Genomic DNA, 103,846 nt, shown 5'->3' with positions numbered 1-103,846 from the left:
CCCGGGACTTGCGCGTGCCGCTTATGCGTCTGAGTATTCTTGTGCGTGTAACTTAGGCGCAGGAGTAGGTTTGTGTGCACAGGAAATTTTTGTGCGCACAGGAAATTTTTGTGCGCTCGGCCGGCGGCGATGAGAACGGCGAGATTAAGCCAAGATGGCGACTGCAACCATGCGGGCAAGATGGCGACTACCTCGGAGGGTCTCCACGTGGGAAGCCCTTGGAACTGCCGGGGTCTGGCCCTGCTAGGGCGGATCAACCCGGTGGCGCTGGCTTCGGCCGATGGCCTACGCTCGTCCTCAATCCTCGGAGACCGGCACAAGTAAAGATTTCTACCTTACCTTATCTTCGGCGCTTCCCGGTCTCGTCCCGGGCGGTCTCCGGCTGCGGGGGGAGAGGGCAACTACCTTCATCGCTGCTTTTGAGGGTGCACCCGCTGCCTCTAAGCCGCGCCCGAACTCGTCTCGCTCGGGAGCTAAGTCCTTGCCGCAAACGGCTCCGGACTGAGGCTGCCTCTATGCCGCGCCCGAACCCTTCTCACTCGGGGGCTAAGTCCCTGCCGCGATTTGGCCACTGGACCGAGGCTCTTACCTCCGAGGGACCACGGAAATCACCTTGGGAAACTCAACTGGGGGAGGGACCCGCGGGGCTCGTCTTCAGGTAGGAATTTTCTTTAAACTTTGGTAGAACGCTCAGCGAGCGTGAGATAGCTCCTAACTGCTTTGGAGACGGAAAATACTGAGGATCTGCACTTCCTGCAGGGGTATATGTACTAGGGTCTGACGTCAGATTGAAATCTGATCCGTCTCCAACTGCTAGCACGAGTACACTATACCCATTGGTTCTGAGTCCATCTGCTACACGCTAGGAAACAAAATATTAGTCTAGTTAGGTGACTTTCCCCTAACAATTGTGCAAATTCAGTGATCCAGAATCAATATGGTCACACGACTATATACAAAGCTATTTCTAGATACTACTACCGTGGCTGCTGATAGGGTGCCCGGCGTGATTATGTAAAATGTTTAAAGGAAAGGTCCTTCAGAATTCTCCAGTCCGTTTAGTCGCACTACAGTAGTTCAATCGCAACACGATGTCAGTTAATGCTACGACTCACCTGCATGGGCAGACAAAATGTGCCAGATGGTCTTTTGCTGCCATCACATTTCTAAGATTTACCCATGTAAAGTCCCCTCTCTCAAGATGCCTAACCGCGTGCACAGTGTTCAACGATAAGAATGCTCTTTGCTGCATTTGGGGCGAGACTAGGAAGGAACGCATGTGGATCTTATTCTCAAATCCACAATGTATTATTTTTCTAAGAACAGACTGTTTGCACAAAAGGCAGGTGCAAAAAGGGGTGCAGATGCTTCATACCTAGGACAAGTTCCAGAGGGAAAGCCCAAGTGTAATTTCCCTTTGAAACTTAGTGCAAAGGCCGATGTGAAATATAACCGGGGATCTTGCAGCAAAGCAGCCAGTCTCAAATTTACCTTCACAATGCCGATGGTCAAAGTTTCTGTACCATTCCTGCACAAAATCAAAATACAGCTAAACTTCTGTGTGAACTGTGCTGAAAAAATTACAAACTATTGTATTTGCCAGAGATGCTTGTTTTCTAGTTATCTATTTAATAAATACAATAAAACACCTCTATTGTAGTGTAAAGGAAAACTGGTTCTTACCTGCTAATTTTCGTTCCTGTTGTTCCACGGATCAGTCCAGACTCAAAGCTTCTCTGTCTCCATCTGCTGGAGGGGGGCAAAACTCAGGAGTCTGGACTGATCTGGGTAAGTACAAGGACCAATAATCAAGTCTGCTCAGCAGCACAATGCTGATCCTACTGTGCACAATTACAGTACAATGCACACACAACTGCAGCGGTATAACTCCAGTCCCCATTGGTCACACCCCAGTCTGATTTTCAGGGTAACAGAGAGATGCAAATGAATCTGTTTATTATGAAAATGCTGAAAACCTAACCCATTTGTGACTAGTGTTGCACACTTCTGCTCTTATTGCAGCTCACAGATTAGGAATCACTCTCTGCTTTGATGGTGGTGGGGAGGGGGGGGGGGGGGGGAAGGGATATTGGATTCTGAAGAGAGCCAACGCTAGGCCCCAACTTTTACAGTTTGGAATACTGATACGCTGACATTAGGGATAAAGCACAGGACAGCTTCTCCAGCCAAGTCCAAAAGGAGAGCATGTTCAAGCATCTACACCTGAATGAAATCCACTTTGAAGTGCTGAAAAACAGAATATAAATCCCCCCCCTTAAATCCCCCCCCCCAAAAAAAAATAAAAACCCCTCCAATGTATGAATTAGGCAGGCTAGCAGTAATTTTGTTATGGGTTTGACAGTTGCTTGGTTTTTATTGTAAGTATTGCTATCTTTAACATAAGGCATAGGGTAACCTGCATGGAGTGACAGTTACTACCATAAGAAACTTGCTGGGCAGACCGGATGGACCATTTGGTCTTTTTCTGCTGAAAATATTATGTTACTATGTAGGAATCGATTACAGCCTTTAGGTAGCTGATTTTAACATATAGTCAGGCATGACATGAATTATCAAAGTACACTTTCTCAATTTATCAATAGGGAAATGTCCTGGAGGAATCAAGAGGAGCCTTAAGGAAGGCCTGAAAGAAGAAGAGATGGCGGCTTCAGAAATCTGAGAGCCTTGAGCAACTCCCACAACCAATAAAAGGTCACTTGATTAAAATCAGAGGTATCAAGTCTGCTCTGTGATTTCCAGGTTATAACCTGCATAGTTTTGCTTGCTAAAAACAGTGTTTCCATTCCCTCAGTTAAAGTCAAGAGACAATGCTAGCAGAAGCCTGCTCATGAGATCACGGAGCAATCTGTTTGGCACTCTTGGTCTGATGTCATTTAGCAGGAAGAAAATGGTTCTGGGCATCCTCAGAAAGCTGAACTGTTCTACTAGTCTGCCAGGGTTCAGACTTTGAGTAGCCTGCACAGTGAGGTACATCACTAGAGACAGACACACATACACACACTTACTGCACTACCCTGTTGGACAACAAAGCAAAAAAACAGTTCATCACCCGCAACCTGACCTGGAACTTGCAGCTCACAAGGAGTCGTTGAGCCAGGGCTAAAATTATATAGGGTCCTTTGTTTTAAACCAGTTTTCATTGATAATTTCAAAAGCAGAACTGCAGGCCCACAATTATCTCCAGCATCACTTTCCGTCCCCTAGCAGAAAGACAGTGGGGCATGCACAGGGATTGGGTTTGGACCATATACAGCAAAAAAAAAAAAAAAAAAAAAAAGTGTAAGAGCAGCATGGGCATATACACTGCAGACTCGACCATGTGCACACGCACACAGGAAGAAGAAAGAAGTTGCCAGCGGGGGAGGGAGATCCAGCGCTAAAATCGTATCCAACACTGGAATTGTACTGGCAGAGGGAGGTCAAAGCTGCTTCTGCAGCCGCTGGAGTAACCTCAAGAGCTGTGATGGAGGGAGCCCCAGAGTGGTGGGAAGGAAGGCCAAAGCTGCCACTGGAGCCACTGCTGAGAGAAGAGGCACAGGAGCTGTGTCGTCCTGAGGAGAGGGGAGAAGAGAGAAGGGGACACTAAAGGCTTGAAGAAAAAAGATATTGAGAGGAGAAGAGAAGATTGAGAGAAGGTGGGGGAGGGGGAAGAGAAAAGGTATGGTAATGACAATTTTTTATCTTCCCCTCTACTAAACTAAATATTTACAGAGCATCTACAAACAATTTTTTTTCAACCAAAGGTTAACTTAAAAAACTGAGGAAGAAAAGTGCAAGCGTGGTGGTGGTAGGACAAGGGAGAGTTATCCTGCTTATATAAGCAGATTAGCATCCTAGAGCAGGGATTCCCAAACTGGAAGGCCACACATACACATACACCTAGGAGTGGACAAGTAGCCTAGTGGTTAGAGCAGCGGGCTACGTCCTGCTCCTTGTCACCTTGGGCAAGTCACTTTACTCTCCATTGCCTCAGGTACAAAACTTAGATTGTAAGCCCTCTAGGGATAGGAAAAATACCTACAGTACCTGAATGTAATCTGCTTTGAAGCGCTGGAAAAAAAGTGTAAAATGGAATATAAAAGTCTAAATTACAAAAATCGTAATATATATATATATATATATATATATATATATATATACACACACACACACACGAGTTTTATTGTCCTAGCTTTTGTCACCAAATTTTGATATTTACCCAGAAAAAGGACATTTTTCCACTTTTTTCTTATAATAAATATTGATAAATACCCAGGGGGAAAAACAACAAACATGAAGGTCCCTAAAAATAGAGCACTCATTAAAGTCAGCCGGCAAGAACAAAGATCATCTGTAACATTTTGCCTCAAGATGCCTGGTGTCTGTAATGAGCATATAGGCATGCAAATAGCACATACTCGTGTACATGCTATTTTATAAACAAACATACATGCACAAATAAGGATCTGTGCACAGATATACATGTGTAAAGAAAAAGGGGGATGTGTAGAGGCACTCTGGGGTGGGACTAATATATATATACACATGTAAATTGCTATTTTAAAAGAGACTTACACATGTAGATTTAGCAATGCACTTGTTTAATTTTACATCTGCTAATTACCTTACATAAATGATATCAATCTTGTTTACGAAGTACTATTGGCTGGGTGGAAGATCTGAGTGAACGGGGTGGGGGTGGGGGGAGTTCAGGCTAAAGAACCAAGGTGGTCTTGATGACCTGGAGATGGACTGGGCAAACCGGTGAAGGAAATCGAAAAACAGGATCATTTCTTTTACGCGTGCATGTTAGAAATTTTGCTGACTTACATCCATAAATAAATCCTACTTAATTTTTGCACATAAAATATCTACACGTATAATTTTAAAAAGATCATGTGTGTTTATTGTATCACATACGTATTTAGCAGTTCAGCGCCACTTAACTGGATAAGTGTTGGTCTCTAAACGATGCCACTTAGCTGAATAAGACTCAAACAATGCTATTTATCCGGCCAAGTAAGTTAGCCAGACAAGTCTCAAAAGGTGCTACTTAGCCTGATAAGTAGCGCTCGTTTTGAAACTTATCTAACAAAGAGTTATTTGCGCCTATCTATACATACGTGCAAATGTTGCAGGGTAGATTTACCTGTATTTTATAACCCATGTGTATATATTACTTGCAGGTTATAAAATAAGGGTAGATCTGTACACGGCCATATATGAACGTATATGGGCTTATGCAGGTCTTTAAAAATTATCCTCTGTGCTTTGCTTTTCACATAGTAGCGACAAATTACTAATAAACTAAATGCAAGTGCATACCATTACAATAAACGGTATACAAGTCTCTCCTTCTAACACGGGGTCAAAATGTCTGCAGAATTTGCTACAATACAGCAGAATCTGTTATAACACCATACAAGTTTTACTTTTTTTTGTGGGGGGAGAATAGCACTTCTGTGTTATAACAACAGCCTATACAATATAAAATACTAACTAAATATTTACAGAACATCTGCAAACATGGAAACATTTTTTTTTTTCAATCAAAGGTTAAAGTAAAAGACAGAGGAAGAAAAGTGCAGGTGTGGTGGTGGTGGTAGGACAAGGGAGAGTCTATTTTGATGCTGTGATGTACGCAAAGTTGAGAAAAAGGTAATGGAAGAAGCAACATTTTTTGGGTTTTGTTTTTTTTTACATAACATACGCCATTCGGGAGTTTGATAAAGGAAATGAATGTACTTGTCCACTTAAACTATTTCCCCATCTTAAACCATCCTCTCAAGGCCAGCTGTGCTGGAACACCTCTGCAACCCAGTTTTCGGCCTGGGGGGGGGGGGGGGCTTCATTACTCTTGAGTATATATTGGTTGAGGGCCACACACATTCTGCTGTCAAAAAGCTCTTTCACACTATTTGTCTATCAACTGGAGTGTTGCTGAATCATTGTTAGTATTTCCTTTTTAAAAGAATCTGCTCGCTTTACTTAAAACAAAAAAATATTTACACACCCTATGCAACAGGCAGAAGGAAATACAACAAGCATCTATTTTTCTTGCCAAATAAAGAACATCTTAATTAAGGAAATAAGGATGTCAAGCACAACAGAGAGAGGAGAAATTGAAGTGGACTACTTATTTCTAAGAAACTTAAGGAGAGGGAAAGGTCCTAGATTAGGGGAGGATATACTAAATTCCACCCCTGGGGTTTTTTGTTGTTTTTTTTTAATATATACAATCCATAGTATTTTCTGCAGGACTTGGCTATGACATACACAGATGAAATAATCTGTGCAATACACATTTATGTGTGAATTTAGGCCAGATTATAATAGGTCCTCAAAAGCCACAAACGGGCCAGGTTTTCAGGATATCCACAATGAATATGTGTGAGATAGCTTTGCATGCATTGCCTCTACTGTATGCAAATCTATCTCATGTATATTTATTGTAGATAGCCTGAAAATCTGGCCTGTTTGTGGCTCACGAGGAGAGTTGGCCTCCCCTGGATTAAAGGAAAAATAACTCAATAGTGTGATAACACGACCTCAATCAGACTACAGGCATTTTAATTCTATATCAGCTACCACTCCTCTTGACAATGGTTTTCCACTGTAGTCAATATTTGTATAAATATATTCACACACAATCTATAATCATAGTTAAAGAAAAGATACATACACCAGTGGGACAATAGGGCATGGCTTTGTTTTTTCTTAATGTTCACAAGAGAGAAGAGGGCCTGTAATAAAGTCTGGGGCATTTGGTGTGGTGAAAAGGCAGACTGCACAATCTGGCTGTACCGATGCCATTTCAGACCATGACATCTGCCTTCTTCAGGCGAACACCTGCATGCCTTCCTGACAAGACAGGTGCAGCATAGCCAGTGTTTGGCAACAAAGATTTTATGGTGTCTGTGGCCTCCTCTTCCAATGTACAGTCCTAATGATAAACAATGCCCCAAGAGCCAAGTCTCAGACTACCTGCAAGGTATATTCCCTCCTGTGTGGGCACAGAGGACAAACTTCCTACATACCATAATATACACTATATATACACACTCAGATCAAAAAGGCCAGGTTTTCTTTGTTTTTTTTAACAGACATAATATCCTGGAAATATATTTTTAAAAACAAAAATAAAAGAGCAAGAAAAAAAAACAAAGAAAACCTGAAAATGATAAATCTCTCATTGTGTTATATTTCTGACTAATTAGTTTTGACAAATTACCCAGAAAACCTGGCACACAAATGCAAGAAGCAAAACCCAGCACAACTGGCAGAGATAGAAGGAAATAAGAATTTCATGTAAAATACATTTTCCATGAGCTTGTGGTTAAGAAAGGCAAATGTTTTGTTTGTCCGTGTTTGTACCATAATCCTTGCTGCTGGGCAAAGTTCCCGGTTTCGGACCCGTGTGGTGAAGTTGTTTACGGTGTAACAGTCGCTGTTGAGCGGGTGCCAGTTCTGAACATGAGGCACAAAACCACGCTGACTTCACAACATGAAGCTGCAAACATTTCACAGTTTATAAATTAATGTTAAAAAAAAAAAAATTACACTCACATTTCAACTAGGATTACCAATTGGCTGCATGTCACCTGCTTAGGCTCAACTAGTTCTGATTTCATCCAATGGCATCCGTAGACTTGCAAGTCCTGCTTTATTAGAAAAAAATAAAAATAAAAAACAGAAATACAAATCCATAGAATAACAGGGGTTAAAACCAGGACTGGATTACCCTGTCCAGATGATATAAAGCCAGTTGGTAACCCAAATTCTTGCTCGGAGGTTTCTAGGTCAGGAAATAGCTTACAGAACATGCAGACAGGAAGGGAAGGTAAAAAGTGGTTCAATCCAGCCAGTCTGCTTCCACACCAGATTCCTCCTATGTACAGTAAGAACTTTTCATTAAGTCGGTATTTCTCTACATGCCAGGCACCATTTCTGTTGATTTTCTGATCATCATGTTTGTTGATATTATCAGCACCTCTGAGGCCTAGTGTACAGGCAGGGCAGCACACCAATAACCTAGAACTGGACAAGATAAGAGAAAAAAATAATAATAAAATTACTCAGAGAAACAAGAAGTCTTTGAATAATGATGGGCTGTTGTCACATAGGACTTGGCTCTAAAAAATTCCTAAGCCAAGTGAATGAGTGAATGTCTGGAGAGGAAATAGTTTTTCTTTCCATGTTAAAAAAAAAAAGGACATTTGAGAATGGAGAAATGTAACGTGATACATTCGCTATAGTACCACATTCAATATATAAACTTAAGACTTGGTTATTCAAGCAAGCTTTTCCGGACACAACCCAATGACACAATCCAATGACTCCTAAAACACCATGCCTCTTGTATATAACATTTATTTTGTATACTATACTTAAATTGTATATTGTTTAACCATTTCTATTCTCTCCTATCCTCATCCTTCTCCAAGTTCGGCTACCCTTGTTAAATGTAACTGTACCTTCGGTCACCACAGTTCTAGTTTTTATGTATATAATGCACTCCTGTTTTATGTAAACCAGCAAGATATGTTTTCATGATTGCCGGTATATAAAAATTCTAAATAAATAAATAAATAAATATAAACTGGCCTCTGGTAGGATTATAAACTGGAAACTGGTGCAATTAGTACTGAAATTGATCTCAGTCTCATTGCTGATCACCAACACCAAGCACTCTTGTTTCCAGAAAAAGAGGATAAAGAATTCCCTAAAGGTGCTGCTACTCTTCAATGGTATGAGCCACGCCGCTGAATATCCCCATCCCAGGCCAGGATTCATCATTCCTTGCGGCTAACTGACGGGGTTATTTTCCAACCCACAAAAGGCCATTATCGTGCATTAACGGCCTTATCGCGGCGGTAGCATTCAAATTAGGTGGAGGGGAGGAGTTAGGGAGGGAATTAGGGAAATAGGCCAGCAGCACTGCTGCTGGCAATAATGTTTAGAACCCTTTACCGCCGCGTTCATCATTCCGCAAGGAATGATGAATCCTGTCCTAAGTGTGAGAGCCGGATATATTTGAACACTGGACTCATAGCTATTTAGCTCTTTGGTGAAAAAAAAAAATGCTATTACTGAGACTTACAGGGCTTGGAAAAACACTGCAAGGGAGCAAACAGGAAAGGCAAAGGAGAACAGAAGCCATTTCAAAGAAGCATTCTGGATCCATGGAACTGGAAGGATTGCACAGCAACTTTTTAACATGAACTCTTTCCTTTCATGGAGACAGCAGTCCATTCTACATTATGACTGAGTGCTACAAACCCATACACATGGATACTACCAGTCATTGTCCTGAGTGGTTTATAATACATTTTCAGATTAAACCGGTCAGACACATTGATTTTGAGGAGAGAGAGTGCTCTTTTTTGATAGCCCAGACTACCATAACGGATCCTTGGTTTTTCTGGTTAGCAGTACCTGGCTTTAGAGGATATCTGACTTGCCCAAACAGTCTTTAAATGGTTTGCAATTATGCGAATGTGTAACTTCTCCAGCAGGAAAAATTCACTAGCTGGATAAAATGTGAAGAGCCCTATTCAGGAAGTGCTCTGGATGCCACAACGCACGTCATTTACTACAGGTCCCAGCTGTGCCGCTGAATATTAGAGATGTGAATCGGAACTGAAATCCGAACCGATTCTGGTTCTGATTCACATCTCTACTGAATATCCCTTGTAAGTTAGCCAGATAAATCTTATCCAGATAACTTACTTAAATGTTTATCTTTCAATATCAAGTCCTAAGAGTATACAAGACATTTATGCACATCAGTAAGTAGGATAAGGTACAGTAGATATAACAAAAAATCTAACAGATTCAAGTCATTTTTCAGTTTAAAAATGATGTAACTAGAAATCTAGATTGATCTTCAGGCCATCTTATTGCTTTGCTGCATAATCATTGGTTGAAATGCAACCTCCTCAAGCAAAAGCTGAAAATGGGAAAAAACTCAGGAAATATTTCTTGAATTGGCCCAGTGGGGCTTGCTGGCAGTGCAATGCTCTGCTGTGCAGAGGATCAGGTTTAATTCCTGGGGATGCTGCAGAGGTGATTCACAGCTTCCGCAGGGGAAGAAATCACAAGACATCATGTGGCTGGACTGAAGGTGCACATGTACTGGGTCCTAGGGAGAGCCACAGACTGTGACCCCCAGCCAAAGGGCCATCACGGCAATGGTTAAGGAGAGTTGCTGGTTATAAATAGGCTAAAATACCTCAGGTAGTTATATATGAAGGCTCATGGTACTGTAGCCTGGATTGAGCTGGAAGTCCAAAGAAAGCAGGAGGAAACTGTCAGGACATAAAATAAAAATAAATAATAAAAAAAACGTCTTTAGGGTAAGGGTGGTGGATGCATCAGTGGAGGTGAAAATAGTAACAGAATTCAAGAAGGGGTGGGGATAAGCGTGAAGGATCCTTAGATGCAAAGTGAAAGGAAAGCCAGAGATCAACTGGGATCTACGGCATTGCAAAAGGAGGCAAACCAGATGGACTAGTGAAACATGTTCATCTATAGACATGTTCTATGGTAGGAAGGGGCAAACACTGGGAAGTTTCTAAGCTACTCTACCCCAACAGCTTCTCTCATCTCTAAAACTTTGTGCAGTAGTGGGATTTTCTCATGGCCGATAACCATACTTCAAGCATATCCAGCATAGCTCTCTGCTTCAACGGCAGGGGAGAAAGTCTGATACTTCACTTTCAATGCATATCCAGCATAGCTCTCTGCTTCAACGGCAGGGGGGAATGAAGAAAAGTGGATCTATATACAGATAACAACCAACAAGGACTGGATTATTTAGTCTGGGTAAACAAATAAGCATGGGTGTAGCTTGCTTATTGCGGCGGTTACTATCCCTAATTAATTAAGCTAGATATTTCATTTAGATGCAGTTCCAACACTGCTCTCTCATTAATGGTGGGGGTGGAAGGGAAATAGAACCAAAAGGTTACTAAGAACCAAGAGTAACGGATAAGTATGAGAAAAAAAAAAAAAAGGGTGAAACTTGCTGGGCAGACTGGATGGACCGTGTGGTCTTCTTCTGCCGTCATTTCTATGTTTCTATAACCCTCGCAACACTGAGGACTTCTTTGTCTTCCAAAGACTGATTATTGTAGTGCATCTTAACTTTAGCATGAACTTTAAAAATAATTATTCATTTCACCTGGCTTTTTCTAGGATTCCAACTCAACAGGAATCAGCCTCCACTGATTTTGTGGTGCCAACATGCCTTAGTTTGCCACCACTCAGGGCTTCAGGGCTTCAGGATCCCCCCATCCCCCCCCACATTGTTTTATCAAACTGACCACTGCAGTGACGATTCTTCAGCCAGGGGCCATAGACAGCAAGTGCACCCCAAGTCAGAGATTACATCCCAAAAACTGACCAAAAAGGTTCTCACCTTCAAAGGACTGATGAATTTCAGCCTGGAAAGAAATCTCTTCACTTCTCCCACGTTAGTTTTGAGAGGTGTCTTTTCAAGCGCCTCCGCGCGACTATGGGCCAAGGCCCATCTTAAGCCCAGCTTGCTAACCAACAAAGGCTTGGGTTGGGTTTGAGAGGCTCCATGGACCTGCTCTGTTGTCATAGTAACATAAAATGCATTTTTCTGAGCCTCATTAACTCCAACTGGTAAAACAAAACAAAAATAAGAAGGGCGAGCAAATTGGTTAATTTAGTGTCTAGTAAAACTTCTGTTAAACAGAGAACACATTACAAGTTATTAATGAAACCTCAGTCAACTAGGACACAGGAGAGTTCTAATTAATAATGAGAAATGGAGAATGCAGTTACCAGCAGCCACCTCACTGGGGGAAAAAAACTGTGATGAAAATAAACACAAAAACTGCCAAAACTCCGATCAGGGAAAACTATAGGGTAGTTGTTAGTAGAGCCACCAATGATTAGGAAGAAAATAATTCCTCAGAAATAAACCTCTGGGCTGCAGGAGAATCATATTTGATGTGCACACAAAGAGGAACTGAAGGAAACCATAGGACTGCTACAACACAGGAACTGTCACACACGAGCAGAGAAGCAGTCTTATTGTTGTATAACTATGTATGTGAAGCTGCAATCCACTGAGATTTCCGGATCAGCAGAATAGAAATCGGTTAGATAAATAAATAAATAAAACAGAGTTACTTACCTGTAACAGGTGTTCTCCTAAGATTTTAGTCCTCACACATGGGTGACAGCATCAGATGGAGCCCGGCACGGAAAACTTGTCAAAGTTTCTAAAATCTTTGACTAGCACACTGAGTACACCCAGCATGTCACTATCCACATGTCCACGCGGGGTCCCCCCTTCAATCTTGTAACATAGAATTTCGATAAAATAAAACCAAAAACATAGGAGAAACCCAACTCCGTGGGGTGGCGGGAGGGTTTCGTGAGGACTAACATCCTGCTGTCTTAGGAGAACACCTGTTGCAGGTAAGCAACTCTGCTTTATTTATTTATCTATTTATTTATCTATCTCTCCGATTTCTATTCTGCTGATCTGGAAATCTTAGTGGATTACAGGTAAGCAAATCTGCTTTCTCTGAGGACAAGCAGGATGGTAGTTCTCACACAATGGTGAATCCCTAGCTACAGGCTGTCCCCCAAAGACAAATGACCAACAAACACCTAACCACATGCCAATGGGCACAATAACAGAGGTGCTGCTGGGAACAGAGGGAGATGGCCTGAACCCAAAAAAAGGGCCCTAGGCAGGAAGAGTTGGGTTCTACAGCTGGAAGAGATTCCGGAGGACAGACTGGCCTAAGCTGCTATTGTTTCTGCATCCCTGCCCAAGCAGTAGTGGGCAGGGAAAGTGTGGAGGGAACTCCAAGTTGCCGCCTTGCAGATCTCAGACACATGGACCGCCCTTAGGTGGGCCACCAAAGCCGCCATGGCTCTGACAGAATGAGCCTTGACATGGCCCCCAAGCTGCAGTCCACCTTGCGCAAAACAGAAGGAGATGCATATGGATAAAAAATGAATAGAAAAATGGTTATGGACAAACTCCCATCGCTCAACGTTGTCAATACTCAGACCGAAATTGGACTAACAACTTTCACCAGAGACCTAGGAATCTTTTTTGATACTGAACTCAATTTGAAAAAACATACTGCCTTAAAAGTAAAAGACGCTTACCATAAACTATTAACTCTAAGACGTCTAAAACCTCTGTTGTCTGTAAATGACTTCAAAACTGTATTACAACTGCTAATCTTTGCCAATACTGACTTATTGCAATTCCATTCTACTCTGTCTGCCCGCCTCTACCCTGCGTCCCTTACAGGTTCTACAGAACTCAGTGGCAAGACTATTGACAGGGAAAAAGAAAATTTAACACATTACCCCCATACCGATATCTCTACATTGACTCCCAATAAAACAGCGCATTGAATTTAAAGTACTATGTTTACTACATAAGATCATTAACGATGAGCAAACAGGCTGGCTAAACGCAGCAATCAGGCTTCATATCCCAGAGAGGAATCTTCGCTCCACCGGTCAAGGCCTCCTAACAATTCCTTCAATAAGAACGGCTCAATTATGCGACATACAAAACAGAGCTATTTCTATAGCAGACCCCAAATTCTGGAACTCATTACGGTCTCCTTACGCACAGAGCCGAACCCCAAGTTATTCAGATCTAACTTGAAAACCTGATTATTCACTAAAGCATTTCAGGATTCACAACAAGATAAAATCTGAAACAATATGATATATTGTTATGACCTCCCTCGACCTTAATATTATTTTAATATGTTTTTATTTTTAATTTTACTTTTACTGAATAATTGTTATCTTTATTATTATTGTAATACAATTATTTCAGTATATAGAATTAAAAAAAAAAAGTATCAACTAATGCTGTTACATTTTTAAACCGTTATGATGGGTCGACTGAATGATGGTATATTAAATAAATAAATAAATAAATAAATTGGCCAGCCAGTTAGGGTTTGCTTTGCAACTGCAATTCCCAATCTTTTTTTTTTTTATCAAACGAGATGAAGAGCTGCGTGGACTGCCTGTGGCCTACTGTCTGCTCCAGGTAGAAGGACAAGGCTCTCTTGCAATCCAAGCTGTGCAGTGCCCGTTTGCCCAGGTGCGAATGAGGCTTGGGAAAAAAGGTGGGCAGGACGATTGACTGGTTTAGATGGAAATCCGTCACCAACCAAGGCAGGAATTTATGGTGTGTACGGAGAACCACCCTATCATGAAAGAACTTCCGTGTATGGTGGATACGTCACCAACACCTGAAGGTCACTGACCCTGTTGACCGAAGTGACTGCGACCAAAAACATGACCTTCCAAGGTCAGGTACTTCAGGTCACAGGTGCGCAGTGGCTCGAAAGGATCCTTCAATGGGTTGAGCCAACACCACATTAAGGTCCCAGGACACAGCAGGACGACGCAGAGGAGGCTTTAATTGAAGCAGACCCTGCATAAAGCGCCTCACTATGGGTTACACAGAGATGGGCGAACCATCCACCCCCTTATGGTAGGCACCGATGGAACTCAGGTGTATCCTGACAGAGTTAGTTTTTAAGCCAGCATCCAACAGATGCAGCAGACAGTCCAGCAGTTTCGGTGTAAAGCAGGAGAACAGATCCACCCCTTGACTCTCACACCACACGGTAAACCTCCTCCACTTCAGGCCATGTGACTTTCTGATGGAAGGCTTCCTGGAGGCTACCAGGACCCGAGAAACATCTTCCAACAGGTCAAGGACCTGCAAGGTTGTGATGGTGCAGCCTGCCCTGATCTTCATTAGATTATTGCATTGCAATTTTTATGAGCTTCCCAAGTAAGTCTATTCGTAAATTACAAGTGATTGAAAATACCGCAGCAAGAATCATCCTGTGGAAATCTCGAAGAAGTGCTGTTGAACCATTATTGTATGAATTACATTGGTTACTGTTATAGTCAAATCTGTATTTAAGAACTTGGTTTTGGCATTTAAAGTTTTCAATGACATGGGCTCTCCTTCTTTAAAGGGAACTTTGGGGTGGAACGTCCCAAAAAGAAATTTACGTTCAACTCCCTCCAGTTAGAAATTTTAAGCATTTGCGCTTGGGTCAAAGGTCATTTGTAAATGCCATTCCAAATATTTGGACTACTCTTCCTAAGGAGGTGAGGGAAGAAATCAATTTGTTAAAATTTAGAAAAAAACGAAAAATCTGGTTTATATTTACAAGTTCTAAGATGTATTAATCATAATGAGGAGAGAAGTGGCTCACCTAGTTTACTAGAAAATAGAGATAATTTTAACTTGCTGCATTTTATGTATGTTTTTGTTTGAATTGTGTGTGGTTTTCAGCATTTTATGTTATGATTATTCTTGTATTTTTGTTTTCTACATTGCTTTGGGCGATAAAATTTTATCTGGAAAGTGATTAATAAATGTGGATAAATACATAAAATAAATAAATAAATAAATAAATGCTGCATGACAAGGTCGGAAGAGGTCCCCAGACCGATTGGGTCCCTGATAGAGAGATCCTGCAGGAGCGGGAACCAGTTCTGCCTTGGCCAATGAGGGGCTATGAGGATCATGGTTCCCTTGTCCTGCCAGAGCTTCAGTAGGGTCTTCATCACCAGAGGAAATGGAGGATATGCGTACAGCAGGCCCCTGCCCCAATGGCAGGCAAAAGCATCTGTGGCTGGTCTGCTGTCCTCCCTATACAGGGGAACACAAAAGGAATAGATGCCGTAATCTTTTTCAAATACTTTATTGATGCAGAGACGTTCCAGATAAATTGCCCGACTCTGGCCGAGTTTCGCGGCTTTCTAGCCGCTGCCTCAGGGGCTACAAATAAACAATCAGTATTGAGCAAATAAATATCTCACAATAGATATATTATTAAGATCTTATAAATATTAAAAAGAAATTTATATAAATCAATAAACATCTTTTTTAAACATTATAAAGATCTAAATTTAAAATCAAACTAATGAATTTCAATAAAAAAGTTAAAATAAATAGATACACATAGAAATAAATACATAAATAAATAACAGTGACGTTAGACAATAACCTTTAGACAATACTTTACCTCCAAAATTCAAATCATTAATAATGTTTGATCCACTCAGATCAGATAATGTGCCAACGATGATAAAACAACTAAAAGAGAAATAACCACCATTGCAACATGTGTCAATTTCACAAAAAACTTAATACATTTCATACAACAACCTACCACATATGCATATCTAAAAATATGATATTAAAATAACCAAACCAACACACCAAATAGAAAAACTATTGTGAAAAATTAATTATATAAAAAACTATTACACAAAAAATATATAATATATAAAAATTAATTATATAAAAATTCAATAAAAATTCAACTAGAGAGTGTTTCTAACATCAGAGGATGTTCTGACTAAAAATAAAATTCATGACAGCTGAACTGCTAATGATGTATAAGATCAAAATATGTAATGGAAAAATTATGAAAAAGATAAAATTCAACGCAACTCTGTATAGCAAACCATAGTTTCTACCGGATATCTAAAGCAAGCTGTGTCTCCATAACAATTTCTAAACTGCCAATTCATTCATGAAAAAATTTTTTTATACAGATCAAAATAGAATAAATGTGTATTATATTGTGGGATTCATTTCTCATGTAAATCAGTCATGGCTAATTGCAAAAAACAAATGACTTAAAACTCAAAGTAGTAATGCTAAGCGCAATCTCTACTGTCTGGCTAGTGTAAACTTTGTCTCAGTGAATATTTATAAACATAATTATTATACCAATTAATGGGTCTATATGAATACTCACTTAATGATAAGCTACCGCTAAAAATAAAAATCGGAATATGCTATTAATTATAATAGTGGCTAACTATTAATGGTACAAAAAACTTAAAAGTACTGCTATTTAAAAATGTGTCTAGACTTAAATTTGCATATGAACCACAGTCTTCGCTATTCAACTAGTGTAAACCGCGTTTTGGTGGCCATTTTTAAAATGCTAATTTAGTGAGATATTTATTTGCTCAATTGTGAGATATTTATTTGCTCAATACTGATTGTTTATTTGTAGCCCCTGAGGCAGCGGCTAGAAAGCCGCGAAACTCGGCCAGAGTCGGGCAATTTATCTGGAACGTCTCTGCATCAATAAAGTATTTGAAAAAGATTACGGCATCTATTCCTTTTGTGTTCACCTGACGGTATCATAGATCGCCTACCTCTTTGCTTTCTTGGACCCTCCCTATACAGGGAGCAGAATTGGTTCACCTTGCTGTTGCAGAGGGAATCAAAGAGATCCATATCTGGAGGTCCCAGGAGACGGAAGATCCGGTTCGCCACTGCTGAATTCAGGGACCACTTGTTAGGTCGGAAAGCCCGACTGAAGCAGTCCACCACCACAGTTCTCCGTCCTCGTGAGGTACGCAGCTCGAAGCAGCATTTCCTGAGACCGAGCCCATGACCAAATCTGAACCACTTCCTAACGCAGGAGGAACGATTCCGTACCTCCCTGTTTGATGATGTACCACATTGCCACCTAATTTCCGTCAGGATCAGGACTGCCTTGTTGGACAAGCAATCCTGGAATGCCCAAAGCATGTAGCAAGTTGCTCGAAGCTCCAGGACGTTGATCTGGCACTGAGCTTCCTAAGCAGACCACAGACCCAGTGTGCGGAGGCCCTCCACATGGGTGTCCCACCCCAGGGCGACACATCTGTGGTAAGTACAATCTGGGAAGGGGGAGACTGAAAAGAAACCCCCCTTCCAAATTGGGCAGGCTCTCCCACCAAGATAAGGAAGCCTGAAGCGGTGGAGTAATGCAGATGCATACATGGAGGTCCTGGGTGGCTTGCCGCCACTGGGATCGCAGGGTCCATTGAGTCCTGCGCATATGCAAGCGAGCCAAAGGCGTAACGTAGACAGTGGTTGCCATGTGACCCAGAAGGTGGAGCATGAGATGGGCGGAGACCTGCCGGCTCCAGCGAACCAGATCTTTAAGGGATACCAGTGTGAGCGCCCAATTGCAGGGAAGATATGCTCTGGCCTGAGCTGTGTTCAGATAGGCGCAGATGAAGCTCAACTGCAGCGATGGGGGTCAGATGGGACTTCGGATAATTGAATGGTCAAGTACAGAGACCGAAGTGCCCCATCCTGGGTGGCACTCTTGACCAGCCAGTCATCCAAGTAGAGGAATACCAGCACCCTTAGATGGTGGAGGTGCGGTCCCACTGCTGCCAAGTACTTGGTGAAGAAATGGGGGGCCGAGGCAAGGCCGAATGGCAACTCCTTGTGTTGGAAATGCTTCTTGCCCACGACAAACTGAAGATACTTCCTGTCGCTGGGGAAAATTTTGATGTGGGCATATGAGTCCTTGAGATTGAGGAAGCAAAGCCAATCCCCTCCTTGCAAGAGGGGAATCAGTGTGCCAAGAGACCATGTTGAACCTTTCGCTTTTTAGAAACCAGTTCAAATCAGAAAATAGCAAGAACAGAACCCTCTTCTTTGCTGCAGCATCGGGACGGGTTCAACTACTCCGGTCCTTATGAGGGTGGAGAGCTCAGTCAAGAGTATTTCCTGATGCAAGGACCGACCCCAAGAGGGGCACATGGGGGAGTGTCCACGGGAACACCCAGAAAGTTGAGTCAATACCCTTGATGAACGATGGATACGACCCACCGGTTCAAGGTGACACTGGACCAGCGGTCCATGAAGAACTGCATAAGCCAGTCAGTGTCGAAGGTACCAACTGGCTTATGCTCCCCCATAGCCAGTCAAAACCCCGTAGCAGGGTTCGGCTGGGGCACCAAGTGAGACCTAAGGGGTCCGCTGCTGTGTGAGGCGGCACCTAGAACTCACACGTTGAGCATAGGCACGGGAGGCCGGAGGCTAATATTTCCTCTGGCGATAAAAGACCTCCGCGAGTTCTGTGGCAAGGACTTCCTGGTAGATTTATTTAATAATCTTTATTTACCGAATTTTCATGCGAGCATATCAAATCGATTTACAGAGGTTAGCAAATTTTCATTTAAACATTTTAGAATTTCCAAAGAAAGAAAGGAAGTAGATAAAATAGTAAATTAAAAGTTAAATTAAAAATTGGGTCCAATGTACTGGCCAACAGATGCTGGAGGGTCTCATGGTAATCCTTCAACTGAGCTCAGCATCTCTCACTTTGTCACCGAAAAGGTTCTTGCCAAGGCATGGGAGATCCGCAAGCTTCTCCTGGGCCTCCGCTGCCACCCTAGCAAACATTTTGAACACGTCGTAGGTGGAGCACACCTTGTGCTTGCCACATTCCAAGCCTTGCTGGACAAGAGCCATAAAAGCGTCCTGTTGCTGCTGGGGCAGACACTCTGATAACTCCTGGACTTGTTTCCTGAGGTTCCGAGAGTACTGCATCATACACAACTGGTAGGAAGCAATACGGGCAATCAACATGGTGCCCTGGAATACCTTCCTGTCCAGCACATCCAATGCTCTATGCTCTTGGCCCAGAGGGACGGAGGCATGGGTACAAGAACACTTGGCCTTCTTGAGTGCAGACTCCATCACATCAGACTGATGTTGGAGTTGATGCCTCTCAAAACACAAGGCCTGCTGTACCAGACAGACAGCATCAGCCTTCCTATTTAACCGGAGGCACAGAGATGGGGTGCTCTCAAATTCTAAGGAGTAGCTCCTTGAAGATGTCATATACGGGAACAGCCACCACTTCCTTAGGGGCATCATCAAACTAGAGAACCTCCAGCATCTTATGCCTGGCATCATCTTCTGTCAGAAGTTGGAACAGAATGGTTTCTGCCATGGCCTGGACAAATCCCACAAAGGTCAAGTCCTCATGTAGGGACCGGCACTGCCCCTCCAGAGGAGATGGGTCTAAGGGAAGATCCTTAGAGTCATCAGACGAGGATTCAGAGGTATCATCCCCCCCCCATGGGTCATATGGGGCATCTTCTTCACTGAGATCACCCACAGACACCAGTGGAGGGCCCCTACCTACCTAGGCCCCTCAGTTTGGGCACTGAGGCCCCCGAAGGACCCAGAACTGGACCGGGGAACACCGGTCGTGGAACCATGGGCCTCGGCGGTGCCACGGGCTGTACCGGCCCTTCCTCCTCCTCAGAATCCAAAATGGGAATCGCACCGGAAGGAGGAGACAATGGTGGCGGCCAGGGCATCGATGGACCCCCGGGTACCAGCAGTGGCTGCATGGAGAGGATGCCAAGAAGGACATTGTTGACACTGCTGCTGGAGCGCCTCATCAAGGGTGCAGGCTCCAGCACCGGTGGAAGCACCAGCAGGGCCGGCGGCTCAATGGCCTGAAGGGCTTGGACCACTTCCAATTGGACCGTATGATCTAACTCCTCTTGGAAGTCTGCTGTAGTAAAAATGGACAGAGGAGGGGGAGCCTTCACCAGATCTTTCTCAGAGCACTGAGGGAGATTGGTGCCCAGAACCGGAATTGGTGGGGAAAGCCTGGGACTCTCGGGTTCAATGGCGGATGGCGCCTTCTCTCCGCAGGGTCACTTCGGGAGCATCACAGCTGTGCTGATGCTGATCCAAGCCCGGTTACTGGTGACGATGCTTCCGTGACTTCTCTCGGTACTTGGCCTGGCCTTTCCCCGGTGCCAAGGAGGACGGAGTTGATCCTGACGTTCTGGAGCGCGACGACACCGATGTTGGCCAATCCCCGGCCCCTCTTTCCAGAGCAGACCTGGGGGGGGGGGGGGAGGGGGGGAGTGAACTGCAAAGGCTCAGGGTCCATGGGTTCCCCGCAGTATCTCAGATTCAATGCCCCTGAAGCCAGAGTCGAAGGTTCAGATTTCTTGGAACCAAAGTTTTTTTCCATCTTATCTTACATTTAGGGGGTCATCTGGTCGCAAAAAACGACACCTCCTGGACATCGTACGATGCTCCCAGGCCCCCATGAGGGACATGGTCTGCGGTCACTGAGGGCACTGGCAAAAACCGGACTACACCATCACAAAAAATACCTGTTGAGCGGTCGGTGCCCAGCAGCCACTGAGAACGAGACATACTGGAAATAGACTGCAGAGAAAGGAGAAAAACTTACTGTGCTGCCTATTAACCAGTAGAGAGAAAAGTGACCCTGGCGCAGGCAAAGTCAGAACAGACATAGATTATAAAAAAAGACTGATGAAAAGAGCAGAGCTCCACAACTGCGAGACGATAGATCAGAGGAAAAGAAGAGACTTACCTTTAGGGGCCATCTGGTCGCAAAAACAACACCCCCAAGAGGCGCTCTTCTGCCAACGGGAATGGCCATGGATGCTTTACTGGTAAAACATGCTGAAGGTCTATTAATATTGGGGAGGGGGGGCTTTAATTTAACATATAATCCTTTCCTGGATAGTTCCTTGCAAGGATCTATCACTTTGAGGCAAGCCCACAGTTTCCTTAAGGCACTGATAACAAGGTGGGATTTGAAAGATATATGGCAGCAAAGGCATCCTAAATCACGTAGCTACTCCTACTACTCTCATGCACACCGATTTTACTCCCAAATTGATTATTTTCTGGTTGACCCCCAATTACAGAAAAGAGTGACTAAAGTGAGCATGGAGTCCATTACCTAGAAAGATCATGTGCCTTTCTGGCTGGAGGTGCAATTAGCATCTCCTCACCCTGGACAAAGATTCTGGAGACTAAATGAGGCATTATTAAAAGATACTAATTTCCTGACTTGCTTGGAGGAGGGGCTTCAAGATTATTTTAAGCTAAATACCACCCTACTCCCTCCTCCCCAATAATCTGGGAATGCTCTAAAGCTATTGCTAGGGGATTACTTATCTCCCAAGCAGCTTACTGTAAAAAACAGAAGGGGGAGAGACGAGCAAAATTATCTGCAGAAATAGCCCAGCTTACACAACACCATCAATCCTCACAATGCCCAAAAATCTACCGCCAGTTGAACACTGCCAGGTCTGCCCTTCAGACCCTAGATGAGGCGATTGTCCATGCATTAGAGGTACCAAACAGCACTTTTATGAAGAAGGGAGGGGGAATAGCCTAGTGGTTAGAGCAGTGGACTATGAACCAGGAGACCAGGGTTCGAGTCCTTGGGCAAGTCACTTTACCCTCAATTGCCTCAGGTACAAAACTTTAGATTGAGATCGAATGTCGGTATATAAAAAATAATAAATAAATAAATAAGGCGGGTTGTCTTCTAGCCAGGCGCCTTCGCATAGTATTAGTCCAAAATAATATCTCCAAAATTAAAAACTCCAATGGTTCTGTGCTCACGTCCTCAGAAGACATACACCAGTGTTTTACTGATTTCTATGCGTCATTACACAAGGCAGAAGACTCAATTTGGGAGGCAGATATTAACTAATATTTAGAGACGGTATCTCTTAGTTCGCTCACATCAGAACAGCAGGCTCTTTTAGACAGCCCCGTACAGGAGTCAGAGGAACTATACGCCATAAAATTGCTGAAGCATGGCAAGGCCCCAGGATTGGAAAGCCTGTCAGGGGCTTATTATAAAAAATTAGCCCATGTAATTTCGGCACCTTTGATGGAAATGTTCAATTCCCTGAGGGGGGATAGCTCCTTTGCGAACCATGCTAATGTAGCGGGAATTACTGTACTGGCTAAGGCATGGAGGGATCCAGCTATATGTGGGTCATATCGATCTATATCTTTGATCAACCTAGATCTTAAGATACTGGCGCGAATATTGGCGGAGAGAACACAGGCAGTTTAACCTAACCTGGTACATAACGATCAAGTGGGCTTCATCCCCGTGAGAATGGCTAGCGATAATATCCGCAAGGTGGTTGATATTATAGATTGGGTGAAAGGTAATCACATTCCCTCCGTTTTATTAGGCATAGATGCTGAAAAGGCCTTTGACCTTATCCACTGGCCATTTTTGTTTAAAGTACTGCAGAAAATGTGTTTTGGGGTTTTTTTCCTGCGATGGGTAGCCAAGTTATATGAATTGCCTAAAGCTAGGGTAAAGGTAAATGGGGGCTATGGCTCCAGCTTCAACAAGGAAGTAGACAAGGGTGCCCATTGTCTCCAATGTTATTCGCTCTCTTTCTGGAGCTATTTGCAACCAGGGTGCGTAACGCAGAGCGTATCCTAGGAGTGGCGGTTGCGGACTTACATCTTAACTCTCACTCTTCGTGGACGATATTCTATTTACCCTCTCCGAGCCATACAGCTCGTTGATGGCAGTAGTGGATGAGATAGATTGTTTTCACAGAGCAGCTGGCTTTACAGTGAATTATGATAAATCTGAGCTTTTAAATATAAACCTATCACAAGAGGAGGTAACTCGCATAACCAAAACCTTTCCATTTTGCTGGGCTAAGCAGTCCATTAAATATTTGGGGGTTCAGATTAGCTCCAATCTCTCTGAACTATATCAGCTTAATTATATCCCTTTATGGAAGAAAATCGAGAAGGATCTTAATAACTGGAGTAGGGAACATTTTTCCTGGGCGGGTCAAATAGCAGTTATAAAGATGAATGTTTTAATTGCTTACTGTATTTTTTTCTCCACATTACCCATTCACATCTCCATCGCCATGCTGAAGACATGGCAGAAAAAAAATCTTTGATTACATTTGGAAAAAAAGGCCACCCCGCATTGCTAGGGCAGTTCTATATCTTCCCAGAAAAAATGGGGGAGGGGGCGTCCCTAACCTGCAATGGTATTTTGGAGCAACGCAACTTCGGGCCCTAGTAGATGCCTATTATCAGACGGATCTTAAGCAACGGGTCTATCTGGACCAAGCAATGGTTGGGTGGGATGCTGTTACAGGCTCTCATGTGGCAGCCCAAACAGACATGGAGACCCGTTAAGTATTTATTGCTGGCGTTAGGAAATACGCTCAAAATTTGGAATCAGTGGAAGGCAAAATTGGTGGGCCCTTTTAAATATTTCCAGCTTTCCTACCTTTTTCATAATACTTGTTTCCTGGCGGACATGGAATCACAAACTTTCTCTATATGGGCTGACCGGGGTATTGCCTGTATCGGACACCTCTGGAAGGAGGGTGCAATGATGACTTTAGCTGATTTTCAGGGTAAATATAAAGACTGTGAGCAGCATTTTTTAAGCTTTGCCCAGGCTCACCATTTTTTGACTTTACGGGCGCATCTAAGTCCTTGTTTGAATCATATTGTGAACATGCGGGCAAAATTTCACACATTGCAGCATGGTCACAGGATTTAGGAGACATTCTTAGCGAGGATGTAGTGTTTTTTTAGGGTAGCGAAAAGCTCTATCTCTGCAGAAAAACAGGAGCATTGCTTTAAATTGCTCTATCGCTGGCACTTGACCCCCAGTTAAATTGCATGCCATGTTTCCTCATGTAACGGATAAATGTTGGCGGAACTGTGGCCAGGTGGGTTCTTATTCTCATATTTGGTGGTATTGCCCAAAGGTGGACCAGATTCGTGGGTGGTTGGATACTCGAGTGGGGGACAGAGTGGTATTGGACCCTAAACATGCACTTCTAAACCCACCTGTTGAGGGAATGGATAAGTCAACCCAAACCTTTTGCACACAAGTATGTATAGCAGCCAGATGCAAATTGGCAAGAGCTTGGAAGCTACCTAACCCTCCCTCATTACCAGTGGTGATTCATAGGCTACATTCCCATTATCGCATGGCTCATCTCACTGCACTGCGTCAGGACAGGCTACGTGCCTTCAATGTAATATGGGAACCCTTGAGCAGATGGTTACAAAAGCAGAACTCCTTTGATTGAATAAACTATCCCCTTATATATAGCTGAAAGCAGACACCAGGCTACAGCATTGTCTAGTATTTGATTTTCTTCATTTATGTATCATGTACAATAATAGTAGACAGAGTGGGGGTGGGAGGATGGGGAGGGTTACATGTTATTGTGGCTGGAATTTGGCAATTGTATCATAACAAAATATCTTGACCATTGTTGACATTGTGCAGATTTTGAGACACTATGTGATTTGTTTATATGGTCAATAAAAGTTTATATTAAAAAAAACAAAAAAAACACCACCCCCGGGTCATGGACGTGTAGATAACAGCAGGTTGGCATGCTCAGTGTGCCAGTCAAATTAAATTTTATGTGCCGCGCTCCATCTGATGATGTCACCCATGTGTGAGGACTACCATCCTGCTTGCCCTAGAAGAATAAATAAGGCTTTGTCTTTCTAGAAAGCTCTGGAAAGTTAACGACTGTTTGATGCCAATGCATGATCATGTGACTCACCTGTGTGAATGGTGAACTTGTTTTCCCTCAGAGAAAAAAAGTACACATTTTAAATTATACCACAGGTATGTAAAATTAAAAAGTCAGCTATCATCCTAAAAAAAAGAAAAAAAATCATCTGATTTTCCATAGGGATGATGAGAGCTGTTTCAGCATCAATCCTAGCTCAAAAAGCCAGAATTGAAGTCCAATCACACAATTAACCACTAGACACCAAGCTTATTTGGCAAAAGGTTTATAGAACAATGTCTAGATATCAAGAAATCAGAAGCTAATATCAGTTTGGTCCTTGCCCTTATTATTTGGTCTCAGGATGAGATTAAAATAATCACCAACAGAATCTAGAGTATCTCTCCTGCCCCAGGCCTCTGCTGATAAATACTCACTGGCTGATGCTGTCACAGTCGCTGTGATGTTGGTGAGATCCAAAACCACCATTGGGTAGGAAGGGTGCAGAAGGTAGAGATGTTGACGCCCCTGAGGCTCCACCCTGGTGACCTGTTCCTAAAGGAGAAATGAAAGTTGAAATGGTATAGATGAAATTGAGAGAAAGTTCTTGTGTGCTTACAAAGAGCATTTCTAGTGTCCAGCTGGGCGCCCAAGCTGCCTAGACACTCACTTTAAAGACACTTGGTTGATTAACCTGTGGACAAGTAGAGCTCCACAGCTGCTCAGTGCTTTTATCATGTTTACCACTCTGATGTTCTGATGAAGAGAGAGATCACTGTCCCCACTGTCCAAGGGATGCAGGAATTATGGCACTCCACTTTGCAGCCATTTATTTATTTTGTATCACGTATTTCCAGTTGGTGCCTGAGACAGTTTACAGTATTACCCAGCGATACAATTTTAAAAACAAAGGCGGTAATTTTCAGAAGGATTTACGTGTGTAAAAGTAACATCTCTGTCTTTTTGCCTTTTTTTTAAATTCTATTTTAGTACGGTATTTGTTACATTTTACATTCTGTAATTTTTTTTTAACACGTATTTCCGTATCTTTCAATCTTTTAAAATATGGGCCCTATTTATAAAAAGACACAAAAGTGGAAAATCTTTCTAAATCCTGTCTAACAGGACAGGATTTAGACTCTACATACTGTATGTCTTCTGTTTATTTTTTTCAGTTCTTTCATATGGATACTTGTCCACAGGAGTAAAATCAATGGTCTTTAACTTGTAGTACTATTCTTTTTTCTTCCCTTCAGCCCACTGTCACTCATGGCCCCCTCTGCTCCAGTCTGAGCCTAGCCCAGACCATTTTGGTGGGCAATGGCGGTGAAAAGGGGGGGGGGGGAGGGTAGAGGATGCCTTGCTTGTAACCCTCTGGACACTATCACTGGGGTTTTGTTTTTTTTCTTTAACTCTCAAACACCCCTCCTTTCTGATATTATACATAAATGGTTTTGCCCAGACACACACACACACACTCCTGGTCCATTGTTTTCTTCAGGTATGCTTTTTCTGCATTTTTTGTTTTTTTTACCTACCCAATAAAGGAAAATTAGTTTCTTACCTGATAATTTTCGTTCCTGTAGTACCAAGGATCAGTCCAGGACACCTGGGTTGTGACTCCGCACCAGTAGATGGAGACAGACTAAAACTTGTGGGCGGAGCCATATATGCCCCTGTGCCAGTCACAGCCCCTCAGTCATACGTAATGTCAAAGTAGAAAACACAACCAGAGAACTAAAACCAAAACTAGCTATAAACCGCCAATAGAACGGGGAAAGAAACACCCCTTCTGGAAACGTGCTCTCCCCCGAGAGAGCTAAACAAGCGGACAAGATTAACCCAGAACCGTGAGCGGACTCTCCGTTACTTCAGCGCAGCACTGCGGGCGGGATCCTGGACTGATCCTTGGTACTACAGGAACGAAAATTATCAGGTAAGAAACTAATTTTCCTTTCCCTGTACGTACCAGGATCAGTCCAGGACACCTGGGATGTACCAGAGCCAACTTACCGAGGGTGGGAAGCAGAGAGTCCCGCTCGGAGTACCCTCTCTCCAAATCCCACGGAATCGGTAGCCCGGACATCCAACCGGTAATGCCGGATAAAAGAATGCAACGACTTCCAGGTGGCCGCCCTACAAATCCCTTGAGGCTACACCTGAGAAGCTTCCGCCCAAGACGCAGCTGGAGAGCGAGTCGAGGGAGCCCGAAGACCCACGGGAAGTGGTTTTCCCCCGCACCAAGTACGCCGAACCAATGGCCTCCTTGAGCCAACGGGCAATCGTCGTGCGGGACGCTGCAACTCCTTACTTTGGACCAGAGAACAAAACAAACAGCTGAGCTGTGACCCGACATGGATAAGTGACCTCCAGACAGCGAAGGAGGGATCTCCGCACGTCAAGCTTCCGGAATTCCCTCGCTTCTGGATCAGAGGGCTCCCGGACCGAAAAAAAAAAGCGGACAGCTCAACCGATTGAAAAAAAAAAAACATGGAAGGCCGACACCCCTTTCGGCAGGAAGGAAGGAACCATCCGCAAATAAACTCCGGAATCAGAAATACACCAGAAGGGTTCCCTACAGGACAAAGCCTGTAACTCAGAAACACGCCGTGCCGAAGCAATCGCCACCAAGAACACCGTCTTCAACGGGAGATCCTGAACAGATAAGCGTTTCAAGGGTTCAAACAGCGCCACGCATAAAGCGGAGAGAACCGATTGGAGGTTCCAAGCCAGACAGGGGAGACGCAATGGAGGACGAAGGTGTTGAGCTCCCCGAAGGAAACGGGAGATATCCGGGTGAAGAGCCAGGAAACTACCACGGACCTTACCTCGCCAACAACCAATCGCCGCCACTTGGACCCGTAGGGAACTGCAAGCCAGACCTTTGGCAAGACCTGCCTGGAGGAATGCCAGAATGTCGGAGATAGAAGCCGCAGTAGGGACCACCCCACGCTGCACGCACCATTCCTCAAAATTCACCCAGACACGGACATAAGCCAGGGACGTCGCCTGTTTCCTGGAACGTAGCAACGTGGCTACCACCGCATCTGAGTAATCTGTTCTCTTCAGCCGATTCCTCTCAAAAACCATGCCGCGAGGCAGAAGTGATCCGCATTCTCCAAACAGACGGGGCCCTGATGGAGTAGACCCGCCATTCCCTGGAGCTGAAGGGGTGCCGCCACTGTGAGCTGAACAAGGTCTGCGAACCACGGCCGGCGCGGCCACTCCGGTGCCACCAGGAGCACGTTGGCTGGGTGCAACTCTATGCGCCGCAGAATCTTGCTGATCGGCCACGGGGGAAAACACGTACAGCAGAACATCCGTCGGCCCGGGAAGCACCAACGCCTCGACGCCTTCTGCCTCCCTTTCTCGACTTCGACTGAAAACATCGCGGAGCCTTCGCGTTGTGCCACGTGTCCATCAGACCCATGTGGGGCACTCCCCACGTTTCGCAAATGAGAAGAAACGCTTCGTCCGCCAGCTCCCACTTACCGGGAGCCAGGCGATGCCGGCTGAGAATATCCGCCTGAACGTTGTCGACTCCTGCACTGTGAGAGGCTGCTATGTTGCTGAGATGTATCCCTGACCAGATCATTAAGCGCTGAGCCTCCTCCGCCACCTGTGGGCTCCTTGTCCCGCCTTGGCGGTTGATGTAGGCCACGGTGGTCGCGTCGTCCGACAACACTCGGACCTCCTTTCCCCGCACTACCGGTAGGAAGGCTTGCAGAGCCTGACGGACCGCTCTGGTCTCTAGTCTGTTGATAGACCACTGGGCTAGCGACACTGACCATAGGCCTTGGACCGAGCTCCCTAGGCAGACCGCTCCCGGACCGGAGAGGCTGGCATCCGCGGTCACCACCGTCCAATTGGGCACCAGAAGAGACACTCCAGAGGACAGATGACTGGAATCCAGGCACCAGAACAGGCTGGACCTCGCGAGTCCCCCTAGTGGAAGCGGTGAGTGGAACTCCTCGGAAACCGGCGCCCAGCAAGATAGTAAGGACGATGGTAAAAACCGCAGATGAGCGAACGCCCAGGAAACCAGCGCAAGCGTGGAAGCCATAGAGCCCAGGACCGTAAGGCAGTCGCAGACCCGCGGCCGGCGGAGAGACAAGAAGTGCATTACTTGAGCTGGCAGCTCATATCACTGTTCACGACGTGTCGAGAACGGCTCCCAGATATTCCAAGGTCCACGAGGGTGTCCGATGACTCTTGTTGAAGTTGACCATCCATCCTAGGGACTGCCAAGGTATAGGACCCTGGTCAACTGACAACCGACATTGGTGGACTCGGGCGAAGCCCGAGGATCAATCGTCCAGGGACGGATGGACCAGGAGATCAATACTGGCGCAGCCGCGCCGCCACCGCGACCATCACCTACGTGAACGTGCGGGGGCCGTCGCGAGACCAACCGGGAGCGCTTGAAACTGGCAGTGCCGTCCTAGAACGCAGAACCTGAAGAAGTGCAGGAACGACGGCTGAATGCCTATGCGATGATACGCCTCCGCGAAATCCAGGGAGGACAGAAAACTCGCCGGGCCGCCCCACAGCAATTACCGACCGAATCGACTCCATTTTGAAGTGAGAAACACGAAGGCATCGGTTCACTCCACCAAGATCCAGAATAGATCTGGCCGTGCCGCCTGTCTTGGGGACAACGAAGTAAATGGAGTAACGGCCCCTGCCGTGCGGTTGACCAGAACGGAGGAGGCAGCCGAGTCTGATCACGCGGAGGACCCACTGGTCTGACGTTACACCGGCCCATCTCTCTACAACTGAAATCAACCGCGCCCCGACGTTGGGAACGGCGTGCTGTGGCTGCGGTGAGAGAGCGAGAGGCCGACCACCTTTCATTGCGAAGCTTAGGACCCCTGCGCTCGCCAGGGCTCCCTTGTTTCCCCCGAAAGGACTGCTGCTGCCATGGCGGGGTCCGGGAGGAAGAAGCCCTATACGACTGACCAGGAGACTTTGGAGGATGCGACGTCCTGGAGCACGAAAGCGGGCCCTGGCCGAAAATGAAACCGCGCCCTGAAGTTATCCTCGGGCATCATTCGATCTCCGGGAAGGGAGAGAGCTTACCCATAGCGTTCGTGACCTAGAGGTGCAAAGCCGGAGTATCCTATTCTCGATAAAGCAGGGCTGACACAGAGAGGTGAAAAGGAATGAAGCCCAGCCGAGACTACCCCCAGCGGGGTGGCGATGCTCAACCCCTCCAGGATGGCGGGAATCAGGGGCCAGCTCCTTCCTGATGAAGAGGCGGACCAAGCTCGAGTAATCCCCTTCCGAAGGCTTCGTCTGGCCCGCCGCCCCCAGCGGCAGCGTGCCATCCCCCTCAGCCCCCCTCGGAGGAGGGGGGCTGAGGGGGGCTGAGGGGGATGGCACGCTGCCGCTGGGGGCTGAGGGGCTGAGGGGGACCAGACGATTCAAATGTCGACATCTCCCTCAGCCCCCCTCGGAGGAGGGGAGGACACCTAGGAAATTACCGGATCCGATGAGTCAGAGGTAGGGACCGTGCGCAAACCAGGCGGTATGACCCGCAACGGGCGTTTGGCTATGAATCGCCCCACCGCGATCTGCGGCCGAGTACGCGTCCGGTCCTAACATGATTGGCCTCTCAGGCTCCCGCCTGGCCAGAAGGTCGCTTGTGGGCTCTGCAGCCTTAAAGGCCCTATGCCTGGCCAAAGAAAACCAGGTACAACGAGTCCCTCAGAGTTCGTGGCGTGTTTTCCCCGGCCCTCCCCCCCCCACTGCCTCCGATGGCAAACAGACCGCGGAGCCGGCGACTGGGGGGGGGGGGGGAGAATGGAAATGAGGGCAAAACCCCTGGGGCCTGCCGCGCTTGGTGTTGCGCTCGACGCCGCACCAAGATGGCCGACTTTCCCGCCAATTTCGCGCGAGAGGTCTGTGTAGATTTATTTATTTTTTTTTTTTTTTTAAATCTTTGCCCGCGGCAGGCAGAAAACTGCTTGGGGAAGGCCGCCGGACGGACCCCGACCGACCAAGGACGCCGCCAGAGAGAAATGCCGCCGCCGAACAAGCACCCCCCGAAGCAAGGCCAACGATACTGTGCCCCGCGTTTCGCCGCCTGAGGAGAGCCGAGCTCGCCAGAGGCGCGCGGTGCCGGAGCCGCAAGTTGAGCAGGCGGACCCATGCGGCCTGCTCGGAAGAGGGACGAAAAACGCAAAATGAAAAAGAGAGAAGGGGAGGAGGAGAGAGGAAACGCCGAAAACGACCGCTGCCGAAGAGAAACAGGCGCGCTGAAAAGAAAACTGCTCCGTTTTTTGTTTTGTTTTTTTTTTTTTTTTTTTTAAATTACCTGGAGCTGTCCCTCGCAGCGGTCCGGCGGTCTGGCCGGGGCGAGGGAACCGGGCTCCCCGGTATCACCCCGGCTGGGCAGGAACTAACCCCGGATCCGCGACCCGTAGCCCAGCAAGTGCTCTAACAGGGGGGATGGTCCCCTCAGGACCTGGTAACCCCTTGGGAGCAAACGACCGAGCCGCCGGGCTGACCGAAGAAGCCACGAGGCATGCCGGCGAAATGCGGCGAACCGGAGAGCCGAGTAACAAAGGTAAAATTAAGGCGACCGACCTCCCCCCTGCCAGCAGCGCCCCCCCCCCCCCCCGGAGCGGCGACGCGAAGGAACAGAGCCGGAAACAAAATCAACAACTTTCAATTTTTTTTTTTTTTTTTTAAACAAAAAACCCTGTCACTGTCCACCGTCCTGGAGCCCTAATCCAGCAGGGATGAGTGAACCGGGCTCCCCGGTGTCACCCCTGACGCTGCTACTGGTAAAGCCGGGTCCTCGACCCTAGCAGCGGCCTCAACCGGGGGAGGGTAGTCCCCTCAGGACCTCTCAACCCCCCTGGGAGGCAGGGCGGACGGGACGTCAGTGACAATTTAGAACGCAAAACTCAAATTCCCAAAAGAAAACACCTGTAGCCTAAAACTGGCCTAAAACTGGCCTAAAACCAAGAAAAAGAACCAACCCTGACGGAGTACCAGAACCAGGGCAGGCAGGAGCTGTGACCGCACCTGCACCATCTACTGGAGACAGAGTAAGACTGAGGGGCTGTGACTGGCACAGGGGCTTATATATGGCTCCGCCCACAAGTTTTAGTCTGTCTCCATCTACTGGTGCGGAGTCACAACCCAGGTGTCCTGGACTGATCCTGGTACGTACAGGGAAATATAGTTAGATTAGAAAATACATAGTAACAAACAGAATGGAAGTTATTTTTTTTGGGGGGGGGAGGGGGACACAAAACACTACAGAAAAATCTTCTAATTATATTTCATCAGCACCATATTTAAGTTTAGTGATGAGCACTGGGCTGAAAAATACTTAATGCGATGGCAAATCCTAATGCGGGAAAGCGAGAGGGAAGTGGAAATCAACATTAGCCTAGGTCAGCATTTCCCAGCTGGAGTGCCCTGGCTGAAGTGCAGGCGGTGCCGCGAAGTTTTCTTTCAGCTGCTAGCCAGAGCCCAATCTGGAGAGCTGAGGCACACACCACGCCGGTCTTTCCCCTTACAATTCCTGGCCTGCAGCAACGTCCCTCCCTGCCTGGCAGGTGGAGGGGGGGGGGGGGTGTCAGAGGGGCGGAGGGCAGTGCTTATATCTGCCGCCGCTTCCTCCTCTGCAACCGAAACCGTGCTGGGCCCCCGTGTGGTCCTGACTGCAGAGAGAAGCAACAGCACTAGGGCTGCTCGCCAACCTCTGTCATTTCCAGGACACGAGGGAGAGGGGAGAATGGACAGCTGAATATGCCAGGGGGTTTGGGGGGAGGGGGTAGGAGTGAGGGGGAAGAGAAGGCGATCATACCACCAAGGGCTAGGGGAGAGGAAAGGGAAGGTGATTATGAAGCCAGGATCGGGGTGCGGGGAAAAAGACGGAATAGATGGCATTTGATGCTAAGGGTGGGATGAGGGGAAGTCAGGAGAAGGTAGTGATGGGGGGGGGTGGGGGGAGCGAGAAGGAAGGAAAGATGATGATGGTGCTAGGAGTGGAGCAGTGAAGGGAAAAAAGAGAAAGTGATGACGCTGGGGGTGGGAGGTGATGATGTGTTGCAACGAAGTGAGACTTGTGCCAGGTGTGCCATGACACGAAAACGGTTGCAAACCACTGGCCTATTTGATAGGGTGTGCCCACGGCTGTATTTTTAGGAAAGCATATCTCTGCATCTACATAGGGCAGTACTGCACACACACTCAATTCTCCAGATCTTCAACCAGGTCTGGTTTTCAGGATTACCACATTATGCAAATTAACCTTTATTCTTACACCAAATTATACAAATATATTTCATAAATATTCACTGTGGATGTCCTGAAAAATCAGACCTGGGTGAGGGTTGCATGGACTAAGTCTGGGAACCAATGGTATGGGCCCAATAGAGTCAACTGGGAGTGGGGAGAGGAAGTGCACGCTTTTCCTCACTCACCCAAATATGAACTCCTAGGAGAACATTTCAAACTGTAATAGCTCCCCCTCTGCCTTATAAGGGGCCATATCAAGCACATCACATGAATACTCACTGAACTGTTGACTCCAGGCTGGGTTTCTTCGCCCCAGAAAAGGAAGGCAGATCTCCTGTCAGTAGTCATCACCGAAGAAGCCAGACACGGCTGCCTGCGCCAGGGAACCTCCGAGCTCCAGACCGCCGAGCCAGACTTCCCGTCAATCACCAGCACCTGGCATGGGAAGGAGGCCATGCACAGCATCGCGTGAGCCTCTCGCTTAGCTCCCCATCCCGGCCCCTTTCTCCGTTTCCCCTGCCCCCACCCCCAATTACTATCCAGCTCAACCCCGCCCCCATCCAATCTCTCACACTCACCTGTGTCTTTCTCTGTGCTCTCATGTTCCTTCTCCAATCCCCTCTGTGCATCTGAGAGCCTCCCCTTTCCCCTATCTGCCTGGACCTTTCTAAACATCACAAACCATCAATTTGGAGGAGTCAATTACTTTTCCAAGATATTTACCATTTTTGTGCCATTCCTGCTCTGCGCCTGCAGCATAAAGTCCAGGTTCTGGTCATCTGTGAAATAGCCGGGAGTAGGTTCACTGTTAAAAAAAAAAAAAAAATTAAAAAAAGGCGTACAGGGGGAGAGCAACCCTCGAAACCTCAGAAACACTGAATAAAAAGCACAGACGTTCCACTAAACTCAAGGACAAATCTTTATCATGAAGGCGAATAGGGCTGGCCCCGTGGCTTTGGTAACAACACCGGCAGCACACAAGCGGCCTCAGTCCAGTTCCTCTGTCCATCAGCACCGGTGTTTTAGAGAGGCAGTGTGCTCGCGCGCATCCTGTCAGGAGAAAGCCATGGATAGATGGCTGGGGCTCTCAGGATACAGAGGCAGCTCCTTGCTAACCCCTCTGTACGAACGAGAATGAACTCCCATCTAGCAATGGCCAGCAAAGGAGGGGAGCAAGAGAAGGGGGGGGGGAGGAGGGAACTTAGAAAGTACCCCTGTATCTCACAATTTTTAATTCCAAGCATGTGTCACTTCTTTTCAGCCGAGGATGTGAAACATCAGGCAGCAAGAGCGCTATTTATTTATAAAAGAGCTTTCCTGTGACAATTTTATGGTGTCCTCCCGCGTTCAGCATCTCAGCACCAGGAGAAGGGGAATGAAGAGAAAAGGTCAGCAAGGGACACGGGGGGGGGGGGGGGGGGGGGGGGGGGGAAGGGGGGTCTGGGGCACTGATTGACGGCAGCAGAGAAACAAGTGGATCTGAAGAAGAGAGATGGCGGTTGGGGGTGGGGGCATGTTTCCTAGCAATTGACCATCACCAGCCAGCAGAGAGATGGAGAAAGGTTGGGGGGTGAAGGGGGTGAGAGCTGCATGACAGCGGCACACAGTCACAAGACACTTAATCTAATGCAAAGAGTTTTGGTTTTTTTATAAATAACTTTTACTACTCCATTTCATATTTCAGGAGGTGCCATCTTCGGTTAAAAAGATTAAAACAGTTAAAAGTATTACAACCAGTGAAAGAAAAATATAGATCTTTTTGGAAATAACAAAAACACCTGTTTAAAAACAAATCAAAAATTCAAGTATGGTCTATTTAAGGATGGTATGATGCTACCATTCGGGAGGACACTATATTATGTAACACAGGCATAGCTGTGGCTAAGAGGCCGGCACTGGTTCCCCTGGAGTTTTCTGCACAAAGATAGAACAAGAGAAGTGCTTTGCAAACCTCTGGATATTCTTAAGCTGTAGAGTCCAGCGAGGCTCCAGATCCTGTCCTCTCAGCAGGGACACGCCTTCTTTGGTCGTGATGAGTATGTCGCTGAAGTTACTGGCAGGCACCTTTACAGACTGGAGAAACTCCATCTCACCACTGAAAGAGACAGGCAGAAAGAGTCTGCGTTACCGGCAAGAGCTGCCCAATGCCAAGCATCCTCAACGTGCAAGACTGCAGTACTGCCTGGGGAAGACGGCATAAGCTTTAGCCAGGAGCGCTGGAAAGGTGCTATCTATCTATATATATATATATATATATATATATATATATATATATATGTGTGTGTGTATGTATGCAAGTCAGTGAGGGGCCAATGTACTAAGCTATGGTAAACATTAGCTGTTAGCAGACGGTAACAGACAATTTTACAGTGGGAATTTTGCCAGAGATAATGCTGGAGATAATACTGTCACTAATAACTTTTTTTTTCTTAGACCACAAGGCAGATTACAATAAATAGGAAAATTGATTCTTACCTGCTAATTTTCATTCCTGAAGTACCACGGGTCAGTCCAGACGAGTGGGTTTATGCATCCCTACCAGCAGATGGAGACAGAGAACAAAACTTTGAGGCACTGCTACATAACTGAGCGCGCCACCTGCAGTCCCTCAGATTTGACCTGTACCCAAGCCAAGATATCTACCTTAAACCCCAATAAACCTTGGGCAAACAGAGACTTAAGTTGGAGCCCCCTGCAAACCAGGCCCCCTTGATATAACACAAAGCCTATGCCAAACTATGTACATCTTTCAATAGTCTGAGAATATCAGATGCCAGCACAGTTAGCTCAGGTATCTCCAGAAGAGAGGAAAGTCTTTCGACAGATGGGGATGGGTCTCTGGCAATGGAGACGTGGTACTTCAGGAACAAAAATTAGCAGGTAAGAATCGATTTTCCTTTCCTGTTCATACCCTGGATCAGTCCAGATGAGTGGGATGTACCAAAGCCCCTCTATTCTGGGCGGGAACTTGAAAGTCCTGCGCGCAATACACTCTCCCCAAACGTTGCCTCTTCTGGAGCTCACACATCTAAGCAGTAGTGTTTGGTAAAAGTGTGAAGAGAAGACCACATCGCCGCACGACAAATCTCCTGCAGAGATAGCAGATGACACTCCACCCACAAGGTCGCATGCGCCCTAGTGGAATGTGCTCTCAACCGCTCTGGCGCTGACCTTTCCCTTACAGATGTAAGCCAAAGCTATTGTCTCCTTTAACCATCATACAATAGTGCTCTTGGAAGCCTTATTTCCCTTTTTTGCTCCACTGAACAGAACAAACAGATGATCAGATCTCCAAAAAGCATTCGTCACTTTGGGATACCTCTAAAGAATTCTATGCACATCCAATAAGTGCAGATCCCTAGCTATAGAAGCATTGGCTGTCAAATTCGGAAAAGCCAGAAGTTCGACTGCCTGATTAAGATGAAAGGACACCACCTTCAGCAAAAAGGAAGGAACTATACGTAAAGACACCTGATCCTCTGAAAAACGCAGGAAAAAGTCCCTACACGACAACGCTTGCAGTTCAGATATTCGCCTAGCCGAACAAATGGCCACCAGAAAAACAGACTTCAGGGTCAAATCCTTCAACGACGACCTCTGCATTGGTTCGAAGGGAGGGCCACACAGCACCCAAAGAACCAAATTTAGATTCCATGCCAGGCAGATTTTCCACACTGGAGGTTGCAGATGTTTCGCTCCTTTGAGAAAACGAGCCATATCCAGTTGAAATACCAGCAGTCTACCCTGAATCCTACCATGCAGGGAGCCCAAGGCTGCTACCAGGACCCGAAGGAAATTAGAGGCCAAGCCCTTAGCCAAACCACTCTGCAAAAAGGTCAGGAACTGTGGGATGTCCACCTTTAAAGGCTGCACTCTGCAAACACCAAGATTCAAAAACTCTCCACACCCAGACATAAGCCACTGGCGTGAAAGACCTTCTCGCCTGAAGCAAAATCACAATCACAGGCTCTGAATATCCTTTCAAACTGCGTCACTGCCTCTCAAAAGTCAAGCTGCAAGACAGAAGTGATCCTCCCAGTCTGAAAATATGGGTCCCTGCCGAGGCAACCCTGAGATGTGAGCCAAGCGAACGGGACCATCCACTGTCAAACACAGCAGGTCCGCAAACCATGACCGATGCGGCCACTCGGGAGCCACCAGAATCACCCAGCCTGGATGGTGCTCGATATGCCGCAGCACTTGACCTACGAGAGACCATGGAGGAAAACATGTACAGCAACAGATGTGTCGGCTATGGTTGAATGAAAGCGTCAATACCCTCCGATCAGACCTCCTTTCTGCGACTGAAAAACTAATCTGCTTTTGCATTTGTTGGAGTCACCATGAGGTCCACCATTGGTCTGCTCCACCTTGCCTGCAGCAAGGTGAAGGCTTCTGCCATCAACTCCCACTCCCCTGGGTCCAGATGCTGTCTGCTGAAGAAGTCCGCCTGTACGTTGTCCACTCTGGCCACATAAGCAGCAGCTACTCACCAGATGTTTTTTTGTCCACACGAACAGTTCTTGCACCTCCAGGGCCACCAGACAACTCTTCATACCACCCTGATGAATGATATACGCCACTGTCATTGCATTGTCAGAGAACACTCGCACCAACTTGTCCCGGACAAACAGAAGAAATGACAACAAGGCCTTGCGCACTTGCCCAGATCTCCAGACGGTTTCCTCCAGTAACCACAGACCTTGGGCTTATTTTCCCTGACAAATCGCCCCCCAGCCAGAGAGGCTGGCATCAGTGGTCACCAGTACCTAGTCTGGTATTTCCAGATCAATTCCCTTCTCCAGACTGCGCCTAGACAGCCATCACAAAAGTCTGGACCTGGCACCCTCTGGCAATGTTAAAGAAAGCTGAAATTCTTCAGACAGCGGATTCCAACAGGATAACAGAGCCCCCTGTAGAGGACGCATGTGAGCAAAGGCCCATGGCACTAAATCCAGCGTAGATGCCATGGCAGCCAGCATCTTCAGGTAATCCCAGACCCTGGGCCCCAACAGGTCCAGCAGCTGAAGACCCTGACTCTACAACTTGAGGACCCTCTCCCATAGTCAGAAACACTTTCCCTAGCTGGGTATCAAAGTAAGCTCCTAGATATTCCAAGGATTGGGTCGGCTCCAGATGACTCTTTGCGAGGTTTGTCACCCAGCGATTTTGCCCATATCAGCCAATTGTCCAGATACAGGTGCACCAGGATACCTTCCTTCCTGAGAGCCACTGCCACTATCACCATCGCCTTTGTGAAAGTGTGTGGTGCCATCGCCAACCCAAAGGGAAGAGCTTGAAACTGGAAGAGTTCCCCCAGCACCATGAACCTCAGAAACCTCTGTTGGTCAGTCCAAATGGGAATATGTAGGTAGACTCCTGACAAGTCCATCGACGCCAGAAACTCCCCTTTGCAAACCGCAGCTATCACCGTGCGCAACGTCTCCATCCAAAAACGCGGCACCCGCAGGGCAGCATTGACCTTCTGCAGATTGAGAATGGGCCGAAAAAGTCCATTCCTTTTTGGGCACCACGAAGTACAAGGAGTAAAGACCCTGTCCACTTTACAGGGGAGGAACTTGGAGAATGGCATGCAGTAGCTTGCAGATGTTGCAACATCTCCTGTTTGCTCCAGGAGACACAGTGGGAGATTACAAAGGCATCCCTGAGTGGCCAAGAAAATTCTAAAGCATAGCCTTCTCTCACCACCTGAAGGACACACTGGTCCAACATAAGCTTGGTCCACTCCTCATAAGAGAGGACCAATCTCCCTCCAATAGCCGCTGGAGAGGAGTGAACCCGCACACCTTCATTGCCCGATCTTGTGTCTGCCCCCATCTTGAGACCCACTGTCCCTCGGGTGGCCTGTGCTGGTCTCAAAAAGAGTGCTGTCAACCCGAACTCTGCTTTGAGGCCACCGGCGCCTGACGTCTGCCAGCTCGAAGTCTCCTCCCCTCCTGAAATCAAGAACGTGGAGGAAAAAACTTCTTGGGGTTCTTCTTGTCCTCAGGCAACTTGTCTCCCTTTGACTCCCCCAATTGCTTCATGAGCTGCTCAAGATCTTCTCCAAACAGCAGCTTCCACTTAAAGGGCAGATTAGACAGCTGGGCCTTAGTCCACACATCCGCTGACCAATTTCGCAACCACAGGAGACTCCTCGAAGCCACTGTAGATACTATGCTCCTGGAGGAACCAAGTCGTACAGGGTATCTGCCACATAGGCTCTCCCACTTCCAAGCGAGCTGCTTGGGCATTCTCCATGGTCATTCCCGAATTCTTATCGTGCTCCTTCTGAACCCAGCACAAACAAGTTCTCTACATCAGACTCCCGCAGACCGTCGCACGCAGGCTCAGAGCTGAAACTTCAAACAGCCTTTTAAAGCGGATTTCCAGTTTCTGATCTGAATACCTTCAAGGCCACTACACCTGCCATCAGAATGGTATTCTTGGTAACCGCGGATACTACCGCATCCACCTTGGGGATCTTCCAAGACTCCAGGGTCTGCTTCAGCAAGGGATACAATTTGGCCATAGCTCTGGCTACTGATCCACCAAACTTTTCACCATCTTTGGTAACAGGAAAGACATAGGGGAACCCTGCAATCCCTCCAGGATTGGGTTCATTCCTTCATTGTCTGACTCCTCCTGAGCCACCTTAATCTCCAGCTCCTCCAGAACCTGGGGGATCAGCAGGCCCAACTCCTTCCTTCAGAAATACGGACCACCCAAGGATTGTCCCCCGTCTGAATCTTGTCCGGGTCCTGTATGAGATCCCCTCCAGCACTAATAGGATCCTGTAATGGATCCAACAACTCACTATCAGGGTCCCTGCCCGGATCCACCGGACCCCTGTATCTGGTCCAGATCATCCATCTCATCAGACGTGTCCCTCCTCCACCACAGACCTCTTGAGACCCACAAGCCTCAGGAAACCTGATTCTGCCTGCTTAGGCTTCTTTGCCACCCAGGACTTCCTAGGCAAAAGCCGCTTGATCCCAGCTCCCTTCCTGGCCAAATAGGTCTTATGCATCAAAAGGACAAAATCCAGAGAAAAAGATTCCGGATCCAAAGAAGGGTCCAGATCAGTGTCCCCTACATCTATTCTCTTGCCCTGCCACCAGCAGGGTATTGTTCTGCAGGAAAAAGTGTGAGAGGGGAGAACAGAGGCCCTGAAACAGCAGCCTGGCACCCAGAACATGTACACAAAATGGCTGCTGGTTCCTCAGACACCCCCCCCCCCCCCCCCCCCCCCAGGGCCTCCAAAATCTGTCCTGCCAAAAATATGCTCCTTCTGCCACTCGGGGCACCCGCGGAGGTCCCCGCCCCACCAGAGATGCATTCCCCACAAAGTGTGGCCGAATTGAGGCGAAAGCGCCTTAAGCTGCAGCCACGGCAAACTTTCCCAGAGGCGCCATGCAGGCAAAAAAACAGGCCTAAAAATAAACCCTGCCTGTGAGCACTGCAAGCAGCGCTGTCTGGATGCTGAACAAGCTCTCCCAGCTCTGACACACACAACAATTCGGTCCCATTCACTTCGAGCTGCCTCCTGGCAGTAAAACTGAACTCAGACACTTGAGCACAAGCAAAAGTTGCTCTGTCTCCTTCTTTTTTTTTTTTTTTTTATAAAAGCATTTAAAGGGACACACACACCGAAGAGCAGAAAACTGAATAACTGAAATACTTCCTTGCTTCTGCAAAGAAGGCTGAGCCCAGGCCAGTGACAGAGTCCCAGAGGGGATAAGGGAACCGGAACCATCGGCTATCATCCCCCCCTGAAGATAAGGGCAGAGCTATTCCAGGGATCACCAACCTCCTGCTCTACCCGGGGGGATCGCCCACGAAGGAACCTAACACCTCGGAGAGCCGAACTTTTTCTCTCTAAGATATATATATATATATAAAAATATTTATTTTTTTTTAAACTCCAGACTGCAGGTTTGCACTTCTACCATCTGCTGGAGACAGAAATACTGAGGGACTGCAGGTGGCACTATCGGTTATGTAGCAGTGCCTCAAAGTTTTGTTCTTTCACATGACCCTTTAGCTGGGAGGTTCCACAGGCTTCTGCTATAAGCTGGCACCCACTAGTGCTCACAGCTGACTGGCTGACATGTGCATGTCCTCTCTCAGCAGGGGATAACATGCTTGGTATCTGCCTCCGCAGCAGTCCTCGAGGACTGCAAACAAGTCCAATTTCCAGTTTGACCTGACCAATATAAGCAAAAAAAAAAATCCGAAATAAAAATAAATAAATTAACCTCTCTCGAGCCAAACCTCATAAAGATTTCAAGACAGATACCCTGTAAACCAAACCAGTTTGTAGCCCTGGAGGAACCTTATAGGAACCAATTAGGGACAGAGGAACACTGCAATAACTGCCATGTGCAGGAACACACACACACACACAACCCCCACCCTCCAATATCATTCATTATGAGGATAACTGGGGATAAATTCCCATTTTCTAAAGGTATGTGCACATTACAAAAGCGTTCCTGCATACGCGGTGAGTTTGGAAGAGGCAAAAACACACAAAGTTGTGGATTTTCAAAACAGACGTGTGTTATTTTGCTTGGAAAAACTATCTGCTGAAAAAGAGACACAAATCTCTGCAGGACCCTTTTCAAGCAGTAATCATCATATCTGCCAAGTTTTGCTTTCATTACTAGAACAAACTCTGCAGATAAAAAACTATCTCCAATATCTGCACCAATGTGGGCTGTTTAATAATAGCCTTCTATATGCTTAGTACCTGAAAAACAAAAATATAATACTTCGAAGGAATATTTATTTATTTATTTAAATTAATTTATATACCGGAGGTTCCTGTATAATATACATATCACCCCGGTTCACAAAGAACAGTAACTATCGCTACAAATAGCGGTTTACATAGAACAGAATAAAAGAAGTTTTACATTGAACAAAAACAAAGTAATAAGTTTTACATTGAAGTCAGCATGTGTAAATTTCTGATTAACAAAGGAAGAAAAAATAGATCTGAATAACTCGTGGGCTTGAAAAGACTTTTCTTCGTGTTCTTGGCTCTAGGGGAAAGCTTGTTTGAAAAGCCAAGTCTTAAGTTTCCCTTTAAATGTAGAGTGGCATGGTTCTAAACGAAGGTCTGGAGGGAGCGAGTTCCAAAGTGAAGGGCCTGCTGTGGATAATGCACGTTTCCTCAGAACGGATTTCACAGGTTGTGTGATTGGTCAAATATGGGCACGTTAACTGACTGAGAGCCAGTACATGAGCAGAGGCCTTGGGAAAGGAAGGCGCCAAGCTGGAGGCTTCACGAGCAGAAGGCATGCCCCAAAATAAGACCTTGTGAGGGATAGAAACTACCATGGTCATTCAAAACCTTAGCGGGAAACATGAATACGGTTACCGCGAGGCAAGAAAGCTGTACCTGTAAACGTCAATCAGTTCAGACAAGTTGATGGAGCGTCTCTTCTCCCATTCTGGCTCTTGCGCCTGTAGGATGTGGGGGAAGTTGTCCCGGTTCTTGGCTTGTACAAAGATATCCCTGAGAGCCACAGCCTGGACATTCCCTGCAAAGCACAAATGGGCACTACAGTGCAAGGTCTCAGGAGGAGGAGATGGGGAAAGGCCAGCAGAGAAGCACTGCAGGGAAGCACGAGCTGCGAGCCACTGACTTCAATGCAAAGATTCTCTCAATAATGAATGGAGGGAGGGCAAGAGGGTGGGGTATAGTTATAGCATGCACAGATTTAGGGCATGCGCCACTGGTTGGTAACTTGGCCAAGCTTTCAATCCTCATGCACTTACCATCTTTGGCCATGTATTTCACAGTCAAACAGTTTAAGACTCTTTTCACACCTTTCCTGAGGAACGGTACTGAAGAAATCCGGCTTACAGAGCACTGACTGTTCGGGAGCTCTCTCACACCATCTCCCATGCTGGCCTCCCCCAGCAGATGCTTCTGCGGCTCATGTGGCAGCAGTTCAGATTCTACAGGACTTCACAGCTCTCCCAATGGCAGCCTCTCCCAGCAGGAGACGGCACAGGTTACAAAACTGCTACAGGGGCTTCAGGGAACTCACTTCTACAGTCCCTGAGCATTCAGGAAGCAGCAGGTATTTAAAAAAAAGAAAAAGAAAGAAATGGCATTTTAATTTCAGTGTCTCACCAAATCCCAATAAAATGTAGATGGCTCCTCTACTGGTAAGGTAGGCCTGTGGTCCAATCAGCTTGCCTTCTCCCATGATACTGTACTTCACAGGGCCACCCAAAGGTTTCCCGCTTCTGCCCGACACCAAGAGGAAGCTGAGATCTGACTAATGGGGTAAGAAAGAGAAAAAAAACCCCAGATAATCCTTTGCACTTCGCTTCATCAACTTCCCTCTAACCCCCATCCTGTGCCTCCCTCCTCAATTTATTTTCAGTTCTTAGCTGGCATCCTACTCAGGGCAACTTATAATAAAAAGCAGAGAATGTGCATTCTTACTATTTCGTTTCATTAATTTTTATGCATATAAAATCGTACTTATGAGCATAAGATCAACTTTGTGCATGGCAGGTTTAAAAATGCATTTTATCCACATAAGAAATGCAGCAAAAGGAAATTAAAAAACAAACAATGGAAAAACAAGAAAAATTAAACTTTTTTTCTTGTGCACATCCTTTAAAAAACTAACATCATGTTGAAATACTGGACTCTGCAGAAACCAGGAATAAAGCAGAGGGTAGACTAGTTTGGTGCCAGGTTATGCCAGTTTAGATGAACTATATTAAGTCTGGATCAGAAGGGAGGTAACGAGGGGACATCTTGGACCTCAGATAGAGAAGATGCAAGGAAAGCAAGAATGGGAATTTTGGCTTCTCTCTCAATTCCTGTTCTATCAGTTCTCTCACACCATCTTAAAAAAAAGAAAACGATTGAGTATTTTCCATCCCACCTCAGGTGACAGACCAATGAAATCTCTTATCACATGGGAGTTAGAGCAGCAGCAGCAGCACCACCACCACCACCACGTTATCCTAGTATTGTATCTCTCATGCCCCACCCTCCCCCTTCACAGATAAGATCCTTTCAAAGCACTATACTTCTAAAAACTAAGAAAAGGGTACACAAAAACATCCCACTTAAAAGAAAGCAAAGCAAATGCACAGGGAGAATGAACAGAACACGAATAGACAGTGGTAAGGAAAAATATTTACTTGTTAATTACCATGAATCCTGCTACACCAATCCAGTCAAGATGCATGAGTTATGTCCCTCCCACCAGCAGAGGGAAGCAGAGAACACAGTTTTCCTTGGTGACATCATTGCAATTACTTAGAGGTGGCACAGCACAGGAGCAACTCAGTAAGAACATAAGAAATTGCCATACTGGGTCAGACCAAGGGTCCATCAAGCCCAGCATCCTGTTTCCAACAGTGGCCAAACCAGGCACAAGAACTAGGCAAGTACCCAAACATTAAATAGATCCCATACTACTAATGCCAGTATTAGCAGAGGCCATTCCCCAAGTCAACTTGATTAATAGCAGTTAATGGACTTCTCCTCCAAGAACTTATCCAAACTTTTTTTTTTAAACACAGCTACACTAACTGCACTAACCACATCCTCTGGCAACAAATTCCAGAGTTTAATTGTGCATTAAGTGAAAAAGAATTTTCACCGATTAGTTTTAAATGTGCCCCATGCTAACTTCATGGAGTGCCCCCTAGTCCTTCTATTATCCAAAAGTGTAAATAACCGAGTTACATCTACCCGTTCTAGAACTCTCATGATTTTAAAGACTTCTATCATATCCCCCCTCAAAGCATTGAATAGATCATAAACAGCCAAATTGAGAAAAATCTGAAAAACTTGAAAAATGTTTGTTTCAGAGAGAAAATCCTCTTACTGCTTGTATCTCCGAATTGTTTTCTGTATTTTATTATGAATGTTTTGATGTTATCTGCTGAGATTTGTGGATCAGTGGAATACAAATTTTAAAAATAAATAAATACCTTTCCGCACCCCCTAAAGAACAGAGATAACACATAACCTAAGAGAGGACAGGAAAACAAAAAACTAAAAGCTGATAAGAGAATTGACCCCTCTGTATTACATGTATATAAGACAGATACCTGACAATGAGACTTTCTCTTTCTATATAAGGCTTATCCTTTCCGGGTGGGTCCTGGACTGATATTGCAGGATTCTTGGAAAGAAAACTAACAGGTAAAAATTTCTCCTTGTATTTCATCTTACTACATAAGTCTAGTCGAGACAAGTGGGAAGTACCAAAGTAATTCAGGAGGGATGATGCGAAGGCCACTGACAATGCCTGCCCCAAAGGCCACGTCCTCCTTGGCCAACACATCCAATCTATAATGCTTAGCAAAAGATTACAAGGATGACCAAGTTGCTGCCTTACAAATATCCACTGGTGCAATAGCAACTGCTTCCACCCAGGAGGAAGACTGAGCATGAATAATCCTGGGCGCTCGATGACGTTTAAGCATATATGCTGAAAAAATTGTATATTTGATCAACCTTACCAGAGTAGCTTTGGAAACAGCCTCATGCTTATGTGGGCCTCCAAACAAGATAAACAGCCTGTCTTATGAAAATGATTAGTAACTTCCAAATACCTAATAAGCACCCGATGGAAATTCAAAAACTTCAAAGTTTTATTTTTGCTCTGACCCTCATCCTTAGAGAAAGCTGGTAAAGAAACAGACCGACTTGAGGTGGCATGCCAACACGACGAGATACCAAACCTGCCACAAACACCAAAACCAGATCCCTACAGGAAAGAGTCTGAATTCCAAAATATGCCAAGTCGAACTGATTGCCACTAGAAAAACCGCCTTCAAGGAAATATCTTTATGTGATGCATGTTTCAAAGGCTCAAAGGGAGACACCACTAATGCTTTCAGAACCAAACTGAGATCCCACTGAGAGACTGCTGGCCTAAACGGAGGCCACAGCATTTCACAAGGGAAGCGGGACACATCTAGCTTTCTCTTTTTTCAAAACTGATCACCCAGCCCAAGTTGGACCATTCTTGTTGGATACCTAAACACCTTTTTGGCAAGACTTGGCCTTGACCAGCCAATCATCCAGCTAAGGGTGGACCATGATCCCTTCTTTCCTTAAAATGGCCGCCACCACCACCACCATAGGGCTGTGGCTAGCCCAAAGGGGAGCATTCTGAACTGAAAATATTGCTGTAGAATGCAGAAACAAAGGTACTTTTGGACTCCCAGCCTGATAAGAATATGCTTCCGACAGGTCCAGGGACAACAGAAACTCACCCTCCTAGACTGCTATTAGTACAAAACAAAGTTTTCATCTGAAGTGAGTAACACAGAGGTTGGAGTTCACTCTTTTTACATCGAGGATAGTTTTTGTAAGTCCCGCCCTTTCTGGGAACCACAAAATAAACTGAATACCAACCAGGCTCGGAAAAAGGAGCTGGCACCACTGCCTGTAGTAACTGAAGCCTGAAAAAAGTATCTTGAACTGCTAACCTTTTGGTGACAGTCACAGGAAGACACCAAGAAAGCAGCAGAAATAGAAGCAGCAAGCTCTAGGGTGTAGCCAAAGTGGATGACATTCAACATCCACTGATCAGAGACTGTTCAAGTCCACGTCTGATAAAACTATTATAAGTGACCACCTACCACCGGAAGAGTGAACCCGCCTCACTCCACTGCAGGACTCGACCGGCTCCTGAGGGGCTATAGTCTTTTGGAGCCACAAAAGGAGTGGTTCTTTCCTTTAGTCTTGAAGGAATAATATGAAAACTGCTTGCCGGGCTTGTAATGCCCTGAACTTCCGAAACAGACCACAACCTATGCTAGATCGATAAAGCAAGTGACCTCTATCCTTAGAAAGTCTTTGCAGCTTCGGATCCCTGAGATTTTTAACTAATTGCTCCAGCTATTTCCCAAAACAGAAGCTTTCCTTTAAAGTAAAGTTTGCCTAATCAAGACTCAGACCACAAATCTACTGCCCATTTGTGGAGCCAGAGATGTCTTCTGGCCGCTACGGCTGAAACCAATGATTTAGAGGATCATATATGGCATCAGCCAAGAATACAATAGCAGATTCCATTCTAGCAGCTTCTTCGCTTTCCAGGAGCTACTGAATCCAGTATAAGAGCACCTGTGCCACCAAATCATCAGAAATAGAAATTTGCACAGCAAGAGCTGTTAAGTAAACATGTTTCAAAGGCAGCCCAATCTTTCTGGCCTGAAGATCCTTAAGAGAAGTACTACCCTCCATTGGGATCATGGTCCACTTAGTAAAGGCCATGACAAGAGCGCCTACCTGAGACATCGGGAATAAGCTCTGAACTACTTCCTGAGAAAGGGGATGCAGCTTATTAAACTTTTTCACTCTTCTGAGGCCACTCTCTGGGGACTGCCATTCAGCCAGCACCATGTCCTCCACCTCAAAGTGAAAAGCTTTACTGGACTTGTGGACTCCTTTAATAATGAGATCCCAGGTAGGAGCCTCCTCAACCTTCGAATCTGCTATGCATAGCAAGAAACCATCTCATCAGTGAGAGCTGCATTTTTGTCCCTATGAAAAGCAAATAAAGTCATTTTCTCTGTCAGAGGGGAGCTCTTCGTCCTCCACCAAGGAACAGCTAGTGGAATCTAACAGATCATCTAGTTCTTACTGTGCATCTTCTGAATAAAGGCAACTTCACTGCCCCCCAGACCTTGTACTGGGTATCTGGTCACTAGGCAGCAACGCAGACAACTCAGAACAAAGCCTTAAGCCCTCCAAAAGCCTCCTCCTGCCTTTAGGTTTCTGAATGGCACAGAAGGCTTGATGCAAGAATCTAAAAAATTCAGGTGAAAAATCTTCATCCTGAGCCTGACCTAAAGGAGCTTTCTTAAGCATATCTCCCACGAGCGCTAAAGCTGGGGCAGTTCCCTGTCTGTCTACCGCCGTATCAGAAGGTGGCTGCTGAGAAGCAGAGGTATCTACAGGGAAGGAGTCCAACATGGCAGGCACTCCTACCAAAACTGTCACATTGATTGCCTTCCCCGAAGTGGGAGAGAAACCACAGCCGACTTTCCGGAGGCTTTAGATGTCTCCCTGGGAACTACTCCCACCTGAATGCAAGCCATACAAAAAGCAGCCCCACGGCAGAAGTGAAGCACTCACAGCCACAGGCACCACAGCAGTGACCGCACTCAGTTTTGTCCATGAACAAGCCCAGCACCTTGCCCAAAAGGACACCCAAAATGACAGCCTCCGAGTTGTCTCAAAACGCACCATCTGAAAGCACTGGCATCCCATTGTAGGCAGTCTCTTTTGTTGTACCCGCCTGTAGAATAGCTTGTCCCACTGCCGTGTCTGCTTGTTGGTTCAGGCAGTAATGTGTTGTAAAGGTGTCCAGTGACGAGCAGGTGGCGGCTTTGCATATGTCCTGAATAGATAGGCACTTCGCTTAGGTGTGCCACAGAGACTGCCATTGCTATGACCTGGTGAGCCTTTGGTGAGGTAGACAAGGTTTCCGCTCTCTTGCTGTAACAGAACCTGATCAATTGGGAAATCCATGATGATAGTGTCCTCTTAATGACAGGAAGTCCTGGAGCATTTGGGTTGAAAGAGACGAACAGTTAAGAGGATCTGGAATTTGATTGTGTACATTGTTTGTAGTATGCTAGGCATGCTTACAATCTAGTGTGTAAAGTCGTTTTTCTGTTTCCGACTGGTGTGGCTTCGGGAAGAAAGTCGGTAGCGTGATTGACTGGTTAAGGTGGAAGGCAGATACCATCTTAGGAAGGAATGACGGATGAGTCCTTAATGACACATTGTCATGTTAAAACTCTAGATATGGAAAATAATAGTCTAACGCTTGTAGCTCACTGACTCTCCTTGTTGAAGTAAGCGCCACTAGAAAGAGAGAGGAGGGAAGGAGACAAGGGCGAAAAAGGAGATACCTGCAATCCATTCCCTTACAAGTCCCCTGTACTGGATTGCACCACTGAGGGATGGAGCACAAGGCTTTCTTCTCGGGGCAGAACTTCTCTTTGCGATGAATACAGCTAAGGACCCTGCTCAACTGAGGGAAGGAGGACAAGCCTTTCACCTCATGAGCACCCTGCTAATTTTCTTGTTTAGCCTACCAGGCTGTAGTCCACAGCACAGAATGCACATACACCATCTGCTGCAGACAGAGAATACTAGTAGGCTGTCAGCGCAGAGGCACATAAGAAGTGTCATCAGCAAGTTTGTTAATCTTTGTCTCCATCTGCTGGTCAATGTGCATGATCCCCTGGTCTAGAATGGTCTGATTGGATGAATGAAGAGGAAGCCACAATCCTAATTCTGTACAGTTCTCCCCAACAGTCTGGAATTCTGGGGACTTAAAAGTCAGGTAAGAAACTGTACAGCTCGAATTGCCTGTCATCCGAATGCCGCATCAGCTGAGGACCGCTGTTCTAACCAGAAGATCTCAGGAGAACTGGAGGCTGCTGCTCTGCAGACCAGCTCTACCAACGCCTGGGCCTCCTTTGCAAAAGAGGAGATGCTGCATGTGCAGAAAGGAGCCTTACCACTTTATGCATTATTTATGCAATTAAAAGCAACTCCAGTCTCTAACCTCACTAGCTACAATACTCTTCCATTTACTAACATAGAAACATAGAAACATAGAAATGACGGCAGAAGAAGACCAAACGGCCCATCCAGTCTGCCCAGCAAGCTTCACATTTTTTTCTCATACTTATCTGTTTCTCTTAGCTCTTTGGTTCTATTTCCCTTCCACCCCCACCATTAATGTAGAGAGCAGTGATGGAGCTGCAACCAAGTGAAATATCAAGCTTGATTAGTTAGGGGTAGTAGGGGTAGTAACCGCCGCAATAAGCAAGCTACACCCATGTTTATTTGTTTTACCCAGACTGTGTTATTCAGCCCTTATTGGTTGTTTTTCTTCTCCCCTGCCATTGAAGCAGGGAGCTATGCTGGATATGCGTGTAGTATCAGTTTTTCTTCTCCCCTGCCGTTGAAGTAGAGAGCTATGCTGGATATGCGTGAAGTATCAGTTTTTCTTCTCCCCTGCGGTTGAAGCAGGATATGCATTGAAAGTGAAGTATCAGGCTTATTTGGTTTGGGGTAGTAACCGCCGTAACAAGCCAGCTACTCCCCGCTTTGTGAGTGCGAATCCTTTTTTCTTCTCCCCTGCCGTTGAAGCAGAGAGCTATGCTAGATATGCGTGAAGTATCAGTTTTTCTTCTCCCCTGCCGTTGAAGCAGAGAGCTATGTGTGAAGTATCAGTTTTTCTTCTCCCCTGCCGTTGAAGCAGAGAGCTATGCTGGATATGTATTGAAAGTGAAGTATCAGGCTTATTTGGTTTGGGGTAGTAACCGCCGTAACAAGCCAGCTACTCCCCACTTTGTGAGTGCGAATCCTTTTTTCCACATTTCCTCTTGCTGTTGTAGCTTAGAGTGATGTTGGAGTCACAGTAACCATGTGTATGTTTATTGAATAAGGGTATTATCTCCAGGCAGTAGCCGTCATTCTGGCGAGCCACCCACTCTTTATTGACGGCCTCTTGATTTTATGGATCCACAGTGTTTATCCCACGCCCCTTTGAAGTCCTTCACAGTTCTGGTCTTCACCACTTCCTTTGGAAGGGCATTCCAGGCATCCACCACCCTCTCCGTGAAGAAATACTTCCTGACATTGGTTCTGAATCTTCCTCCCTGGAGCTTCAAATCGTGACCCCTGGTTCTGCTGATTTTTTTCCTATGGAAAAGGTTTGTCGTTGTCATTGGATCATTAAAACCTTTCAAGTATCTGAAAGTCTGTATCATATCACCTCTGCTCCTCCTTTCCTCCAGGGTGTACATATTTAGATTCTTCAATCTCTCCTCATAAGTCATTTGATGAAGACCTTCCACCTTTTTGGTCACCCTTCTCTGGACCGCCTCCATCTTGTCTCTGTCTCTTCGGAGATACGGTCTCCAGAACTGAACACAATACTCCAGGTGAGGTCTCACCAAGGACCTGTACAAGGGGATAATCACTTCCCTTTTCTTACTCGATATTCCTCTCTCTATGCAGCCCAGCATTCTTCTGGCTTTAGCTATCGCCTTGTCACATTGTTTCGCCGACTTCAGATCATTAGACACCATCACCCCAAGGTCTCTCTCCTGCTCCGTGCACATCAGCCTTTCTCCCCCCATCGAATACAGTTCATTCGGATTTCCACTCCCCATATGCATGACTTTGCACTTCTTGGCATTGAATGTCAGCTGCCATGTCTTCGACCAGACATGTACGTCTGCACTTTAGAATTTGCATAGGCACATCACAACTGTTACCCTCTTACGCACAGCTCCCATAAGCACGTGTTAAATCATGGGTCTTCCTTTTTATGTTTGTGCGTTTTCCACTGGTCCCCCGCTGAGCCTCCATCTGGAGCTATATCCGCACCTTTGTCTCTCTTTTTATCTCATAGGTTTTTACCCTACTGTTTTGCTTTCAGTTTTGCCTTTTTTTTTTGTTTTCACTTACATTTTTATTTCAAGCTGTCTTTTGATAAAAACTATATGTATTTTGGATAACTTTTATATAAAAAAAATATAACATTCGTGTGTGTGTGTGTGTGTGTGTATTTACATACTCACACACACAAAATGTTCCACTTGTACATCATCCGCATAAAAGCTTATCCAGTGACATCTATAAATAAGCCAAGCATGTGTTTTACAACCATTCAAGAATGGACAAAAAAATAAACTTTACCTAAATGCAAATAAAATGGAATTTCTATGGCTACAAAGCAGGTACAAATAAACCCCTGACCTGAAAATCCCGTTTGGAACCAATGAGCTGGAGCTTAAAACATAGGTGAAAAACCTTTCAGTCTTAACAGATCTTCACAACCTTTGCCTCAATACTTGATGGAAGCCCCTTTTGCAGCAACAGCAGCCGTGAGTGGTTTAGGTCACGTTAAGTGTCTATCATCTTTGCACAGTGGTACTTCACTGGGGATCATCTGTGGACTGCAGTCTTCAAGTCTCGCCACAGATTTTTTTACTGGATTCAGGTCTGCGCTTCGACTGGAGTCACTCGAGGACATTCACTCTCTTCTTACTGAGCCACTCCATTGTTGCTTTTGCTTTGTGCTTAGGATCACTGCCCTGCCAAAAGGTGAATCTTCTCCCTGGTCCCAGGTCTGTGGCAGACTGGCGTCCGTTGTTACTATCGTTCACTGTGGGGCTTGGAGAGGCATTCCCTGTAGAAGATGAGGAAGGGAAAGCCACCACTGCAAGTCGGCGATGGTAGAGTCCAAAAACGGGAGGACTAGGTGATACTGTTCCAACACCAGCTGCCAATGGGATAGCAAAGCTTTCTGTAACGGTCGCATATGAGCAAAAGCCCAGGGGACTAGGTCGATGGTGGACGCCATGGATCCCAAGTCCTGTAGGTAATCCCAGGCCGTCAGAAAAGGCAGCGAGATAAGATTCTGAATCTGGTTGATCAACTTGAGAGCCCTCACACGGGGCAAGAAGACCTTGCCCACCAGGGTGTTGAAGTGGGCTCCCAGGAACTCTAACTCCTGGGAGGGCTGAAGGTTGCTCTTGGAGAAATTCACTATCCACCCGAGAGAAGCGAGAAGAGCTAGCATGCGATCCACGCCTGCCGACAAAGAGCCTCCGACTTGGCCCGCACGAGCCAATCGTCCAGGTAGGGATGAACAAGAATTCCCTCCCTGCGAAGAGCCGCTGCCACCACCACCATGATCTTGGTGAAGGTGCGAGGCGCGGTCGCGAGACCGAAGAGAAGTGCCCAAAACTGGAAATCTTGATTGAGGACATGGAAGCGAAGATACTTCTGGTAATCGCGGGGAATCGGAATATGGAAGTACGCCTCTGTCAAATCAAGTGAGGCAAGGAACTCTCCGGGGCGAACCGCCGCGATGACCGCTCGCAGGGTTTCCATGCGGAAATGCGGGATCTTGAGGGCCCGGTTGACTCTTTTGAGGTCTAGGATCGGACGAAAAGACCCGTCCTTCTTGGGGACGACGAAGTAAATAGAATACTGGCCTGCGCCAAGCTCCTTGTCTGGGACCGGGACCACCGCACCCAGACTCAGGAGCCTGGCGAGGGATTGCTCCACCCGCATGGGGAAAAGAGAAAAAGATCTGGTAGGGCGCGAACAATTTCGAAGGCGTACCCGTCTCTGATAATGTCGAGGTCCCACTGGTCCGACGTGATTTTGACCCATTCCTCGAAAAACAGGGAGAGGCGGCCGCCTAGGAAGGGGACTGAGGAATGAGCCAAGTGAACTTCATTGGCTGGCCGGCTTGGGGGTGGAGCGCGCAGGCTGGCCCTTATTGTCCCCCAAGGAATCCATAAGCTTCTCAAGGTCCTCACCAAAAAGCAGCTTACCTTTGAAAGGCAACGTGCCCAGCCGGGCTTTGGAGGACGGATCGGCCGACCAATTGCGCAGCCAGAGGAGTCATCTGGCAGAGACCACCGAGGCCATCACCTTAGACTGGACGCGGATGAGGTCGTAGAGCGCATCAGCCCCATAAGCGACAACGGCTTCGAGACGCTCAGCCTGTTCCGCCTCTGCCGACGGGAGGTCCTGGTTGCAGAGTAACTGTTGAATCCACAGTCTGGACTGATCTGGGTACGTACAGGGAACTTTCCCTTGATCTTTACAAGCCTCCCTGTCCCCGCTGCTGCAAATCATCATCATGACATAACGCTGCCACCCCCATGCTTTGCTGCAGAAATGCTGTTTCAGGGTGACATGCTGTGCTTGTTTTATTCCACACATATCGCTTGGCACCGAAACCAGGAAGTTCCTCTTTGGTCTCATCAGACCACGAAACCTCCTCCCACATGTGCGCAGTGCCCTCTAAGTGTTTCTTTGCAAACACTATGCGGCATATCCCATGCCTTTTCTTCAGCAGTGGCTGCCTTTTTGCCACCCTTCCATACAGACTATGTTTGTAATCTTGAAACTGTTGAATAGTCAAAACTTTCCCTAGTCTCAGCCAGAGAAAACCTTTTAAAGTAATCTTAGGCCTCAAAGTAACCTTCCACAGCAGTTTCTTTAACTCACGGCTACTGACTTTGGAGGGAAAGGCTGATGGCAGCAGCGTCCGTCCAGGTGGTGCCAAACTGTTTCCACTTTACAATGATGAAACATAGAAACATAGAAATGACGGCAGAAGAAGACCAAACGGCCCATCCAGTCCGCCCAGCAAGCTCCACACATCCCTTCTCACATACCTATCTGTTTCTCTTAGCTCTTGGTTCTATTTCCCTTTCACCCCCACCATCAATGCAGAGAGCAGCGATGGAGCTGCATCCAAGTGAAATATCCAGCTTTAGATAGGGGTAGTAGGGGTAGTAACCGCCGCAATAAGCAAGCCACACCCATGCTTATTTGTTTTACCCAGACTATGTTATACAGCCCTTATTGGTTGTTTTTCTTCTCCCCTGCTGTTGAAGCAGGGAGCTATGCTGGATATGCGTGAAGTATCAGTTTTTCTTCTCTCCTGCCGTTGAAGCAGAGAGCTATGCTGGATATGCGTGAAGTATCAGTTTTTCTTCTCCCCTGCCATTGAAGCAGAGAGCTATGCTGGATATGCGTGAAGTATCAGTTTTTCTTCTCCCCTGCCGTTGAAGCAGAGAGCTATGCTGGAAATGCGTGATGTATCAGTCTTTCTCCCATGCCGTTGAAGCAGAGAGCCATGCTGGATATGCATTGAAAGTGAAGTATCAGGCACATTTGGTTTGGGGTAGTAACTGCCATAACAAGCCAGCTACTCCCCGCTTTGTGAGTGCGAACCCTTTTTTCTTCTCCCCTGCCGTTGAAGCAGAGAGCTCTGCTGGATGTGTGAAGTATCAGTTTTTCTTCTCCCCTGCCGTTGAAGCAGAGAGCTATGCTGTATATGCATTGAAAGTGAAGTATCAGGCTTATTTGGTTTGGGGTAGTAACCGCCGTAACAAGCCAGCTACTCCCCTCTTTGTGAGTGCAAATCCTTTTTTCCACATTTCCTCTTGCTGTTGAAGCTTAGAGCGATGTTGGAGTCACAGTAAGCATGTGTATGTTTATTGAATAAGGGTATTGTGTCCAGGCAGTAGCCATCATTCTGGCGAGTCACCCACTCTTCATTGGCGGCCTCTTGACTTTATGGATCCACAGTGTTTATCCCACGCCCCTTTGAAGTCCTTCACAGTTCTGGTCTTCACCACTTCCTCTGGAAGGGCATTCCAGGCATCCACCACCCTCTCCGTGAAGAAATACTTCCTGACATTGGTTCTGAATCTTCCTCCCTGGAGCTTCAAATCGTGACCCCCCTGGTTCTGCTGATTTTTTTCCTACGGAAAAGGTTTGTTGTTGTCTTTGGATCATTAAAACCTTTCAAGTATCTGAAAGTCTGTATCATATCTCCTCTGCTCCTCCTTTCCTCCAGGGTGTACATATTTAGATTCTTCAATCTCTCCACGTACGTCATCCGATGAAGATCCTCCACCTTCCTGGTCGCCCTTCTCTGTACCGCTTCCATCTTGTCTTTGTCTTTTTGTAGATACGGTCTCCAGAACTGAACACAGTACTCCAGGTGAGGACTCACCAAGGACCTGTACAAGGGAATAATCACTTCCCTTTTCTTACTCGATATTCCTCTCTCTATGCAGCCCAGCATTCTTCTGGCTTTTGCTATCGCCTTGTCGCATTGTTTCGCAGACTTCATATCATTAGACACTATCACCCCAAGGTCCCTCTCCTGCTCCGTGCACATCAGCCTTTCCCCCCCCATCGAATACAGTTCATTCGGATTTCCACTCCCCATATGCATGACTTTGCACTTCTTGGCACTTCTTGACAGTGCCCTAAGGGACATTCAAACACTGAAATTTTCTAAGAGCCTTTCTCCAATCTGTGCATTATCCCAGAGCTCTTTCAGCAGATCCTTGTTTGGCATGTTTTGACCTTTGCTTCAAATTCACTTCATACAATAAAGACAGCTTGATTCTTCAGCCAGGAGTATTTGAATCAGCTCAGCTAAAGTGGCTGCCTCACAGGTGGGGCTCCATTTAGCTTGTTACGGGGCCTTGGTAAGGTAAATCTTTTGAATCGGAGCTAATTTAGGTTTGCTGTGACAAAGGACATGAAGACTTACGCAATCAAGAGATTTTTTTTTTTTTAAATTCTTAAATCACTTTACGAATATTTCTATAATTGTTTTTTCATGATGAAAGCGTAGCGTATGCTGTTCAGATCAATGAAACAAACTCCTACTTTAAAAAAAAATATAAAATGTGAAAAATGTATGAGGGTGTGGAAGCCTTTCACAAGGGACCGTAAGTATTCACTGACTAGACTAATCCCAAGGATACCATTGGTGGGAGAAAGCTTCCAAAAAGCAGGAAGTTTCAGCAAGGAAAAGAATCTGAGGGAAAGACGCCTCACAGACAAAGTCTAGGGAAGAGCGATCTTAGCCTCACACACACACACACCTTCTGGCTTCTCTACATAACAATTATTATTATTATTTTTTTTTTTTTTTAAAGATGGAAAAAGAATGGCGGCAAGGTGTGGACAGGCAGTGCTGCAGCTGCAGGCACTTGAGTGTGTGTGACCAAGCTGGTGGCTAGAGCAGATGTGGCCTCTGACACGACTGTGCTTCAGCACGAGAACAAGACCACAGCTGCCTCGGGAAATCCACCGCCAAATGCTACTGATACCAAGCCCGACTCCCTCGGAAGCCCCACTGGCACCGACCTCCTGAATCTGCTGCTGCCACTGACCCTGACCTCAGCAGAGCTGGGAAGGAGAGAAAATTACAAATCCTTCTAATTTGAAGATAAGATAGAGAGTGCGTGTGTATGAACGAGCACGCTGCAGCATGTCTCCATCCGCTGCACCGGGGGGGGGGGGGGGGGGGGGGGGAGATCATCCGCTAATTACGGTGCTGCTGCATCTCAGGGGTCTGTTATCTGCGGTGGGCAGGAAGAACACTCAAGAGCTTCAAGACAGACGGGAAGAACGCTACAGAAGAGGCTTGCTTGGAGCAGAGGGGTGCAGAGAAGAGTGCTGTTGGGAGCGGAAGGGCGATAACGAGACAGCGACAGCCAGATAACACAGGGATTTGTGTGTGAAGACAAGCAGTCTGGGCACGATGCGAAATTTCACCAGAAGCCAATGAAGAGAGCGCTAGTACAGTTACGGGCGTGCCAAGTGTGCTTCGCTGAAATGACAGTCGAGCAGCAGAGTGGACATGGGTGGAGAGAGAAGTCAGGGAGATCAGCAAGGAAACTATTATAGCAGTCAAGATGAGGGCAGAAAACAGCAAGCAACATGGAGGCAACACACATCCAAAGTCAAGAAGGGACCTAACCCCACACCTCTTCTTTTAATGCCCCCCCCCCAATCCCCCTACCCATATTCGTCCCCTGATCCTTTGCTCTTCCAGTTCAGTCATTCTGTACTCAGGGCTCACTCTCCCATGCTGGGGTATTTATTACCTGTCTCTCCCCACTGGTCAGCACCACCAGATCACCAATGCCATCACCATCCAAGTCTGGCAGAATCAGTGCCGGAGCAGCCATGGTGCCACTGGGTACATGGGCAGGACTCAGGGTCCAGATTAACTTCCCTAGGTAAAAAAAAACCAAAACCAGACCAAGCAAATGCATAAAGAGTAATTTTCAAACAGCTGGCATAAGAAAATCAGCAAAAACATGTGCAAGTTACATCAACTTTCAAAGCAGACTTGCGGTACATAAACCTGCTTTGAAAATTATCCCACCAAATTTACCCACATACAATCACACCTGCTAAAATGTGCATAAGACCTTTTCCTCAAAATGTACATTTATACTTTTAAAATTGCGAATCATGTACATAACTACAAATCTGCCCCATCTCCATCCCCCAGGAACACCTCCACTCAGTCCAGGCAAACTTTCACATGGACATGACAATACACGCATAAGTTTACCCGCATATCGGGCAGACACTTTTATAAAAAGCCACTTCTGCATATAAAACCCCCCACTGTTTTACCCATAGAAACACCTTTGAAAATTATCCCCAAAGGGAATGCCAATTTTTTAGGCCAGGAATAGCAGAGACACAGTAGATGTTAACTAGACCCAGAGGAAACCACGTGTGCTAAGAAGTCCTATACCCAACGTCAGAGGCGCAGAATTGAAGCTGAAGGCCAGACGTGCCTCACCCAGAAAGATCATGCCTAGTCTTCCTCGCTTGCAGCACTTGTATAATGTTATGTTACTAATGGTTTTTTTTAGTAGTGCTAATGTAACCTCTCTTTTCAGCCAACACGGACAGTTATAATTAAAATGTCTAAGCTAAATAGCTTTTTTTTTTTTTTAAATGCTATTTTCAATAAACAAGTTCCATATATTTTATCCATTTCCTTCCCCTCTTCTCTGCTGGCTGGGGAACACGATGCAGGAAAACACTAACCAATGTTCTTATAGCCCTTGATAGCAGTAAATACAAATCAGATGATGTGGATTTTAGATTACTTTGTAATCAAGCAGTATATACAGTAACATGGCGACAGTGAAAAGCTATCTGTGCAAAGTGGTCTGCTGCTTTAGGGTAAAACTTGGCTAAAAGGCTCAACAGTAAAACACCAAAACGGGTTAAACAGGAAAATGATGTATAAAATGGTAATCGCTGCAGGTGGCTGGTTTAAAGCAGGCATCCCGACATCTTACCTGAGGAGGCATTCACCATACGGAGAAGTTTGGATGCCCCCGTTAAAAGGCAGGTAGCGTTCTTCGGGGTCGCTGGAACCAGCATCTCACATTGTATGCTGCGGACCTCCTCGTGGAGGTAGGTGGCCCACAAGATCCTGCCGTTCCTACCCGAGAGCGCCACCACGGACACCGGGAGCTTGGGGACACCTAGGAAAAGCACACAGGAAGAGTAAAATCACTGCAGGTCCTGCAAGTCCTCCAGCATGGAAGAAGAAAAAAAAAAAAAAAAAGGGGGCCCTTCAAACATGCACAGACATGCCTGCAAAGAGCCCCGGGAAAGCAGCATATCAGAAGGAAGAGACTTGCAAATCGAGGGGGGGGGGCTCCTCATCTTTCTGTCGTCTTCCTGCTGAGCCCTCCGCCTTTAATCCATGTACACGACCCTTCTCAAATGCTGTTTCAAGAACTCGTGTTCGGTGAGGCCTTTTGTTAGCAGCCTCCAGCAATCAATCCGGAATTCCTCCCCATATTACACTCGTGCCTGCACATGTTGCCAGATGTACCTCACCCAACAATGCACCTTCACCTCGAGAGCTCTGCACCCGGAATATAAACGTTGCAACCTTCTGTCCCTGGCCTTGACAAGATCTCTTGTCTGTTTTCCCATCTCCTTCTCAAAGCTCACACTGAGGAACTCCCAAAAGGTTTCTTTAAACTGTTGCAAGCCTTCAGTTAGCCTTAATGTGGTCCTAAACCTCCTCCATAGAGAAGATTGTGAAAGAAACTGGATTACAAAAAACATGAAGATATTTCTAAATTTTAAACCTGGAACGTTTTGTGATACTTTTTTAAAATTATTATTTGATATATGTTCTGCCTGTCGTGATTGCTCAGCCACTTCAGAGCGCATTACATTCAATTACTGCAGAAATCTGAATTTACGTAAAAATTGTGGGGGCTTTTCTGCATTGAAAACAAGTCCTCCCCTCAGTTGAGGTTCCCATCTCTCCTTTTAAATAAGGCAGGGTGAGCGGCCAAGCACAGCACCTGTGACCTTCACCTTCTGTGAAATTCCTAACTTTTACTTTTTTACTCCTTTGGCTGATTTCTTTACAGTTAGAATTGTTTGCCAGTTTTAAGGTTAGTATTTGTTTGCCTGTGTTAGAATTGTTCACACAGCAGGAAAATAAAGTTTGATTCTCTGAGTTAGTAAAAGATGGTATTTCTCTGCTAGTGAATTGTGAGTTCGCAAAGGTCACTTACTTGATCGGAGAAGGTGAGAGTTCTTGTTCCTGGGCATTTAGTTAATAGTTTGCTTCCCACCCTCATTTTTTGATATATACATATATATATATATATATAGATATAGATATATATCGATCATCACTCCCACTAGGCGGAAAGTCTTCAAAATAAGTAAATTAGTCACTTAAAATAAATTAACTATGATTTTTAGTAATTGACTAATTTTAGTCCTGCTGCAGATCATTCACTAACATTAATCACCCAGTTATCAAATTTAAAAACCAAAACATTTTAAAAGACACCTAATAAATACATTTTAAAAACCTAATCACATTTAGTAAGCCTTAAACAGAGACATATCTATTCCTTAATCAGCCTTTAAGACTTTATCAGCTCAATAAATTAAGATGCAATAAATTAAGATGCAGCAAAATGGGAGCAATCCAGTCTTCTGCACCGTGCCACATTTATGATTATTCATCTGTTGGTGAGAGACTGTACATGTGCACCTGGTGCAAAGACCACCTGGCTCTCAGAGAACGAGTCCGATCTCTGGAGGCTGGAGTGGCAGACCTGGAGGAGCTGAGGCAGAAAAAAAAGGTACACAGAGACCATCTTCAGGGACAAGGTGGAGCAGTCCCAAGTCCAGTCTAGCAGCCCATGTGCTATTTTGGAGGTGCAAGGTCACCTGGAGCGAGACCATCACACTTTGGTGTGGCAGGAAATGATCCTGTAACTAGGACCTTCCCTCCAGATCATGCTTTATACTTTTGCACTGAGGATGTGTTTCCAGGGTTCTGTCCCCAAGACAGAAAATCTAGAATGGCCATTGTGGTGGGTGATTCGATAGTTTGGCAAACAAATAGCTGGATGGCTGGTGGGCATAAGAATCACTTGGTAACTTGTCTGCCTAGTGAGAAGCTAGTGGACCTCACACACCACCTAGATAAGATTTTAGGGCATGCTGGCGAGGGAGCTGGCGGTCATGCTACATGTAGGTACCAATGACATAGGAAGGTGCAGGAGGGAGGTTCTCAATGGGAAATTACTACTTACCTGATAATTTCCTTTTCCTTAATATAGACAGATGGATTCAGGCCCAGTGGGTTATACACCTCTACCAGCAGATAGAGACTGAGCAAGTGTACATAGTCCTGCCGTGACATCAGCCTACCAGTATTCTCTTCAAAAGCAACTGTGGACAAACTAGCAAAAACTTGATTAAAAACAGACAACCATGTCAATACTCAGCCAACGAATGTATCAACATTAGGCTAGGGACTGGATGAATACTTACCAGTAAATCCTGGAACACGTAGCCATGCAGGAGGACCATGACACAATCATTCGGCAGGCAAGGGCGGGAAGCTGAATCCATCTGTCTACACTAAGGAAAAGGAAATTATCAGGTAAATAGTAATTTCTCATTTCCTAGCACCTAGGCAGATGGATTCAGGACCAGTGGGATATAGCCAAAGTTACTCCTGAATAAGGAGGGAGGCTGCCCGTGGTCCAGTCAGCAACGCATGTGCAAAGGCCGCATCCTCCCGGTCCTGCACATCCAGATGATAATATCTTGAAAAGGTGTGTAAAGATGACGTCGCAGCTCAGTAAATGTCAATGGGGGATAACAATCTAACCTCCGCCGATGAAACCGTCTGAGCCGTAGTGGAATGAGCCCTAAATTGAGTAGGCAATGGCTTTTCAGCAGCCACATATGCGGCTGTGAGCACTTTCTTAATCCAGCGAGCTATTATAGCCAGCGAAGCCAGCTCACCCTGTTTACCTCTACAATGAAGGACAAACAGGCAATCTGTCTTTCAGAAAGGTTTGGAAACCTCCAGATACCTCACGACATGTCTCTTCACATCCAAGGGCCATAACAGGCAATATTCCTCTGCATCCCTTTCCCTATCTAGGAATGGCAGTGCAATGGACTGATTCAAGTGAAAAGCTGAGACCACTTTTGGCAAAAAAGAAGGAACAGTCTGCAGCTTTATCGTTCCTGGAACCACCTGAAGGAACGGCTCCCAGCAAAACAAGGCCTGCAGCTCAGAAATTTGACACGCAGAACATATCACCACCAGAAACACTATTTTCAAGGTCAGTAACCGCAATGAAAGGCTACGCATCGGTCAAAATGCAGAACCCGCCAAAAAATCCAAAACCAGACTCCACAAGGGTACCAGAAACCACAAGGGAGGACAAAGATGCTTCACTCCTCTCAAGAAACAGGCCACTTCTGGATGAGCTGAAAAGGATTCACAATTCACCTGACCCCTGAAATAGGCAAGAGCCACTACCTGTACCTTCAAGGAATTAAGGGCCAACCCTTTATTCAACCCATCCTGCAAAAATTCCAAAATGAACGGGATCGTAACCGAATGCAGAACACCACCTTGATCCTCTCACCAAGCCCTCACATAGGCTAAGGAAGTGGAGGACTTTCGTGTTCTAAGGTGGCAAACACCGCAGTAGAATATCCACGCTTCAACAAGCAAGCCCTCTCAGGGGCCATACCGTAAGACAAAATTGAGTCGGATCTTTGTGAAGCACAGGTCCCTGCTGCAACAGATTCCTGTGCGCTAGAAACCAGAGGGAGGGCTCAACCAGGAGCCAATGCAGATCTACATACCATCGTCTCCTGGGCAAATCTGGAGCCACCAAAAGCACCAGTCCTCTGTGACTCTCATTCCTCTGAACCATTCTACCCAACATGGGCCATGGGAGAAAGGCATACAGCAGCTTGTCCTCTGGCCATTCCTGCAAGACAGCATTGATACCCAATGACTATGAAACTCTCCTGCGGCTGAAGAATCGAGGAATATTCGTATTTCGAGAAGTCGCCAGCAGGACTAGAAACTGAAGGCCACAGCGATACACTATCAGCTGAAATGCCTCATCTGACTATGCCCATTGTCCTGGGTCCAGACTCTCCCTGCTGAGAAAGTCTGCTCTTACATTGTCTTTTTGGGCAATGTGCGAGGCTAAGATCTCCTGAAGATGCATTTCCACCCATTCTATAAGTTGGTCTCTCTCTTGTGACACTTGCTGGCTCTTGGTTCCTCCCTGCCGATTGATGTAAGCCACCGTCATTGCGTTATCCAACATTAACCAGACCGCTCGACCCTGCAACCTGCCGCTGAACTGCAAGCATGCCAACTGGGCCACCCAGGCTTCCAGCCAATTGATGTTCCAAGAGTCTCTTCTGCACTCCAGCACCCTTGCGCTGTCAGTTCCAGGCAGTGAGCTCCCCAACCCTGGAGACTCACAACTGTCGTGAATACTAACCGGTCTGTTGATTTTAGGGAAACTCTCTTTCTTAGATGATCCACTTGTAACTACCACCATAGATGAAAGCCAACCTCCATCAGCAAGTGGACTGAATAAAATAGTCCTGAGACTGGGTTTCAACAAGACAGTAGGGAGCGCTGAAGAAGATGCATATGCACTCTCGCCCACAGTACCACTTCCAGGGTCACAGTCATCAAACCGAGTACCTGAAGATAGGACCACACTGTCAGGCTTATAGTGTTCATCAACAGACGAACCTGCACCATCAACTTCTGAATACAAGCTTCCAGCAGGAAGACACTGCCCTGTTTCATATTGAACCGAACACCTAGATACTCCAATGACTGAGACGGCCTAAGACTGCTCTTGGCTAGGTTCACCACTCAACCTAGGCGGTGGCTTCCCTGTTTCTAAGTAGGCTGCCTTGATGACTTCTTTGATCCAGTGGGCTATGGTTGCTCGTGAGGCCGCTTCCCCTTGCTTCTTCCCGCTGTGAAGGACGAATAGATGGTCCGTCTTTCATACGGATTCCGACCTTTCCAGGTATTGGAGATGGCGTAGACTGCAAGCCTCTTCCAAATTCTTATGCTCATCTGGCGATGGTAGCGAGATGGTTTGGTTGAGATGGAAATGAGACACCACTTTGGGGAGGAACGACAGAACTGTGTGTAACTGGATGGTTCCCGGGGTGAGTCTGAGGAACTGCTCTCGGAAGGACAGTGCTTGTAGCTTGGATATACGACGGGCCGAACAGACTGCCAGCAGGAAGACTGTCTTCAATGTTAATAGTCGGTGAGACAGGCTGCGGAGAGGTCTGAAGGAGGTTCCTGCTAGGAAATCTAGGACTAGGTTGAGGTTCCAAAGAGGCACCGGCCACTTTAGGGGTGGTCGGATCTGCTTGACTCCTTTCAGAAAGTGGGAGACATTCGGGTGAGAGGCTATGCTGCCGCTCTCGCTCTTGGTTCTGTAGTATGAAAATGCGGCTACCTGTACCTTGATGGAGTTCAGAGACAATCCTTCTGTAGGCCGTTCTGCAGGAATTCCAAAATCGCAGGAATTTTGACTGAACGTGGTATGATGTTGTGGTCCTCGCACCAGGCTTCAAATACTCTCCAAATCCTTATGTATGTTAGGGAGGTGGAGAACTTGCATGCTCGGATAAGGGTGTCAATTACTGCCCCCGAGTATCCGCTCTTCCTTAGGCGAGTCCTCTCAATGGCCAGACCATAAGTGAGAATTGAGCTGGATCCTCGTGGAGGATCGATCCCTGTTGGAGCAGGTCTCTGTGTGGAGGTAGTGGCAGGGGGCTCCTTGTCAGCAGTCTTCACATGTCTGCGTACCACAGTCTTCTTGGCCAGTCCGGGGCCACTAGAAGTACTGGTCCCCTGTGGTGTTCTATCTTGTGGATGATTGCGCCCAATAGGGGCCACGGCGGGAAGGCGTATAAGAGTCTCCTGTGGCCAGGACTGTACCAGGGTATCGATTCCCTGGGACTGGGGTTCCCGTCTGCAGCTGAAGAAACTGGGTACTTGGGCTTTGGACCGGTTTGCCAGGAGGTCCATGGTTGGTGTTCCCCAACGGTTTACTATCAATTGGAATGCTGTGGTTAACAGCCTCCATTCTCCTGGGTCTAGACTTTCTCTGCTGAGGTAGTCCGCAGCGACGTTGTCTTTCCCAGCAATGTGGATGGCCGAGATCTCTTGAAAATTCACTTCCGCCCATGACATTAGGAAGTCTATTTCCAGAGACACCTGTTGGCTTCTGGTTCCTCCCTGACGGTTGATGTAGGCCACTGTTGTGGCGTTGTCTGACATTACTCTGACCACTTTGTCTCGGAGTCTGTGAACGAACCTTAGGCAGGCTAATCTGACTACCCGGGCTTCTAGGCGATTGATGTTCCATCCCGACTCTTCTTCATTCCATTGCCCTTGGGCAGTTAGCTCCTGGCAGTGTGCTCCCCATCCTCATAGGCTGGCATCCGTGGTGAGTAGGATCCAGGTTAGTGAGGATAGTCTCGTTCCCAGGCTCAGATGGGCTTCTTGTAGCCACCATTGTAGTTGGGCCCGAACTCTGTCCAGAAGCTGAAGCAATACGGTGTAGTTCTGGGACAGTGGATTCCATCGTGATAGTAGTAAGCGTTGTAGGGGTCTCATGTGAGCTCGTGCCCATGGCACTACTTCCAGTGTGGATGCCAGAAGGCCGAGAACTTGTAGGTAATCCCATGCTGTGGGGCGATGTTCACTCAACAGGGTTCGTAACTGTGTCATCAATTTTGATCTCCTTGTCAGTGTCAGGACGACCTTGTCTTGTTTGGTGTCGAACCGGACTCCCAAGTATTCTAGAGATTGGGAGGGCTGCAGGCAGCTCTTGTTTGTGTTGACCACCACCCGAGGCTCTCCAGTAGAGTTTTGACTCTGTTGGTTGCCTGGTGACTTTCCTCTGGGGATATCGCTCTGATCAGCCAATCTAGATACGGGTGCACGCAGATTCCTTCCTTCCTCAGTGTTGCTGCCACCACCACTATGATCTTCGTGAACGCCCGGGGTGCAGTGGCTAACCTGAAAGGTAGTGCCCGGAACTGATAGTGACGGTCCAGGATCGAGAAGCGTAGAAAACGCTGATGCTCTTGATGGATCGGAACGTGTAGGTAGGCTTCCAACAGATCCAGGGATGTAAGGAACTCTCCCGGTTGTATCGCCCTTATTACAGAGCGTAGGGTTTCCATGCGATTGACCGCCTTGAGGTCCAGGATGGGTCTGAACGTTCCTTCTTTCTTGGGGACGATAAAATAGATGGAATAATGTCCAGTATTTATTTGTTATGGAGGCACCAGTGTTATAGCCTCTAAGGCTAGCAATCTAGTCAGTGTAGCTTCCACTGCCATTTATTTATTTAAAAACTTTTTTATACAGACATTCATTTGCATATTACATCGGTTTACATATAACGGGGTTAATACAACAAGATTTAGAAAATGAAAAAATAAGTTACACGAGACAGGGCGGCAAAGGAACAAGATGGGAAAGAAGTGGAAGGATAAAGGGTCCAGAGGGCGGTTAGATAGGTTAACATAAAACACAGAATAAAATGAGATGGAAAAAAAACTTACAAAATTCTGAGTTGCCATCCTCTTGGAAGGGTCGTGGCAGGGAGATTCCACAAACTTGTCCGGAGGGAGGTGGTGGAAATCCAGGTAATATCCCTCTCAAAAGATGGATAGGACCCACTTGTCCAAAGTTATCTCGACCCATCTTTGGTAGAATAGGGCAAGTCTGCCCCCTATGGCTTCTTCCTTTGGACGGGTCGGCTGATTTTCATTGTGGGGTGCGGCTGGGGCCTGAGCCCGAGCGGGCTCCCCTTTTGTTGTGCTTGTTCCAAAAGGACTGGCTCGGCCTGCGGGGCGGGCCGCTTGATATGAGCTTCTATATGGGTTGAAGCGCTGTGATCCTCTGCCCCTGGAGGTTCGGGGGAAGGATTGCTGGTTACTCTTATTCCTGTCCTCCGGTAGCCGTGGCAGTGGGGACTCGCCCCATTTGTTGGCTAGTTTTTCTAGTTCACTTCCGAACAGGAGTGTTCCCTTGAAGGGCATCCTTGTGAGTCTCGTTTTGGAGGATGCGTCAGCCGACCAGTTTCAGAGTCAGATTTGTCTTCCGGCTGCCACAGCGGATGACACTCCTCTAGCTGCTGTGCATACCAGATCAGAAGCGGCGTCCGCGAGGAATGATACTGCTGGTTCCAGGGCCTCCCCAGGAGTGTTGTTCCTGGTCTGTGCTAAGCAGGCGCGTGTCACCACAGCACAGCAGGCCGTGATCTGTAAAGACATAGCGGAGACGTCAAAGGACTGTTTGAGGATAGATTCCAGACGTCTGTCTTGAGCATCCTTGAGTGCTGCTCCTCCCTCCACTGGGTTAGTAGTGCACTTCGAGACCGCACAGACCATGACATCCACTTTCAGACATGTCAGGAGATCTTTGGCGGCTGGGTCCAGAGGGTACATGGCTGCCAGAGCCCAGCCCCCTTTGAATGTAGTTTCTGGGGCATCCGATTCCAGGTCAATTAGTTGCTGGACGGCTTGTAATAGTGGGAAATGGCGGGAGGTCTGACGGAATCCCTCTAATAGTGGGTTCGTCTTAGGTTCCCCCGAGGCACTTGTGCCCGGGATGGCAAGCTCTTTTAGGCTGTGTGAGACCAGGTCTGGAAGCTCGTCCTTGGTGAAGAAGCGTCTCATGTTTCGGTGGGGCTCTGTCCCCGGAGGGAGTTCCCCTTCCTCCAGGGGTTCTGAATCCTCATCTGAGTTGTCTGTGTCCCCGAAGGTGGGGTTTCTGGGTGATGGGATCACTTCCCTGGGCATAGAGGGTCCCACCATGTTGAGGTCCTCTGGTGGAGCCTGTGGCCGTATTATAGGAGGCCCCGGTTGCATGTGGACGAAGGTATGCAGACCTTTGAAGAATTCCACCCAGGAGATAGATGCTGGGTCTAGACTAAGGGGCGCAGTGTCCCTGGGGAGCCCCGTTTGATGGGGGGGCCCACTGTGCAATGCTAGGTCCAGCGTACTGCTCAAGAGGCTGGAGTGGGCCATGAGTTGGATCCCCAAGGGCCTCTTCGAACTGTAATCACAGGGCCGTGACCTCCTCGTGCTGTGCAGCTCTAATGTGGTATGCTGGGCAAAGGCCCTGAACTTTGAGTTTATTATCCGGTGGTGCCATGGCTTGTGCGTGTAAAATACAGTTGTGCGCTCCGGTGTGCGAAGTTGTGTTTGTAGGATTGGTGCACGCAGGCCGAAATTATGCACCCGGCACAGTAAGCGCGTGGCTATGCGCGTCGCTTGTGCGCCCGGTACTTGTGTGCGCAACGTTGTGCGCATAAGGTATTTGTGCGCACGGATCGAAACGGCGGTGAACAGAGCAAAATGGTGACGGCGACCACGAAGACAATATGGCGACCACCTCAGAGGGTCTCCACGTGCGAGGACCCTCGGATCTGACCACGGTCTAGCCCTGCTAGGGCATATCAACCCGGTGGCCCTGGTCCCGGCTGGTGACCAGTGCGGCTCCTCGAGCTTCGGAGACCGGAGACTGTTAAACGGATTTCTACCTTACCTTGTTCTCAGCGCTTCCCGGTCTCCGGCTGCGGGGGGAGAAGGAAAATACCTTTACCGCCGCGCTCGAGGTTGCACCCGCTGCCTCTCAGCCTCACCCGATGTCAGGGGCTAGGTCCCCACCGAGGGTCGGCCGCCGGACCGAGGCCTACCTCGGAGGGATCGCGGAAATCACCTCGGGAAATCTCAACTGGGGGAGGGACCCAATGGGTGTCACTGCAGGAGAGCGGGACTCGTCTGTAGAGGTAAGATTTCTTCTTATTTTGATTTTCTTTGGTAAAATTACTCTAATGCTGTGCGAGCGTACAGAGTCCCTAACTGCTATGGAGACGGAAAATACTGAAGAGCTGCACTTCCTGCAGGGGTATATGTACTAGGGCTGACGTCAGATTGAAATCTGATTAGTCTCCAACTGCTAGCAGGAGTACACTATACCCATTGGTCCTGAGTCCATCTGCTACACGCTAGGAAATACAACATTTTTGTGACATGCCGTAGTCCATTACCTTGTGCAGAGTTATTCCAGTGTATGGTGAATGAAAGCAGAATATCAGGGACCCCATCATTGTTCACATCAAAGAGTTCAAGGGGAGACAGCATCCCTACAAGAAAAGCTGAATATGAGTCTTCCTGTACACTCTCACACTGTCAACAAAGTCACTGGAACAAGGGTGGGGGCTAACCTATTTCACATACTGTAGGACTCTTCTCCAGCAATCTGAAATCTGTCATCAGCTCATGAAATATTTATGAAAAACAGCAAAATTCTAAAAAGTACCCTCTTTACAAATCTTTTCTGGCATAATTTTGGCAGTTGCTCTTCAATCTAACGTAGTCAACCCAAGCCTGCTATGGTGAAAGGTACTGCCATGAGTTACATACAAATCCGTAGAGCGGATGGTTTTTACTTTTTCCCCCCACCACAGCAGAATAGCTGCTTCGGTAGCACCAATTCTCCCTTGCCGGCTTAAGTGCAGACAATGAAGTTACCTCAGAACCTGAACTCTGCAATATCCCTTTGTGCACCAATGATCATCCTCCCTCTTCTGAGATCAAAGCACATCACTCCCTCGATACACGTTCACCTCAACATACCAGAGACTAACGCAAGGCTCCCACACTGTGGAGTTTTATGCCGAGGAAGATCCATGATGTCGTTTCTTTGAAAGTGTTTTTGCAGAATAGTTCAATCCAAAGCATTTTGTGAACACGCTGAACAATTATTACTACCTAATTATTTTATTTATTTATTTAAGTTTTTTATATACCAACATTCAAGACGATAGTCCCATCATGCTGGTTCACAAGAAACAGGGGTGCAAAATAAACTTAAAAAACTTGAACAAAAGTGCAGAAAAAGGCAGTTACATGTAACAAGGGAAAGATCGAACTTTGATTAAGAAGTAAAAGGAAGATCAGATAAATACATATAATTACATTGTAATAGGTAGCTAATAATGATGTTGCTGGTGATGTGTGTTGATTGATGGGAGTTAAATAATATTGGAGTTAGGAAAGGCCTGCATGAACAGCCAGGTCTTGAGTCTTTTCTTGAAGGTTGGGTCGACAGGCATTTTTTAATAACTTGGAAATATAAAAGGCTGAATCATCCTCCTTGGAATTTAAACTTGTAGCTTCCTGATCTCCAATTTTACTAAAGGGTAAAAATTAAAAATGCCATTTAACCTCAATTTACTATCATCTTCAACTGAATTTAAGCTCCATTCTTCTTTTTAGCACTGGTTTCCACACACACACTCAACATTTTACATTTTTTTCAAACCTTTTCTCAGGTGATATGCAGCAAAATGCCTGCCCTAGTTCACAGCATAGGCCAAGTTGTGGCGTTAGATTCCCAGGTTCTTGAGTCCAGGGGCTCAGAACACAGGCTTCCTCCAGGGGGTGGGGCCAGGCATGGCTCTTGGTTTTGGGGTTCAGAGCCAGACCAGCTCTGGCAATAGCAAAGATTAGCAGACAAGTGCAGTCTGGGTCAGAGTATAAGAAAGCAGGTCAAGTCATTCAAATGTCAAACGTAAAGCACCTCTGTGTTGTAGTACAGAGGAAAAGTCTCATTTCCAAGCACTGGGTCACACAGCCTTCAAGTTGCCAGGAACAGTTTTCCTGGTTCCCAGCAGTCCCTTTTCAATACCGAAGGCCCAATTCAGTTCCTCAGGGGCGTGGCATCAGGCTCATTGCCTCTGGCACCTTGGCTTTGCCTGTGCTAAAGGCTCAGCCAAGTAGCCAGAGCACCGGTCTGCTGCCCTGAGCAGTCCCCATTCCAAACCTCACCAGTTGTTGGTCCTTATTGGTAGGTACTGCCCTGGAAATGCAGCAACCTTTCTGCAGCAGGTAAGCAGAAAAAAAACAAAGGTATAAGCTTTAAAGCAGGGATTCTTAACCCAGTCAGATTTTCAGGATATCCTCAATGAATATGGGATAGATTTGCAAACACTGCCTCCATCATATGCAAATCTCTCTCATGCATATTCATTGTGGATAGCCTGAAAATCTGACTGGCTAGGTGTGTCCCAAGAACTGAGTTGAGAACCTCTAGTTTGGAGAGGTAAAAAATATCACAGCATGGAAAAATAAAAACGCAAGCTTTCTTTAAACTAAATGAAGTACAAATGAAAAGTACACTTTTAACAGTGGGAGAAAACCACATATCTTCACGTACCTATTACCACCAATAAGCAGGCGAGCACGCAAATTGTCTATCACAACTGAAACAGCCTTCAGCACTGTGGTCTAGACAGCTCCATCAAAAGGGGCAATGGACAGACCAACAGATAAAAATTAACAGCATATCCCAGAAACTAGACTTCTTTAGTTTTGAATGGAATTTCATGTTTTTAAGCATCAAAATCATTCTCTCAGAAAGGAGTGGGATTTGTGAGCCTCCACCAGCAATCTCTGTCTTGCGCAGAAGTAAATATGTTACAGGGTGCAACAACAACAAAAAAAAAAAAAAGGAGTATGCATACATTTTGGGCGAACTGGTGACTGCGGGCAGATCTGAGGTTAGAATATTAATGGAGTAGGCGTGGATCTTACTCCTGCACATTCCAAATAAAAATATCCTCCCTATTTGGTGAATACCTCTCAAATATCTACCTTCAGAAGAGCTGTCTTATTTTGGATGAAGTAAGTCTCAAATGTTTTGAAAGACTTCACAGAACCTAAATTAAAAAAAACCCAAAACAAAAACAACACTTGACCCCCAACACTTTTTATACCAGTAAAAAAAATCAAAACAAAACAAAAAGTGCCCTGTATCGCAAAGACTTTTCCTAGGATTTACAGAAAACTCGCTTGGAAATGTGGCAAAGAGTTTCACCATCCACCAAGCTCCTGAACCCCTACTGCTCCCTCTTTCAGAGGGGCCCCTGCCTAGGATGCCCCCAGTAAGGCTTGAATTACAAAAGGTTTATTCCATGTAATGAGAGAATAGGTACTTTGTGACCATCAGTGATAGTAAAAAAAAACAAAAAAAAACACACACTGGTACTGATCAAATGTAAACCAGTAACACCCAAAAAGAAAATGTAAACTAAGTTGAAGCAAAATGAAATTAAAATACAAAACAGAGATCACAGTGCGATAAGGACTCATACTTGCTCCCTTATGACAGCTGGCCGTGACTCACCTTTCTGCTGCCCTAGCGTGAGGCTCCACGTATTGTGCTCGTCTCTCATGGGGCACGGAATGAGGAAGGCACATACCAGCACCAGAACCATGGAGATGACAACAGTCAGGAGGAAGAGGGCGGTCCGCACGTACGGCCACACGGGAGCGCGTGCTTTCTGCTCCAACCCGGCGCCCCCCAATGCCACCGGATGTGCCTCCAGCTTGCTGGCTCCCGGCCACTGGCTCGCCTTTGGCAGCCCGGCTTCCACATCGGAATCCAGATCCTGTGCCGCCCCCAGGGGACTCTTCCCATTCTTCACGCCCCCTCCATTCTTCTGCACGTTGAGCACAAGGTCATCCTCGCTCTCATCGCTGTCAGCTTGGGTAAGGGGGTCATATTCCCCCAGGTCATGGCTCTTCTTTCCTGGGAGAAAAGGAGACAGACAGGTAAGGAGGAGCTGCGGGAACACGCAGTGGAACCTCATTGTCATGAACAGAAAGTATTCTGGAACGTCTTGTAAACCCACATTTCCTTCCCATAGTGTTTCATGGAGATAAAAGACCGGTCACAACACAGGAACTGCTGTTATAAGTAAATAAAATCACTAAGCAACACAGTTTGTTTTAAGAAAAGCAGAATGCTTACTAATTCAATTACAAAAAAGAGAAAAGAGTAATTCTAATTGTGTCACGACAAAGAGGATAACTGTCAAACCATCCGCATAAGGAAGTTAGCAAAAATGTGCTTAAGTTACACCAATTTTCAAAGTGGACGTATGTGCATTAAGTCCATTTGAAAACTATCCCACCAAAGCTACCTTGAACAGCACCTGCTGTTTGGCGCGCCAAAAGTTTTCCTGAAAAATGATGCACACACGGTTGAATTTTATAAAATACAGCGTTAAGTAGTGGTGGAAGGAGGGAAAATTGTTTCACTGTGGGGGGAGGCTTTTTCCCCACAAATTTAATTTCATGTAATGTTTATTTTGTTTCTTTAGTTTAAAAAAAAAAAAACATTGAAAAAATAAACAGAAAAAAAAAAGAAATGGGGCCTCCAGAGCCTTCCACCCATCCTTCCCACCCGGAAAAATGCTAGGGCCAGGATCTTCACAGGGCCAGGATCTTCACCGGTCCAGGGGGGAACTGCAGACAAGACCTAGGTCAAGATCGCAGCAACCTACCACATCCTAAGCTTATGCAAGATTGAGGCTTCAACCTGGGCCTAGGTCACAGTAAGTCGCCGTGACCTTGGTGGAGGTCCTGTGCAAGGTCCAGGCTTGGAGGCCTGGACCTGATGCCACGACCTTGGCTAGGGCCCGGGCGCAGACCCAACATCACAGCCCAGCCTAGAGGCCAGGTCCCAAATCTGGTACTTTGACTCAGATCCAGGCCTCGCCTAGAGACTAGGCCCTGATGCTCAGGCCTCGGGTCAGGCCCAGGACCAGGCCCGGAGCCCAGACCTCAGAGCTCCGATGATCGCGTCCTCTTCTTTAAACTGATGCAGTGTGCTGGGGTCACGCCGGATATAATTAACTCCGGCGCATTCACCCCAGTTGACGGCGCCATTTTGATGTGCCACAGTTAAATTAGCTTTCGTACATTATAATGCACTCACTGCTAGGGAGGTTGCGCCAAAGTTAACTCTGGCGCGATCCCACTGGACGACGTCAATTTAAAAAGGAAGAAGAAACAAGAGGACACGATCATTGGTGCTCCGGGTTCTAGGCCTGACCCTGTGTCGAGGCCCAGGGATTGGGACCCAGCCTCCAGGCCAGACCCCATCGGGCCTGGGTCTGGGCTGAGGACCCCAGCATCAGGACCCAGCCAGCATTGCGGGCCACAGCATCAGGCCTGGGTCCGGGCTGAGGCTCCAGCATTGCGACCCAGCCTCTGGGACAGGCCATAGCTTCGGGCCTGGGTCAAGGCCCCAGTATCAAGACCTGGCATCCGGACTGCGCTATGGCGTCGGTACCTAGGTCCCTGGCGACAGATTTGTTCAGTATGGGAGGGGGGTCATCTGGAAATTTCCCGGGTCTGGGCCTTTGCTTGGGTCTCGGCCTAGGCCCCGGCATCAGGCCACAGTTTACCTACTCCCTAGGTGATGCCCTAGCTTCGGGCCTAGGCTTAGGCCCGACTGGCAACTTTTATTTTTATTTTTTTTAAATAGGTTTTCAAAACAAACGAGATTCCAACAAAATTTTTTCGGAATTTAACTTGTTCAGTTTTGAAAAAAAATTCGAAATGAAATAGGAAATTTTGTCTCATTTCCTGTTTCGTTTCTCCTAAATGCCCATCCCTAACATTAAGTACAAACCACTCCCCAAATGCATCCCCAGGAATGCCTCCCTCTCAGACCGGGTAAAAAGCATAAAAAGGACATACATACCTCAGTATACCAGCATATCAATTGGATAATTTTTTTAAAAATGCCACTTCTGTGCATAAAGCAGGAGTTGCTTACCAATAACAGGTGTTCTCCAAGAACAGCAGGATGTCAGTTCTCACAAGTGGGGCAACCTCATCTGATGGAGCCCGGCCCAGAACTTTTATGTCAAAATTTCTAGGACTCTGATTGTGCCTCACCACATGTCCATACAGAGGTCCCTTCAGTCTTCTACCTTAGCATATACAACTGAAGCCAACTCCCTAGAGGAGGCAGGTAGATTTCATGAGGACTGACATCCTGCTGTCTTTCGAAAACACATATTACAGGTGAACAACTCTGTTTTTTCGAAGACAAGCATGGTGAAAGTCCTCACAAGTGGCAAATCCCTAGCTACAGGCCAGTGGTGTACCGAGAGTCTCCGGTGCCCGGGGGTCAATGCTTTTTTGTGCCTCTCCAGTGCCTCCTCCCCAATCCTTCTTGTACTAATGCTTAAGGTCACAGAAAATCAGTGGCATCTCCAGACAGAAGAATTGGGGGGGGGGGGGGGGGGGAGGGGGGGAGCCAAAATGACATTTCCTCATATCACACCCACCTGCTTTAAAATTGGCTATAAAAAAATGTCTTAATATGAAAGTCCAAAGGGTCTTTTGTGTAATTTTAAAAATCTGGCTAGTTTCACACTTCTAGTAAAATTACTATTAAAATTAAATTATTTGGTAGCCTCATTCAACTAATTCTATATGGCTAGGAGAGTGAAGTCTGGAATATATAGGAAGGGAAAGAATGTAAATATAAATCTGTGCCTCCAGTTCTGTAACACTGTGCATCCACTGAAATCCCCCCAACAATGGAGCTTGGATGGACCCCTACAGCTCATCATACCCAAAGATATTTTCAAATTCTGGTGTCACCTCCAGTAATAGCAGCACAAATACCTTCCATTGCCAGACACATTAGAACTAACACAAAACCCCACAAAAAGACATTCAAAATCTATACAGCAAACCTATCTTAATGTAACAGTAGTAACACCAAAGACTCAAACAATAAGAACCCTACCTGTGAAAAAGCACAGGTAAATATTACACTGGGTCCCAGAATACCAATACACCACCTACTGAGGAAACAAAACAAACCCGCTTGCTATAGATCCCTATACAGACACTACATGCTAGCAGAATTTCTCATTAAGAACATAAGAAATTGCCATGCTGGGTCAGACCAAGGGTCCATCAAGCCCAGCATCCTGTTTCCAACAGAGGCCAAAACCAGGCCACAAGAACCTGGCAATTACCCAAAACACTAAGAAGATCCCATGCCACTGATGCAATTAATAGCAGTGGCTATTCTCTAAGTATAATTGATTAATAGCCATTAATGGACTTCTCCCCCAAGAACTTATCCAAACCTTTTTTGAACCCAGCTACACTAACTGCACTAACCACATCCTCTGGCAACAAATTCCAGAGCTTTATTGTGCATTGAGTGAAAAAGAATATTCTTTGATTAGTCTTAAATGTGCTACTTTCTAACTTCATGGAATGCCCCCTAGTCCTTCTATTATTCGAAAGTGTAAATAACCGAGTCACATCTACTCGTTCAAGACCTCTCATGATCTTAAAGACTTCTATCATATCTCCCCTCAGCCATCTCTTCTCCAAGCTGAACAGCCCTAACCTCCTCAGCCTTTCTTCATAGGGGAGCTGTTCCATCCCCTTTATCATTTTGGTTGCCCTTCTCTGTACTTTCTCCATCGCAACTATATCTTTTTTGAGATGCGGCGACCAGAATTGTACACAGTATTCAAGGTGCGGTCTCACCATGGAGCGATATAGAGGCATTATGACATTTTCCGTTCTATTAACCATTCCCTTCCTAATAATTCTTAACATTCTATTTGCTTTTTTGACTGCTGCAGCACACTGAGCCGGTGATTTTAAAGTATTATCTCCTATGATGCCTAGATCTTTTTCCTGGGTGGTAGCTCCTAATATGGAACCTCACATTGTGTAACTATAGCAAGGGTTATTTTTCCCTATATGCAACACCTTGCACTTGTCCACATTAAATTTCATCTGCCATTTGGATGCCCAATCTTCCAGTCTTGCAAGGTCCTCCTGTAATGTATCACAGTCTGCTTGTGATTTAACTACTCTGAATAATTTTGGTCACACACACAGAGCACACATAGACCCTCACCAAATACAGACTAAAGGGTCACAAATTAGACAAAAACTGAAATGGAAACCCCATGTGTAACAATGGAAAAACAGAACCACCAGTCCTCATAAAACAAATAAAATCAAGAAACATAAAGCATCAATTATAATAGTAAAACCATTCTAATAAAAGAATAATTTAAAAATAATGATAAATAGAATAACTTATATTAATTAAAATGATATACATTTTTTTAAATTTCCCAAACACCGATAAAATATTTCACAACAGCACACATCAAATAACACCCAAAAACTAAAACTTAATAAGGATTTTAAAAAAGCCCCTGCTGTCCATACCTGGGAACTCTTGATTTCCAGTTACCCTGAGATTGACGAGAATTAGGGGGTTGGGGAGGGGCATACAAACTTTATCCTCTCTCTCTCTCACACATACCCGCATGTTCATTCTCTCTCACACATACAAAGTCACATACACACCCACAACCTCTCTCTCACAGACAGACACTCTAAGGCTCCAAGATCCTCTCTCTCTCCTCCCATCCCCCACAAGCAAGCTCTTACTCCCCCAGATTCTCTCATACAAGCACACTCTCACTCTTACTGGCTCACACATACATACACATACACACAAACCCAAGCAAACTCTCATTCATTCTTACACACACACACACACACACACAGGCTCCCATTCTCTCACAGATAGACCCCAGGAAGACATCCATTCATTCTCATACACAGACACACCCCCAGGCAGACTCCCATTCATTCACATGCACACACTGAAGGCAGACCCCCTCTTTCTTTTGCCAGCAACCTTGGAGCCTCTCTCTTCCTCTGCTGCTGCTGTCACTGTTGTTGCGTGGCTATTGGGGAGGTGCCGATCACTGTTCCCTGTACGGACCAGGATCAGTCCAGACTGTGGGTTATGCCCCCCTTCCAGCAGATGGAGTCAGAGATGATCCATGGTACTACAGGAACGAAAATTAGCAGGTAAGGCAATAATTTTATTTTACTGGCACTGAAGCCCACTCTGCTGCCTCCTCTGTGAAGGCCTCGCGGTATTAAAAATTTGCAAAGCTTCCAGTTCCTCCATGCTGATCTCGTACATCATGAGGAAAGTTCTAGAGAAAGTGCTACTCTTGAACACTCCCAAAGATAACATATGCCAATCACTAAAAATGCAAATTTATTTTATTTTATTTTATTTTTTTACACCTTTGCTGTCTGATCTTAGTTTTCTACTCAGTTGGTCACATGCTTTTTTTTTCCACGTTCCCTTTCTTGGTGTTTTGCCAATTCCTTTCACAGGGTCTCTCTTTTTTCTGTTTCTTCTCTCTCCGTCTTCTTCCCTTCCTCCAACACAAACTCAGGCTCTCATTCTCACACACTGTCTCTCTCATACATACACACTAGCTTTCTTTCACATGCTGTCACTCTCATACACACAGGTTCTCTCTCTTTTTTCTGTTTCTTCTCTCTCCGTCTTCTTCCCTTCCTCCAACACAAACTCAGGCTCTCATTCTCACAAACTGTCTCTCTCATACATACACACTAGCTTTCTTTCACATGCTGTCACTCTCATACACACAGGTTCTCTAAGTCTCACATGCTGTCTCTCACAAACACACAGAGGGTCTCACATGCATCTCTCCAAACATACAGGCTCTCATTCCCACACACAGTCTCTCACTTCACTTTCCCCCTCCCCCCCCCCTCCACACACACACACACACACACACACACACACACACACACACACAAGCCTTTAGCACAGGGGTCGGGAACCTTTTTGGCTGAGAGAGCCATGAAAGCCACATATTTTAAAATGTAATTCCGTGAGAGCCATACTAACTACAACCCCCTACTCTCCTGACGCCCCCAAGACCTGCCAAATTAATTTACTACAACCCCCCATCCTCCTAAACCCCCCCCCAAGACCTGCCAAACGTCCCTGGTGATCCAGCGGGGGTTCAGGGCTCGCAGACAAATCTTTAATAGAAAAGTAAAAATCTAACAAAACCCCCCACCCTCCTGACACCCCCCAAGACCTCCAAAATTAATTTACTACAAACCCCACCCTCCTGACCCCCCCCCCAGGACCTGCCAAAATTCCCTGGTGGTCCAGCGGGGGTCCGGGAGCCATCTCCTGGACTTGGGCTGTTGGCTGCCAGTAGTCAAAATGGCGCCGACGGCCCTTTGCCCTCACTATGTCACTGGGGTCGACCAATGGTGGCGGGTAGCCCCTGTGACATAGTGAGGGCAAAGGGCCGTCGGCGCCATTTTGACTACTGGCAGCCAACAGCCCAAGTCCAGGAGATGGCTCCCGGACCGCTCCTGGACCCCCGCTGGACCACCAGGGACTTCTGGCAGGTCTTGGGGGGGGGGGGCAGGAGGGGTGGGGGTTGTAGTAAATTAATTTTGGAGGTCTTGGGGGGCGTCAGGAGGGTGGGGAATTTTGTTAAATTTTTACTTTTTTATTAAAGATTTGTCTGCGAGCCAGATGCAGCCATCAAAAGAGCCATATCCGGCTCCCGAGCCATAGGTTCCTGACCCCTGCTTTAGCACATACCAACTAACCCTTAACTCCAGAAGGTTATCTGATGAAGCTTTTCCTGAGCAGACTAAATACCCTGCATATAGAACCCTCTACATGAGCTCCCCATCCCAGGTTGGATGCAACCATGGTGAGGATAATTTGGACCAGAGAAATTTGGAAGGATATACCCCTAGTCAGATTGGAATTGTACTGCCTACAGCCACTGAGATCGGAGGTTCCTTTGGGCTCTCCTCATATGGAGATGTGCCAAAGGAGTGATATGCACAGTGGATGCCATAAGGCCCAACATCCTCAACATGTCCCACACTGAAATCTGTTGACATCTTAATCCTTTCCACCATGGATATCAAAGTGATAGCCCTCTGTTATGTAAGGAAGGCTCTTGCATGATTCGTGTCTAGCAGAGCGCCGATAAACTCCAATTGGGATGACTGGCTCAAGCGAGACTTGGGGTATTTGATAGTGAACCCTGGTAACTCCCAACACTAGGATGGTTTTGCACATCTATTCTGTGGCATCCGCTAGTGATGTGCTCTTGACCAGTCAATCATCCAAATAGGGATACACATACACCTCCAGCTTGCATAATGTGCCACCACTACAGCAAGGCATTTGGTGAAGACATGCAGGGCTGACAGTAGGCCAAAGGGAAGTATGCGGTACTGGTAATGACGGTTTCCCACAACAAATCGAAAAATTGGTTCTTACCTGCTAATTTTTGTTCCTGGAATGCCACAGATCAGTCTAGACAAGAGGGTTTTGCATTCCTGCCAGCAAATGGAGACAAAGAATAAAAAACTTTCAGGCACTACTACTTAACCGAGAGTGCCATCAGCAGTCCCTTAGCATTAACCTGTACTCAAGCCAAGATGACTACTTCCCCAAACTCTAAGGTTTTCCCCCTCTAGAGCGAGCTGAGGAAGAAGTTGGAACCCCCAACAAAACTGAACCTTCAACTTAGGGCAATGAAAAAACTTCCAATCTCAAAATAGCTTAAACTATATACAATCTTGTTCAAATTCTGCATCACCAGCAACATCTAGACGTGGGAAAGGTCTTTCGTAACAATAAAGAGCCAGGGGTCTGGAATGATCTGTAGTATTCCAGGAACAAAAATTAGCAGGTAAGAATGAATTTTCCTTTCCTGTTCATACCCCAGATCAGTCCAGACAAGTGGGATGTACCCAAGCCCCTCTACACTGGGTGGGAACCTGAAAGGCCTGCACGCAGCACACTTTCACCAAACGTGGCCTTCTCCGGAACCCTAACATCCAAACGGTAATGTTTAGTAAAAGTATGCAAAGAAGACCAAGTCACTGCTCGACAAATCTCCTGCAGAGAAACCAATTGACACTCCATCCAGGAGGCTGCCTGCACCCTAGTAGAATGCACCGGCAACCCTTCCAGAACGACCAAACCTTACAGATACAGGCTGAAATAATTGCTTCCTTCAACCATCTTGCATTTGTGCTCTTAGCCACTTTGCAACCCCTTCTTTGGTCCACTGAATAAAACAAAGAAATGGTCCGACCTCCGAAAGTCATTTGCCACCCCAAGATACCGCAATAGGACCAGACGCAGATCCAAAAGGTGAAGCTCTCTTGCATGGGGTGAATCAGACGTCAGGCATGGAAAGCCTGGCAATTCCACCAACTAGCTAAGATGAAAGGCTGACACGACTTTGGGTAAAAAGGAAGGCACCGCATGCAATGAGACTCCGTCATCCGAAATCCGCAAAGAAGGATGTCTGCACGAAAAGGTTTGTAGCTCCAAAATTCACCTAGCCGAAAAAATCGCCACCAGGAACACAGGGTGCACATGTACACACGTATGCCGGCTCATGCAGCCATATTTTAACATATATGCATATACAAAATAGGCATGTACAAAATAGGCTGTACACACATATATGTGCACAATTTTATATAGAAATGTGCATGTGCGCGCAAATGCCACCTCTACCATGTAAATTGGAGAATTTTATGTGACATGCACACCAATGCAATTACCTGGTTCCCCAGTTCATTCCCAGTTTAGCCAGTTAAAGGATAGGACTTCCTAACCTCCTAATTAATTTGCTTTCCTTTTACCCTGTTAGCCCCAACCCTTAAAAACCGGCTAACCTCTTTAAGTTTGTTTTGTTTTAGGCTCTTACACACATTTATAGCAGAACTAAATTTACGTGGTAGGGTAACTCAGTGCACGCTTGTGCGTGTAAATATTTAAGTGCAGATTTCATTGAGAAATTTAGGAATACCCATGTCCTGCCCAGACCACATCCCGCCCCTTTTTTTCAAAAAAACTTTTGTGCGTGTATCAGGAGAGATGTGCGTACTCACATGCTTTCTAAAACCCACGTGCCGCATGCCGGCCCAACTTCTACAAGTATTTCCTGGCTTTGGCGCGTGTAGGACTTTTAAAAATTTCCTTACAGGCTCTATAATTTTTTGCCGGCACGCTGACTGCTGAGTAGGGGGGTGGGGGAGCAATGACACATGCAAGATCTGTGAGCTCCAGAGCTGTCCGTTGCTGCACCAGAGTCATGGCTCTGATAGACTTGGGAGTCATTGCCACCAGCAATACTTATCTGCACTGTACCAGAGCCCTTGAAGAAGAGACTAAAGGAGCGCTCTCTCTGACCCAGTAGTCACTGCTGGTTGAAGAGGGTGTCTTAATTTTCCGTCAGTTGAGTGGGATGGGAGGAGGAACAGTGAGATATTGGGAGAGGTGAAGAGGATGATGCTGCTGGTGAAGAAGGGATAGTATTTAATTATTTTCGAGTTTCTATAATCACAAATCAAAAATGTCTAAGGGATTTACAGATTTTACTTATAATTTAGTGGAAGAATAGTCTTTAATACAGTAGGGATGAAGAACCATAGAGAACTCACTTTCTCAAAAACCTCTGATAGACTCCATATTGGAGGGAAATTCTATAAGATAAGATAGAAAACATTTCTGTTTAGATAGGCTTTTGCTTGATTAGATCTGTTGCGATCCCCCCTGCTGCTGCGCTACAGGAGGTCTCTTACCTTCCTCCAGAGGCCGCCTTGAAGCCAGGGCCTCGCCTGTGTTACATCCGGAACTTGCTCCAGGGCCTGAGAGGCCTAGCTGTGCCTGTGGCTTGCATGCCTCTGCGTTTGGACTTCCTGTTTGGCGACGCCCTTCTCCTAGGGGCTGGCCCGCAGCTCTCCACCTGACTTATAGGACCAGCGGTGGGCGGTCCTGGCAAGCTCCTCCCAGGGAGTTGCCTTCTGCCTCCAGTATTTAAGGACTGCCTGTTCACTTGCAAAGGGCCTTCGATCAGGGTTATACAGTTGCCTGTAACCTTGCCTGATCCAGGTCCACCGTGGTCTGCCTTGTCTAGATGGTACCTTGCCTTCTGTCTCTGTCCGGATGTCTGCTTCCTGATGTCTGGCCTTCGATCAGGCCTTACAGTTGGCTGTAACCGTGCTGATCCAGGTCTTCCATGGTTCCTAGTCCAGTGTCTTTGCCTGATGTCTGCTCCTGTTTCTGCCAGCCGAGGGGGCTTCGGATGTGAGTATCCCAGCATCGGAGTTCCTGTTCGCCTGGGTCTTCCCCGCGCCCTCCTTCTCAGCGTGGTCCGCGACCAGCCTTCCTGGGCTGTGTAGGGCGCGTCTGGGACAGGGTGGTCCGTGACTCAGTCCCACGGGTGGGCTGAGTAGGGCGCCCTGATGGACAGTGCAATGTTTCCGTCCAGCCTTGTCTACAGTGTCTGCTTCAGCCCTTGTCCGGATGTCTTCCTGTCTCTGCCTTGACCTGGTTCCTGAGCCTTCTGTCCTGTTGGGCCCTGGAGTGGCCAACAGGAGGGATTCGTCCCACGGGCTCTTGAGCTTCTGCCAGCCGAGGGGGCTTCGGATGTGAGTATCCCAGCATCGGAGTTCTTGCTCGCCTGGACCTTTCCTGTGTCTCGCTTCAGCCCTTGTCCTGATGTCTCCGTCTTGCTTCAGCCTGCTTCTGCCCCGTCTGATGTCTTCTGTTTAAGGACTCTGTCTGCCCTCGCCTCTGTCCGGCCTGCTGCCCATTGCCGTTCCCTGCGGCAGGTCCGAAAGGGCCGGGAACAGTCGGAGGACCGTTCATTAGTCAACTTCCCCGTGTTGGCTACCCTGGGCACGCAGGTCCGGCTGAGGGTCGGACTCCCTGCTTCTGTTCCTGCCTGCCTGGCTCACCATGCCTGCTCAGCTCACCTCCCACGGTGTGGCCTTGGGCTCCTCCTGGGGTCCTGCCGTGGCCCAAGGGCTCACCACCCGCCCGAGACGACCGCTCCCGCGCGCGCTCGTAACAAGATCATTTTTAGTATAAAGTTCTTTCTGGCAGAATATTTTTTTGTATTTATTATGATGTTTGCTGATTTTAACTTTATTTCATTTTATGTTTTAATTTATGTATGTTTTATCAGCACAACACTAGAACCTAAGAAGTAGGCATTTAAAAACTCCATAACAAAGAAAATGATTAAGACAAAGCATCAGAAAATCTTCTGCTAATCATCTACAGAACCAAAAATGAAAAAAAATGTACTTGGCATTATAAGCGTATAAAGTATGACATCAACTGAAAATCAGTACACTAGGTGTGAAGCATTATAAATATACTGAATATTTTGAGATAAAAATCTCAACAGAGACATAACTGATAAAGCCAGATTGCTCCTGGGGGAATTCTGTGCAACTATGTAATGCAGTACTAATTTGCCTTTGAAATACATGATATATTGCAGGGGAAGAGCTCAGTAATCCTCAATCCTGAGAGAGTTGAGAGGAGAAGGTTATTTGGCTGGTGACTGAAGAGGATTGGTAAGTATTACTTGCTGGGTAATACTGGAAATTAAGGGGGTCGATATTCAAAAGCCATTTAGATGGACAACTGAAAACTTCTCCGTCTAAATGGCTTATCCATGATATTTGGAGACATATCCAGCTACATTCCAGCCAGATAACTCTATATCTGGCTAGATTTTAGCCAGACATGTCAGGGGTGATACTGGGGTGGGCGGTAGGCATTCCAGGGAGAAGCAGAATTAGCCAGTTAGGTTCACTGGCCAACTCAGATATTTGGAGTAAGCCGGTAAACCCAACCAGCCAACTCTGGCTGCACTGCAGGCAGGTCTAAAGTTAGCTAGATATACCCATCTGGCCAATTTAACTGGGATACTCAGCGGTGCAGTAGTACCACTGAATATACCCAGCTATCTTAAAGGTTAGCCGGATAAGTATATCCAGCCACTCAGTAGCTGAATATGGACCCCTAAAAGTTTGGGGAGAGGTGAAATTGTGGGGTATATTAACTTTTATCGTGTGTGCCTTGATTAAAAGCTAAGAAAGGTAGGTAATTTCTTTTAGACTGTGTGTGAGCACCTTGATTTAAAAAAAAAAAAAAGAGTTCAGCTGAACCAGATCCACAAACTATGGACAGCATGGCCATTCTGGCGCCACCAGGATCACTCTTCCTGGATGTTATTCGATGTGCCATAGCATCTGACCTACGAGCGGCCACGGGGGAAATACGAGGAGTAGAAGTCTCACTGGCCATGAACCAGTGTCGATAGCTTCCAAGCCGAATTCCCTGCGGCAGCTAAAAAACCTGATTGCCTTGGTATTCTGCATTGCCATGGGATCGAACTGGGCCTCGCCCCACCTGCGCCGAATGAGGGCAAAGCCCTCTGCTAACAGCTCCCATTCTCCCAGGTCCAGCTGTTGCCTTCTGAGATAATCCATTTGTACATTGTCCACACCTGCCACGTGCGAAGCTGCTAGTACTTCTAGATGTTGGTCCACCCAGGTGAAGAGTTCCTGAACCTCCTGAGCCACTAAACAACTCTTCATTCTGCCCTGATGATTGATGTAGGCCACTGCCGTCCCATTGTCTGAGAACAAGCGCACCGTATGCCCCTGAATCCGAGGAAGACAGATAAGTAATGCCCTGCAAACTGCTCTCGTTTCCAAATGGTTGATTGATCAGGGCGCCTCCACCGGAGACCACTGCCCTTGGGCCGTCAATCCCTGACATACCACTCCCCAACCACTGAGGCTGGCATCTGTAGTCACATAGACCCAGTCTGGAACTTCTAGATCCACTCCTTTTTCCAAACTGAAATGAGATAGCTACCATGAGAGATCGGATCTGGATCCCCCCCCTGGAGTGGCAACGGTGGCTGAAACTCCTCAGACAAGGGATTCCAATGGGACACAAGAACCTTCTGGAGAGTTCGCATGTAAGCAAAGGTCCATGGCACCAAATCCAGGGTAGATACCATGGAACCCTGCACTTGTAAATAATCACAGACTTTGGGAACCAAAAGATCCAGCAGTCGAACTACTTGCAACTGCAACTTGACCACCCTCTCTCTAGGGTAAGAAACACCTTGCCTAACTGGGTGTCGAATCGCGCCCCCAGATATTCTAATGATTGAAACAGTTCCAAGTGGCTCTTTGCTAGGTTTATCACCCAGCCCAGGGACCTCAGATGCTCCATAACTTGAATGGAACAGAGACACTCCTTCTCTGACTTCGCTCAAATGAGCCAATTGTCCAGCACCAATATCCCTTCCCTTCTGAGGGCCGCTGCCACACCACCATCACCACCTTTGTGAATGTTCATGGTGCTGTCACCAGCCCGAAGGGAAGCACTCAAAACTGAAAATATTCTCCTAGCATCGTGAAATGCAGAAATTTTTGATGGTCTGCTCAGAAGGAAATGTGCAGACATGCTTCCGTTATTTACAAGGACGCAAGAAACTCCATACAAAAGCGCAGCACCCACAAGGACACACTGACCTTTGGCAGATCTAGAATGGGCCGAAAGGAACTCTCCTTCTTGGGAACCACAAAGTAAACCAAATATCTTCCTCAACCTTATTCTCCCCAAGGAACCAGGACGATGGATTCCAAGCGTTGCAGCCTTAGCAACATGTCACCTGCTTGACAGGTGAAGCACAACAGGATACATAGGCTTCCTTGCTGGGGCACAAAAATCGTAAGACGAGGCCGTCCCTTATCACTTCCAGAACCCACTGATCAGAAGTGATTCTGGGCCATTCCTTGTAAAAACGGGACAACCTTCCTCCAACAGCTTCCAGAGAGGAGTGGACCAGCCTGCCTTCATTGGACGGACTTAGCAACTCTGGAACCCTGTCCGGAGCTATCTCTGGCCGGTCTATATGTCCCTCAAAAGGACTGCTGCCTTCTTGAACCCTGCTTCTGTGTGGATCCGGAACAACTCCTGTTGGATTGAAATCTCCACATTTCCCGAAAGCGAGTGTGCGGCAGAAAGGTCTTCTTGCTCACTTTCTTATCTTCAGGCAATTTGTTCCCTTTAGAATCCGCCAAATGTTCATCGGATTCTCCAGATTCTCCCCAAACAGCAGCTTTCCTTTGAAGGGGAGATTACAAAGCTGCGCTTTTGACCACACATCCGCTGACCAATTACATAACCACAGGAGTCTGAGTGGCTACAGTGGACACCATATTCCTGGCTAACATCTGAACCATATCACACAGAGCATCCGCCACATAGGCCACCCCTGCCTCTAACCAAGCCTCCTGCCTGGAATCAGCAGAAGTCCCCGTTGTCTTCTCCTGCGCCTCTGCACCCAGCACAAATAAGCTCTCTGCATTAGGCTAACACAAACCACAGCTTTAAGGCTCAGAGCTGAGACCTCAAACAGCCTCTTTAACAAGATCACTAACAAGATCCTTGACACTTTTTACAGCTGCCAATGCTGCCATGGGAATGGCCATCTTCTTGGTCACAGCAGGCACCGCCACATCCACCTTAGGAAGCTTCCAAACCTCCAAAATGTCCTCCAGCAAATGATACAACCTGATCATAGCCTGGCCACCTTCAGACCTTCCTCAGGAAAATCCTATTCCTGGTCAATCAGCTTCTTCACCTTCTTCGGCAAAGGGAAAGCCTTTGGCTGTCCACGCAGCCCGTCCAATACCAGGTTCACACCCTCGTTGTTCAAATCCTCCTGCGTGACCTCGATGCCCAGTTCTTCCAGCACCTGGGGGATAAGAGGCTGCAACTCCTCCTTATGGAACAAATCTCACTACCCTAGGGTCGTCCCCTTCCGTGAGAGAAATGTCCTCTGCATCAGGGTCACTGCCCACCGGGGCAGCAGCAGGATCAGCACCCAGATCATTTCACGAACCCTCCTGAGGAGCGTCTCCCTCCAAATCATCCAAAGAGTTCTCCTCCACTCCCAAGTGTCCCAGACCTGGGGGGGGCGCCTCAGCTCAAGGCTTCTGGGTGTCTGACTGCTTACCCACAGCTTCCTTCTTAGCAAGATAGGCCTCATGTAGCAAAAACACAAAATCTGTGGAAAACCCATCAGACCCACTGTCTTCCTTATCCACCAGGTCCTCTCCTGGCTCCCCTGTCTCTTCTCTATCCTCTCCAGACCCATGTTGTACTGGAGAAAAGGGGAGAGAGGAGTCTTTGAACTCCCTATCCGTTACAGGCCTCCTGCCACGTGGAGGCAAAATGGCTGCCATCTCCTTCAACTCCTCTGGGGCCTCCTGAATGGGGCCCTGCAGACCGCATGTAGCGTCCACCTGCTGAGCCCTCTTCCAAGGTCCCTTCACCTCCAGAGGCACAGCCGACATTGAAGTGAAATCGTCTCATACCACAGGCCCAACAAACTTTCCTGCGCTCCACGGGAGGCACCATGAATCGCGTCACGGCCCATAGCCAAAAATAACCCAGAGCAGGCTGTCCCAGCCTGGGTACTGAAGTCGAGCTGCGCGCACTTCCCTTTGCACCCCCAACCGCCAAGAGAAGTCCTTCACTACACTTTTTCTTTTTTTTTTTAAAGGCACAGCCAGAGCAACCCAGATTTAAAAAAACAAAGGGAACATATACTTTTCTGTTTCTGGGTGCGCCCAGCTGGTCCAATCAACAGGGCAGATAAGAAGGCCTCAGGGGGAACAAGGAAACCAGGACCCCTGGCTTTCCTTTCCCCTGGAAATCAAGGGTCAAGTCTGGCTAGGGATTACCAAACCCTCTGTTCACCCTGTTCAACCAGAAGGATGGCCCACGAAGGAACCTAACTCCTCTGAGAGCACTAGTCTTCACTTCTTCTATTTCTTTTTAAACTAAGTTCAGACTGCAGGTTTTCACCTCTACCATCTGCAGGAAACAAAGAAATTCTGAGGCTCAGTTAAGTAACAGTGCCTGAAAGATTTTTATTCTCTGCCTCCATCTGCTGGTAGGGATGCAAAACTCACTTGTCTGGACTGATCTGGAGTATGAACAGGAACATATATTTCCTGTGATGGGGGAATAATTTCTATGTGGGTGTAAGCATCCTTGAGATTTAGAGAGCACAGCCAGTCCCCTTTTTGAAGAGGGATTAAGGTGCTCAGGGAAATCATCTTGAACTTTCCTCTTTTTAGAAATGTATTTAAGGCCTTTAGATCTAGGATGGGACAGAGTCCTCCTGTTTTCTTTGGAATCTAGAAATACTTGTAAGAAAATCCCTAACTCTCTTCCCTGGTGGAATGAGTTCAACTGCCTTGGTTTCTGAGAGAGAGAAGAGCTCCTTTTGAAGCAGTTCTGATGCAGTGACTGACTCCAACAGAGGTCCGGAGACCGATTTGGTTGGAGACCCAATACATTTAATTTTTACCCTCTTCTTAAGATGCCGAGGACCCACATGTCCGAAGTTACGGTGGCCCAATAGTTTATATAAAAACTCAGTTTGCCTCCAATCGGAAGACTCTCTGGCATGAGTACAGAAATACAAGCTACTGTGCTTGCTGTGGCTCAGATGCTTGCTGCTGCCTTGGATAGGCACGTGGGTCCAGTTATGTCTGGGACCAAAGAAGCAGAGGGGTAGCATTTCCTCAAGTGGAAATAGTGCCTCATCTAACCCATCCTCGGATACCTCCAGGAAGAGGAGGAAGAGAGCTGGTATGGAGTGGCAGTGGAGAGCTACTGCAGCACTGAATAGTGCTCACAAATCTGTGCCACCGCTGTTTTTACCTATCTCTAAAAAGAGATTCTCTCCAGCATATAGCATGTCTGCGAGTCTTTTCTGGACCTCTGAGGCCCACAGCCAAGTAAGTCTGTGGGTGCCAATTCCCACGTCAGAAACTCTCGATGCCGTTTCAAAATTATTAAAGGTCAAGCAGACCATGTGTTTTCCGCAATCCATTCCCTTATCCATGAGTAACTGGAGAGCATCTTGCTGCATTTGCAGAAGCTGCTCGGCTACCCTCTGCATCTGTTTCAGTAGGACCTGCATGTACTGGCCCATAAAGAGCTGGGAGGAGGCTATGAGGGCATTTAGCATAGCTCCCTGAAACACTTTCCTCCCTAGGCTGTCAAAGGTCAGAGCCTCCTTTCCTGGGGGGACTGAGAAAGGAGTCCTCTGCCTCTTGAGACCAGATTCAACTATCACAGATTGATTCAGAAACTGCCTCTTTTGAAATTGTAGCCTTCTAGATGAGATAAATCACATCTGCCTTCCTGTTGATGGGAGCCACAGAGAAGGGGTTCTCTCACACCCTCATATATACATCCTAAAGGATTTCGTGAACTGGGATTGCCATGACCTTCTTAAGGGACTCCACAAACTGGAGGATGTCCAGCATCTTGGTTCTTATTTCATCCTCCATCAGCAACGTAAACAGAATGGCCTCCGCCATTCTCCAGACAAATCCAGTGATGGAAAGCTCTGCAGGAGGAGACTTCCTTCTCTCTGGAAGAGGAGAGGGGTTGACTCCTTCCCTTCAGGGGCACTGTCTGTTCTTTAGTCATACCTCCATGAGAACTCTGACACAGACCCTAACTGGTAGGCCGGTAATGAGGATGCTGACAGTGCCCAGTCCAATTCGGAGCCAAATCCTAAGATGGGTTCATTTAGTTGCTTTGGCCTGGATCCCAGCGAGTTCTAGCACCCCCAGGGAAGTTTACTCCCCCAGTGGACTGGAGATCACCAGCAGAGTGGCAGACAATGATCTCAATTCCCCTCTGGGAACCAGCAAAGCTATCAGGCATCTGAAGGGAGTCATGCAGCAGCTAGATTTCAGCCCTCCGTGGTCCTGATGCTCTTGAAGCCACAACACCAAGGTCTACTGGATCTTCTTATACAATTCCTTCTCAAAAATAGCCAGTACCAATATCAATTGGGAGGCAGGAGGGATGGCCATGTCTTCCTGGGAACAGACATCTGTATTGGTGGCAGACACCTGGAACCTTGGAGACTGGCACAGATCCCCAGGCCATTGGCAAGGATAAACTCTCCTCACCATGGGAACGCTTTGGAGGTTCGCAGATGCAGCCACTTCAAGCCTGCTCCTGGCATCGCATACCGATGGAGATCGATGCTAGTGCTTCTGAGACTTCTTCCGATGCCTGGCATCAGAACTCCTTGATGCTGGTGTCCAAGAGGCAGAACTCTTTGCCTTCTGCAATCAGGAAGAACCAGGCGAGGGCCTGTTCCTCAGGAATATATTGATGCTCAACAACATTCTCTACTGGGGCAGCTCTTGGGTCCGTCGGTGTCAGTAAATCTAACTGCCAGTACCCGAACTGCTTTTCCAACATTCCAGTCAACACCATTGTCCCTTTGAGATCATAGTTGCGCACAGGTGATACTGCTGGACATATGATGCCCCCAGGCACAGGATACAACTATCATGATGATCAGTGATAGACACAATCCTAGCACACCAAGAGCATCGCTGGAACCTGCTAGACATGATCAACTGGAAAAGAAGGGAGGCAAAGTGAAACTCAATGGCAGGAAAAGAATCAACACCTGTTGAGCACCATTGGTACACTAGCCCAGCACAGAGACAGACAGATGACTGCAGGGCCCCGCAACAAATAATCCTGCAATCCAAACACACAAAAACAGAGGCCTAGGAGCAAAAGACTGAGGAACCATGACCGGTGGGTTCTGCAAAAAAGAAAAAAAAAAAAAAAGAGGCTGAAGAGGCCCTTTCATGGATTGTTAGCATGCTGGGCATGCTCAGTAAGGCACAAAGTTCTAGAACTTTGACATAAAAGTTCCGGGCTGGGCTCCATCTGATGATGTCATCCCACTTGAATATTGACAGCCTGCTTGTCTTTGGAGAAAACACTGCTTTATGCACACACGTCCCATGTAAAATTACCCCCACAATAGGGAAGCGAGACATAAATGTGCGTATGTTGATTTCTTGCACCCTACAACGGATACATTTCTTCTGATCGCTCCACTATATAATTGCAGGGAGAACGAATTTGGTCATTAAGAGGGCTATTCTTAATACTTCTGCTTAGCTTGGCACCCGTGGGTCCACAAATGAATTTCAAAATTCATCAGCCAGTGCCTTGGCGATTCTGGGCTCTGAATATCTTGCAGGCGCAAAGTACATGGGGTAGAGATAGGGAAAGAACACGCAGGGATTTCAAGATGAAACCCTTGTGCGCGCTTTCAACAGCCCACTCTGCCCTGACCTCCAGCGCCACCCCTTTCCCCAGAGAAGCTTTGGGTCAATTTTCAAAAGGGGGGGGGGGGGAGAAGGTGTTTCCATGGGTAAATGCACCTTTACCCGCAGACATCCCTTTGGAAGTTGCCTCCCCCTCAATAGGCAAGCTCTTTCTCTGTATAGCGCGAATGGTTCCTTGTCTGTTTTTGACAACTCCTTTTACAACAAAAACTTCCCCAAGTGAGGCGCCAAGCTAAAAAAGCACAGGACCTGCAGCTGGTGTGATATTATCACGATTTGCTACACAGAGACAAATAAATGGACAGTCCCCTACTTTCTTGAGCTTACTATCTAAGTAAAGAAGACAGACAGAATGCACAACAACAAAAATAACTAAGAGTCTTTGAGCAAAAACAGCCAGATCTCAGCTCTGGAGAAAGCTGCACATTGCTTTCTTGGCCCAGTGGATTGTTGCAGTAAAGAGGAAGATGAGAAATGATGGTGGCTGAATTGTGGAGGCTCCTTATGAGCAGGAACACCTGAAATCTGTGGAGACTTTTCTTTAACACTGCAAAGCTTTTCTAGTGTTTCTGCGTTGACAGATGGGTAACCGAGAGCAGCAAAAGTAGAGTTTACTCCAAAAAATAATGGATTTGGGGGGGGGGGTAGGGGACAGAAGTGTAATGTCTCAGGGATCAAGCCTAGGTCCAGATCTGTCCTATATTTTCATGGTCAGTAGTTAAAAAAAAAAAAAAAAAAGAGGGTCCTGCGTGGATTTTTCTGTTCTGTGGGTTTTTACATTTCAGAATTTCACAGATTCATTAAAAAACAGTGGGGTTTTCATTAGCGCTATTCTCTCCTGAATATGAATGGACTTCTATGCTGGTAGAAGCTTAATAATTTAGGAGCTACAAGCAGCGTCTAATACTATAAGGAGCATCCTGACATGCTAACTGGCACAAATCCCAAAATATACCCTACCTTTCTAGCCCTTTCACCCCCCAGCAATGTAAAATGAGAGTTGTTTACATCACCACATTTAGAATTATGCATTAATTGTGCCCTGAATGTTATGTGAACAGTATCTCTCCTTCACCCGAGTACAGAGTGAACTTTCTCTCGGTCAGCCTATAGGCAGGAAATCTCAGAGTCCTATCGTTTTGGGCAATATCTTGAGGACTCAAAAACTCTTGGTTTAAACAGGCAGATTTCTAAAACTGATAACCAGAAAAATCAAAGTTGTCTGCACACCCAACTCTGTTTTTTTTTGTGCGCCAGACAGGCACATTTCCCACCCCACAGGGTTCAAGGAAAATTCTAGAAATAGAAGCTGGGCATAAAGGATCTGTCCTAGGTACTGACTCGCCTTTTTTTTTTCTCCTGCCCAGTTTTATGGTTTCTAGTTTCTTGCTCAACTATTATTTCTAAACTAATGAAACAAAACTAAATTTTCCAAAATTCTGAGTTCATTCTCCCAGGAGTAAAACTGGCCTCGACAGCCAACTAGCCACAAACAAAAGACCAAGAATGGAAAAATATTTAGAAAAATTTGTGTGCCATCCAAAAATATTTTTAAGAGTCTGGGAATTAATTTATCATTAAAAAAATTTTTTTGCACTTACCTCTTTTTTTTAGGGGGTCTATCTTTAAGGAATTTCTTGGCACTTGTTTGTTTTTGCTGCTTTTGGCTCCCTGCTCTGTCCTCCCCTCCAGCTACTCTCTCCTTTTCCCTCTTCTTTCAACCTCCAACATCTCAACTTAATTTAAAAATTCATATTCCACGCTTTCCAACAACAAGGCAGACTCCAATCCATAAAATAAATATTAAAAACAATCTGCCAGTATACATCAGAATTACATGTAATGTACATCAAAAACTTTACACATTCAAAATACAAAGATCTATAAACAGTATATTTATAATAAATATAATCCACTACAAAAATTCTGATAACAATAAAAACAATACAGAAACAAAACAAATCCATTTTAACTGTGATCCCATCTCGAAACACACCACCTACGTAGCCACTGGTAAACCCCAAACTGTAATCAGCCTGACAAAAGCTGAAACTGATCCAAGAATCGGTTCTCACTTGCCTTCAGCTCCTGAGGTAGCTGCAAAAACATGGGAACTATTCGTTAAGGTGTCCTCGTCCTGCTTTTGATTAGGAAGAGGAGAGCTGTTTATCCACTGCCAAGCGTCTTCTCGCCATCTGCTGCAGTCTCTGCTCTGGCATGGGCTAACCTGCAGCACCTGCTCTTCTGCCTAGGCTGGCACCATGTGCTGGATTTTAGGTGCCTGTGGTTTTTCCCATCTGTGGTTAAGACTTCATTATTTCTCTCTCCCCTTTTCTTTACTGCCCCCCTCGTTGTCATGCCACTCTTCCCTTTTAAAGAACTGCCGCATCTCTTTTTTGGTCTCTGGTATCTCCACAACAGTAATGCCATACCACTTGCAAAAATCCCTCACATCCAGCCTTTACTATCGGTCACATCAACAGATAACTTTTTTTTTTTTTATCACCAAGCCATTTCTACACAGCATTTCCAAAACTCAAATCACAGGTTTCCCTTAAAAACAGCAGAACTTCAAGTTCCCACACGCATGGGTAAATCCACGCATGGATTATTAGCCTGCTCTTTAAGACATGCAGCAACCCTAGCTGAGAGGTCGGCCTCTCACCAGACACTTTCCAGACGTACATGATTAGTGATGAGAAATGGCCTGGGTTAATAAACACTAAAAGGATTAAGTGAGCTCAGACAAGAAGATGAAAACAAGTTACCAGGAGGTTTCACATCTCTCTCCATCCCTACGTACACAGATTCTGCAAAACAGATGCCTGGTAGAATCTGTCGACCTTTGCATTCCTACATTATTGCTATCGGATCTATGAAGGGAGAACCCCACAGATGAACTAATAGTTGGAAAGTCTCCCGGCTTGAGTTTCCACTCACCAATATCTATTCTGTTTCTGCACAGAAATCCAGCCTGAACAGTCTACGCTCCTGCAACGTGGACCGTGGAAAGATGGAAGAGGGTCTGCTCCACCCAAGGAAACTAAGAGAGAAAATTCCGCTAAATGATAAAGGCTCTTATTGTATGTAAAGAGTGACCATCATACAGCGCCCTTGCAGCTGGAAGCTTATGCTGAGAAAGGCTTTTATGAGCGCTGGGGCTTTATAATCATAGGTCACTTCTTGTGTGCTCATAGAAAAATGTCTATGAGAATAATACCGTATATAAAGTCTATGAGAATAATAATAATATATTATTTTCATAGACTTTTTTCTATGAGCACACAAGTGACCTATGATTATAAAGCCCCAGCGCTCATAAAAGCTTTCTCAGCATAAGCTTCCAGTTGCAAGGGCGCTGTATGATGGTCACTCTTTACATACAATAAGAGCCTTTATCATTTAGCGGAATTTTCTCTATTAGAATTGATTTGTTTTTCCAGCTCTTTTTGGGATAATTAGCATTCCACCCAAGAAAACAGCAGACTTGTCTCCTGAACCATCAAGGGGCTCTGCATGCCCCCTTGCTTATTTACATGCAAAAGCCTACCTACTCTAACAATATACCTGAATCATTTAATTAAACATTTTAAGAAATAATTTGATTTTTTTTTAACATCTTTCTAAAAGATGAGCATTCATTCATCAAATGGATCTCCAAAGGGCATTAGTTCCATAAATATGGGACTATATATTTAAAGGCCTGGTATGTGACCTGGGCAGTACCACCTCTAAGGCCTCTTCAGACAATGGGTAAAGCTTCACCATGACTTTCCCCACCTTCGTAGTGTCCCACTCCTGAAAAACCAGGGCCTTCGTCATACAATGGAAAGGAAAAGCCCGAGCAGGACCGCTAAGCCCCGCCATGATGGGATCTTCACCCTCATGCTCCAACTCTCTACCACGGATTCCTTTATCCCCAGTTGCTTTAGAACCTGAAAAATCATTGTACTCAACTTCTCCTTACGGAAACGACGAACCACTTTAGGGTCATCACCTTTTACTACTGGGATCTCCCCCTTTTCTTCATCTTCAACTCCGGGAAGATCCAGGAATGGGTCACCCCCCCATATCCTCCCAGAACCTTTGGATTTCCCGTCAATGTCTGGATCTGCGACCTGTTTCAGCTTAGTGAAACGAGCCAAGACCTCGTTCTCCAGGCCCCCCCCCCCCCCCAGGGGAGGGCAACTTCTACACTTTAGGAGGCCATTAATTCCCCCTGGATCCTGGTCTCTTCACTATGGCTTCCTTCCTAGCTAGAAAGGCCTTGTGCACAAGAAGCAAAACTCTGTAGAAAAAGGCCTCTTCTGAACCAATTCCCCCTTTCCAGGGAATCCCCAGTCCCATCAGACCTCCCTCCCAGGCCGAATCAGGGGTCTCTGCCACCAGGGGACAAGGGAGAAAGAGAGGCCTACCCCTCCCCCTCCACTCTCTGAGCTTAGTGAAAAGTAGATAAAATGAACACTGCTCCACACTACACCGCAGATCTGTTCTGCCTGCCTCTGCAACCGGCGGTAATGGCTTCTTTCCTGCAGCCTTCTTCCAAGCATTCACGGCACTCCCTGAGCCTAAAGGACCCTTCCTGCCACTGGCATCGGCCCCACACAGACGAGGCGGCGGAGGTTTTGCTGCCTTTGCTACCATTCGTGTTGCAGTGCTGTCCACGCTCCGTGGAAGCCACCATTTCCAGCACTTGTGCTGCTCTTGCCAACCGCTGTACAAGAATCCTCCCCGAGGCTCTGCCCCCCCCAGCAACGTGGTCTCACACGCTCCAGCAGTTATTGACCTTATCAGCCACCCACCGCCTGGTCTGCCTGCCAAATTCCTCTCTCCGAGCAACGGACAATCCTGATTCCTCTGCCTCTCTCTCTCTTTTTTTTTTTTTTTTTTTTTGCGACCCCCAGGAAAAAAACTTTAAGAGCTAGACTTTCACCCAAAACAACATTCCAGCAAAAATAAGGAAAGAAATGTAAAAAAGTACTTTCCTGGAAAACTGATGCTGCCATCAGTCTGGGAGCCAGAGGGGGAGAGGAAGGGGGGCAGGAACAGAGGAAATCATACCACTGGCTATCAAGTTTCCCCCCCAGCATAGGGCAAAAACCACCAAGACCCACCGACCCCCTGCTTGCTCCTACTCTACCAGGGCGATGGTCCCTATCCAGGACCTAACACCCCTGGGAAGCAATTTCTTCCGACTGAAGGATTTCAGTACCTCTGCCGTCTGCTGGAGACAGAGAATACTGAATGACTGCAAATGGTAACATGAACCATGGGTACAGTACAACTTTTCTCCTCTGTCTCCATCTGCTGGTAGGGGAGAAAAACCCATGCGTCTGGGCCGATCTGTGGGACGAAAATAAATTTTCAATTATTGGATGACTGTCTCATAAATAGGCTTGTCTTGAATATAGAGAAAAAAAAATAATAATTTTAAGCAGATTCCCAGTAATTAACGTGCCAACTTTTTTTTTAATTCTCAGGCCACAAAATTTCCATCACGCAAAAGGTCAAAAACTAGGGCATCATTTTGGACCAGCATCTGACAATGCAACCTCAATTTAAGTGTGTTGTCACCTTCTCATTTAATAAACTTGAGAATGCTCCATCACTTGAAACCATTAACTAATTCATGGTGATTTTCGCACTGTTTTGCAATGGTTAATATTTCCAGGGAAGCAGTAGCATAATTTGTTATGCAATACAATTGGTTATACCTAGGCCTACCAGCTAACACTGTTCGTCCATTGCAAATTATTCAAAACTCGGCTGCTCGTCAATTAAAAAGGGACCCGAACGTATTACACTTTATCTCTGCGCCCTACACTGGCTTCCCTTTCAATGGAGAATTGATTATAAAGATGCTATTCTGGTCCACAAGCTGTTTCACAATGTGCAAGCACCTTGAGGCATGCCCTCATTAGCTGAACGCACAAGAGAGCCTTCTCAACAGTTGCCCCAATTGCATGAAATGCTCTTCAAACTGTAACTCAGACAATTGCATGCGTGCCAGTCTTTACAAAGGCCTTAAATATGGCTTGATTCAGAGATGCTTCTGAACTGGCAGAATAGTCTGTGCTCTTCTGTTAGCAGCATTTCTCCTTTAAATGCACTGCACAATAGAAACCATTTAGGTTGTGCCATTGCCCGTAATGCATATTCAGTCACCTGTGCATTATCACTGACTGTACTTAGGCTTTCAATGAATTAACTATTAAGATATGGTATTTGCTCTGGCTGCCTTTCAGTACTGGATTGCTGTATACGCTGCACACAGTATCTTGGATCTGCCTTATCTCTGTATCAGACCAGAAATGCAAAAGGTACTTTCACTTGGCAAGGTTTATCTAAGGGCTCTGCCATTTGAATAAACTTTAAATAAACAGCACTGGCTGGGTTCCTTCTTAAACAGTTAGACTGACAGCTTTGGAATATATTTTGTTCAGATTTTATGTAATACTTTGGCAACATATGTGCTAATTCAAAGCTCTTAATCAAGGTCACAGGTTATCAAAGCTCATTACCAGAAAATATTGAATCATAAAAAGCATTCCAATGAGAGTCAATGAGAGAGGATCGGGGGGGGGGGATAATGGGTGATCAAAAAGTGACAGGCAGTACAATTTATGGCTCATAAATAGACAAGAAACCCTGCAAAACCCCATTTTTTAATATGTGCAGAGAAGGGGTGGGGTTGTGTTCTGGGCTCTTTTGGAAAGGGCAGACTATAAAAGGAGAAAAATCAATAAAACCAGAACACTTGGACTGAAGAAATCCATGGGTCCCTCTGTAAGAGGCAGCAGGCAGAATGCTATCTTTTGCTTACTCTGTTCTCACCTGATGGAAGACTATAATATGCATTGTTGGAAAAGTATTATGTGGCACTAGCCTATCTCTGGAAGATTAGACCTTACTGTCCTGTCTTTAAACAGCAGGAAATTGCCCAGTCTTGTACAGTACACAAAATAACTGCTTACATACATTTGCCTTAAGTGAATTAAAAACTGTTGAGCCTGAATTGGAGTTTAAAAAAATAAAAAAAGACAGACAGGTTTATTGCTCTGAAAGATAAGAAACTATTCGATTTTAAGAAAGGAATCCCTATTTTCAGGGTTATTCAAGAAGTATTTATGGATATTACTAAAATATATTTTTAAAACTTGCTGCCACCTGTTTTCCTCCCAACCTCAGAAAATTATCAGCATTTTTCCTTAGATATCCAATTTCATTACTTTAGGGGGCAGAAGGAAATGTATTCAAAGGACTGATGTGGGTATGAATGGGATTGCCTGTGATGTTCCAATATATATTGTTTTTTCACATTTCTGACCTATTGTATGTCTTCTGTGCTGGTTTAAATAAAGTTTTTCAAAAAATTATTTCATTCCTGAAGTGAAATAAGCATTTTCAAATTTGAGACAGCTGTACTTTTCCAACATTCTCCAAAGGCTGGGCTGTCACGTCTATTGATTCAATTTAGCACAAGACAGGATTTCAAAAGTTAAAATTCCATTCACTACACCATTTTCTTTTCCTGTACATAATGCTCACTACAATGCATCTTTTCCCAACCATGTCCCGAAAGAACACCTAACCAGTTGAGTTTTCAGAGTACCTATCATGAGAGAGACAATTTTGCATATCTTGTATGCATATTTATTATGAATATCTGAGCCTAATTAGTTAGGTGTGTCTTCAGGATTAAGTTGAAAAGGCATGAGCCAAATACACTAACTAAATAAATTAATTGGCCACGTAGGTAAAGGCAAGCGAACCCAAAATGCACCATGATCCGATTTAACAATGAGTTTAACATTTCTTGTTCATTGTTGGAAATGTTTCAATAGGCCTTTGATGTGTGAACTCTTTACAGCTGTTTCCGTTTTGATACGTTTTTGATTTGGGTTTCTACATTTTATTTTTAATGGGTCAAGGTTTACATTTTATGCTACTTTCTGATAATGTACCTTGCCTTGAGCATTTGTAGTGCAAAAGCGAGTTATAAATTGCTAATAAATAAATACATTAAAATGTCGCCAGAAACCCCAAACACGCCTGCTTCCATCAGGTCTCTATTGGTCTGAGCATAACGCCCACTTGAAAGAAAGAAAGAAAAAGACACTGCCTTTCATCACCACATTGTGTACATAACGGTGTATCTGCACACCCTGATCCAAATACTAACACCAGTTACCCTCCTCTCCCCAGGCCGGAATTATCTGTCCGCTAGATGCCCTCTCCTCAGGTCTGCAGCAGCGACTACACCACCCTGGAGCGTGACGTCACCCCAGGTTCGCTCCCAGTGGGGGGGAAGAGGCGGAGGGACACTCTCTTCCCCGTTCTTTCCCACCAGTGCAACGGCCCGCGCATTAAAACCGGTCGCTCGCGGTCCGTCCCTAATCCCCCCTACCCTCTTGGCACCGCTCTCACCTGGCAGCTTCAGCGCTCGAGAGAGCACCGTCGCCATGCTGGAAAGCGACGGGAAGCGCATGCGCGGCCTCAGAGCACGCTGGGAGGTGTAGTTTATGGCTGGGGTAAGTAGACATAGGCTAAAAAGGAAGATTGTGGAAGCAGGCGGTCTCGTCTTCTTTTTAGTGTGTTTATTCACCATCTTCGTTACCGATGTGGGACGCTGTTCCCAACGAGCCTGGGTCTAGAGTAGAACAAAGGCATATCAAAGCATGTCTTCTTCTTGGGTTTATATCATGTACGTTCCCCCCCCCGTTTCCTCTGCTGTGAAAGAATTGCATGTCCTGCCGTCCTTGTTTGCAGTGTTACTAGATTTTAAGCAGGATTTGTAGCCCACATTAAAACATCAGATTGTAGCCTAAAACGTGGTAGATGAGATTTCTGGCTCTGAAAATCCAAAGAGTAAAGGAGGTTGGGAGACTCCTCGGTAGCTCTGAAGGAGTTTGATAGGGGCGGGCTACCTCCACAAGTGCAGGCTCCAGGGCGTGAATGACAGTTACTTGCAGTCTGTAGGGAGCTGGTGATGGCACACATGCACTTATTTATATTTCACCATTTGGCACTTCAAAGCAGGTTACATTCAGGTACTATAGCTACTTATGACCTGGACCATTTCCAGAGTAAATGGTGCTCCTGGCTTTCAGGGAGGAGGTTCCCTCTCCAATGACACTCCCATGCAGGAACTTGATACTGCTGGGGTAGTGATAGTGATGGCATGACACATTGACGCCCCCTGGCCTGGTGTCCTAGGCAGAAGCTCATCTTGCCAGCCCCTTACAATAGCCGGCAGATTTTCATAGGTACCTCTGTGGGGATTGTCCAAAAGTAGTTGGACCCACACACTGCCATTTTTCCTGCACAACCGGAAAAAAATAGCCTAGTGGTCTGTCTGTAAGATGCAAGTTTTTTCCTCCTTCCCCATGAAGGATGGATGGGGTACTCCTGGGGGATTTCTGCGCACGAAAACTTAAAATTCTGCAAACTTTATATTGGTCAAAATAACACAATTTACATGACAGTCTAAGAGTAATTACATTTTAAATTAATACAGAAAAAAAAGTTATTACTTCAAGATGCAGAATTTTAAATATTTTGAGCAGAATTTCCCTAGAAATTCAATGTAAGAGTGTCCCTCCCACTCTCTCTCCCTACTCCCCTGGCCACTTTGCCCTCTCAGGCCCCAACTCCTCTCTTATGGAGGACCATTCATTTTCAGTTTTTCCAGATTTTGTTAACTTGCAGGTTTGCTAAAGAATTAAAGACTGTCATGTAAATTGTGTTATTTTGACCAATATAAAGTTTGCAGAATTTTAAGTTTTTGTGCGCAGGATTTTACATTTTTTTTGCTTTAAACTCATCCACTTATCCACCGAATCCGTGATTCACTGTCCTAAAAACCATCTAGTCTGATATATGTGATGTCATAGTTACCATTACTACCTTATCATTTACCGAGGAAATGATGCCTATGAATTTAATGCGATCAGTTCTTAGGCCCATTTTAAAGAAACCTTCACTGGATCCCCTCTGCTTTAATAGTTTCTGACCTATCTCATCACTTCCTTTTTGTCTAAGATTATTGAAAGTGCAGTACTTAAAGAATTGACCCATTTTATTACAGAAAACAAAATCCTGGACCATTACAATTTGGTTTCCAAAAGTATTTGAGTACGGAAAAATTGTTATTGGCTGGTTTTGATGTTATCAAATGTGATTTTGCGAGTGGAACTAAATATATTCTAGGTCAGCTCGATGTTTTGGCAACTTTTAACACCATCAGTCACCAAATCGTGCTAACTCATCTGGCTGATATTGGCATAGCTGGCACAGTTCTTAAATGGTTTGCCTCTTATCTTTCAGGTCAATCTCACCAGATCCTATGCCATATCGCGACTGCTCCTAAAAAAATGCTACAAAATGGCCATATTGATACATAAGCTCCAGGGTGATACATCGTCCCCATGGATTTGCATATATATAATCTTTCACGGGCATTGAGATCAGCCCACCGTGCCCTATTAGGCATTCCTTTGCCCCATCAAATGCACCTTGCCGAAATTCAAGAAAAAGCATTTTCAATTGTGGGGCCCTTTACTGTGGAATTCACACCCTAATAGGCTGCAGCTTACGATGGACACTAAGACGATTTGAAAAATGTTTGAAAAAATCCTGTTTAGGCCAGAATTTGATGCGTGTGTCTACTTAGTAAGACTAACTTCTGCATCTCCTGGCTTCAGTTCACGGCTATATGTGCAAATTGGTTTAGGGTTTTAATCTTTGTATATTTATTTTATTTTTATTTTAATTTACCGTCATTTATTAAATGCTTTACCGATAAGTATTTATCGCCCAAAGTGATTTACAGAAAATAAGGTAAGGTTTACTGTCCTAGTTTGTACAATTATGATGTTGTAGCCTATTTTTGTTATTTTTTTATAAATGGAACATCATACCTAGCTTTGAACTTTGGACCTACACAGGCTAAACATTTTTTAATTAAATAAATCATCACTTCAAGTCCTGTATGACATACCAGGAGAGTTAACAAATGTCTCTTATGGAGGACCCTTCATTTTCAGTTTTTCCAGACTTTGTTAACTTGCAGGTTTGCTCATTTTCATGCAAATTCAAATCAAATGAATACTTAGAAGCTCTTCTCCTGCACTTCTCTGGGTCCTTGGACCCCAGCCCCAGGGCCTCCATCACTATTAAGCGCAGGGTTTGAGCAAAACATCGGACTCTCTGAAATCCCCCTTCGGATATTGCCTTTACCATATTTGAGCCATTGTTGGTCATGAAGAAACCTGCATTTTGACTTCTGGCTCTCTGGTCGAGTTGCCAGCCTTCCAACATCTTTCTAATGGCTGCTAAAATATGGGCCAAGGTATGCGCTTTGTCCATCAAGTGAGTATACAGCAAAGCTCACTTGTACCCTAATACTCAGTCCCCTGTGGAGCTGCCGCCTGCCCCTGCCTCAGCCAGGTCCCACCAGTGTGCCACCAGAAACAGAAAATAGTGTGAAGCATTTGCAGTGGTCTAGATGTCGCTGGTGAAATGCACACTGCTTCCCTCTGCCTTGGCCAGCAGCACCTGGATGTGACTACGGCACTGGTTCTATAGGCTGGGGATGACCTTTCTACTAAAAATGTGTTTTGGAGGGGACTTTGTAATTGGAGGATAATGCCTGCAGCAAATGCTTGAAACCTGCATTCTCCATTACTTTCAGGGGCCGATCATCTAAAGCGGTGCTTCCCAACCTTTTTTTTTTTCGCAGTACACCTAGCACAGGGTGCACTTTGTTGAGACTCAGCAACCACTTCCTCTTCTCTTCCCTTACCTCCCATCCCATTGGCATCATAATTACCTTTTTCCTCCCCCCATCCCTTGGCACCATCATTTTCTCCCTTCCCTCTT

General features: G+C 46.2%; 1 protein-coding gene across 3 annotated transcripts; it reads right to left on the bottom strand.

Moving 5' to 3' along the window:
• Positions 1–4,648: 4,648 nt before the first annotated feature.
• Positions 4,649–100,469, bottom strand: FAM234B (family with sequence similarity 234 member B). 3 transcript variants are annotated; one of them, XM_029590283.1, is made up of 13 exons: positions 100,394–100,469; positions 72,399–72,803; positions 69,259–69,354; positions 59,134–59,322; positions 57,913–58,043; positions 43,589–43,736; positions 42,848–42,989; positions 35,393–35,536; positions 34,165–34,246; positions 33,721–33,876; positions 25,623–25,740; positions 11,420–11,646; positions 4,649–8,037 (listed from the first exon to the last, which is right to left on the bottom strand). In XM_029590283.1, the coding sequence occupies exons 1-13, from the start codon at positions 100,452–100,454 to the stop codon at positions 8,032–8,034; spliced, it is 1,905 nt and encodes a 634-aa protein (XP_029446143.1). In that variant the 5' UTR covers positions 100,455–100,469; the 3' UTR covers positions 4,649–8,031. The 3 variants fall into 3 exon arrangements, with proteins under 3 accessions (XP_029446143.1, XP_029446144.1, XP_029446145.1); XM_029590284.1 differs by having other exon boundaries at positions 35,393–35,533; XM_029590285.1 differs by lacking the exon at positions 11,420–11,646.
• Between the last annotated feature and the right edge of the window lie 3,377 nt (positions 100,470–103,846).

Source organism: Rhinatrema bivittatum, chromosome 2, assembly GCF_901001135.1.
Source record: "Rhinatrema bivittatum chromosome 2, aRhiBiv1.1, whole genome shotgun sequence".
Lineage (NCBI taxonomy): Eukaryota > Metazoa > Chordata > Amphibia > Gymnophiona > Rhinatrematidae > Rhinatrema > Rhinatrema bivittatum.
The sequence above is the reverse complement of the archived record's forward strand: the minus strand, read 5'-3'. Positions and strand labels throughout refer to the sequence as shown.

What these genes read in the sequence shown, in the direction of transcription:
- FAM234B (XM_029590283.1), bottom strand. Translation starts at nt 100,454, where the DNA reads ATGCGCTTCCCGTCGCTTTCCAGCATGGCGACGGTGCTCTCTCGAGCG. An exon ending in CTGGAATAACTCTGCACAAG is followed by an intron (nt 59,323 to 69,258) that starts GTAATGGACTAC and finishes TGCTTTTCCTAG; the next exon opens with GTGTCCCCAAGCTCCCGGTG. An exon ending in GCAGGAATGGCACAAAAATG is followed by an intron (nt 33,877 to 34,164) that starts GTAAATATCTTG and finishes TTCCCATGCCAG; the next exon opens with GTGCTGGTGATTGACGGGAA.